Genomic DNA, 144,179 nt, shown 5'->3' on the forward strand with positions numbered 1-144,179 from the left:
CCCTGCAGTGGGATAAGAAATTATTACAGGTCAGGTGGAGAAGTCTAAGCAGCTGTGAAGATCCCACGCCCAGACTGAAATCAAATTGAGGGAAGAGAGAGTGACGCAAATAAAACCAGGAGGAAAGTCATAGAGGAACTGATAGAGGGAACTTGAAACAGACAAAACCTGGTTATGCCTGAGGCTCTGACTCCCCACCCTGGATGAAGGCTGCCCCTCAGTGGCGTGTGCAGTTCCTGAGACCACAAAAGGAGGCGCCATTCCTGTATTACTCTTCTTGCTCCAACACCACCCCTCTCTCCCCCACCCCGTAATGAAGCTCCTAGTGATAGGACTTATCACTTATATTTCATTTTACGTTTTTTTTTTTTTCAGGAAGACTGGCCCTGCGCTAACATTAGTTGCCAATCTTCCTCTTTTTCTTTTTTCTCCCCGAAGCCAAAATACATAGTTATATATCATAGTTGTAGAGTTGTAGCTCTTCTTGTGGGACACCACCTCAGCATGGCTTGATGAGTGGTAAATAGGTCCGTGCCCAGGATCTGAACCCGCGAACCCTGGGCCGCTGAAGTGGAATGTGTGAACTTAATGGTTACACCACTGGGCCGGCCATTCATTTTACAGTTTTGAGAGCACTTTCTCATTTGATACTTACAACAACTAGGTAATGATTTGGGGCTGGTCCTATTATCTCCATTTTACAGACAGAAGACTAAGAGGCAGCCAGTTTAAGTGACTTACACAGTGTCAGACAATAAGGTAGCATAGCTAGTCTTTTGACCCCTGACCCAGAGCTCTTCTCACTCTGCTGTCTAGAATAAAGCAAGATTGTCAGGTACAACTGAGAAATGGACAAAGACCCAAGAACTCCCTGACAAAGGGAAAGAAGACCCACTCTAGTAGCCATTCCACACAGAGAATGGCCTTGGGAACACTGCTGCTCTTAGGAGGGTTGGAGGTCAAGATGAGCCTGATCCTAGGTTTCAAACATATAATTAAATTTAGCTTTGTTGGGTCATTCTCTGGTCAGGGCCGTGAGTTGAACTTGGTCAAGGGGAAGGAAGGGTATAAGCAGGAGTGGGTTGGGCACCTGCCACTTTTCCAGCTCAGTCCCTCTCTTCTCATGGACATGAAGACACCTAAAGTAACCCCTCAGTGGCTACAAGTTGGGAACCATCTAAAATGATTGCTCTTGACAAAGGCCGAGAAGACCTGGCATATTGTCAGAGATCCAGGATACCTAGGCAGCCTCTGCTTGCAAGGAGGCTAGTGTAGAGACACAAGAATCTCTGAATCAGTGTAAAAATTTGGCTAGAGAATGTTTGCCCATATCAGTGTATTAGTTAGCAATTCTTATAATAATGCTTTGTAACAATAACATGCATATCTCAGTGACGTGCAACAAAAAACATTTATTTTCTTGCACAAGTCTATGGATTGGCTGGGCCCTTCTGGATTGAGGCTTCAGGTCCAGTCCAGGTCTGCTCCCTGTTCTTTGTCATTCCAGGCCCAGTGGCTAACAAGGGTGTGGTTAGTAAACAGCTAAGCACAAAAGAGCAAGCTAAACCTGGCAAGCACATTTAAGCCTCTGTGTCATGTTCACTTATACTGCATTGGCGAGAGCAAAGTCATGGATGCCAAACAGGGAAATGTACTCTGTACTAGTGGGAGGTACTGCAAAGTCGTTTAGTAAAGGACATGGATATAAAATTCTAAAGTATGGAGGGAATGAAGCATTGGGAGCAAGGGTCCAATGTACCACAATCAGTTTGTAATCTGGCAATAAACATTATTATGAATAATATAAAAAATAAAACAATAGCTAACATTTATTGAGTTTTATTATGTGGTAGGCACCTTTTTTAAGGACCTTGCATATATTAACTCATCTCATCCTCACAACAACTCTGAGATAGATACTACTATGATCCATATTTTACAGGTGAAACAACCAAGGTAAAGCAGGATTGAGGAAGAATTAAGATCACACAGTAAACAGCAGAGGAGGGCACTGACAATTACATTAGAAAGAAACACTATTCATTTCCTTTTTCCCTTTTATGTCTCTCCTACTCTTCCCTGACCCTCCCCAGCCCTGTCCCTCCCTCTGTGTGCCTTGTCTTGGAAAACGATGACACCTGGTCACCCAAGCCAGAACCCTTAGCATCATCCTTGAGGCCCCTTCTCACTTGCCCCCTGCCCAGTGTATCAGTCATTAGGTTCTATGGTCTGTTCCTCCTTGAGTCCTCCCATCTCTGCTCTTTCCTCTTCATTTTCTGCCATTGCCTCCACTCAGAGCTCTGCCATTTCTTTCCCAAAGGATCCCCTGCCTTTAATCCTGCACCCTTAGCAGTGCTGCTAGAGGGATTTTCCCCAAATTGCAGATCTGGTCAAGTCATTCTCCTGCTTAAAAAGTTTCCACATTCCCCAGAGCTTTTAGGATAAAGTTAGCTTAGCATTCCAGACCCTTCATTTTCTGACACTCTGCCACCCTTCGCTCTAGCTTCCTACACCACCTGCAGGTCCTCTGCAGTTTCATGCCCTCTTGCCTTTGCATTTGCCATACCCTCTGTTGAGGATCCCCTGGCCCCTTCTTCATCTCGTCAACTCCTATTTGTCTAGAGTCTTACCTTCCGGTAAGCCTTCTCCAATTTATTCCCTAGTCTGATTAGATGTCTCTACTCTGTGTCTCCAGCAGACCCTGTCCAAACTTTGTGGTATTTACCAGATTACTTTGCAATAACGGATTCCACTGTTTGCTTCTCCATCATTAGTTTTTCTCAAAATATGATTCGCGGATTCCCTGCTTCAGAATCACCTGGGAAGTCTGTTTAAAACAAAGGCTCCTGGGACTTATCCCAGATGCACCAACTCAGAATCTTTACAGGGCAAAGACCAGGAATCTGCATTTAAAAACTTCCCCCAGTGCTTCTGACTTGTGCCGAATTTAAGAACCACCACACTAGACAGGGCAGAGGTCATGTACCTCTAGCATCTAGCATAGTGTGTGGCACAAAGTAAGCACGCAGTGAACGTGTTCTGAATGAATCAGTGAAACGTCAAGGATTAACACTGAAATACAATAAGGTGAGTATTCGGCTGCCGCGCTTCCAGATGCCAGCAGACGGCGCTGTGTCAACATAAATGCTTTTATGAGAGGGGGAGGAGAAAGACAGGAAGTTTTGTTTTACTGGAATTCAAGACTCAAATGCTGCATAATTGAATTAACTTTTTCCTACTCAGTTTGTCCACCATTGTCCCACTTGCATGAATAAATTGATTTCTTAAGGCACGAAGACTGACAAGAAAAACAAGTGGAAGGAGGCTGGTCACAGGAGAGCTGAGCAGGTAATGACGGAGATGGGAAGGATATTCTGATTACTCCTATTTCCATCCTCGGTGATGGAAAGCTGCTCCCAGGGAGCACTAAGTGTTGTGAATTACCCAAAGCATTCAAAAGAATATGGCATTTCAGTGAGAGGGTGGAGCCATCCTGTAATTTCTGTTAGTCATCCAATGTTTTCTTTACGCACTGTCAAATGCCTATGTGACTAACTGTTTAAAATCGTTTCCCTCACAAACCAAAGTCTGAAAGCCTAAGTCTTCCTCCTGGGCTGAGTACTTATTCTCCTGAGGTACTGGAAGTGAGCCTCAGAGTGTAAAGGCTGGGGGCCCCATAGACAACCCTTCCTCCCCCTTCCAGCCTCCCCTGTCGCCCCCCAGGGGCATCCATGTGCAAATAACTGATAGGGCTGGCATGGGGCACTGGGAAGACTATCAGGCAAGGCCAGAGCTAGAGGCTGAGCTGTTTTCCTCCCAAGGCGGAGCTTTCAGCCAGAGGGCCTCAGGAGAGAACAAGGCAGAGGGGCTTCCCAGCTCTAGGCAAAGGGAGCAGAGAGTGGTAGACACAAAGAAGGAGCAGCCAAAACCCCTGATCTCAGCATAGCCTCAATCTTACTGGGAAGGCACAATTTAAAGGCATCTCACAAATTAAGGACAATACATGGTAGAAATAACTATCAAGTTCTGAATGGACCAGTATAAACTAGATGGAAGTGCTTAAAAGTAATGAGAGAAGATCGAGTTCCCCTTTCTATTTCTTTTTATTCCTTGAACAATCAGGCTCAAAAGTCATTAGGTGGGGGCCTAGGAAGACTGGGACTTCATGGCTTCCTCCTGGTCACAGCAGCAGGCAAGGGCAAACTCCCAGGTCCCCGACATGTGGTTTGGTTGTCCTCATGAGGAGTCAGCCCACAGCTGCCTCTGGATGGGGTCAGTGGCTAGGAGGTTAGGGAGCATCAAGCAGGAGTGTGTCAGGTGGCAGATGTTTCTGTCTTTGTCCAATGCCCCTCCCCCAACCTGGGAAGAAGGGCTGCTCTGGGTCTGAGGGTGCTGTCCTTGGAAGCAGGAGAGCTGAGCCTGCCCCAGCTGCTCACAGCACCAATGGTCTCTAGCCAGATGGAGCACTCAGCATTTTGCACTTTCTGGGCAGCCTGAGTAATAACGGCAGCAGCACCAGAAGTAATATCTGTTTCCATGAAGTCGAGGGCCTCACCCTGGTGGCTGAGGTGAGAGTAGCCAGCTGGGGGTAGGTTCTAGGGGCCACACAACACATGTTATGGCCAGGGAGGCAGATCTGGTTCATGCTGTCCAGGGAGGGCTGCCTGGAGGAGGGCGGGGAGCCATCCAGCTAGAGGCCCTACCTCCATGGGACAGGCCCCGGTCGACAATGCTGGACTGCACAGGATGCCAGGAGTCAGCCTCAGGACAGCTGTTGACCGGAGAGGGGCAGGGAGAGCACATCCTCAGATCAGAGAGGGGCAGATCTACGTTCTCCTGATCGACAGGGAATTGTAGGTGGAGAACACTTTCTCCTGAAGGGGATCCCACCCTTGGAAGGATGGGAGGGAGGAGCTCCCCTTCTTTTTATTACACAGGCAGTCTAGAGAGGGTGACCCTGTTAGATGGGAGAATCTTTGGGAGAAATCCCCTTCTCTCTGTGGAAATTAATACAAGAAACCTTAACTAAATTGGAGTAGGGAAGGCCTGTAGGGGGAGCTCTCACACCCTATCACACATCCTCAATTACACCAAATAGGAAGAGACGGAGGGCTTGCATCTTGGACAGGAAGTAAAATTACTACTGAAGGAAGATTTCTCCCCCCACTGGGAATGCGCAGTCAATGAGAAATGCCACAATGCAGTCAATGAGAAGCTGTTGTCTCCCTGAACTGATACTTTCGCCCCTCCTTACGCCCCTTTCTCTCTATAAAGACAGCTCCCCTTCCTTGTTTGTTGGATCTACTTATGGTTTGCCATAGCATGCACAATCTGAATTGTAATTCCTTTTGCTATTCTCGAATAAACTTATTTTGAGGCTTTTCAAGTCAACATCTCTGTCCCTCCTGCTCAAGCCAGGGGAGGGTTAGGAGTGGGTGCTGCTGGGGAAGAGCTTTGGCTAGACCCTTCCTGACCTGGAGGCTGTGGAAGATAAACTCAGCAGGCTAAGATCAAAGCTGCTCCGGGCTTGGTCCCCAGCTGGGACGAGGATGAGCCACTGGCTGCTCAGAGGGCTGGATTCTCTCTGGGTGAGCTGGCTTTGTGGGTAGGGGTCACAGGAACTGCTCCCTGGAGGCTGTTACTATTGTTGTGATCCCAGCACTTGTTCCTCCTCCTTCTTAGATGCTTGGTTAGGTCCAACATGGAACTCTTCATTTCAATCCTCAAATCCACTCTTCTCTCATATTCCTCATCTCAGAACTGTCACCACCATCTACCCAACTGTTTGAACCAGAAAGCTGGACATGATCTTTGATTCAGCCCTTTCCTTACTCCCTTCATATCAAATCCATTAGCAAGCCCCATCATTTCTACTTCTTAAATATATCTGTAAAAAGACCACTTTCCTCTCTCTCCACTGCCACCACAATAATCCAAACCATCATCATCTGCTGCCCAGGCAATGGCAGGAGCCTCTTTATTGGTCTCTTTACTTCCTCTTTCTGCCCTCCCTGCCCCCCACCCCCCATCTACACATCACCCAGCAACCCTGGACTGTCCCTGTGATTCTTGGACGTAGCACCCTGGTCATTTCCTTCAGAGCACTTGGCACAAGTTATATGTTTATTTTGTTGTTCACTTTATTGTCTGTCTCCCCCACTAGATTGTGGCACCATGAGGCAGGGAATCTTGTCTGCTAAGTGCATCATTGTATCCTTCCTGCCTAGCACAGTGCCAGGCAAAGAGTAGATAAATGAGTAGCTTTTAGATGGATGGCATTAGGCCAAAGAGTTTAGATTTGAGTCAATAAACACTGAGGAGCTATCACACATTTCAGAAAAAGGACTGATGAAACATGAGAACACATTAGGGGGAATAATGGAGGCAGCTGGTTGGACATTAGAGTCCTCCTTACTAACAGCTTCCCAGCTGATGGGGCCTCAGATAGTGGCATAAAATTCAAGAGGAAGGGATGGAATCCTAGAGAGAGTTTAGAGGAAGAATGTCTATCTTTGTGAATATGTTAGGAAGAAGAGAGAAAGGCATCGATGTTGTAAATCAGGTGAAACAGAAAAATAACATTATTTCGTCTCTTAAAAAAAAGAATAGCCCGACTAGGAAAACCTCAGATTTAAGTGGAAGATGAGTTCAGTTTTTAAATATGTTGAGTTTGAAATGACTATAAATATTTCCTCTGGGCCACTGCAAACAGGCAAACTAGAAAACTTCTTTGACGTTTTGGTCAGCCGTGAAATAGTCATGGGGTTTATTATTCCCGATTTCCTTATCTGTAAAGTAAAGAAATTGAAATAAATTCTATAATTCTAGCAGAAAGGAGCTAGTTAAAGTTTTAAAATTCTAAATCCTGTTAAACAAATCTTAAGGACATAGCCAAATAATTTTGGGCTATAGTTTTGTTACATCGAACATGACCATTAATAGATATGCCATTATCTAATGAAGATGCAAAGATTTTATTGTATGAGTGCCTGTCATAGCTGATTTAATTTCTACTTATGAATGTTTTTCCCACGTTTTCCAAATTTTCTGTGATGGCATGTAGTATTTTTATAAATCAGGGAAAAAATAGGATACTTTTTTTTTGACAAAGACTCACTGTGTCAACTTCTGAATGAATATCTTTGGGGTAAGCGCTTGCCTTTACACACCAAACATATGTAAGTGCAGAAGTTACTAACTGTTCCCAGAAATCACTGGAAATTTCCTTCCAAGAAGTACACACATGTTGATGTTTCTTGGAATTCCCTGCAGCTAGTTTCCCTTCTCTGGTTTCAGACTGCCTTGGTCCCAAAAAATCACTGGGCTGGAATTATACAATAAACCCATTGTTCTAATACTTCTCCCTGAAGGCAAAATTCAGGGATTTGTCCTTTTTTTGTTATTATAGTCCCAGACCTAATTGTTAGTTATTCTTCTTGGTGTGGTTTTGATCTCTTAGAGGATTGTCACATCAAAAGTGTCTTTTATGGTTTGTTTTACTGTGGTAGGACTTCCATTCCAGCAGCAACTAGCTTGGGGAGGTTGTGGGGAGAAGGGCAGAGGGAGGGGAGTAGAGAACAGTACATGCCAAATTCAGAGTCCTCTTGGTTATTACACTGAAGAACAGTCCAGAAGTGAGTGATTGGGAAGGAGAATGGTCTGGAAATAATGACATTGAGGAATAGTGCAAAAAACTGGGTATATTTCACCAGGAGGAGAAGGCAGTACGTTAGGACTTTGTAGTAAGAGGGATTAAATTTACTCACAGAACAAATGCATTGCAATAAAAGGGAGAAAGAAGTCAACTTGATATGTAAAGAGGAAGTTTTAAACAATTAGAGTTATTGGGAAATGGAGCATGCTGCTTCATGTGCCATAAGCTGTCTATCCACGGGGGTTTTCAAGGAGATCCTGGAGACTACTCTCTGGGAATGGTACGGGGAGCTGTGTGTTGGATAGAACATTGGACTTGGTCATCTCTAAGATCCCTTTAAACTCTGAAAACTAGTGATTCCATGAATAATTAATTACTTAATTGGCCTGTAAACTGACATTGATTCTACGTCGATACACACTGATTTTTCAGTTACGGAGTAATCATTTGGTACCTCTGTGCTGTTTCAGAGATAAAATTTTGCAGTCTCTTCTACCACATTGAAACCTCAGTTCTCCATAATATACAGCCACAATAAAGACTCTTTGATATGTTAGTCAGGATAGGCTAGGTTATGTGACACGAACAAGCAACCCCCAAATCTCAGTAGTGTAAAACAATACAGGCTTATTTCTCACTCAGGCTACATGTCCATTGTGGATCAACTGCTGCATCATATTTGTCCCCACTCCAGAACCCAGGCTAATGGAGCAGCTACCAATTGGAAAAATGTCGGTTGCCATGGCAAAGGGAAAGAGGAGCTTCAGCTTGAAAGTGATACATGTAACTTTTGCTCACATTTCACAGGCCAAAGCAAAATGCATGATCACACCTAAAATCAGGTGGGCAGGGAGATGCATGTGCCTTATTTTCACGGGCAAAGAAAAATGGTTTACAATAAAAAGAGCATACAGTTTATAATTTTTAAAAACTTAGATGTGAATAGAACTTTGAAAATGCTTCAGTGGGCTTGGAAACAGTTTGTTCTTTGTTCTTTTACGCAGTTTCAATATTCTTGCAGTTAGAGGACAGAAGGCTATAGGCCCCAGAGTAAGATGTAGTTCTAACTTAATGGTTAAGGAAAGACAACTTTCTGACATGAAAACTAACAAGAATCCATATATCATGGATGGGGTCAGTTTTCTGATACAGAGCTTTGCAACAGGTATGGACTCCAAGTGTGTGGAGATATTAAAGGCCACATTCTTGGGGTGGCTGGGCAGAGTTTTGGGGTGATAAAACCCCTGAGCTTATTGTCGTTGGTCATGACCAGCCTCACTCTTCTACTCCTGAGTGCTATTTTTAATAATAATTACAAATATTATTATTTTATATGTGTGGTTGAGAAACACTGGCCAGCATAATGGTTTTTATACTCTGTTCTGGGGACCGATGCTGGTCTATGAGCAAGTCTTCACCAGCCCAGAGAAAATGAGAAAAATAAGGAATATTTAATCAGAGCAAGGGACTGAATGTTTATGTTCCCCTCATATGTTGAAATCCTGATCTCAATGTGATGGTATTTGGAGGTGGTGGCTTTGGAAGGTAATTAGGTCCTAAGGGTGGAGCACACAGGAATGGGATCAGTGCCCTTGTAAGAAGATGCCAGAGAGCTAGCTAGATCTTTTTCTGCCATGTGAGGACACAGCTAAAAGATGGTCATCTGGAAACCAGGAGGAGTGTACTCACCAAGAACCCAACCATACTGGTATCCTGATCTCGGACTTCCAGTTTCCAGAACTGTGAGAAATAAATGTTTGTTGTTTAAGCCACACAGTCTATGGTAATTTGTTAAAACAGCCCGAACTGACTAAGACAGCAAGGTTTGGATAAATATAACTGTTTTCGATTCAAAGGGCTGTACTTTGTTTTGAAATTATGTCCTTACTGTTCTTGAGAGAAAATAAAATTTTTTGGTAAATTAAAAATACACTGAAGTACTGTTTATCACCTATCAGATTAGCAAAAATTTTAAAGTTTAACAATACAATCTTTTGGTGAGGCTGTGGAGAGACAAACACTTTCTTGTGTTGCAGGTGGGAATGAAAAATGGTATGATTCATACAAAAGGGAATTTGGCAATATCTAGAAAAATTACATACATATTTACACTTTGACCCAGCCATCCCACTTTTAGAAGTATATCCCAAAGTTATATTGGCAAAAAATGAGAATATATATGAGCTGAGCTATTAATTGCTACAGTGTTGTAATAGCCAAACACTGGAAATGCCCATTTTGTAGTGGACATTTGAATAAGCTATGGCCCATCCACACAAAGGCAACTGTAAAGAGAAATGAGAAATAACTCTATGTACTGCTATGGAGTGATTACTACCACATATTTGTCAGTTGAAAACCTACATGAAGAAAATGGTATGTGGTATGTTACTGCTTATCTAAGAAAGCTGAAGAAAGAGAGAATAAAATTATAGATTTATGCTTATGTTTTAAAAAGTAAGGCTAAGGGGCTGGCCCGGTGGCGTAGTGGTTAAGTTTGCGTGCTCTGCTTCGGTAGCCCAGGGTTTGCGGGTTCAGATCCCGAGTATGGACCTGCACACCACTCATCAAGCCATGCTGTGGCAGCGTCCCGTATACAAAATAGAGGAAGATGGGCACAAATGTTAGCTCAGGGCCAATCTTCCTCAGCAAACAGAGGAAGATTGGCACAGATGTTAGCTCAGGGCAAATCTTCCTCACACACACACACAAAACAAGTAAGGCTAAACCAAAAACAAAAACAAGAAAACAGTCCTCTATAGGAGGAAAGAAAGGACAAGGTAGAGAGGATAGAGATAGTAGCTGTATTTCTCTCTATATACAAAGTGTTTTAAATATGATTTGTTTTGTAAATTTTACATAATTATTAAACACAGTTAAATTTTAAAAAATAAATCCCTAAAAACTGGAAGCAAAATGATATAAATAAGTCTAGCTCTATTTTGAGTAGACGGCATAACAACACAGAGAAGAACATTTCAAGTACTTTTAAAACACAGTAATTTCACTATATATCCCTTGTGGAGTATACCCTAAGGACAAAAAAATATTGTAAACTCTCTTCTGTAATCAAGTTGGCAGTGGTAGTGTTAGTGTTGTTGTTTTGAGACTATTTTTTGTGTCTTGTGGGATAAAGCAAATGAGTGATTATGTTGGGGTCCTTGAGAACCAAGCTTTTTGCTATGGGAGTAAAGAGATACAAATAGAAGAACAATGAAGTTAATCTAAATACCTTGAATCCTGAATTTGAATTGGAAGTACCACTATGAACTCACAGTATATTTTATCTTAAAGAAGAAAAAGTAGTTCCAAGCTCTGTCTACTGAAAAAGCCTAGAAACAAGGACAAAGTAGCAAAGAGTGCCCAGATTATGGCCTCTAATTACCACTTCCCACTAAAAGAAATTAAAGCTTCTTGGAAAAATGGCTGATTCCAGATTAGGGACAGAACACATACAAGTTGAGCCTGGAACATCATGTCATCCAAGCAAGCAAGAAAGTTTTCAGGGAATGCTTGAGTCATGCAAAAAGGCTCAGCAACCAAGTTGAAGAGTCTCTTCCTGGAGAGAGGAGATAATTTGAACATTGTTAAGAACATGAACTGCAATGGATTGAAACACATCAAATATGTTTAAATTCATGAGCTCATAAAGGCTCACACACCCCCAAATCCCCAATAGACACCTTTGCAGAACTCGTTATTTTCAAAACTGGTAGATAAAGGAAAAGGAACAAACGGAGATCTTACCTTTCCTCTAGGAACGACACCTCAGGTAACCAAATAGTTGACAGGAAGTTTCTCTTTATGGAAGTATTCTAGTTAATAAATGAAGAAGAAATAATTGAATGAGAATATTACCATTTTGCACCCTGTAATGAATTAATGGAGGCATCAATGGCTGCCAACACACAAAAAGAAGAGACATCTAGACATTATACGCTTTTTGAGAAAAGTGCACATCTTACCTATAAAGTATGCCTCCCCCTCTGCCCCCCCAAAAAATTGAACCTGGATCTTATGAATACTCTGGATCAGAGACTCTCAACAATTTTGCCCCCAGGAGACATTTGGCAATGTCTGGAGATATTCTAGTTGTCACAACTGGGAGAGGGAGTGCGACTAGCATCTAGTGGTTAGAGGCCAGGATGGCTGCTAAACATCCTACACCACATAGGACAGCTCCCCACAATGAAGAATTATTTGGCCCAAAATGTCAATAGTGCTGAGCCTGAGAAATCCCACTTCAGATCAAATAATCAATTTATACACAATTATATATACAGTGAACAGAGAAACATGTCAAATGACATCATAGGGATGTAATCAACAAAATCCAGATCATGGGAAACTCTGCAAGACAGTCAAACCAGTTCCTTAGGCAAATAAATTGCAAGGAAGAGAGAAAGAGACAGTGACCAGATATTTGACAATATTAAGGAATTACCTTTTTAGGTCTTATAATGGTATTATGGTTATGTTTAAAAGAAGGTACTTATCTTTTTGAAATATATTCTGAAATATTTACAGATGAAACGTTATGATGTCTATTTCTTTCAAAATAATTTAAGATGGATATGGGTAGATGGATGTGGGTCTAGATGAAATAAGATTGGTCATGAGTCAATAATTGTTGAACTGGGTAGATAAGTACATGAGGATTCACTCTCTGAATGAATGGTTTATTTTATAAAATGATAGTGATAACAGATGGCAGTTTTTAAAATGTCCTTTACTTTACAATAAAAGGGTGGCATCTTTTTGTCAGTATATTAGTTATCTGTTGCTGAGTAACAAATTATTCCGAAACTTTGCAGGCTCAAACTGTATTGTCTCATACAGTTTCTGACTGTCAGGAATCTGAGAGCAGCTTAGCCAGGTGGTTCTGGCTCAGTATCTTTCACAAGGTTGCAGTCAAGATATTGGCTGGGCCTGCACTCACCTGAAGGCTTGACTGAGCCTGGCTTTCAAGATGGCTCACTCACATGGCAGTTGACTGGAGGCCTCACTTCCTTGTCACATGTCCTCTCTACAGGGCTGCTGGAGTGTCCTAATGGCATGGCAGCTAGCTTCTCTCACAGCAAGAAATCCAAGAGAAAGAACAAGCAGAAGGCTGCAGTGCCTTTTGTGACCTATTCTTAGAAATCGTACTGTCACTTCTGCCATATTTTATTCATTAGAAGTGAGTCACTAAGTCCAGCCATACTCAAGGGAAGGGAAATTAAGATCCACCTATTATACACCTAAGCAAGTATTGAAGAATTTGTGGACATATTCTAAACCACTACAATTTGTCTCCATTTTTTTTCTTTTAATTTTACTGGTCTAAAACATCCTAAAGTGGTAGAAACTCTTGTCTCAGAAACCTGTCCTAATATAAAAAAGACTGCAGAGTCAGTTTTCAATATATTGAGGGACTGTACCTACATTTTACTCATGAGGTTAAGGTGCCTCCTTACTTATTACCAGAAGAGTCAATATAAATGGAACCCTAATGGTAGATAATAGTAAATTATTTTTAAAGGTGAAAATCATATATTGAAGCAATTTGAAAGAAACATAGAAGGACGGAAGTTTTCAGTTAAGAAAGTACTGCAGGGTAAATTCATTTGTAGTATCACTAAAAATTCTCAGTGAGATTAAAAGAGAGCAAATAAACAGGATTGCTACAAACAAATGAACAAAGGCCAGCTGTTAGCTTCTCATCTCCCAAATATCCCCAGACTTATCATAATCAGAAACAGTCACAGTAGGCTGGATATAATCCTGTAGTTTCCTTTACAGGAAGCCATGTCTTGTACAAAATGCATGATACAAGCTAAACAAGGACATTGCTTGCATCTCCCAGGCGTTCACACTGGTCTTGTCACAACTCTCAGAAGCCCCGTATCTTCCTGTTTGTATGTCTGTCTCCTCTGTTGTATCAGAGAATCTCAGAGTAGTTCCTGGACCCCATGCAGCATGATCACATGGGGAGCTTATTTAAAGACACATTTCTAGAGTCGACCCCACACCTAGCAAATCAGAAAATCTTAGACTACAGCCCAGGAATATGCATCTTTAATAAGATCCTCCAGGTGACTTTTTTGTGTGATAAAGCTCAAGAACCACTGGATTAGGCTGTGAACATCCTGTGAAGTGTCTGAGTCTTGCTCATCTCAGAATTCTTAGTCCCTCACCCTGTATCCTTGTATCTTTCTTGGCACTGCCAACCCTACAACTCTAGTAGGTATTAAATGTTTATGGAATTAAATTGAGTTGGAAAAAATATCCACATATTATGAAGTTTTAACCCCACAAAGTCATGAAGAGATTCTATGTGATGAGACTCTTTAGCCTTCTACGGGTTTGGTGAAGTAGTCATGTATTGTTTTTGCATGTCTAGCATCTGTCATCTCTTGTGATAACAGCACTTTGATTTTCCTTAGAAGAGCCACTCCTCTCTCATGCTCCATTCTTGTAGTTTGAGAGGCACTGATACTACTTTCTCTACAAAGAAGGTGAGCATGCGACCCAGGTTTGGCCAATCAGAGCACCATATCCCCCCAGACTACAGCGATGGGTTCAGAAATGGATACGTGACCCAAGCAGGGGTAAGGAGACCTCTACCCCAGATCTGCTGGTGCTGTTGGGAAAGATGTGGCTTCTTCATGCTGGGTTTGCTAAGCTGGTGGAACATGAGTCTGGATTTTCTAATGATCATCTTTGCCTCCACCGAATCTACTTTCTGTCTTTATAGATTTTCCTATTTTGGACACTTCATATAAATGGAATCATATAAAATATGTGGATTTTTTTGTGTGTGGATGGCTTCCTTCACTTAGCATAATGTTTTCAAGGTTCATCCATGATGTGGCATGTATCATGCTTCATTCCTTTTTCTTGCCAAATAATATTCCACTGTATGGATATATTCCATTTTGTTTATCCATTCATCAGTTAATGGATATTTAGATTTCCATTTTAATAGATCAATAAATTCCTTTCTATGGTTAAGTATTTTTAAAATAGTGAAAGAGTTGTAATACAGATGGTTTTGAAGCAAATATTGGAACACATGATTTGATGAGTGGTGAGCATGATTTGATGGACAGTAAATAAAATATGGGAACTTAAGACAGTCCTAGAAAATGAAGAAAGTATCATTTATGTAACAATGTGTATTAGACTTCATTTCACATTTGATGTTTCATAATTATAAATCATAATGTTTCATAATTATGACATGATGGCTTCAAGATTAGCAACCGGTGCCTTAAAAATTCTGCTCTGTTTATCACCTGCTAATCATCCACTTCTCTTTCACTTTCAGAGTCAATGAAGATAGTTTATGGTTGTCTGTGAAACAAGACTCAGATTCCTCACCCTCCTCTCCTGAAGGCTCTAAAGGAAGCACACATATTTTTTCAAATTTTATCAATGTTTTTACTGCTAACAACTATACAGAGATTAAATATCATAATCAATGTTCTCCAAGGATCATAAGAAATCTTTAAAAGCATTAGTTATAGTTGTCCCTGGTCATAATCTAAATATAAATGGGACTCAGGCTGCTGTCTTCTAGTTCAATATCCCAATCTTTTTAAATGTGCTCTTGGGAGAGGGGGATCTGTTTGTCATAGAGGAGCTGGATTATATGACCTGTGTTCCTTGGAACTCTGAAAGTCTATAATCTTCATCAACTCCTCCGTTAACACCTTTCACAAGACGTTTAATCGGGTGTAGGAGAAAGAGCACAGACTTTAGAAGCCAGACAGACCTGGGTTTGAAACACAGTGTACTAATTTTCTGTAGTTGTGTAATAAATTGCCACAAACTTAGTGGCATGAACACATACTAATTATCTCACAGTTTCTCTGGGTCTGGAGTTCAGGCATGGCTCAGCTGGGTTCTGTGCTTTAGGGCCTCACAAGGTTCTAATCAAGGGGTTAGCCAGGACTGGGTTCTCATCCAGAGGTTCAACTTCTAAGTTGAGTGACTAACTATTTGGATGTGTAGATTTACGTATTTCATCAAATTTGGGAAATTTTTGTCTGCTATTTCTTCAGACATTCTTTCTGCCCTTTCCTTTCTCTCTTCTCCTTCTGGGGACTCCCATTATGTGTATGTTGGTACACCTGATGGCATCCCATACATCTTTTTTTTTTTTTTTTAAGCTTCTCAAAGTGTGGTCCTTAGGTTAGAAGCATCAACATCCCCTGGGAAGTTTTCAGAAATGTACATTCTCAGGCCCTACCCCAGAGGCACTGAAGAAACTCTGGGGATGAGGCCCAGAAATCTGTGTTTTAACAAGCCCTCAGGCAATTCTGATGCATGCTAAAGTTGGAGCGCCACTGTTTTAGACAGTTTGAGTTTGTTGATTTAGGCTAGCCATGTATCTTTCAATTAATTGATTAAGCAATTAATTATAGTCACACACTGAACTCCTACTAAGTGCTAAGCAGTGGGATACAATGATAAGACACTACTTCCACACTAAATGATAGGACACAGTCCTTGCACTCACTGGATCACAAAGTGTTGTCAGGAAGGCTGCCACATAAACAAGTTATGAAAGGATATATATGCAAAAATGTAGTTGTGAATAGTTATTCTGGGAGCCCAAAGGAGGAGCACTGGACACAGAAATTCATCCTAAAACTGGAGTAGTATAAGCATTAGTTCTAGGCTGAGGTGAGAAAAAGCCCATAGAACCATAACGGTTTGAACAAAGGAGATGATGAGATAGCAGAGTAGGTAGAAGTGTGGTGTTGAGCAACTTTCTCTACAGACTGGGAAGAATCCATTTCTACTCTGGCCCCTAAATCCAATGCCCTGTTGCTGAGCCAAGTACCTTTTTATCCTTATTAAAATGGAAGTATTTCAGGAAATGATTACAAGGCAAGGTATATGTCATTTATCATTTAGTGTGAAAGAAGAATCTATGAGCGGATGAAAAATTTGTTATGGACAATTTCAAATATAAACAAAAGTAGAGAGAAGTGTACCATAAACTCATATGTATTTATAATCCAACTTTTGAGCTAGTTGGTGTGAGGACCAAATGAGATCATGTATGTGCCTTAGGCATAGCCTTACTCTCAGTAGGCTTTCAATAATGGCTTGTGCACCAGTCAGAGTTCAATCAAAACAGCAGAACCACTCACTAGACGTTAATTATAGGGATTTGACCTTATGCAACTGTTTGGGCTGGTTTCACAGTCTATGTGAGGCTGTTGTCTTTGTGCCTGGTGATGGAGCCCAGAGTCAGCAGGATGAGCTGGAACCTGCATCAATCTCGCACTGCCTCCAGGCCTCCAACTTCTAAGCTGAAGATGGTGTCTTTATCATGGAGGTAAATGTGCAGCTGGCTCAGCAGGTGGAGTTGCTCAAGTAGGATCAGGCGGGAGCTGGAGGAACTATGGGCCTGGCTGCTGTCCCATGACAATAAGGTCTGCTTCAGATAAGTATGTGAGCTGCAAGAGAGCCTGGTACCCTGCAGTGACCTTTCGAACATAAAAAATGTGGCTGTGACATCACTTTTGCCTTCCAAATCTCATGCAAGATGTTTCCTGTGGCCTGCTACCCAGAATTATGCACAGAAGGGAATTCAGGGATATCTAGTTTCAGTTATCTATTACTGTGTAACAAACTACCCCCAAACCCAAAGCTTAAAACAGTAACAATCATTTATTTAGCTCAGGAATACCAGTTTGGGCAGGGCTCAGTGAGAACCGCTCATCTGTGCTCTATTATGGTGTCAGCTAGGGTGGCTCCAAAGACTGGTCAAAGGCTGGCTGGAGACCGGAATCATCTGAAGGCTTACTCACTCCCACGTCTGGTGTTTGGTGCTAGCTGCCACCTGGAACAGCTGGCACTCTCTCTCTGTGTGGTCTCTCTGGCATGGCAGCTTCATGGCAGCCAGACTTCTTATTGGAGGTTCAGGATTCCAAAGATATATGCCAAGAGAGAGGGGGAGAGGGAGAGAGGGAGAGAAGCAGAAAGGGAGAGAGAGAGAGAGAGGGAGAGAGAGAGAGGGAGAGAGATGGAATTTCTGTTCTGGTTCTGCCTTTTATTAGCTATGTCACTTTAAACTTTAAGCAGGTCATTTATTCTCTCTTAACTTCAGTTCTCAAATTTTAAAAATCAGGACTTATTTAGGGGTGGCCCAGAAGAAGACTGTGATGCAATAATTTGAGTGAAAGTAGTTTATTTGGGGATTAATCCCAGCAAATGTCAGAAGGGGGCTGGGAAGGATACATGGAAAGGAAGGAAGCCAGTAAAAACTACTCAGTCAAGCAAGTTACCCCTGTGGGCAACTGAACTTAACACCTCTAGGGAACCCTGGGGAAACACTGTAGAATCTGTCTCAGAGCTATCTCACCCAAGGGTTGAGGGAGCTGGGATATTTATACATCAGAGATTGGTTGAGGACTCTGTGGGGACATTAATGCCCCAGGACCTTTGGCCTGCTGAGTTCCACGCAGGTCGGAAAAACCCTCAGGCAAAGAGATACAGGTGCTGTTGGAGGAAAGTTAAGCAGATTTTCACTGAAAATAGTTAAGAGCTAAGGGATATGAACAGGGCACCAAAAAGTTTTGCTACAGAGGCTATTGGTTGCTTTTTAAGGTTGTTGAGTAATTAAAATGAGATGATGAACAATGCACTCCTGGTGTGATGGCTCCTCTCCTTGCTTTGGATCCCCCTCACAGGATTCAAGAGAGGCCCTCAGAAATCCTAGAGCTTTCAACACTCCCCACATCACCACTGTCAACCTCCTAAAAGACAATCTCAAGAAATGGCAATAATATAAACGGATTACCCACCTCTCTCAATGGACTTCACGGCTGATTCTGTTAAATTCTACCTATACCTCTAATAACCTGCCACTCATAGGAACTCAGACTTGCCCTGTGGTTCCTCATAACTGAGGCATATCCACAGAAGGCTAGCTGCCTTCCTTAAGCCTACTTAAGCTCCCACTGCTTCCAGAAACCCCACTATCTACCTGTGTTCTGGAACTCATGATCCGGTGACATTGTCCAAGAATGGCCGCAAACCCACGTTATGATATTGGACTCTTAATTTAAGTTTGTGGTCATTTGATAGTTAATTGCACATCTTTGAAGATTTTTGCGCAGAGGAGTGACATAATCCAATCTTTGGGAAGACTGTGGCGTGTAGGATTAGAAGAGGACAAGAAAGAGGGAAAAGCAGTGTGTGTGTGTCTGCGCGTGTGTGTGTTTGAAGTTATAACTATACATTTTGAGGCATGCGAGATGGGAGGACCTGACTCGGCACGAAGCGCAGTTAATGTAAAGGAAGGGACGGATACGAAAGGGGCAAAGCTTGGTGTCTTAAAATACGCAATGGCCTGGTGTCGGAAGACTCAGGTCCCAGAGCATGCTGCCGCTGCCAGCTTTGCAACGTTTCTCGAGTCTTTCCCGATGTGTAAGGCGGGAATGGCACTACCTCGTAGGGTTACAGGGGGGAGCGAGGGGACAGCGCCGGCAGCGCGCTCAGCACGCTGTCTGCAACAGGGTATCCGCGCCAATCTTGTTTTCTCCTCTATTAAGATAAAGGCGGGGAGATACTACCATCCACGTCCCCGGGGTTGCCGTTAAGTAGTGAGGCTATGTACCGGGCATGTGGTAGGCACTCAACCCCAGTCCGTCGCCTCCCCTCGCCCCCACGCCGGGAGAGACCCCGGGCAGAATGCCAGGGAAAGCGAGCTCTCGCGCCCCGGCTCCTAGGCCTCCCCGCAACCGCGCTCCTCTTGCCGCGCGCTGTTGCCGGGGCCCGGGCACCGCCCAGCTCCAGCGCGGGCCAATGGCGGCGCGGCCCGGGCACCGCCCAGCTCCAGGACGGGCCAATGGCGGCGCGTCGCGGGCACCGCCCTGATCCGGCGCGGGCCAATAGCGGCGTGGCTCGGTGCGGGGGCCGCCTCCAGCGGGGTGGGGAGGCGGGGAGGCGGTCACCGGCTCCGCCCCGCTCCCCTCAGACCCGGTGTCTCGTCTCTCCGTCTTCCTGTTCCAAACCACGTGGACGCGCCGGGGGCTGCGGGAGGGAATCCTGGTCGCCACCGTTGCTGTCGTCGCCGCCGCCGGGGTCGCCGCCCCCGCGTCCGTCCGAAGTCACCGCGCCCCTGCCGCTCGTACCTTTGTGGAGGGCGCGCACATGGCGACCCAGGCGCACTCCCTCAGCTACGCGGGCTGCAACTTCTTGCGCCAGCGTCTGGTCCTGTCCACTCTGAGCGGGCGCCCCGTCAAAATCCGAAAGATTCGCGCCAGAGACGACAACCCGGGCCTCCGAGGTAACTCGGCGCGGGCAGCGCGCGGGGTGGGCGCGGGCCCAAGGGGTGACGGCGCTGATGCCCTGGGGGCCGGCGCGCGGGCAGCCTCCAGGTCTCGCGGGCGCGTTGAGGAGAGCGGGTGGCGCGTCGCCCCCACATTCCTACGCGCCAGAGGCTGTGGGGGAGGCGGGGTCGGGCCCCGAGGGGTGCGCTCAGTTGAGCGCTGCGCTTGGCGTCTCCGGGGCGCTGGTAGTAAACAGCTACACGTTTTCCAGCATTACGTGTTGCAACAAATCCCAGGCATCGCCCCCTGGCTTGGCTTCAGTCCCTTTTGCGCTCGCCATAAACCTCGCAAAGGAGAAGAACAGTTTGTTGGACCGAAATATGGTGAATGGGCAGATGTAAACATGCAGCGAGATTGGGAGAGAAAAGTACCACCGGCTGTTTCCGTGCCCTGTCCCAAAACAGGTCTGAGAAGCAGCTGCCCCCTTGGTCACCGGCTGTCCCTGTCGCCGTGATTTCTCGGCTGCCCTCACACCACTCCGTGAGTGTGCATTAAAGAATTTTTAAAAATTCTGTGTTTGTTTTCAGTCGTGACTGTGATTGATGTGCACAGGACAGGAGCTTTGAAATAAATTTTTGACAGTCATGGGCCTAATTGCCTTGACTTCAGTAAAGGGTTGGTGACAAGCGCTTAACTACAGGCTTCCAAGCTCCGTTTTTGCCCTATAAAGGTAGATAGATTAAAAGTAGGCCCCATTTAAACCCACATCGAGTTAAATGGCTCCGATTTTCAACTGGTCCCCGGGAATAAAATACGTGCATTTAAAAGCTTCTGTCTGGTTATCCCAAATTGGGAGACTCAGTTAAAGAAAAGAAGGAAAAATCTGTCTGCACATTGAAGGAGAGGGTTTGTGGTTGGTCCTGGAAGCTTTCTGGGTCGAGTTGATGTGTTTAATTTTGTGTCGGCTCCTGTTCTAGGTGGCCAGCCCATTTCATCATCTGTCTGAATTCATTTTCTGAACAGTTACATTTCTGCCTGTCTTGAATGATGACTGGTTGCACATAAGGGGAAAATGCCATGTCATTGATGGAGATAGAGTTAGGAAGGAAAGAACCAGAAGACCCTTCATACCACGGAGAGGAACCTGGTGACAGTAGGAAAGGCTCGCCTTAGTCCATGATTACTGCCCTCGAGGTACTGCTCAGAAACACTGAGGAAGTTAAGGAGGGACTACTAGCGTCGTTTATGCTGGATGCTCTTCCTCTCAACCTCTCTTGTCCTTATGTTGAGTCTGGCCCTTGGGCAAAGCAATTGCTTAATTGCTCTACTCTGTGTCATTCCCAGCCAGCTCTCACCTTCACTCCCAGATTAGCCTGGAGAACTCACCACTAGCTGGATATGGTAATAAGACAGGTTTCTGCTTCTGTGAACACTGGGCATAGTTTTTTTTTTTGGAGAAATAGAATACTTCAGCCTGGAGACCTGGGATTTCTAATGGAAACAAGTGCCCATAAGACACAGTTTAGTGTTTGTCTCTTGACCAGTGGCCTCCAAACTAATATTTAATGTTCCAAAGGATGTTTCCCTCTCTCCCCCCTCCACTGTTTGTGAGCATCTCTTCACTGCCCCCCCCACACACACACTCATACACGTGCGCGCGCGTGCAAACTCCCATTTCTTCCAACAGGGCTTGGCCACTTGGCACTTTGCTGAAAGGGTGCCAGACTCTGGTACCTGGAGGAGGTAGTACTTGTTGGCAGATGTGCTGGTATTTTATGGGAAGCACTATGTAGAGCATTATTTGCCTTACCTTAATAATATACCAGGGGAAAAAGAGGCCCCTAATTTAGACCTCTGTGCTGGCTTCAAGGCCTCAGAAACCTTGTAGACATTTGCTTAATTTCTTATTGAGGGAATTGAGATGTATGTATATACATGCATTCATAGATACACACGTATATGTGTATACATATACATACACATGTAAGTGTATATATATATACACACAGATACATAAATACATGTTGCCCCAACATATGATATGTGGTCGTAGTCAAGCAAGTCCTTGGTAGCTTGACTGAAGATGTAGCCAGCCAGCTGTGTTACTAGCCATCTGTCCCTTTCTGACCCTTCCTGAGTTAGATTCTGACAGTTGGAAAAATTCAGAGCATATCCAATAAAATCTTCAGCTCAAATGCAAGAATTACGTCTCTCAAAGGTGCTTGCTTAAACATCCCTCCTGCTGTGGGCCTTGGAGGGTGGGGGTGGTGTGGAGGCCTTCTGCCTCAGGAGCAGTCATTCAGAAAAGGTTTGTTGAGCCCCAGTATGTGCAGGGCTCTGTGGGGGTATAAACGTGAGAAGCTGGTTGCCCTGCTCTCAAGTAGCTTTCTAAGTAGGAAGACCCTGAGTGAGTAGCTTGAGTAACTTGAAGTAGGAAGAGTTGAATGTTGAAAAGGGGTTCAGCGGAGTTCAGAGCCGACTTCCCTGCAGATAATGAAGGAGGGCTTTCTGGATCTGCTGATCTGGACAGATAGGATTGAGATGGTGGCTGCGAAAATCATTGTTGGTGAAAGATCCAGCTTTTAAGTCAAAAGGTTCTTTGTCTTTATTATGTTGAGGTAAAATTTTTAATTTGTTGTGGACGTAGTAGCTTGCTGTTAAGAGCTTGGGCTCAGAGTTAGACCTTGGTTTGAGTCCTGGTTCTGCCTTTTGCTATTAGCTCTCGGACCTTGGGCACATTATTTACATTTCTGAGCCTCAGTGTTTTATTTATAAAGTTGGGCCAGTACTACTGACTTTAGAGGGTTATTGTGAGCATTAAATGAAATAATACTTCACAGTGCACTGAACAATGTCTGGCGTGTAGGAAGAATAAATGTTAGCTGGTTTTATTATTATGTAACTTCTACCCACTGGGTATAGTTCTTGGCATCCGAAATCTGTTCCTGCTTCTATATGGATATTTTTCAAATATTTAAAGAGAATTGTGTCTTCTCTTTATCTTCTCTTTTCAATCTAAAGTTTTCCTTTTAGGTGATGGCTTCCAAATATTTGTGTGTTATATGTATAATGTAGTGGTTCTTACCTGGGGGCAGTTTTGCTCCCCAGGGGACATTTGGCAGTGTTTGGAGACATTTTTGGTTGTCACAGCTGGGAGGCTGCTCCTGGCGTCTAGTGGGTAGAGCCCAGGGATGCCGCTAAACATCCTACAATGCACTGGACAGCTCCCCACACAAAGAATTATTCTGTCCAAAATATCAGTAGTGCCAATGTTGAAAAACCCTGGCCTACTGGACTTAATTATTAAGCCTGTTCTTTTCATCTTGTCCCTAATGGTTGAGAATAACAGCATGTGGTACCAAGAAAACTGCATAAGGATTCGGAAGGGGATGAAGCACAGGTCAAACTTTGTGCCTTCAGGCAGAGCAGTTAATCTCTTAAATAAAACTGCCTCCTTCTAAATGCAGAGCAATTGTAAATGAGAAGTATTTGAACCCCAAAGAAAGATGATCCTGGAATGGTTTTTATTAATTGTATAGCCACATGTGTACTTTTTGCTTCACTCTTGAGGGACGTGCGTGAACAATCATCTTGTCTCATTAGACTCCTCCTGTTAGGAGGAAATAAATATTTTTTGTTGTTGTTTTACTGAAGGTAAAAAACCCCAAGACATAGTTAAGTAAGATAGCTGGTGACGTTGAACATCCATGAGTGACAGAGCTGGAGAGAGGTTGCAGCCAGCTCCAGCCTGGAGGGCCTGTTCTCCCATCTGACTGCATGATGGACTTGGGTGTCCTCATCGTATTGTAAAGCAGCTGTTCATAGTGCCTCTGTCTCTGAATTTCATGAGGGCTGTGTCTCGCAGGGTTCAGTTGAGTTAATATTTTCTAGGTAAGGTGAGGTCCAAATGGAAAGAATTCCACGAGAGTGATAATTGTTTCAAGTGAGAATACAGAAATGGTGGACTTGGGCAAGAGCGCTGGTTTAGCAGTTAGGACACGGAACTGCTGCTACGCAGGTTCCTGAGCAGGTCACATGACTAAGCCTCACTGTGCTCTCCTGGGAAACTGGAGAGAGGGTTTATTTGGTCCATGGGAGTGCTACACATGGCTTAAGCAGAGATTCTGAAAAAGGAGGAGTAAGCAGAGTTTTAATCAAAAGAATCCTTTAAAATGTGCTGAGGAAACATGCTACATAGAGGTCCTTTGAAGGGTAAAACACCTTTTGGTAAACTGATGCGTTATTTTGGAGATAAATCTGGCTCTTCATAAATGGGATGTTCTAAAAGGAGGATTGTAAGGGAACACTCTATTTTTCTCCTCTACTCTGAATACTTCTGACACCAGATGTGTGAGTTTTTTCCCCATATCAAGCAATTCCCCAATTCTCAGCAGACACCAACTGAATGTCCTACAAAGTTAACTCAGTTCTGATGCTCTCTACATAGCAATAGCATCAGACCGTGCAGGTTAAGGGCTCAGTTCCACAAAACTGTCCCCAACTTCAGGTGCCAGTCGTGAGTCCCAGTCACAAGTCCGGGCCACTTGTACTTCTGACCAACCAGCTATAAATCGGGGGTTCTCACAACCCCCTCCTTGGGTCTGATAATTTGCTAAAATGGCTCACAAAGCTCAGGACAACATTTACTTACACTTACCAGTTTATTATAAAGGATATTATATAAAGGATACGATGAACAGCCAGATGAAGAGGTACATGGGGCCAAGTCTGGAAGGGATCTGAAGCAGGAGCTTCTGTCCTTGTGGAACTGGGCTGTGCTACCCTCCCAGAACGTGGATTCCTTCACCAACTTGGAAGTTCTCTCCTTGGTCAAGAGTTTTTATAGGGCTTAATTTCCAGGCACCCTTCCCTTTTCAGAGGTCAGTGAGTAGGGCTGAAGGTTTCAACCGTCTAATCATTTGGTATTTCTGGTGACCAACCCCATCCTGAGGCTATCTAGGGGCCCCACCCTAAGTCATCTCATCACTGTAAACCCAGGTGTGCTTAAAAGGGGTGCTTATGTATAACTTTTAAAAGACATTTCTGTCACTCTGGAATGTCCAAGGGTTTTAGGAGCTCTGTGCCAGGAACCGGGGACAAAGACGAAATATATTGTTATACCACAAGGATGTACCTATATTTTATTTCAGTATGGTCTGGGACTTAGAGTTTTTGATAGATAACTGGAGTTGGGGAAGGCCTGATGACTACAGTAATGATAAGTGTAGATTGAGTATTATTTTGTTGATTGGGAACCTGCCTTCTTGTGCCTCTATTGAATATTAAAGTTTGCTCTGATGTGATGATTATTGGCTGCCCTAAATAAGACACTTATCTTTTTTTTTTTGGTGAGGAAGATCAGCCCTGAGCTAACATCCACACTAATCCTCCTCTTTTTCTTTCTTTTTTTTTTTGCTGAGGAAGACTGGTTCTGAGCTAACATCTATTGCCAATCCTCCTCCTTTTTTTCCCCCCAAAGCCCCAGTAGATAGTTGTATGTCATAGTTGCACATCCTTCTAGTTGCTGTATGTGGGACGCAGCCTCAGCATGGCTGGAGAAGCGGTACGTCGGTGCGCGCCTGGGATCCGAACCCAGGCCGCCAGTAGCGGAGCACGTGCACTTAATGCTAAGCCACGGGGCTGGCCCTAAGACACTTATCTTTTAAAGACAAATGCCAAGAATCCTAATTGTCTATTTTCAGATTTGCTGTTGCTTGGAAGCTGTAAAATGCTATTCCAGATGGAACTATCCACCATCTTTTTTTTAAACTAAACTTTTTATTTTGAGATCATTGTAGATTCACATGCAGTTATAATAAATAACACAGACAGAAAGATCTGTCTGTGCTTTATCCAGTTTCCCCCAATGGTAACATCTGGAAAAACGGTAGTACAATATCACAACCAGGATATTGACATTGGTAAGAGTGAAGATAACTGAGCATTTCCATCACCACAAGCATTCCTCAAGTTGCCCTTTTATAGCCACACCCTCTTCCCTCCTTTACCCACCCACTCCATAACCCTTTGCAATCACTAGTGTGTTCTCCATTCCTATAATTTTATCAATTGAAGAATTTTATATAAATGGAATTATACAGTAAGTAACCTTTTGCGGTTGACTTTTCATTCAGCATGATTCTCTGGAGATTTATCCAAACTGTTGTTTTTATCAAGTTTGTTCCTTTTTGTTGCTGAATTGTATTCCATGATATGAAAATGCCAGTTTTTTTTAACCATTCACCTGGATTTAATCATTCATCTGGGATTGTTTCTAGTTTTTTGGCTATTAGGAATAAGGCTGCTATAGAAATTCATGTACAGGTTTTTATGTGGACATAAGTCTTTTTTTCTCTGGGACAAATGCCCAGGGATGCAGTTGCTGGGTTGTATGGAAGTGTGCATGTTTAAGAAACTGCCAAGCTGTTTTTCCAGCATGACCTTACTGTTTTATATTCCCACCAGCAATGTCAGAGTGATTTGGTTTCTCTACATCCTTGCTAGCATTTGGTGTTGTCACTATTTCCAATTTTAGCCGTTCGGATAAGCGTATAGTGCTATCTTGTAGTTTAATTTGCATATTCCTAATAGCTAATGATGTTGAACTTCTTTCCCTGTGCTTATTTGCCATCTGCATAGCCTTTTCAGTGAAATGTCTTTTGCCCATTTTGTAGTAGGATTATTTGTTTTTCTGTTAAGTTTTGAAAGTTTTTTACATATTCTAGTGCTTTGTGAAATTGTGGTTTGCTAATATTTTGTCCCGATAGCTTGTCTTTTCATTCTCTTAACGTGGTCTTTTGCAGAGGAAAATATTTTAATTTAATGAAATAGAATTTGTCAAATTTTTGTTTTATTGCTTGTGCTTTTGGTGTCAAGTCTAAGAACTGTTTGCCTAGCCCTAGATCCTGAAGATTTTCTGTGTTTTTTCCTAAAGATTTTATAGTTTTACATTTAAGTTAATTTTTGTATGAGGTTTAAAACTTAGGTCAAGGTTCATTTTTTTGCCTATGGATATCCAGCTGCCCTAGCACACTTTGTTGAAATGGCTTTCTTCCATTTAATCACTTCTGCACCTTTGTGAAAAACCAGTTGGGTATATTTGTGTGGGTCTCTTTGTGGATTCTCTCCTGTTCCACTGATCTATATGTATGTCTGTCCCTTTGCCAATACCACACAGTCTTGATTCCTGTACCTCTATAATAAGTTTTGCAATTGGGTAGGCTGATCCTTCCAACTTTATTTTTCATGATTGTTTTAGCTGTTCTAGTTCCTTTGCCTTTCCATATAAAGTTTAGAATAATCTTGTCTATATCTATGAAGGAATCTTGCTAGGATTTTGACAGGAACTGTGTTAAACCTATATGTCAATTTAGGGGGAATTGTTATCTTCACTATATTGAGTCTTCTAATCCATAGTCATAGTATATCTCCATTTATTTAGATTTTTATTTTCTTTTATCAGCAGTGTGTAGTTTCCAGTGTGCAAGTCTTGTACATGTTTTGTTAATTTACACCTAAATATTTCACTTTTTTGAGCTATTGAAAATATAATATTTTTAATTTTGATCTCCATGTGTTCATTGCTAGTATATAGAAATATAATTTCTTTTTGGATGTTTATTTTGTGTCCTGCAAACTTGCTGAATAATTATTAGTTCTAGGTGTTATTTTGTAGATTCTTCGGGATTTTCTATGTAGAGAATCGTGTCATCTGCAAATAGGACCAGTTTTATTTCTTCTTTCCTGGCCTTTATGCCTTTTATTTCCTTCTTATTGCACTGGCTTGAACCATGTTAAGTAGGAGTGATGAGAGCAAACCTCCTTGCCTTGTTCCCTATCTTAAGAGGAAAGTGTCCAGTGTTTCACCACTAAGTATAATGTTAGCTATATGTATATTTTTAGATGCTTTTTATCAAGTTGAGGAAGTTCCCTTCTATGCCTGTTTTTCTAAGAGGTTTTTATTTTTATTTTTTTAATGAATGAATGTTGTATTTTGTCAGATGCTTTTTCTGCACCAATTGATGTGATCATGTGATTTTTCTTTTTTTAGCCTGTTAATATGGTGTATTGCATTGATTGATTTTCAAATATTGAACCAGCCTTGCATTCCTGGAATAAACCCCACTTGGTCATGATGTGTAATTCTTTTTATATATTGCTGAATTTTATTTGCTAATATTTTGTTAAGGATTTTTGGGTATATGTTCATAAGTGATATTGATCTGTAGTTTTCTTTTTTGTACTGTCTTGGTCTGATTTTGGTGTCAGAGTAATACTAGCTTAAAATGAATTGGAAACTGTTTCCTCTTCTGCTTTCTGGAAGACATTGTGTAGAATTGATTTTAATTCTTTAAATATTTGATAGAATTCTTTATTGAAACCATATGGGCCAAGAGATTTCTCTTTTGGGAATTTTTAAAATTATGCATTCAATTTCCTGAATAGTTATAGGACTATTCAAATTATCTGTTTCATATGGTGAGTTGTGGTAGTTTGTGTTTTTTGAAGAAGTAGTCCATTTCATCCAAATTGTTAAGTTTGTATATGTAGAGTTGTTCATAGTATTCTCTTGTTGTCCTTTTGATGTCTGCAGGATCTGTAGTGGTATCCCTTGTTTCATTCCTGATATTGATGATTTGTGTCTTCTCTCTCTCTCTTTTTTTTTTTGTCAGTCTTGCTGGAGGTTTGTCATTTTTGTTGATCTTTTTAAAGAACTAGCTCTTTGTTTCGTTGATTTTTCTCTCTTGTTCTTCTGTTTTGAATTTAATTTATTTCTGCTCTTATTTTTATTATTTCCTTTTGTCACCTGCTGTGGCTTTATTTTGTTTTTTTCCTAAATTCTTGAGGTGGGGCTTAGATTATTGGAAACATTTTCTCTTTTCTAATGTATGCATTTAGTGCAATAAAACTTCCCTCTCAACACTGCTTTAGCTGTGTCTCACAAATTTTGGTATGTCATATGTTAATTTTCATTCAGTTCAGTGTGTTTTTTTCTTGCCTTTGAGACTTCTTCTTTGATCCATGGATTATTTCTAAGTGTGTTGTTTAGTTTCCAAGTGTGGGTACATTTTCCTTTCTGTTATTGATTTCAGTTTGATTCCATTATGGTTGGAGAAGATGCTCTGTATGATTTAAATTCTTTCAAATTTGTTGAGATTTTTTTACAGCCCAAGATACTATCTATCTTGGTATATGTTCCATGAGCACTTGGAAGGAATGTGTATTCTGCTTTCGTGAGTGGAGTGTTCTATAAATGTTGATTAGTTTCTGTTGATTGATGATGATGTTGAATTTTTCTTTTTTCTTGCTGATTTTTGTCTAGTTGTTCTATTGATTATTGAGAGAGTGGTATTGAAGTCTCCAACTGTAATTGTGGATTTGTCTTTCTCCTTTAAGTTCAGATAGTTTTAGCTTCATATATTTTGCAGCTTTGTTGTTTGGTGCATTTAGGATTGCTCTGTCTTCTTGGTGAATAACTCTTTTATTATTATGTAATATTGTCCTGCTCTGTCTAATTTTCTGAGGTAGAGGAAATGCTCTGGTGACTTACGGCTAGCTAGAGGTTACCTCCTCCCATTGTGTTTGTGAAGAAAAGAACTAGAACTCTAAAGAGTTTGGATATAAATAGGAAACTTGAAAGGTGGTAAAAACAGCATAAATTAGATAATTAAGTTGCCCTGTTGATTTTATTTCTTTTACATGCTTTTATATAAGCCGAACAAAATATCTAGGAAAATTTGAAGATATGGGACAAAAAAAGTAATCTTCAATGTTTGTTATAAATAAAGCAGCAGTAAAAATTGTTGTACATATATCCCAGCATATTTGTATTTCTGTAGGATAGAGTTCTAGCTGTAGACTTTGTAGGTCAAAGACTGGTTTTTTTTATTTTTTCAAATGGGAATGTGGGGTCAGGTCAAAGTACATGAAATCCTCTTGCTGAATTAGTAAGATAGCCTTCCCTTTAACTGATATTTCTTTTTTGTATTGACACCTTCTGTCATTTTTTTTTTGAGCTGTATTTAATGGCATTTCTAGTATCAAGGTAAATTGGAGAGATGATTGGGTTAATTTGCTTTCTTCGTATTCTAAAAGGTACTATTTCTTTGAACTTGATTTTTTGTTTTTTAAAATAAGCTTTTATCAGAGTATACTACACATTAAGAAAAGTGCACAAACCATAAGTGTATAGCTTGATGAATTATTACTAAGGGAATATACCCTTATAGCTGTTACCCATGTCAAGAAATAAAACATGACCAGCACCCCCTAAAACCACTCTTCTTGCTTGCTCCGAGTCACACCATTTCCTTCCACCCCCAGTGTAAATGGTAAATTGACTTTTTACACCATAGATTAGGTTTCTAAAATATTAACTGTAATTTATATAAGTGGAATCATAGAGTATGTATTTTTTGTGTGTGTCTGACTTCTTTAATTCTGTATTGTGTTTGTGAGATTCATCTCTGTTGTAGCAGCAGTAGTTTGTTGATTTTCATGGCTGTATAATGGTATTACATTTTATTAATATACCACAATTTATGTATTCTATCTGTGTTTAAGTATTGCAGATATCTTGTTCCACTCTGTGACTTGTCTTTTAACACTCTTGATGGTGTCTTTGGATGAACAGTATTTCCTACTTTTAATGTAGCCCAATTTATAAATCTTGCTGTGTCCTTTTAAAGAAATCTTTGCCTACCCCAAGGCCATCAAGACATTCTCCTTGAGCTTCTTTAAGCCTTCTGTTTTTATATATAAACTTTTTTATATTGAATAAATTCATTCTTGCTACTTTTTAAAGCAGACTTTTACTGGAAAATAGATGTTGAATTTTATCAGATGCCTTTTCAGTAGCAACTTGATTTTTTTCCCTGTTTTTGTATTTAATCTTGTATTTCATTATGTTGTAGTTTTCCTTATACTTTATCTGCAACCCATTCCTGGGATGCACCATCTTAATCATAGTGGATAATTAAAAAGTGTATAATGGTCTCTTTTCTAAGATTTTATTTAGGAGTTTTTCATTTGTTCTCATTAAATGAGGTTAGTTTGTAATTTGATTTCTTTGTGTGTGGTGCTCTTAAGCATTCTGCAGTTGGAACCATCTCTACATATATATATATATATATTTTTTGGTTCTTTGGAGTGTGTAATATAAGAATTATTTTTCTTTGAGTGTTGGGAAAACATTTTTTAGTAATTTCATCAGTGCTCTTTTCTGTTTATTGTTTGGTAAGTTTTCTCATTCCCTTTGTTTTGGGTTTATCTTTTTGTGTCTTTTTTTGGTTTGTATTATCTGCTTTGACTTATCATCTTTTTACATAGCTATCTATCTTAATTCCAAATGTGTCAATAAATAATAGAGAATAGTTTGCCATAAAAGCTCTTAATCTTTTTTATTAATTATATTTTTTATTTCTGATTTTATTAATTCACGTTTTCTTTCCTTTTACAAATGAATGGGGCTATTGATTTGTGTTGTATCTTCTCAATGAATTAGCTTAATTTTTTTCCCTACTATATTTTCCATTTTCTTTATCTGCTTTTAGATTATTATTTTCATTTAGTTTTCAGCTTGTGATTTTGTTCCATTTCTAAAATCTCAGTTCATTTTGCTCTTGCTTTTCTTTTTCTTAATTACTAAGGTATTTAGAGTGGTAAATTTTTTTTTAGTAGACTCCCGTGTATATTAGTAAAATTAGTATTTCTGTTTAAGATATTTTATTATGTTCTGCAGTATTTTTCTTCACCTGTTCATAATTTAGGCAAGATGTTATATAGCTCTTTAAATTAAAATATAATTTATTGTTTATCACATTATGCATACATATTGTGCATAAAATATGTATATACTTATACATGATTTCCAAGTGAATAGACATCTTTTAATTTATTCTGAGAATTGAGTATGTGTTTGTAATTTCTACCTTTTTGGATTTAATGAGGAAAATAATGACTCCTAATTTCATATGTTAATAGTTCACTGTCTTATCTTTTAGTTACTTTTCTAAAGAAATTGAAATCACGTTGTATATATTACTTATTAATTTTTTCCTTAATATAGCATGGATATTTCCTCATATAATTAAATAATTATTTAAAAAATATTTCTAATGGCCACATAGTATTATAAAGATTTTTCACGAGCTATTTAATGAGAGCAGTTTTGTTGACTGTTTAAATTGTGTTACAATACATTTATTTGTATTTTTTATTTTAAATTTTATGTATTTTTAAAAACACATACACATGGCATGAAATTCAAAGGGAACGAAAGAGTTTACAAAGTCTGTCTCTGTCTGTCTGTCTCTTTCTCACTCTTTCTTCCCTGTGAAGCCATCAGTGTTACTAGTTTGTTGTGCTTGTTTTCGGGACTGTTTTTTTCATAAATGAGCAAATACATATACACTTTTTTCTTTTTCACACAAATGGCCATCTGCATCTTTTTTCACTGAATATACCATGGAGATGATTCATATCAGTATGTAAAAAACCTCATTAATTTTAGGGCTGCAGAGTGTTCGTCTGTAGAGATGCATCATAATTTATTTAAGCAGACTAGTATTTCTAGATATTTAAGTCGAAACTGTATTTATTGAGATTTGCTCCTTAAATGTAGATCTTTTGATTGTATTCCTTCTTTCACTCCCCTTCTTTGAGACATAGTTTTGCCTTTCTTAGTGAAGAATTGGGTCAGGCTGACCACTGCCACTGTCTTATAGGAGTTACTGACTCCTTTAAAGAAATAATGAGCTCACTTCTTGGGCGGCGGGGCGGGGGGGGGGGGGGTGGTGATTAGGGAGGGGAAGGAGAGCATTAGGCATGGGAGGTGGTATTAAGGACTCCTCAGATTGAAGGTCCTAACAGTATAAATTTGTTTAAAATGTGAAATATGATAACATAAAAATGCATAAGACATAGAAGTAGTGCTTAAAGGATTATAAAATGAATATCTGTGTGACCCCATCCAGGTCAAGAAATAGAATTGCCTGCACCTATGTGCCTCTTCCATGTGCTGCTCTCTTCCATGCCCCTGATGGTAGCTACTTTTCCTGACCATTAATGTATTTGTGTTGATTCTCTTTATAGCCTTATAACCTAATTGTGTATTCCTAAACAATGTAGTGAAATTGTCCTTATTTTTGGAGCTTTTCCTCTAATGTTTTTAGATATCTGAAATTTTGTAGCCCCAGGAGCAGTCTTGAAGAGGAAGTATCACAAAGGGTGTATGGGAAGTGAAGGGGCCAGGAGCCCTACACATTTTGTCTTGATGAAGTTTGGGACTTCAGTCTTAATCTTATTAGGTGAACTTGAGATCTTTTTTGTACCAGGTGATGGAGCTATATCTTCACTGTTGCCAGGATTCTGGAACTAGCTCTGTGTTTGGTTCTGCTGTGACCAGGGCATGGTCCTGCCTGGAGGTCTCTTTAATGTGTCTATTCTATTCCTATTCGTGTTTCTCTGCTGGGCATTTTTAACTGTGTTTATGCTTAAGAGCCCCTGTGGATTGCAAAAAAAGAAAAAAATTATTTCTAAAGTCATGCTTTTATTTTTTTTCTTTCCTAACCTGTAAAAGCTATGGAGTTTAATCTTGGGCTTTATTCATAAATGCTTGTTCCTCTCTCCCATTTAGGCACCTTGAAAGCTTGAGCAAATCAAGTTTTCCTTTTTTGTGCAGAGTACTTTGCCTTTTCTATAAACATAAGTAGAAAGTGGCATTGTGTGATAGATCATGCCTGACTTTTTAAAAACAGAATATTTTATATAAAAAGGCCATAGAAATAATTTCTAGGTCAATTTTGTGGTTGAGTTACTCTTGAACTTTTGTGATGCTACTTACACCACTACCTAATACACGTATAAATTTATGTAAAACTGAGACCAGAGTTTCATGAACTGCACCCTTTTTATGTAGAGTTACTCTGATATCCTTTATTGTGTTCTAACTTTATTAAACATAAATTGATTGGGGACTCATTAAATTGTCTGCAGGATCCCTCAGTAGGTCACTGCCCACTGGTGAAAAAGTCCTTGATTTTCTAGAGGAAGAGGTTGGCCCCAAGGGATTAACCTGGATTAGGCAAATTAGTGTCATGGCGAGGTTAACAGCGTGGACTTTGGAGCAGGACAGACTTGGGCTCAACTTCTGACTCTGCCACTTGCCAGTTGTTTGACCGGGGCAAGCTAGTTGTCATTCTTGGGCCTCAGCTTTCTATAAAATGGGAATGGCACTACCTGCCTTGGGGTTATGAGGATTAAATAAGAGAATGTGTGGCTGTAATGGAAGCGTTAATACACAGCAGCTGTTATTAGCTGTTATTACTTGTTTCAGAACTTAATGGTGTTTCTGACTTCTAGCCCAGTGCTCTTTGTACAGATTGCAGAATCTACTATGACAGGAGTTATGGGAGAACGTTAAGTAACAACAGGTGGATAGGAATTGCTTAGTTGATCTGCTTACCCTTCGAGATGAGTTCAGGTGACCACTGGGGTCTGTGCTTGCAAACTCTGCTAGTTTATTACTGGAGTGGGAAATGCCTAAAAGCATCAGGCAGTTACAGTGCCTTCAGAAGAGTTGGTCTTCCTGTCCTTGTTAATGGACAGGAGGTTGAAGCTAAAGTGTGTGTGTGTGTGTGTGTGTGTGTGTGTGTGTGTAAGATCAACTCGGGAGGGACAGAGGACCTGTTCTCCTGTCTGAGTCTTCACTCAATCTCCTCCCATATTTCACATTTAAAATCTATTCCCTCCTCCACCTTTTAAAGAATAACCAGTTGTTATATTTTAGATAACAATCTGTTCATGAAAGGAATTGAAGCAAATTTGAACATTAAAATTTGACCAGAAAATTAAATTCATGTAAAATCCTACCATTGAGAGAAACCCATTTATTAACATTTGGAGTTTTTTCTTCTAGTCTTTTTTCATGCATTTAAATAAATTTAGCAGTAATACTGTACATTCAGGCATCTTTGTAATGAAATAAAAACAACTGAACTGGTTAGATAGCTCCAGATCAGTAAGATGATAGAGGAAAGAAGAAGGGACACTTGATTGAATGGCAGAGACAGTGACCTCTTACTATGTCTGAGACTGAAGGGTGGCCCTTGATTTAATCTGCCCTCTCAGATGTTCTGGAACAAGTAAGAATTTGACTTTAAAACTCTTCCCTGCTTTCTGCTGTTTCTCTCATATTTTGCATGCACTCCTGCGATCAGAAGAACAGGTCTTTATGGGTGTTATGCTGCTGAAATTAATATCCCATTAGATTGCTGGTAGAGTTGCAATTTTTTGTGAATGTGAAAGCTGAATTGTTTCTAGTAGTTCTACTAAACATGTATGTGGTAGGTAGTGCTTTTCAGTTGCGTCAGCTTCCTCCACCAGTGAGATCCCCCCCAGATCCTGAGGAGAACCCAGGTGTGATGGAGGAAGTACCCAACCCTCCACTGCAGTACCTGGATGAGATGTGCTCTCTGGAAATGGTGACCTAATATGAGGCCAATCTGCTTTCTCTTTTTCCCACAGATTTTGAAGCCAGCTTCATAAGGCTTTTGGACAAAATAACTAATGGTTCTCGAATTGAAATAAACCAAACAGGTAAGCTCCTTTTTTCCCCTTTCCTGAAAGCACCTATATGTGCTACTTAAATATTCCTGTTTAGCACTCCTTTTGATGGTATAAATATTCTGTTCAGATGAAGAGACCCAATTTCCTGTCTGTGATACAATTGTCTGGAGAAGTATGTGAAATCTGCCAATTTTAGGGGCACACACTTGATTTAAGGAAGTTAGAAGAATGAAAATTTCAAATCAACAAGCAAGCACTTCCTCTTTTTTAACAATATGTTTTATACTCAACATTTACATACAACTTTTTAAAGTCCATTTGTATACTTATACTGTTCATTAAAATCTTATAACAAGCTCTGTGAGGTATTGTATGCGCTGAATTTTATTTTTTTATTTTGTCTTTTAAAATAAGTTTGTACAAGTATATGCAAAAAATGTGAAAATCCCTTTACCTATTTCCTCTTCCGCTTTCTCCCCCAGGGGCAGTCACAGCCTGGGATGTGTGCCCTGTGTCCTTTATATGCATTTGCTTACATGGACACCTCGAGTATCTCAAACCATCAGCAGGATCATGCTCTTCATATTTTTCTGCCGCCAGCTTTTTTTTACTGGCACAATTGTCTCAGGGAACTTTCCCTGCCTGGCACATGCAAGTCCACCTTAATATTTCAGTGGCATTTAGGTGGTTTCTAGCTTTTTGTTTGTTTGCTATTAGAAACTCTTGTACCTGCATTGTATAGGATACCATGGCAAACATCCTTTGGCTGAATCCGTGAACTATGTACTTTTGCACATATATTCATCAAAGGAAGCTCTGAACTTTCCCATATGTTGGCTCTCTTAAGAAAGAAAACAAGCTTGGCTTCATAAGTGGCCCTGCACCACATCAGACTCGTTGACCTGTAGCTGCATTTAGCCATACCTTATAGAGAACAGGTTTTAGGCATCAGACTCCAGATGCCCTTTGCAAGCAATGATTCCTTTGGGCTTCCTTGGCTTGCTCACTTTGAAATTGCTGGAGATTTTTTTAGCAATTTTTATTGGTGATTCAGAGGGTAGATAATTCTGTTCTTTTCTAGTCACATCTGCAGCTTAGTTTGGGAAGTAAGACACTTACGTGATCCTACTTCCTCCTCATCACCCCCCCCCCCACACACACACACACCTGGAGTAGAAGCCTTCATTCTGATGATCTGGTCAGTTTCTCATTTGGTTAATTTGTAGGTGTAAAGACATGCGTAGAGCTTAGTGGTTATATAGACTTTTTTTGTCTTTTTGACCTAAAAGATTGGTTTTGTGACTCTAATAGTATTTAGAATAACTGATGTAGAATCTTTCCTTTAGAGAAGTTTGGGAAGAATATGATTCTGATTGTGATTGTTGGGATTTTGGTTTTTAATATAGTAAAACCTAAACTTATTTTATGAAACTCCCAAGAACTACTTTCCTTTTGAGTGACTGAACACATCTCCTTCCTCTAATGTTAAATTAGTTTATTGGTAAATTGTGCCAGAAGACATTGCAAAACATTTGAGCAGCAAAAATACCTTGTTCACCCATTTATACCCCTTAGATCATCTAGAGTATTTTACTTTTTTTTCCCGCTCCAAATATGTAAATCCATAAGAAACTTTGGGATGATATGAATATGTGAAAGAGTAAATAAAGACAATAAAGAGTTTCCACTAAAGCTATTCAATAATTTTAGATATTTTCATTTATTACTGTTAAATTAAAATAGCTACTATTAATGGTGTTAAGTGCCATAAAGTACTTGCCTTCTCTAGGCTTCTTGTTTGGTGACTGGTATATGGAAATCTCATTTCAAGGGCCTAGAAGAAGCTGGTTGCTGGTGTAATGATTTCAGAACATCATTTGTAACACCCACATGCCCCCCACTCCACCATCAGCACAGTCTGAGAATGTGCTGTTGGGAGACTAGCGTGTCTGTTAGGATCTCTCCTCTGTGCCCTGCTATGACTTTGGCAATTCAAATGGCTTAGGGAGGAGTTTAATTTATTACTGTTTATTAAATTACACTCACAGTTTATTATTGTTACAAGGGCTTGACAGTAATGAGTCAGCTTTTGGAGTGAAGTGTGGGCTCTTAGGAATGGCATTTTGCACTCTCTTGGATGCCCTTGTCAGGCTTCCCCTTTGGGACTCACTGCCTTCGTTGCCTTTGTGAAACTTTTTTTTCCTGCTGAATGTGGCTTTCTTTCCTCCCGTGTAAGGAACAACCTTATATTATCAGCCTGGCCTCCTATATGGTGGATCTGTGGAACATGACTGTAGTGTCCTTCGCAGCATTGGCTATTACCTGGAGAGTCTTCTTTGCCTGGCTCCATTTATGAAGCACCCGTTAAGAATAGTTCTGCGAGGAGTGACCAATGACCAGGTTGACCCTTCGGTGAGTAGTGAGGCCAAACCACAGTGTGATTTTTGTTTGGTTTCTTGTCACAACTCAACTTTTGAGAAACAGATTCCTGATAAAGCACAGGTTTATTGTTGAGCAGATTTGTTTTGTTGTTTATCTTGAGATTTAGAGATTAATCACTCTAGGAGGCAGATGAACCAAGACTCAAAATCATCAAATTCAGTGACAATTGTTAACATTCATCAAGGTGCCTTTCATTGTTGTGTCTAAGAAGCTTCAGAACAGATGCTTGCAGTCTCATCATTGTTGACATGAAATATGGCTCTGTTGGCTGAAGTATGTGAGAGTGGAGTTTTCATAAGGTCATGTGATAGCTGAGGCTGGAAGGCAGCAGATCAAAATTTTAGACAGAAAATAATATCTCCTTGGCATTGCTGCAGCATAATCTTGACTTACTCAGGCTTCAGCCGTAAACTTTAGCACTTTCTTCTTCCAAGAAGAGTTTGCAGGTTTAGAAAAAGGGCATAAGGGCAGGGAGGGTATATGTGAGCTTTGATAGGTTGTGGGCACCAGTAAGCTTCTTATTAAACATGCTAATTTTCCTGCACATATGCAGAGGATAGTTGAATATACAGGTGGAATTTTCATTGTGGCCACCACAACTGTCTTAGTGCCAGTCTGGGATGGGTTTTGTGTGTGTGTGTGTGTGTGAGAGAGAGAGATTAGAGAAGTCCTGTCCAGTCCTGCCTCTTCTTGGGAGGGAAGGATCCCCTCCTGTGGATGCCCTGCCGTCTGGAGATGATATCTTAAAGCTGAGGGCCGTGTAGCTTTCCTAACCAGGGAAGACCAGTTAGGTGGCGCAGTGAGTCCTAAAGTGGAGACTGCTGGTATTCACCAAGACACTAAGGTTAATGTGTTCTTAGGCATTAAAAGACTTATTCCCCAATTCTTGGGAACTCAGGTACATAAACTCTTTTCCTAGAATCCTGAGTACAATGCAAGATCTAAAATTCTTAGCTGTAAAGGAATGTTGCATAAACTGTTTAGAATTTTAAACTAATTTCAAATGATTGCTTTTTTCCTGCATTTTCTGGAAGATTCTAAGAAATGGGTCCTTCAGTTAAAAGTGTGAGAGGAGGGCTCTACACTTTTAGATTGGAGTGAGGAGGAAGGTGCCTTGAATAGTCGGAAAAGGCCCTGAAGCATATAGAAGACTTTGGCACTGTATGTCCCAGTTTTGTACTCTTTTTCTATAATTGCTAGTGATCTTAAAAACTGTTATCACGGGCAATATTTTAAAAAGTTTTATGTATTAATAGTGACAAAGATTAGTTGATGAATGCCCCAGAGATAGTACTTAACTCTTTTATGCAGAGTATTAAAAAAAAATCTGTTTTCATATGCTGCAGGACTATCTGTTTTTCCTAGCTGCATGACTAAAATGACCTTGATTAGTATTTGGCTCCAGCCTAGGATAAAATACATACACCTAATCCTGGATAAAGGTTAACTTCTTCAGCCTGTGGCTTCTTCATTTCGCGCATTCTCTTTAATGTGTGGTTTCTTCATCAGTTCATGTCTGCATCTCCTCTCTGCACACAAGGATGAATATGATGAGTTCTGCTCTTAGGGAACTCAGTCTCCTGGGGTGGACAGCTGTGAACACAGCTAGGGAGACCACAAGGCTGAATACCTCTGGGCTCTAATAGAGGTACAAGCAAAGTGCTGAAGGTTGGGGAAGGTTTTCTAGAGGGAGAGAAGCCACAGAGTTGGTCTGGATTTTAGGACGATAACTCTGGAGGCCGAATAAAGAGTGAACTGGAGAGATGTCAACCAGTTTGAACATTATGGAGATGGAAGTGGAAAGGAAAGGACAGATATGAAGGACAGTGTGGAGGGGAGACTTCATAACTTGACAACTAATTGGAGATGGGATAGGAGGAAGTGGTCATAAATAACTCCATGCTTTCTGTCCTGGTTGACTTGAAGGATAGTGATCAGAAAGAGTTTGACACAGGGAATAGAAAAATTGTGGTAGGGTGATGGGTGTTGTGTTTGATTTTGGTCCTGTTCCTTGGGATTTTGGTGGGATATCCACATGGGGATATCTAGTTGACAGTTGGAAATTATTGTCTGGAGCCTCAGAGATAGGTCATCAGGATCTCACCTACTGGTAGTTAAATCCCAAGGAGAATGAGATTGACCAATGCAGAGGTTGAACACTGGCAGCTTTGGTTGAATTAATCCTACAGGTGTTTTTCCTTTGGTTTGCACAGTGTGATGGTGTGTGTATCTGAATCAGTTGTTCATGTTTGAAACCCCAGATTTTATGTTATAGTAGGTTGATGTGGCAGCACTGGACGGCTGTTCCTCCACGGCAGCTATCAGTTTGGGCTGAGTAGCAGCTGCCCTCTTTAGATAAGGCATGAGCTCTCCAGTTATCTGGAGGTCTTAGCTGACCTCATCTTGCATTTAAATTCCCTTTCTGGCCTCTGTGGGTGTTAGAGTTTTTGCCCGTGGTCCCAGGGACTGAGAATAGAAGAAGAGGAAATGAATGTTTAAGGTGTGAGTGGGGGAAGAGGAGCTGGAGACAGTGACTGTGGAGATAGAAGTGTTTGGAGAAGCCAAGCAGGAGTTGAGTTCTAAGAACCGGGATGACCCATGGAGTTAGTCTTTGCAGGAGTTGAGTTAGGATTGAGCAGGGAGATTCAGCAGTGAGAAGTTTTATTGACCTTTGAGGGAGCAGTGTCACTGGAGTGTAAGGACAGTCACAGGTTGAGGAATAAGTAGAAAAGAGAACCTTGGGAAGTTAGAGGCCATTCTTCCAGAAGGTTAGATAGGATGATTCTTGAAGGGCTGAGGTTGAGAATTTTTTTAAATGAGGGGAAATTTGAGCTTGCTTGTAGGCTGAGGAGAAGCTATAACAGAGAAGAAAAAAATTAAAAGAGATTGGGGGATTTAATAAGGGTAACTCCTGCAAAAGTCCAGAGGGGATGAGGGTAGAAAGCAGAAGTGATGGGGTGAGCTTTATAAATGGGTAGGGACATTTTTTCTCTCAGAGGCAAAAGGATAGGAAATGGGGAGAAATTTTGACAAGAAGGAAAGTTCTGGGAGATCTCCTTTGAATCTCAATGATTTGGCACCAGAGCCCCCAGTAGATATTTATTGGTGCTATCAGCTTGATCAAATGGTGAGTGCGGATTCCATTCTTTTTCATTACCCTCCTGGAAGGGGAAAAGAAATATAATAAAGTCTGTTGTGTGCTGGGCACTATTCTAGGTGTACGTATATATGTGTCCATTTTTATTTAATTCTTATACCAACCCTGTGAGGTGGGTGTTCTTATCACAGTTTCAGACAGAGTAACTGAGAGCAAGTTTCTTTCCTTTTTCTATTTGGCATGGATCTGATTACATTGCTACCTGTTGATTGATTGACTGAACTGTAACGGTGACACCTTTGCCCTGAGGTGCCACTCAGGTCCGACTTTTGCATTTTCTCTCTAACCACAGAATGACTACTCAGTTTCCCTTAAGCAAAACTTGCAGACCACCCCCACTCTGCTAAAACTAGTGTGCAGAGCCGGAGGAGACTGTGGAATGTGTCCAGCCCAGCCCTTGATTTTATACGGCAGGAAACCAAGGCCCTGGGGAGACAGGAAAGTGTCCAGGTCTCACAGTGAGTAAGAGGCATAGTGAGACTCAAGCCCACATCTGCTTTTCCAGCCCTTGTCCCTCCACACCAAGTTACCTGCCCTCCACGTCAGATGGAGATGATTTAGGAGAGATGACCACACCTGGAGTTACACTTGGACTTCTGGCTAACCCTCAAATTTGACTTCATTCCTTATGACTCCATGTATAGGTAGGGTGAGCCAGAAAGGATACTCTCTTTTCTCTTCCCCAAGAGAGCTGGTGTCTGCCTCGTTCCAGGGAGTAGTGTGGGCAGAGAAACCTGCATCTTTGCATCCCGCACTTTTTCCAGAAGGCTTGGCCTTCTCCCCAGATGCCGTTAATACTAGCCTAGACTGAATTCTTCTTGGTTCTGGCAATCTCAAATACATATTTTAAGTTTTGGGATGTGTTTAGCTTTAATATGTAATTGAAATTAGCTAATCTCTTATGGGTTTTATTAGTAACTGCTTCTGGCCCACCTGATCCATTCTGAACATGTTCCTAGGCTTCATAGGTCATTTCTGCCTCGGTTAATTTTCTGATATCAGAATATATAGTTGGGGCCTATTCTCTGCTCCAAAGCCTTATTGGAGTACCATTCTATTGCATCTTCACATGTTAGAGTTGGTAGCAACTTGGAGACAGGCTGAGCCCCTTACCTTACAGACAAGGAAATTCAGACGTTTGGGATTTTCTTGTCTGAGGCCACAGAGCTGACTAGATGCAGAGCCTAAACCAGGACCAGGGCCTTGCCCTACACCCTCTGCTTGCGCTGCCTGCCTTCACTGCCTCCTGATAGGTCAGCCTCCACGGTGCCGAGGAAAGGCTCTTGTTCCATTGGGAGCAAGTAAGAGAGTAATTTTCTTTCCCATGTTGCAGTTGAGGCAACATTCACTGAATTGTTAGATAAACATGATTTGAATGTCATCCTTATACTCTATGAGGAATCTACAGATGAACAAGAAAGGACTCCAGGCTTCCTACAAGTTCTGAATGGGGAGGAAATAACAGTAACACTTGGCACAGTCTTGCCATTTAATTGTGTAGTTTGGGGTTTGTGCTGCCCCTACTCCCTTGTAGAATCACCACCTACCCTTTAACTGCCTGTGCAGTGAGCATCAGCAGGATTCTTAGGTAGTGGTTGAGTAGTTCATTTGGTTTGCTTTGGCTCAGAGTGCCACCAAGTCTAAACATTTAAACAACCATGTTAGAAAAAGATGAATGAAAAAGGCTATTTTCTTCCATAGCGTTTATACCTAAAAGAATGAGCTGAGGTCCCGGTTTGTTTTCTGTATGAGCCCAGCAGTTTCTCAGTGCTTTTTGCACAATGCATGTGATGCTCATGATGATGACGTGTAAGGTAGGTGTAAGTCTCCATGCATAAATGAGGAAAGAGGGGCTCAGAGGAGCCAGTGGTTTGTAAAAGCGCAGTCTGACATGGGAGCAGAGCCAGCCCACACCCTCAGTTGTAAGCCAGCATCCTTTCTCTTTACCAGACTGCATCGTCTACCTGGTTGCTAAGCCTCAACCAGCTTCATAGGCTCTTTCTTCTTTCCATCTGCTCAAGGTTTAATTAAACTTTTTTTTTCTGAAATAATTCTATAGGTTGACGTTCTTAGGGCAACAGCCCTCCCTCTATTGAAACAGTTTGGGATCGATGGTGAATCGTTTGAGCTAAAGGTAAGAATGTATAAATTGTTGGTTTTATGTATCTGTATAAAACATTTTCTTATCATCTTGTATAACTCTGTGTGTGTGTGCGTGTCACATTTGAAGTCACCATTTTTGAGAAGACATGGAACTCGTGAACCAAACATTACAGACTTTGAGCTGAAAGGGACGCTTTAGTAATGACAAGAGTAGCCAACAGTTATATTGCACTTACTTTGTGGTAGGCACTATTGTAAGCATTCTACATATATTAACTCCTTTACTCCTCGTAACAGCTCCATCTGTGTCACTCAGCTAATAAGTAGTGGAGCCAGGATTCTGGCCATATTGCCTTTCTAATCTAGATCAACCTGGATGCCCCTGAGAATTTTCACTATTTTCAAAATCTAGTAGAAGTAATGGAAGCATCTGTTTGCTGTTGAAAGGAATTACATCAATCCAGGGTGATAACACTGGATATCTTAAGTTGTTCATAATCTCTACTTTTCAAATTGATGTTTTTAAACAGGGGAAATGACTTCATTTTTATTTAATAATATAGAGTTTTGATAGATCAGTAAATTGCATAGGAGAAGAAATGGGTTCCTGATGGTTAAGAAATGGGATTAGCTCATGAACTAGATCAGTCTCTCATTTTAAGGATGAAGAAATAGGTCCAGGTGGTAGAGGGACCTTGCCTGACTTTGACTGGGACATGGCTGGCTCTGTGTCTGCTGATCTCTCTGACTCACCATGGGATGTCCTTGCTCAGCGTGTGCCCTCTGGGAGCTAACATAAGGTGCTGTTAATCTTGAAGGGATGGACAAGTTGAATGTGAAAGAGCTATCTGCTCTCTAAGGAAGAGCCCCTGGGTGTATCCTTACTGGGTTGGTTGTCATCCACTCTTGGCTACATCCTTGCCTCTACTTTCTCACCACGTGTGCAGATTGTGCGACGGGGAATGCCGCCTGGAGGAGGAGGTGAAGTGTTTTTCTCATGTCCTGTAAGGAAGGTCCTGAAGCCCATCCAGCTCACAGATCCAGGAAAAATCAAACGTATCAGAGGAATGGCGTATCCTTTGCATTTTGTTCATATTTCTTATTTTTGTCTCTCCTCACTAAGATGAGAATGACTCATAACAACTTTACTTCTTCCCAGGGTATTTACGTTTTAGAGAACAATCTTGGAAAAGTCTTAACAGTGAAATTGTAATTGTTGGCTGAAATAAGATGCTTTATTGTCTGCCTCACCGTGACTAGACTGATTGATTCATTTTCTTTTTTAGTTAACACTTAAGCAAATGGCTCCCATGTATGTGATGGTTTGGGGGCCGCCAATGCACTGCAGTCCCTCCCTCAGTAGAGCTCATCATCTGATGAAGGAAACAAATATGCAAACACATAGTTCTGATATAATGTGTAAAATGATATAGACATGTGCAGTGGGCTGGGGGAGCTAAAGAGTAGAGAGTGGCTAATTTTATCTGAAGGATGTAGGAGGACTGGAATAGTCTTTCCTAATTATTAAGTGGTTATTCTGCATGCACTTTGATAATCACTTTATATACTTAATATATTTTTATTTATTTTTTAAAATCTAATTTATTGAGGCATGATTGACGTCCAAAAAGCTGTACATATTTAATTTGTACAACTTGATGTGTTTTGAAATAAGTATACTCCTGTGAGACACAATCAATGCCATAAATATATCCATCACCTCCAGAAGTTTCCTCTTGCCCTCTTTTTTGTTGTTGTTGTTGTTCTTTGGGATAATACTTAACATGAGATATACCCTCTTAGCAAATTTTTAAATACACAATACGGTATTATTAACTATAGGTATTATGATGTACAGTGGATCTCTAGGACTTATTCATCTTGTATGACTGAAACTTTATACCCTTTTTTTTTTTAAATGGTAAGGAAGATTGGCCCTGAGCTAACATCTGTTGCCAATCTTTGTCTTTTTGCTTGAGCAGGGTTGTCCTTGAGCTAACATCTGTGCCATTCTTCCTCTATTTTGTATGTGGGACACTGCCACAACATGGCTTGATCAGCAGTGTGTAGGTCTGCGCCCGGGATCCAAACCCACGAACTCCGGGCTGCCGAAGCGGAGTGTGCGAGCTTAGCCACTACGCCACTGGGCTGGCCCCAAAACTTTGTACCCTTTGACCAACACATTTCCCATTTCCTCCTCCCTCTAGCCACTAGCAGCTACCATTCTACTTTCTGCCTTTATGAGTTTTGACTATTTTAGATTCCTCATATAAGTGGGATCATGTAGTTTTCTTCTTCAATGTCTGCCTTATTTTGCTTAGCACAGTGTCCTCCAGGTTCACCACTGTTGTCACAAATGACAGAGTTTCCTTCTTTTTAAATGCTGAGTAATACTACATTGTATGTAACTAACACATTTTCTTTATCCATTCATCTGTTGATGGACATTTAGGTTGCTTCTGTGTCTTGGCTATTGTGAACAATGCTGAAAGGAACATGGGAGTGTGTATATCTCTTAGGATCCTGATTTCAATTCCTTTGTATATATACCTAAAACTGAGATTGCTGGATCATGGTAGTCTCATTTTTAATTTCTTGAGGAACCTCCGTACTATTTTCCATAGTGGCCGTACCAATTTATATTCCTACCAACAGAGTATAGGGGATCCCTTTTCTCCACACCCTTGCCAACACTTATCTTTTGTTTTTTTGATAATAGCCATTCTAACAGGTTGAAGTGACATCTCATTGTGGTTTTTACTTGCGTTTCCCTGATTATTACTGATATTGAGCACCTTTTCAGGTACCTAATGGCCATTGTATGTCGTCTTTGGAGAATAGTCTATTCAGGTCCTTTGCCCATTTTTAAATCAGGTTGTTGTTTTGCTATGGAGTTATATGAGTGCCTTATATATTTTGGATTTTAGCTCTTTATCAGATATATGATTTGCAAATATTTTCTCTCATTCCATAGGTTGCCTTTTCACTTTGTTGATTGTTTCCTTTGCTGTAGAGAAGTTGATGTAATTTCATTTGTCTATTTTTGCTTTTGTTGCCTGTGTTCTTGTTGTCATATCCAAGAAATCATTGCCAAGGCTAAGAAACTTTTCCCTTGGGTTTTCTTCTAGGAGTTTTATGGTTTCAAGTTTTTGTCTTTAATCCATTTTGAGTTGATTTTTGTATATGGTATAAGATAAGAGTCCAATTTCATTCTTTTGTGTGTAGATATCCAGTTTTCCCAATACTCTTTATTAAAGAGACTATCTTTTCCACATTGTGTATTCTTGGCACACTTGTGAAAGATCAGTTGACCAGATATGCATAGATTCTGTTCCACTGATCTCTATGTTTTTTTATGCTTGTACCGTGCTGTTTTGATTACTGTAGCTTGGTAATATATTTTGAAATTGGGCACTGTGATGCCTCTAACTTTGTTCTTCTTGCTCAAAATTGCTTTGGCTATTCAGAATCTTTTGTGCTTCCTTATAAATTTTAGGATTGCTTTTTCTATTTCTGTAAAAAATATCATTGGGATTTTGATAGGGATTGCCTTGAATCTATAGATTGCTTTGGGTAGTATGGATATTTTAACAATATTAATTCTTCCAAACCATGAGTGTGGAATGTCTGTCCATTTATTTGTCTTTTTAAATTTCTTTCATCAATGTTTTATAGTTTTTTTGTATACAAGTCTTTCACCTCATTGGTCAAGTGTATTCCTAAGTATTCAAATATTTTTGATGCTATTGTAAATAGGATTGTTTTTTGATTTCCTTTTCAGATAGTTTGTTTTTTGTACATAGAAATGTAACTGATTTTTGTATGTTGATTTTGTATCCTGAAACTTTATTGAATTCATTTATTGGTTCTAATAGTTTTTTTGTGTGTGTGGAGTCTTTAGGGTTTTCTTTATATAAGATCATGTCATCTGCAAACACAGAGAATTTTACTTCTTCCTTTCTATTTTGGATGCCCTTTTTGTCTTTTTCTTGCCTAATTGCTCTGGCTAGGACATCTAGTACCATGTTGAATACATGTGGTACAAGAGTGGGCATCTTTGCCTTGTTTCACTTCTTAGAGGAAAAGCTTTCAGTTTTTCACCACTGACTAGGATGTTAGCTATGGGCTGTCTTTATTGTGTTGAGGTAAGTTTCTTCTATATTTAATTTGTTGAGACTTTTTTTTATCATCAAAGAGTGTTGAATTTTGTCATATGCTTTTTCTACATCTATTGAGATGATCACGTGATTTTTATCCTTCATTCTGTTAATGTGGTGTATCACATTGGTTGATTTGCATATGTTGAACCATCCTTGCATCCCAGGGATAAATCCCACTTGGTCATGGTGTATGATTCTTTCAATCTGCTGTTGAATTTGATCTGCTAATATTTTGTTGAGGATTGTTGTCTTCATATTCATCAGGGATATTGGCCTGTAGTTTTGTTTTCTATTTTTGTGTGTGTGTGAGGAAGATTAGCCCTGAGCTAACATCCATGCCAATCCTCTTCTTTTTGCTGAGGGGGACCGGCCCTGAGCTAACGTCTATTGCTAATCCTCCTCCCCCCCTTTTTTTTTTTCCTTTTCTCCCCAAAGCCCCAGTAGATAGTTGTACATCATAGTTGCACATCCCTCTAGTTGCTGTACGTGGGATGCCGCCTCAGCGTGGCCAGACAAGCGGTGAGTCGGTGCACACCCGGGATCCGAACCTGGGCCGCCAGTAGCGGAGCGCATTTACTTAACCGCTAAGCCACGGGGCCGGCCTCTGGTTTTGTTTTCTTGTAATGTTTTTGTTTGGCTTTGGTACCAGGGTGGTGCCAGCCTCATAACGTGAATTCTGAAGTGTTACTTCTTCAATTTTTTGGAAGTTTAAGGGTTGGTATTAATTCTTTAAATGTTTGGTAGAATTCACCAGTGAGATCATCTGGTCCTGCGCTTTTCTTTGTTGGGAGGTTTTTGATTACTTCTTCACTCTCCATACTTGTTATTGGTCTGTTCAAGTTCTCTAGTCTTGATTCAGTCTTGGTAGGTTTTATGTTTCTAGGAATTTATTCATTTCTTTACGTTGTCCATTTTGTTGACATATAATTGTTTATAATAGTCCCTTATGATCTTTTTTTATTTCTGTGGCATCAGTTGTAATGTCTCCTCTTTCATTTCTGATTTTCTTTCTTTGAGTCTTCTCTCTTTTATTCTTAGTCTAAGGGTTTGTCAATTTTGTTTATCTTTTCATGAAACCAACTCTTAGTTACGTCAATTTTTTCTACTGTTTTTCTATTTTCTATTTTATTTATTTCTGGTCTAATCTTTATTATTTCTTTCTTTCTGCTAACTTTGAGTTTAATTTGTTCTTCTTTTTCTAGTTTCTTGAGGTGTAAAGTTATTTTTTTTGAGATCTTTCTTTTTTTGTAGAAAGGATGTAGGCATTTATCACTGTAAACTTCTCTCTTAGTACTGCTTTTGCTGCATCCCATAAGTTTTGGTATCTTGTGTTTTCATTTGTCTCTGTGTATTTTCTAATTTTCCTTTTGATTTCTTCTTTGACCCAATGTTTGTTCAAGAATGTGTTGTTTAATTTTTGCATATTTGTGAATTTTCTTGGTTCTTTTTTCCTGCTATTAATATCTAGTTTCATTCCATTGTGGTTGACAAAAAATACTTGAGGTGATTTCAGTCTTAAAATTGTTAAGATTTGTTTTGTGACCTAGCATGTGATCCTGGAGAATGTTTTGTGTGCATTTGAGAAGAATATGTATTCTGCTACTATTGGGTAGAATTCTGTATATGTCTCTTAGGTCCATTTGGTCTATAATGTTGTTCAAGTCTGCTGTTTACTTATTGATTTTCATTCTGGATGTTCTTTTTATTATTTAAAGTGGGGTATTGAAGTGTCCTACTATTATTCTATTGCCATCTGTTTCTCCTTTCAAATCTGTCAGTTTGCTTTATAGATTTAGGTGCTCTGATATTGATTGCATATGTGTTTATAATTGTTATATCTTCCTGTTGAATTGACTCTTTTATCGCTATATAGTGACCTTTGTCTCTTTAAAGTCGTTTTTGATTTAAAGTCTATTTTGTATGATATAAGTATAGTCACTCTTGCTCTCTTTTGGTTACCATTTGCATAGAATATGTTTTTCCGTCCTTTCACTTTCGACCTATATATGTCCTTAAATCTAAAGTGAGTGTCTTGTAGACAGCATATAATTGGATCTTGTTGTTTTATCCATTCATCCCCTCTATGTCTTTTGGGGAGTTTAATCCATTTGCATTTTATATGCTTTATTTTTAAGCCTCAAAGTGACTGAGTTCACTTACATCCTGTTTTGCAGATGGAGAAATTGAGGCTTCAGAAACTCAAAGAATTTGCTCCAAATCACATTGCTTATAATGACAGAGCTGGGATTTGAACCCATTGTGTCTAACTCTGCAGCCGTTGCTTTTAACTTCTGCTTTTTCCTATAGAAAGGAGAGGACATTGGATTGAACCTTGAAGCATAGAGGCTTGTGAAGTGGAGCAAGGCAGAAGTGCTTCAGGCAGAAAAGTGGGCCTGTGTAGAGGTAGCAGGGCACAGTGGTTCTGGGGAGCGGCAAGCCATGTGGTTGGCCCAAATGCAGGTTGGTCAGTGGTGTTTGGCAATAGAAGATGGGACGTGAAAGACAGGTAGGAGCCAATGAAGATTGAAATTGTTCTTCCTTCCAAAGTTAGCAGTTTTTTCCTAGAGAACGAATTTGCATATTAAGAGGACAACTCTGGTAGTACCAAAATAATATTTGGCTGCTTTGGCTTATTGTAGAAATTTTGAAAGGTACAAGTTAAAAAAAAATCTTGTCACCTAATGGTAACCACTTAGAGGCAAAGATAACAGGGAATTATTGTGCCCTAAAGAGAGACAGTGAGGATAACAGCTGGAGGACAGGTGAGGGCTGCTAGTTTATAGAGGTCCTAGAGGCAGGATGGATAGGACGCAGTAATCACCTGGGTCTGTGATAGAGGAATAGGGAGTCTTTGAGGATGATTTTTGATGTTTCTCACTTAGGCACCTGGGTAGAGAGGTTTTGTTCTGATAGTAGCTATAAACGTTTGGGGTAGGAGGTGGTGAAGATAAGTTCAATTTTATTCACGTTGGGTTTGAGGGTCCTGCAAGATGGTGACAGGGATATAAGTCTAGAAAGGAAGTTGGAAATGTAGATCTGTAACTTAGGGGTAATGTGAAAGCTAGAAATGAATGATTTGGAGTCAGCTACCACGTAGAATGCAAAGAGAGGAGGATGGAACCCTGAGAGGCCACTAAGACTTGAAAGCAAAAGCAAAGTAAGTGTTCCCAGGAAAGGAGACTAGGGAAAGTCAGAGTTGACAGGAGAACAAAGATAACGCAGCTTCTTGGAAGCCCGGGTCAAGGCCTTAAAGAGCCAGCCAAGAGGAATCAGCATTAGAGTGGGAGACAAGCTGAGGAACTCACAGCAGGCTGCCACTGAAGCCCCTGAGAGGAGCTTTTTGTGGAGAGTGGTAGAGACAGAGGCCAGATAACTAGTTCTGGGTTATGGAGCGACTGGGAGGTAAGTGGTGAAGTGTGGAGGCCACTCTTTCAAGAATCTTGACAGGAAAGAGAAGTAGAAAGAAAGATAATGTGGTAACTTGATGAAGAGATAATTGAGAGGATATCCTCTCTTTTTAAAAAAAAAGGTTGGTAATGATTTGAGGGGTTTTTCGTTTGTTTTTGTTTTTTTTTCGCTGATGAAGATTTACCCTGAGATAACATCTGTTGCCAGTCTTCCTCTTTATGCTTAAGGAAGATTCATCATGAGCTAACATCTGTGCCAGTCTTCCTCTATTTTGTATGTGGGTTGCTGCCACAGCATAGCCGCTGACGAGTAGTGTAGGTTCATGCCTGGAACCGAACCCAGGCCACTGAAGCGGAGTGCACCGAACTTCACCGCTAGGCCATAGGGCTGGCCCTGATTTGAGTATTTTTGTAGGTTTGGTAAAGGAGATTTAAGTATGAGAGAGACTGATGAAGCAAGGTAACAAGGTGATTAAAGCACAGGTGCAGGAGTCAAACAGATGTGGGTTCTGATTCTGGCTTTGCCATTCACTGATGGTTGGATTTGGGCCCCACTCTTTGGTTGACTCATTTATCACTGGGCCCATCATACCTACTGCACCTGTAATGAAGGTTAAATGAGGTAATAGCCGTGTAGTACGAGGCACTGGGCTGGTTTATAAGTAAGCATTTGGTCAGTTGTAGCTGCTGTTATTTTTGTTACTACTTGGGAGGGGATGGGTTGAAGATGGCAGGTATATGTAAGGACAGCTGTAGATTGAGCTGTCTGGAGGTGATTGGAAGGGGTTGGGAGGAGTTTTCAATTTTCACTGAGTTAGAATGGAATCAAGGATAAGGGGATTGGCAGGGGTATGATAAGGGAGTATGACAAGGATGATAAAGATGTGCTGTCAGAGGGGGGCGTAGTAACTAAAGATAAGAAAAAGGCTGTGGGACAGCACTAAGGGCTCAGCTGAAGCTGAAACTTTATCATGGTGCCAGCTGTGTGGCTGGGTGGCCGCGTGCAGCAGCACCTGGCAGCCTAGAGGGAGGGGTAGAGAAGACAAGAGGGCCAGTTTCATCCAGGGATGGGTGCAATTGACAGGGTGAGTGAGTAGTGCAGGAGGATGGGTCAGAGGGGGGTATTGGTGAGGGTGTCATTGAAGTGATGGCTGGCACGCTCCCTACTGAGTAATGTAGCAGGAACTCACTAGCCTAGAGAAAGCATGTGGTCAAGGGATTGGAAACCTTAACAGGTTTAAAGATCTTGCCTAGTGGAAGTAGTTATGTGTGCTGTGTAGAAGAACAAGAAATTGTGTTTAGGGAATTCTGTTTTGGGGGTTCAGATATTAAAAGTGGTAAAATTCTAGGTGCCGACAGGATCTGGGTAAGGACAGGTGTCGGAGGCCAGGGGGCTGGCAGGGGTTGGGTGATGGCTTTCCCAGTGGGAGTTTGACAAAGTGGGGTAGACCAAGATGTCTTTTGTCAGGGGTGGGTAGGCGCTTAAAGTCAAATTTTGTATTTCTCAGGAGGTTTTGGGGCGGTCTTGCTTGGAGGAAGAGAAGTGTGGAGTGGACTAACTTTTCAGAGGCCTTGATTAGGTTGAACGGTAAGTGGTGAGGAACATGGAAAAATGCAGGCCACATAGCCATGGGGCAGAGGGAGCGATTGTTGAGGTAAAAGATCAAACTTGAGGTGCAGCCTGAAGTTCTTTATAGGGATTGTCAAGAACAGAGGAATTTATAACAAAGGTCCTCTGAATTGTGGTCTGTTCTCTGCATGACTGTCCTGGGGCCCACCTAAGGGCTAAGTCCTGTATATATGAGGAGAGAATGGGCAGGTAGAGGAGAAATGATTCCTGTCTTTGGAGCTCCCAGGTTGATGGATAATTAAATTGACTTCCTAAGGTGATGTTCAACTCTAATATTCTCTGATTCTGAGGAGGTAGAAACAAGTTATAGAGAAATGGAAATGCAATGTGAGTAGGTGGGTTTGCTTTTTCTTTTTTTTAACCAAGTATGCCTTTTTGACTTGACCCATGTCAGTTACATATAGCTTGACCTCATTCTGATTAACAGGTGCATTGTATTTCACCATATAAAGAACCCCGAATTAAACCCTGTTGATGGCCATTGAGTTGTCTTCTGTCTTTCACCGTTGCCAAAATGCTGCGATTGATGGCCTTGTACATGAAATCCTACACATTCTCAGGACTATTTCAGTTTGTTTTTTCTCGCTTGAGATTTGTTTCCTTAATGCTGTGTTGTGGCATTGAACTCTGCTTAAAATCCATTCTCTATAGTCTGGAAATGTGATTTCTGGGGTGTGCTCTGTTTGTTTTGACACAAGCCTGTGGTAACAACATGGGTTTCACAGAGGCCGTTACACTGGGGTCCCACCTGTACTGTCTCTACTGGGTGTGCAAAACCTCATGAGTAAGCCTTTGATGATGGCGCTGGGAAATGGGGAAGCCTCGAGGTTGTACAGGGTTTTACATAAAAGCTGAAAGAGCTGTTGTGCCTTGGGCCTGGGGTGTAACTTTGTTCCTCCCTGGCTTCTCTCTGGTGCTCTTCAATCTTCCCTATAGAGAATCTGAGCCAGAAAGACATTGGTGAGGTCCCAAGCCCCTCCCCTTCCTTGATGCTGGGGATAGGACACTTGAACCCTCCCTAGATATGTCTCTGACTTGCAAAGCCGCCTTCTAAACTCACCGGGAAAGTCAGCGCAGCGCCCTTGCTCAGATCTCTGCAAACCAAAGGTTCCAGCCGCTGGTCTGCAGAGCTGCCCATTTCACAAACACCTCAAAGGAATGTGGGTTTGAATTGAGATCACCTTCTTGGCCAGTTTTGGCGCCAGGGAAAAAAGAGCCTCCTTTGGAAAAAGCTTTAGCTGGTTTTGTGGTTTTTTACTTGCAAGGCTGGTTAACTGTTGGGCTGAGCTTAGAGGTTGTACTCCCCATAGGAGGGCTCGAATCGGGAGAACTAGCCCTGCTCTCTTCTGTGCGTTTGTGGTTTTAACTGAACTACCCCCCAAAGTGCATCTTTCCCCTCTCTGACTGACTGGCCAGGGCCTGGCACAGAACTGGTGTTGGTTCCTGCCAGCAACTGTGACTGGACAGTGTGGTTACCTTTTATTTAAGGCCACCCACTCTCATTCTCTCCCTGCCCCCATCTGATGTGGGGCGAGAGAGAAAGGAACACTCTGTTTTAGTTTTGTGGTGCTGTCCCAGTAGCACATGATTTGGTACAAAAGAGTTAAGTGAAAAAGCTGGGGTGGAGGCAGAATAAGAGGCTGGAGTGTGAGTTGAAATTTGTGGTACCATTGGGTTTCCTTTCTTGGACTCTAGGGAAGGTACTTAGAGAATCAGTCTCTTTCTACACACACACACACACACACACACACACACAGTCTCTCTCTCTCTCTCTCTCTCTCTCTCTCTGTCTCTCTCTGTCTCTCTCTCTCTGTCTCTCTCTGTCTCTCTCTCTCTCTCTCTCTCTCTCACACACTCTCACACTCACTCCTTAGCTTTCTCTGACCTGGAACACTAGGAGGGTGAAGGGTAGGAGTTCCATATGGGCTATAGCTATGAACTTGTCTTTCTTGGTTATGAGTTCTTAATATGCGCTTAAATGTGCTTTAATAAATGCGTTTCACGATATTCACAACCCCCTGAAATTGTCTACAGAATTGTGCGTTCATATGTTTCTTGTGAGAGGGTCCACAGCTCTCATCAGATTCCCAGAGGGGTCTCTGATTCCCAAAAGAACAAAAACCTCTGCTTTGGGATTTGAGTCTTGGTCTAACAGTAAGAAAAGCAATGGTTGACATTTATTGGGCTCCAAACACACACTGGGCACGGCTAAGCACTTGACACACAATATTTCATTTGAGCCTCCAGACTTTGCGAGGAGAGTATTATGATGATCGTTCTCTTACTGATGACGAAGTGGAGGCACCGAGAATAGCACATTAGACCCAGAATGATGCAGTTTACTGGAGCTGGGACTTGAACACAGTCTGATTCTAGAACTCTTAGCTATTCCTTGGTAGGGCCTCCACGCCAAGCGAGATGGCTCCATAGTGACTCTGGGATGTAGCTGGCTTTAAAGTTCCTTTCCCTTCTTCACTTCCCTGCCTGATTCTAGTGTAGGCCTCTGCTGGCTGTGAATTGGCACTGTTACCCGCCTGGTTTCCACATCTGGAGGGGTGGGAGGGAGGAGGTTGTCTTTGGTAAGTCAGATCTATTGAGTTCTGAATCTTAGTTCTGTGACTTAGTTGTCCTCAGTGTAAGGCCTGGAACCAGGATCCTTGGCCCTTGGCACAGGGTTACTGTGCACGTAAAATAAGTTGATAATGTACCTGAAAGAACTTTGGGAGCCATGAATGCCGTGGGATTGTGTGTTAGGACAGTGACATCTGTGCTCTCCTGGGGAGAGTGGGTAGCCTCCGGCCTCAGAAGGACAGCACCCACCTGGTCCAAAGGGTATGAGACATGGGACTGTTTGTTTAAGCTGCCTGTGGTCAAAAGTACGTTCTGGAAAGAAGACATGGTGATGTAACTGGCTCTCTGTGTGTATTGAAAAATCCCTCTTTGCTCTTTCCTCATTTCAGGTTTGTCCTTTGAGTCAAGTCAAATATTTATCGAGTATTTCTGAGTACAAAAGTAGTGTATGAGAGAGTTGTGAGGGATACAGAAGTAGTGCCCCTTTCCTTATGGAGTGTGTGGTCTCGCTGAAGAGCAAGGACAACATGTGTGTATACGAAGGGAGATGTACGGTAAGTTCAAGTACAGCCCGCAGTCGGGTGCTGGCTGGCGGGTTTCAGGAGAGAGAGGGAACTCGGGGCTGGAAGAATGAAGGCAGGCAGATCAGGTTGAAGAATTTGGACAATTTGGGTGGGTGGAGGGGGTGATGGTGCTGGTTTGGGGACAAACACTGAACAGGCTAGAGGGTTTGGATCTGACAGTGTGATCTGGGGGGTTCTGGAGTTCCTGGGAGACTCACTAGCTCCTGGAAGATTGGTCTTTTAGTGGAGTGTTCAGGATGGATCAGAAAGAGGAGCTAGATGCCAGTCAAGTTCTTTGCACAGTCTCTGAGGATTTTGTTTCTGCAGCTCAAATGAAAATTAAATGTGTTATTGACAGTGATTTTTGAACAGGTGGGCAGGACTGGGCAGACCACATGTCTTGTTTTCCCTGTTGGACTTTCCACGTGGGGTTTGTATCAGGGTCGTGGGGAGATCACACGTTGTTACTTCTCTGTTTCTTTAGCCCCCGTCCCACACATGTAGCAAGCTCTTGACTATGCACTGCACATTCAAAGTGCTCAGTACATACTTATTTTTTATTTGATTCATGGGGTTGGGAAGTGCCAGTCTCTGTAATAAAGTCTAATTTTAGATAATAGTTTCTACTTCCTCAAGCACCAGTATTTTCACTTGCGTTGCTAATATCTTCCTCCTTTCTTTTCTGGGGTACCGTCTTGTATAAGTGCTAATTTTCAGTTTTTTGACCATAAGATAGTAGGTGGAAAGAGCCTGTATCATCCACAAATGGAGTACATAATAGATACTTAAGTGATTGAAAATAGGCTTCGTAAGTTAAAAAAAACCTGTTTAGATCTTTATACACAGCCCACGGTGCTCTTTCAGTAATCTTTTTCTGCTTCCCCTGTCAAGAGACCAGGGGGAGGATTGCGATTGGCCCAGTGTGGTGTCTGTTCTGGCCTTTGGTTCTTGCTAGCTCATGCCATACAGAGAACCATTGCCTTCACTTGTTCCAAAATTGAGTGGAACCATTTCTAGGGGAAGGAGTGTGGATAGGCAGTCTGGAGCAGGGTTGAGGAGCTTTTACTTTATACTTTATATAACAATAATATAAAACATTATATAATAATAATAAATACATAATAATAATTTAAAAAATCGAGTTATGGTACTCAATTTTAAGTACTAAATACAGTTGGAAAATAGAGTGGAATTAGAAGTCCCAGTTTGTTATTACTGTTCCACAAATATTTGCTAGCTTTATAACAGAATTTTCTCTGTTCTGTAGTCCACGCAGAATGACATCCTTAACTCTAGGTTGCAGGTACTCTGTACGTGTATCACCTCAGATGGCAAACCGGATTGTAGATTCTGCAAGGAGCATCCTCAACAAGTTTATACCTGATATCTATATTTACACAGACCACATGAAAGGAGTCAACTCTGGGAAGTAAGTGCCTGTGCAATTTTGGAGCCTAATTCTGCAGCTACCCTCACTTTTTTCATACTCCTGTTCTGATTGAAGTTAAAGTTGCCAGCTCTGAGGTTGGGCAGCCAGAGAAAGAAAGATTTCAGGATTAATTTCCTTCTAACTTAGTGCCGTTGTCACCAGTAACGCCTTTCGCACAGAAAGCATCATGAAGTGCCCAGTGTTGGGAAGTGAGGGGTCCAGTCCCTAGCCTAGGGGAATTAAAACCCAGCTGTTAATAAACAGTGCTTCAAGCTTTAAATCCCATCTGCACTCTGTTCCCACAAAAAATTAAAGTAAACAAGTTCTTCTACCCTGAGTAAATAACAGTTTAGGGGAAAAAAAACCTTTGTTTGTCTAAGTGCCAGTCAGCTTCTCTCTCCTTCAAGGGGAACAACAGACCTAGAGCCAAAGAGAGTTGTTATTGCATATTTGAATTTGGTTTAGTTAAAGCCTTTGCGGAAAACCTCACTTTAGAAAATAAAAAGTTAATGATGTTTCATGTAATTAAAATATCTGTTTTAGGTTTCGGTTCTGTATTTAGAAACCAGTAAGTTAGGGAAGCAATTAAAAACTAATTTTTTTTTAATGAAAACGTTAAACATACAGAAAAGTTGAAAGGATGGTACAGTGAACACCTGTATATTCCTACTAGCTGTAGTTAACAATGAATAGTTTGCCAAATTTGCTTTACTTGTTGAGTGGGTTTTCTTTGTGTGTTTTTGTTTTTGCTGAACCATTTCAATGTAAATGACAGTATCATTACACTTTAAATCCGAAGTTTTCAGGTTGTGTCTCCTAAAAATAAGAACATCAGAGACTGACTATTGTGGGTTAAGAAATCAATTTTTTCCTAAATAGTACCGCAGCTCATCCTTTTTTATAGCTCTTCCATCTGCGGTTTCTTTTAACTTCAGCAAAAGAAGGAAAGAGAGAATAAAGGAGGGGGTGAGTGTGTTATGGGATCTCTGACCTTTATGAGGTCCAAGGGAAAGAGGAAGGTGATTTCAGAAATACGGTGGTGGCTCAGAGTCCAAAGAAACAGAGGTGGAGGTGTCAGAGGTTAGAGTTGAGAAAGGATTTGTGTGCAAACCAGGCACTTTCCCTGAAAGTTGGAAAGGTCAGCTATGGTCCCAAACCTTTGGTGTATTGCTCAAATGTCACCAGTGTTTTCTTCATTCATACCATGGGAGTGATAATACCTGTATTCCCTAGGTTACCGTAAAGATTAAAAGATTACATATGTAAACCATATGCAATGCCTGGCACATAGTAGGTGCTACAGAAATGGTAGCTGCTAATGCCATTCTTTCCCTTCTCTTCCCTTGGCCAAAGGTTTGGAATTATGTGTCAGCTTTTCTCTGGGGAGAGGGGGTTATAGAAGGAGGGGAGGATGGGTAGCAGCAGCAGCTGTCTGAATGGCCTGATCTTGATAATGTCTCCTCTGCTGGCCTCTTGCTCTACCAAAGGATGGCCAGGAATGAAACAGAGCAGACCTGAAGGCCATGCTGCCCCCAGCTATAGCGTAGCTTTTCATAATGCCGTTGACTAAGCTGACCCTGGTGTGTGGTGTGGTCCCATACTTGCGAACGGTGAGTAGGAAGCTCACACATGGATCACGATGTGGGTGTGATGTAGACTCCTGGGTCATCAACTCCAAGTTCCACTTAAAAAATTACATGTAAAACCAATGATATTAAGTGTGTGTTTAGTTTTCTAAATCTCAATTTACAGATGACAAATGATGATCTTCTTTCTCTGTCATGAAATTATAAAGTCATAGGTGGGTAGTTTCCTCTTCTAATTTGGTCAGGTATCCACGTGAGTTAGGCTTATTGAAGTCCAGGAGAGAGAGTTTGTGTTGTGGCCAGGACCTGGAACCTTGGGGACCAGCAGTTCCTGGCGGCCTGGGTTGGCACTTCGAGCAGTGTGCACGTTTGTCCAGTGTGGTCCCATTTTGATTCTCACAGCAAAGACTTTTTTTAAAAAAATCTAGTCCTTTACCAATTGGAAAGTTTTGAAAGCTGTCATTTTCAAACTGTACTAATGCACATCTTCAGTGAGGTCACCTGGTGACTAGCTGCCTTGTCGGCATGCCTTGCAATAGGCCTGATAACACATACCCCAAATTGGGGGTAAAAATTGGAGTAATGTATACATAGAGCTTAATATGTTATTGTGTTCTTTGTTTTCTGTAAAACGAATGTAATATAATATTAAATGGAACAATCTTGATTAAATATAAAGTTCATTGTAATAATAAGTACACATACCTCAAAAAATTCACATGGATGGAAAATTTCGGGCGTTCTTGGGAAATGCCAGTTAAGTGGGTTAAAGCAGTGATGGTAGCTTATCTTCTGGTTCTCTTCCCCTCCATTCTCTGCTCTTCACTTTTGAATGCTACTGCTTCTGCTGCTGAGCTGGACGCCTCCTCCCTCCTCCTGGTCAAGTGACTCAAAGGCAATGTGAGATTGTGCTAAAATGTCCCATGATGATGGGCGGTGGCACAGTGTTAGATTGTTAAGGATGACTCAGAATGCCCTGGAACCTTTGTTCTCACTGTACTCCTTCCCTTGGCAGGTGTTATTAACCCTTGGCTATGTAGACAATCATATTTCTTTTTAAGAAATTTAAGGACTGATCAATATAGTTCTTCCATATAGTGAGCTCATATAGCACATTTGAGACGTCATTAATTTTACACGTAGTTTTTCTGAAACAGGTATCTTGGCTAGTTTTGTGCTGGATGCATAGAAAATGCTTCGTGAACACAAGTGTTGAATTGTGTCAAAGGAGGCAGTTCTGTATTGTGATTGGGTGTGGACTGTACTGCTGGGAAGGCTCCCGCACCTTTCCTGATGACATATTTACTTAAAAGGCACTTGGCAAAGTAGATTTGAGGTGTCAAATCTGGAAATTTTGTGGAAAGGTGCTTATTTTTATTGTTTATGGACTGATCTTGTTTTGTGTTCAAACTTGTTGTTACTAAACTCTGTGTGGTCAGGAGCTCTTGTGTTTACCACCATGTCCCCAGTTGCTGGCCTGTGGAAACTATTTTCCAAATGTTTGTTGGATGCTTTGAGTGGATGAATCAGCTGTGGTTCTGGACAAGAAGGGTGTTAGGTTCTGGCATTGGTGGTAGAAACACAATGGGAGAGAACATGGTGCCAGCTCATTGATTATATTAATTGAATTCTGAGTTAGAGATGTCTTTTGGGGACAGAAACATAAAGATGTGCCTTATTTAGGCCATTTCTGGCTTATGTGGTATTTTTCATTGCAGGGGATAAAAGCCTGACATTTCCCAAGAAGAGCTTTAATCCAGGCCACTTTTACCTTGTGGATTGGTTGTGAGTGAGGGCCGAGTGAGGGCTATGCTGGAGAAGTTGTGTAGGCTCTGGAGTCTGGAAGACCTGCATTTGAAACACATCTCAGTCACTTTCTAGCTGTGTGGACTTGGTACGGTTGCTTAATTTCTCCATTTCCTCATTTGTGAGATGGGGACGGTAATATCTACTCTGCAGGATTGCAGTGTCAAAGCCCCTAGCTCAGAAACTGGCAGAAAGTAGGTGCTCAGTATCTAGTAGCCCTTGTTAATGTCACGATATATGTCGATTGTTACAAACTCTCACCCTAGGATCTTGGACAGTGTAGGAAGGGAAGGGATGGGGAGGGCTCAAAGGAAGGAAGAGCAATGCAAACATCATCTCCCATCTCCTTTGGTTCTGCCATGTGTGCCCTCACTAAGTCTGGTATATTTCCAGTGTGAGCCAGTAGGAACTCTGATTAGGCTTGATGGAACCAGACATAATGCCATCAAAAAGATGTTTTTCTCTTTCATTTTGCTGGTGAATGTGAACCCCACTTCATTAACCCTATTCAGTGTCTGTGCCTTTGAATCCCCAGATCTCCAGGCTTTGGGTTGTCACTGGTTGCTGAGACCACCAATGGCACCTTCCTCAGTGCTGAACTGGCCTCCAACCCCCAGGGCCAAGGAACAGCGGTGCTTCCAGAGGACCTCGGTAGAAACTGTGCGAGGCTGCTGCTTGAAGAAATCTATAGGGTATGTCCTCAGCCTCTGCAGGTCTGGGAGAGCAGCCATCAGGAAGCAGTTCATTGTCTCTCATTCTTATTTCTTAGCAACTTTCTTCCTCTTCCAAGGGCTTAAGCCAAAGAGTTAACCTCTTCCTACCCATTACACAGTTTAGCATTAACTAGTTTTTAAAGGATTGGCTAAATTAGTCAGTGAGCAGAGATCCAGCCCCACTGGTTTGGGACGCAGGGCAGGTAACTTTTAATGGTGGGGAGAGGAAAGAACTGAAACAGAGTCAGGAGAGAAAAGATAAAAAAATGAAGCAGGTTAGGTGGTGACTGGCCGGTTGAAGGGCACACACCACCCTGAGCAAAGCGAGTACCGTCTCTCAGCTCCCCCAGTCATTGCCTAAGGGGAATCGGGGCTCATTGTTTGTAGAATTCTCAAGAGAAGCTGGAAATCTGCATTTGTATGTGACAGTTAATTCAGATAGAAAATAATGTCAACAGGCTAGATTTTGCAGTGTGCTCTAGAGCATAGAAGAATGTCTAGTGAAGGCAGGCCTGTGTCAGAGCATGGTAGGGCCTTGGAAAGATGAGAACACAGGACAAAGAAAGGGTGACACCTCACTGATTGCCATGTTGCTTCTGCAGCTCTGCTGGTGGGACACAGCTCAGACCTACCTGGACCAACTTGTCCTCTCAGATGCCACTGTTTTTTCTCTGTCGAACCACACGAGGAATATGCACATATACATACACACACTTTTACTCTGTTTCCCAAAGATAGTTGAGGTGATCTAAAATAAGCAAAGAAGAAATTGGGAGAGAAGGGAAGATGATGGCAGGAAGAATAAGATGAAGCTACTTGAAAATATATTCTCTAAGATCTCATATACTTGGTTAGAGGAGAGTCACAAATCTGGTTCCAAGATTTCTGTTAGTCTGCACTGTCTTTTTCCTTGGTTCCATTCAGGAAGGTGAAACCTTTCCCTTGATATGCAGAATCAAGGACAGGCTCTGAGTAATGGCTATTTCTCTGCTGTGTATGCTGGGTCCCACATTCTTGAACTGAGCGCTAACAAGAGCTGTCCTCTGGGGGATTGGATGGTATATGTTATTTGTAAATTGTCTTTCTTCAGCTGAAGAGCTGAAGAGCCTTTCATCTCTGTATTTATCTCTGTATGTATTCTTGATTATTAGTCATCTTGGTGTTTCTTTCCTGAAGTCTCCAAGGAAGTGTTGCTCTTTTTAAAGTGCAAAAATCATATCTGAGCCCAGTGAAATAAAAACAGTAAGGCAGGTACAGTGGTGATTTTGTTTTTCCTTTAATTCTTCCTTTTGCCACTGTAACTTATTAATCACTGTGGTGGGGTGATGCCTGGGTCATGGGTATTGATCCCTGCACAGGCCTCACTAAAGACAACAGCTCATAGCCACAGTCTGCTCCCCTGATCCAAGTCGGCGTTCTTTAAAATACCTCATGGGTCGCAAGGTAGAACAAGTAAGAATGAACTGTTTGAGAGTTAATTAAAATTTCCAGGTCTTAAATGGCTTTATTTAGTGTCCATCTAATTAAAATGGAAGACAAAGGACCTATAATTGTGTCTTCTGTAGAGTGACTCCATCCCCTTATTGACCATTCAGCTAGGAAATAGTGGAGGAAGGAAATATCCTATCAAATGAAATTCTCCTGAAGGAGGGAAGTATCTTCTCCTACTTCTTGTGCAGTCAAGGTCTGGCCTCAGCTTTTTTGATGCTAAATCAGCCCAATGTTTGATGCTTAACTTAGTGATTTTTGAAAGATAGTAACTAAAAGTTGGGGGTAAATGATCAAGAGGTTGCCCTGCCAGTTAGTTAGTTCAGGAAGTTTATCATCTAGACATTTGTGAGCAAAGAATGTGCGTGTGACGCGTGTGTCCAATACGTGCATCCCTGAGCCCCTGCTGACGTGTGCAGGTTTCCTTTCCTTGGTGCTGTGGTGGCTGGCAGGCCCTCTCTCTGACCGTGGGGACACTTCCATCTCTTTCCAGTGGGCCTGGGGGAATTGGAAGCATCACATTACAGAACAGCCCAGTGGGAGACTATAGTGGGCAGCTGGACTGCAGGTTTTATATCCCCATAAATAGTAGATTATAAGCCTCATAGTGAAAGCACAGCTCACCAGTCCACAAGAAAAAAAACATGCAGTCTAGATTCAGTTATTATTTTTTGTTTAACTCTAGTTGAATTCTACTTTAAACCATTTCATTGTGCCTGGATCAAGGTTTTTTTTTTTTAATCATTAAGAGAACTTCCTTTGTCTGGGTCTATGATCTTTAATTGTTAAAAGGATAAAAATACTTCATTTTCGTACGAACAATTCTCTATGGGTCTGTGATATGACATGGTCTAGATGAGTAATAAAAAACTATCCCCTTTGAAAGTGCCATTTATTTATTTATTTGTTTTTGTGAGGAAGATTAGCCCTGAGCTAACATCCGATGCCATTCCTCCTCTTTTTTGCTGAGGAAGATTGGCCTTGGGCTAACATCCGTGCCCCTCTTCCTCTACTTGATATGGGATGCCACCACAGCATGGCTTGACAGGGGTGCATCGGCGTACGCCCAGGATCCGAACCTGCGAACCCCAGGCCACCAAAGTGGAGCACGCGCACTTAACTGCTATGCCACAGGGCCGGCCCCTGAAAGTGCCGTTTATTTTTTGCCAAAGTTTTAAGCCTCTGATCTAATCCCTTTTGTCTCATTTCTGTCTCATCAGTTACCAGGCCCTCTTGATTCTGTCCCAGGCTTTCTGGAACTGCCATTTCCTATCCATGTTTTTTGCTGCCTGCCTCTACTACCCTCCTCCTTTCTACACCCTATCACTCCCCCAGACCTGGATTATGTGTACTGGCTCTCCCCACTTGTGGAGGGGAACTCCTTTCCAAGTCCTCTCCAACATCCTTTTCAATCTAAATCTCCCCCTAAAACACTGATCTGATCTTTTCACTCCTGTGCTTAGAGGGCTTCACCAGCTTCTTACTTTCCCAAGATAAAGTCAAAACCCTTGAGCCAGTTAGCAAAGCTTTACCGTAACCTGCCTGCTCCACCTTCCCCCTGCTGTTGTGCATTCTTCTCCACAGACAGCATGCAGCACTTTCAGGTTGGCCTCCTGGCTGCTTCTCACTGGCTCTGGGTCATATTTTCCCCATTATTCTGCTCTTCCTCCCTCTCCAACTCCCCTCATGCCTCCAGGGCCAGCTCAAGTCCCCACCTCTCCAAAGCTCCCGCTGGTGCCAGGTGAGTGACATCCTCTGCCTTGGCAGTCCCAGTGTCCCCAGCCCTCAGCTGCTGCAGCTTTAGTTTCACCTTGAATTGTTTCTGCTTCCTGCTCATATCTCATCTTTGCAGTGAGATTGAAGCCATTCAGCACAAAGATTGCATCCTCTGCTGTGGGGGTGGCCACACTCCCTCCATGGTGTCCAGTACACAGACACTAGCATATTTATTGCACTAAGATGTTGGTCCATGATAAAAATCAATTGAGAATGGTGGGATAGCAACATGGTGATATGGGGCAGAGACTGAAGAGAACAGTTTAATTTTAGACAGTCTTAGGAAAAGGAGCAGATTTGTTAAAACAATTAGTTTTGTTGGTTCTCATAGTCTCTATGGGTCAAGTGTTCCTTTTTAGATGGAAATATATATGCTGTAATTCTTTTTGTCCTAGAATTTGCTAAGTGGGATAAATATTGTCCATTATAACTCAGGTAGTTTAGGAAGAACAGTTGATTTTCATAAAGGCTGGGAGTAGAATAAACCCCTTTATTTTCCTACTCCATTGTCAGGGCAGCTGAATGAAGTCTGACAACCAGAGAATGAGTGTCTGCGCCTGAGAATTGATTTATTCCCTACTCTACATGCATTAAAAAAGGCGAGAAGTGCACTCACATAAACAACAGTGGGTGGCCACCTATTCTGTTCAAAATCTGGGAGAGTCTAGTCTTGGACAGTGATGTGCCATGGTCAGAAACTGAGTTTCTTGTTGTGATGTGTGCAAAATATGTAGAAATTCAAGGTCATCCTGCTTTCACTGTGTACAATGCAGGTTTAAATTGTTTTAAGTAAAGTTAAAGTAAAGAAAGAATGATCAGAAATAAAGACATTTTTAAGGCACAAAAGGAAACAGCAGTAATGCACACATCTAGTAGAAGCAAAGCGGCTGAGATGGTTGAGAAATTCAAAAATGAGAGAAGAAAGTCCACCCAAGCAATTGTACTTCAGGAGAAAGTTTTTGAAAAGAATTCTGTTCTGCTTATTGATTTGGAAGAAAAGGAAGGAAAAGTGGGGAAAAACAGTAATAAGAATGGAGGGCTCTGAGCTCAACAGTTCTCCAGTTTTAAGGCACGCAGAGGAGGAGAAACCAATGTAACGTGGCAGGCAGTCTCTGGATGTATTTGAATAAGTGTTATAGGTAAGACCCTTGACATGTAAACGTCCTTTCATGTCAGATCTACTGTAGTGCTCTGTGACAGATTAAATAAATAGAAGCGTCACTCACTAGAAGCGTCACTCACTTAACCCTTGGTAATGAACTATACATTTCTTAGAACCGATTTTGCTTTTTTGCTTGTATGTCCTGCTGCTGCTTTAATTATGAAAGGATAGTTTCATTTTTCACTAGATACATCTCAGTAAACTTGAATGTCTGTTCATTCTGATAGTCTCAGCTATTACAATTGCTTTGGTTAACTGTTAGTTTAACCCCCTAAAGTTAGTTGATATAAGGATTACTCTTAAAAGATCTGTATTCTGTTTTATTATTGTTTGAACTTTGCAGTCTGCTCTTCTGTGGTTCTGATATTCTGAGTATCTTTGTCTGTTCTTTCCTCTGTTTTGTTGGTTTTCCATTTTCTGGTTGGTACAACAATTAATCTTTAAAGTGTTTGTGTTTACAGGGTGGATGTGTGGACTCGACCAACCAAAGCCTGGCTCTGTTGCTCATGACCCTTGGACAGCAGGACGTTTCCAAAGTCCTGTTAGGACCGCTCTCTCCCTACACGTGAGTTGTTTTCTTTCAGCCTCATTATGCTTTCCCCTTAATCTTCCAATTGCACGAAATGACAAAGGTGTTATATACTGCGCATAGCCTGTCATTGTGAACACCTGCTTATATCTATGCTTAAATGAGCTGGAGGTTGTCACTGTCAGCCTGGTGTTTTACAAGGATTTTGCCTTTGTTTCTTTCCTGTAGTTTCATCATTCCCCTGTCATTAAAGTTATGTGATATGTATTGGATAGTTCTTTTGTCTGTGCTTTAGATTTTGTTTTCATTTTGGAGGTAAACTTCTGTTCTATTATAGCTTGGATTTTGTTGTTAGTTTTTTAAATTCCTCTTTTCCCTAGCTGTGGCATAAAGGACTTTTTGTCCAAGGTGGTAGGGTATGAGCTGGCTGGAAAGATGAAGAAAGAGGCAAAGTTCACAGTGATGCCACTGGACTAGTAGGCAGATGTAGAGGTGAGTTTGAGGCCGTGGGATACTATCAGAAGTTGACTGCTGAGGTATTAAAGCAGGTACTACTCTCCAAAAAGGGCAGATCCTCAGAAGACTTGAATTCTAAACAGCACAGTGAAAGGAGCATTTCCCACTGACAGTAAATGAGGTTGCTGTAAACAGCCTGTTTGAGCACTGACATCTCTGTGTGTGCACATGTGCTTTTATACCTGAGATCATTATATGGCCATCTGTGGGTGGGGAGCAAGGTTGGGTGGGCCTTGTGTGGGAGGAAATATTCAGGTAGATATGAGACTGAACTGTCCTTTTTCGGTTATCATGGTACCGATGCTGTATATCTGAAAGGTACAGTACTGTGATAACTGAAGAATGGTGGTGCCATCACATTGAGAAAGGGGCAAGCACTGCCAAGGGGCGATGTACCATTGGACCATGGTTTGGGGGCTGTGGAGACCAGCAACTTGAAAGAGATTCTTTTGGAGGCTTTTTTTTTTTTTTGAGTTGGTGGTAGGAGGTTTTTTTGGAACAAGGAAATGAAAGAGAATACATTCTGTTAGCAGTGGGGGAAGACTGATAAACGGGAAACTGGTGAGGACCACGTTATCTCCTGATAACTTGTGTAAAGTATTTCACAGGACAGGAAACCTGAAATTGAGTAATCCTAAATGGCATGCTAACATCAGGAATCAACATTGCTAAAATAGACTTTGTAGTTAAGGCATTTGGAGAAGAGGTGAGGGCTGAGAGTACAGAACCCTACGTGCAGAGATTCTCTTCCTCTAGGGTTTTCTTGAAAGAGCTGATGGCTCTGTGACCACCACAGTTCCCTTCAGCTTTTTAGCTGGTCTCATTGCTGCTGCTTTCCCAGCCTCTGCTTCAGGGCAGCAGAAGGCCTGACTGCTCACACGGCATGAGGCGGTGTCTAGAAATGTGTGTGGTCGTGGGGCATGGGGTTTGGCAGAACATTATGTGAAAAATGGAATGTATATTTTTATTTTTCCTTGACACTTTTTTTTTTTTTTTTTTTGCTTTTGGAGATTTTTTTCAGTTTGTTTGGCTACAGGGCCTTTATAATCTTTTCAAGTCAGCAGCCCCTGTGGAGTTGGTCAAGATGTGACTGGACATTTTTAAAAGTTCCTGTGTCCTCCTCGACACACCCCTTCACCAAACATTAATTGCAGTGTCTTGTCTTCCAGAAACCTTGCCTAAAATTGCTACAGCTCCTGGGAAAACAAAATGGTCTGCTCTGAATGGAGTTTTACAGGAGTAGGACAAGTTGCAAAATTATGTTTTGAGACTTGGGAGTGGGGTTTGCAGGACTTGCCTCCTCTGGATTACCTGCCTTCCAGGGTGTCATGCAAGAGGGGCTGCCATGGGGTAGGAGCGGGCAGCCTACCTTCTTTTTGGTAAGCTAGCACAAGGTGGGGGATCAGGGAGTTTATTTTTGAAAGCTGTATCTATTTAAGACCCTTTTTGCCGTTTATCCTTGTGGAAGTCTGCAGCGGCCCAAAGTACTGAAGGGCAAAAGTGGGAGAAAATATGCATCCTTTAGAGACCTGACAAGCAAAGTTAACAGCGTATTTATGTGTATAGTTAAGGGTAAAAAAGGGACAGAATCTGTAGTCAGGACAATCATAGTGGGGGGAACAGTTTATCCTAGTTGGATTCAAGAGCTTTGGAGACCAAACTATCACACTTCTTTTTTTGTGCAAAGTCATAAAAATCTCTTTTCTGAAACCTCAAATTTCTAACAAAAGCCATAAGCAAGACCCTCCCTGGTTTAAAGAAATTTATTTCTTCTGGCAGTTTGCACGTTCTCATCTGTATAAATAGCTTTTTAAATGTCTGTTTACAGAGCACTGGGATTAAGGAGGATGTTTTTTCTTGCAGTGTTGCTTTCAGACCGTTTCTGGAAAATCAGAGTCGCTATGATCTTCCCTTTTCCTCTTCCCTCTGTCTTACTTCAGGAGATTGTTGTTGATAGTTTTCTGTGCTACTTGAGAAAGTAAATCTATATGTGTGAAATTCTTAGGAAAAGCCAGAGACATTTTTTTTCGGTAGAATAAAATAGTATTGGATATCATGCTGGTATGTGGAGAACCTATGTCTGTTAAATTTGGTTGAGTTTTAGGTGGCTACATTTGGTGACAGTGGTTCCACGTTCCCCTCGAAAAGCTTGACTTTACAGTTTAGAGGAGGATTTATACTTTATTTAAAAGTAGGATTAACAGCAAGAAAAATATATATTAATGAGCATCTTAATTAGCACTTTCAGACATTGTTTATGATTGGAGACTGCGGTTACCAGCGCTCTTTCTACATTCCGCCAGTGCACAAGCGTTGGAGTCCATCCTATCTGGATTTCAGTTCTGGCTCTACCCCGGAGCACCGGGAGACCGTGGACAAGGTATTTAGTGTCTCTGAGCTCCAGCTCATCTGTAGAGAAGGTGAATGGTCCTGAACTCACGAGTTTGTAGAGATGGAGTGAGACTTAAATGAGGTGTCAGGTACTTAGCGCTCTCAGCAGCACAGTGTGCCTGACAGAGCTCACTCAGTGCTGAACGCCGAGGTGCCACCTGGACATCCCCTCAGTCTGGGAAGTCCAGTCTCCCATTAAGGTCACTTTGAACACCAGGAGGCCTAGTAAACTTGCTTTGGGCAATCTCAGACCTGAAGTCAGCTGCAAATTGTCTGCTCAGCTATCTCTAAATCTATAAATTTTAAATTTATGACTAACTTCCTGCAGTCATGTTACTAAACTATCCACACACATCTTATTTACTGTTCCCAAGAATTCTGTAAGGTAGGTATTTATTTAGTTTTTACTGTTGGCCAAATGTTGTTTTAAGCACTTCACAAACATGAACTCATTTGGTTTTCCTAGTAACCCTATGAGGGTGATAAAGGCAGGTACTCTTACACACTCTATTTTATTGGTGAGAGGATTGAGGCAAGGTCAAGTCACGTGCCCAGAGTCACACAGTCAGCAAGTGGGATGCAGACCCAGACAATCTCGTCTAGAGTCCATGCTTCCCTGACCCACTGCTCTTATGTAAGAGCTGGGATTCCATCCATCTTGTTGGACTCCAGGCACCTCCCTGCCTGAGGCAGGATGCCATGCTACATCTTTTCAGAGAGTCCTCATTTCAAATTCTGCTGTAAAATGATCTCCTTCTATCTTTAGTTGGAAGTCTAAAATAAACCATGCCACTTTGTTTTTTCCTAACTTTAATAAATGACCTCTTTCCACTACTTGTGAAGTGCTGGGGAGTGAGAGCCCAGTGTCCTTGTTCAACACTGACTGGCCAGGGGTTCTTGGCTCACGCAGGCTGAAACACCGCAGTGTGAGGATCAAATGAGATAATGCACCGGCAAACTGGGAACTGCTGGCTGAGCCTGCTGCACTTGGTTCAGTTGCTGAACTGCTCTCCGTGAGCTAGCGCAGTACCACTCCACCTCACATTTGGGAAGTGCTTTACGTGCTACAAAGCCCTGTCACCTTTATTATGCTGTTTGAACCCAAAACATTTTGGTGTATGGTAAAAGCAAGTGATATAGCCTTACTTTTCAGATGAAAAAGCTGACCTCTGCTCCAAAAATGAAGTCATTAAATTCAGTTATAAAGACAGCAGGAAACGAGAGCGAGGCTGGGGGAGACGTGGGTCTCAGGCAGGTTCGGCCAGGAACTCACTATGAAAATTCATTCTTGGAACACGAGGTCAGCTGGGCTTTGGGAAAGCCACTATTCGACAGAAAAAGCACCGACCACCGTGGTTTTAAAAAGCTGCCGTGTAATGACTACCGGGGGTCCTGTCAAACAGATTGTCTTCCCACTCTCAGCTCTTTCCCCTCAACTTCCAGAGCAACTCCTTAGACCTGAGAAGTAGGTAACCCCAGTATCCAGGTGGCTTGGTGGAGCAGGAAGAATGATCCTCTGTCTTGGTTGTGTCTGTGAAGCTGCCAGAGAGAGCTCACCCGTGATTGCCCTCACCCTTCTGTATCAGGCTTCAGAAGGGCGACCTGGTGAGAGGGGCCGTATTCAAGGGGCAGGCCAGGCAACCTGGCAAGTCCCAGGCAGTTGGGCATCAATGGGCAGATGACTCTGAGGCCCCATTAGCCTTCACCTGTTGGCTAACAGTGGTGGTGGGAACAATATTTCCTTTGAAAATACACAGGAAAAGTTATCTCTGTGCCCCAGAATTCTCTCAAACCTGCTTGCCAGATGGACTGGAGGCTTTCATAGAAAAATAGGTGATGGTTTTTGTTTTCCTGAAAAGTAAATAAATAAATGGCTTTGTCCTAAAAAAAGAAAAGAAAAGAAGCTCATTACAGATAGAGTTCTTTAAGTTGACTTCAAATCCTTCACCCCGGAGTTGTGTAGAATCTCAATTGCCTAAAATGGTTAGTCTGAAAAGCTGCCAGTTACACTGTGCAGGTGGTCATCCGTTGAGGAGCAGAGTTGCTCTCCGTGTGCCATGGATCTCTCTTTTGCCTGGCTGTGTGGCCGTGGGGCTATGTCTAGGAAGTGTGGATCTACAATATGGTGTTTGGAAGAGAAGGAAAGGGACGTTCTGCACTGGGGAGGTGGGGCCTCGTAGGGCCTGTGTGCGGCTGTGGCTGCAGAGCTGTGGAGAATGATGTAGTTCAGCTCCAGATGTGACTTTGTGCAGCTGCATATAGATGTGGGGTGAGTTTATTCTCCATTTTCTTAAGGAGACTGTTAGGATTTAATGTCACCTGTGGTTATTTCTTAGCTTCCGAGCATGTTTGCTTTTTGATATCCCAGCTACAGAAGATATAGGGAGAATGGGGCCGAAGGTGGGAGAACATTCTCAAACATCCCTTAATCCAGTCCCTTACACAGTCTTCCTCAGACAGACCGCGGGGCTGGCAGAACATTATGTAAAAAGTGGAACCGACTTTGCTTTTTCTAACTATTCCAAAGGCCACAAATCCCCAAAGCTGCAAATATGTAGGCCTGCACACTCAGGCCTGTGTTCCTCCTATCCTTCTCCAAGAGATCAGAAGCAAGCCGAGGCCTTGTAGGAATTCTGCCAGCTGGGGAAGGTGTCTGGTTTTTCTAGCACAGTTGAGTGATTCAGAGTGAGGTAGGCTGGGGAGGTTCTGGGAGCAGTGCGTGCCCCAGGCCTGTATTAGAGCTCAGGCAGCACCGAGAGAAAACAGACTGTTTTCTCCTTAGGATGCAGACGAGTGGTTGAGATGGCTGGCTTTTTCTGTGTTGCTGCCAGCTGGAAGCTTTGCCCACAGATGTGGACTGTTTATTTATGGGTTTGACGTGTTTGTTTTCTTTTTTTCCTAGGACAGGGTGGGGGAGGTTGTGAAGCTGGGGCAGAGAGCAAAAAACTGAAAATTTCGATTGGTTATTAAGACAGGAAAGCTAGCAGGGAAGAACTAACTTTCCTTCATTGCTAGGAATGTTGAAGTCATTTCTCAAAATTAGCCCTAACTCCTAAATTCTATTCGGTGCCTCATTATTGAGTGCCTTACACAGTGCCTAGCAGGTGTAATAGGTTTCAGCGGTAGATAAGGTCTTTGCCCTTGAGGTGCTTAAATAATTTACCAAGGGAGGGAGGGGACAATTGTGCGACAACTGTGTGTAAACGTTTAATTAGATACCATAAGTAGAGCCAAGAATGCTGTGGAAACCCAGAGGGATTGTTGGCTAGGGAAAGCTTCTTAGAAGAGTTGGCAAATGCGATAATATTTTAAAGATGGAGATGAAGTAGCACAATCCCAGGTGGAAGAGAGACCAAAGAAGTGAGGAATTTTTCTGTGAGCATGCAGCACTCACCAGCACTCCTACTCTCCAGGGCAGTCACTATTTCATCTCTTAGCCCATGACATGCTGGTCATGTCAGCCAGATAGGGTGAGGAATTGTTCAGGCCCCCTTTTCTCCTTTTTGCCTTTTCTCTCCTTTGACTAGATTAACTAAGACAGAGGGACAGGAGAGGGTGGAAAATTCACTGCAGTAGGCTTTATACTTAGCTTGGTATAAACTGTGTGAGGGTGGGAGCCAGGTTCAGTACTTTTTTTTTTTTTTTTTTTGGTGAGGAAGATTGGCCCCGAGCTAACATCTGTGCCAGTCTTCCTTTATTTTGTGTGTGAGTCGCTGCCACAGCATGGCTTGATGAGTGGTGTAGCTTCACACCCAGGATCCGAACTGGAGAACCCCGGGCCGCCAAAGCGCAACGTGCCAAACTTAACCACTATGCCACCAGGCTGACCCCTCAGTACTTTTTTTTAACCTTTACAAATATACTTATTTATTTTAAACAGCCTAATTGAGATATAATTCACAATACCACACAGTTTACCCATTTAAAGTGTACAATTCAGTGGTTTTTAGTAAAATCACAAAGTTGTGTAACCATAACCACAATCTAATTTTAGAACATTTTCACCACCCCGGAAAGAAACCCTTTGCCATTCATGGTTGTTCCCTGTTCCTCCCACTCCCCGCAGCCCCAGGCAACCACAAATCTGCTTTCTGCCTCTGTAATAGATTTGCCTGTTCTGGTCATTTTATATAAATAGACTCATACAATATGTGGTCCTTTGGGACTGGCTTCTTTTACTTAGCATAATGTTTTCCAAGTTCATCCATGATGCAGCATGTATCAGTACTTCATTCCTTTTTAAGGCCAAATAATATTCCATTGTACGGATATACCATATTTTGTTTATCCATTCATCAGTTGATAGACATTTGGGTTGTTTCCACTCTTTGACTTATTAATAATGCTATTATGAACATTTGTGTACAAGTTTTTGTGTGGGTATATGTATTCATTTCTCTTGTGTATATACCTAAGAGTAGAATTACTGGGTCATATGTTAACTCCTTGTTTAACGTTTTGAGGAACTGCCAGACTGTTTTCCACAGTGGGCAGACCACTTTACATTCCTACCAGCAGTGTATGAGGGTTCTAGTTTCTTCACATCCTCACCCACACTGGATTATTATCTGTCCTTTTGATTGTAGCCAATCTACTGGGTGTCAAGTGGTATCTCATAGTGGTTTTGATTTTCATTTCCCTAAAGACTTACAGTGTTGAGCATCTTTTCATGAGTTTATTGGTTATTTGTATATCTTCTTTGGAGAAATGTCTATTCAGATCCTTTGCCCATTTTTAATTGGGTTATTTGTTTTTTTATTGAGTTGTAAGAGTTCTTTATTAAATATATGCTAGATAGCAGACCCTTATCAGATACATGATTTGCAAATATTTTCTTCCATCCTGGGGGTTGTCTTTTCACTTTCTTGATAGTGTCCTTTGATGCAGAAAAGATTTTAATTTTGAGGAAGTCTGATTTATCTGTTTTTTATCACTCTGCTTTTGGTGTTGTGTCTAAGAAACCTTTGCCTAGCCCAACATCATGAAGATTTACTCCTATGTTTTCTTCTGTGAGTTTCATAGTTTTAGCTCTTACATTCAAGTCTTTGATCCATTTTGAGTTAATTTTTGTGTATGGTGTGAGGAAAGGGTCCAGCTTCATTCTTTTGGATGTGGATATGCATATGGAGTTGTTTCAGCACCATTTGTTGAAAAGATTATTCTTTCCCCATTGGATTATCTTGGCACCTTTTTTGAAAATCAATTGACCATAAATGTGTAGGTTTATTTCTTCGCTCTCATTTCTGTTTCATTGATCTTCATGTCCAGGATCAGTATTTTGAAAGCTCCCCAGGTGATTTCATGTGCAGTTGGGATTGAGAACCATCTGGCTAGGGGAGGGAGATTGGATGGTTTGATTGGGAGGCAGCGCCACACAAGGTTGTTGGAATACTTCATTACAGATACGCAGACCATCTGTTCTTAATTAAACCAATGTTCCCAAACTCTGCCTGATAAGAATCACGAGGGATGCTTGTTAACAATAGTGTTCTGGTCCCTGTGCACTAGGGAGACAGGGCCTGATAAGGGGTGGGGTGGGGACGTCTTTGCATGTGGACTATGATTCCCAGCTCTACCACATGGACACTTCTGCCCTACCGCTTGCTGGTTGATCAGAACCTTCAGGAACCTGTATGTTTAATGAACTCTCCAGGTGAGTCTTATGGTCAGGCTAGCTGGGGTGATGCTGAATCTGCTAGGCCAGACCGGTAGAAGCCTGCATACCTGTACCATGGTCCTTCTACAAAATTGCTATTCCCAAGGTACTCTTGGAATGAAGTCATCGCTCTGACTTAAGGGAAATGATAAGAAACAGCCCCGTGAAACTCTTTGCCATGTTTACTGTGAACTTCTCCCTGGCCACCTTATTTAATGTGGCCTCCTGCCATATATACACAAATATTGTTATACCCACATTTCCTCCCCATCTGCATGTTTACTTTATGTAAATTTCCATAGTACTTTTCAAGAATATTTAACTAGATTGAAAACTTCATCAGAGAAGGGGTTTTTAGTTGACTGCAATGTCCCCAGCACCAAGAACAGTGCCTGGCACATAGTAGGCATTGGATAAATGTTTCTTGAATGAATGGAAGGGTGTTGTTGAGGTTGAGGAATGAAGAGAGAGACTTCTCTATTTCAGCATCAGCAGCAGTCTTTCTGCTTGGTTTTATTGCATGGTGCTGTGAATCATGGGAGTATGCGTTTCTCTCTTTGCATGAGCTGCTCAGAGATTAACACCATATTTATGTTCACTCTGACAGTGTATAGGATTAAATGACTTATGTCAGGTACTAACCTCTAACCTTTTAAAAAATTTATTTAATTGATTTATTAATTTTATTTATTTATGTTATATTGTGTGCATCTCTGCAGGCTGTCTAAATCCTTTGGAAACTGGCAGGCTGTAAATAAATACTATTTAATCAGCTTTGATGAGCAGTTCTTAATTTTAGTCATTCCTCTTGATCTTGTTAGCAAAATTAAAAGCTTGGGTTCTAAGTGGGGGAAGGAGAATTTTTTAAAAAATCGAATTCCTTTTTCATTCCTCTCTTTTTTTTTTTTAGGATAGAATTTTTGCGGCATTTGAAGAGCTTTTTCCAGATTATGTTTAAAATTGAAACCCGGCCATGTGGTGAAGAGCTCAAGGGTGGGGATAAAGTGCTGATGACCTGTGTTGGCATTGGCTTCTCCAACCTTAGCAAGACCCTCAAGTGATATTGTCACAAGATAAGGCCTCAGTGCTTACAAAGCAGAAGCTGCCACGGACACCAAATGGACCAAGCCCAAATTCATCCAGGACAGGATAACCTCTTATATTAAGGACTTATTAATTTTACATAAAAAAAAATCAGAATATCCAAATAAAAGACATCTCTATATCATGTGGTTTCCAGCCATTTCTCCATTGTCATTGACATTCCTCAGGAGGCCCAGCGATGACGAGCGCTCCCTTGGCTTACCTGGACGAAGAGTTTTGCCTTCAGGACACTGTTGTGCTGCTAGAACAACATGACAGCTGATTTCAGCAGTGCTTCCTCAGCCCACACCCCGGGCTTCTGTCATATGGCCATTTTCCAGACCTCTGGGGACTGTTAACTATTCTTTCTGCGAGGACTGACCTCTTTGAGCCTCAATTTCTGTGTAAGGATTAAATGAAGATAATGTGGGTGGAAGCTCTTTATGAGTAGTGCAGTGCTATGCAAGTGTCAGAGATTGGTATATTAGACTGTTTTATCCTTTGTCTTCTGAAGGGACTGCTATCTTGGAGACAGATAGTGCTCCCTGTCTGGTTCATTCTATGTGTATGTAGGGGGATGAGTGTCTGGGGAGGGCAGGGCTCCAATTAAAGTTATTGGATGTTTTCTATATCCCAGGTGTGTTATGTATTTTCATATTTTATTCTCACAATAGCCCTGTGATGTAGATTTTATCTCCACAAGAAAATTCAAAAAGGGTATTTTGTTCCTTTGAAATTTATGATGTAAAGATATTAGATCTCCTGATTCAAAGATCTAAGTGTAATAGTGTCCGAGTCTGGAATTTTACCTTACTCGCAAGCTAGTAAGTTAGATTATTACTGTTTCATGTATGCTACCAAAAGACATGACAGTCCCGGGTCAGAGACAAAGAACTTTACTACTCAGAGCACAACAAACAGCATGAGCTTCATGTTTGTATCTGTTTCCCCTGCCTCCAAGTCCCACAGTGGTGATGTGGAGGGGCTGTAGCTAGATGCCATGCACACAGTGGGTTTGCATCACAGCCAAGGGACATGCATGCTTGGGGACTCCACCTCTTACAACAAGCCTGCTCTTTGTTCCAGATGGGGACATTGCGTCATCCCTTAAGATTGCTTGCTGTGAATACAGTTATGAGAAAGGGCCTGGGTAAAGGCCCCCCCCAACGAGAATGTGCAGGAACACTCAGGGCCCATGGTGGATTGCCCCTGCCAACTAATAGAGTCTGCATTTGGTGTCTGTCCAGGGTTGGGGTTGGTAGAAGGGGAAAGAGCTAATTCTTTCTACTAGGGTTCCAAATGGCATTCTCTACCTGGAGTGGGCTTTTGAAGTAAAGAAAGGTCATTGCCTCCCTAGTCCTCTTGGTACTCTTTTCTTTTTCAGTGAAAGGAGGCCAGAAGAAGTCTGTGCTCTCATGACTGGGGATGTGGGAGGATGTGAAGATGGAGGGCTAACATTGAAGAAGTCCAGGCTGTTTTGAACTGTGGCGCTCTACTTAGTGAGAGCTTTATATACTGTACTAGTTTTCTGTTGCATAACATACTACCACAAACTTGGGAACTTAAAACAATACCCATTTATCATCTCACAGTTCTGTAGGTTAGGGATCCCTGTGGGCTTTGTTGGGTTCTCTGCTTAGGGTCTTAGAAGGCTGATGTCAAGGTGTCAGCCAGGCAGGGCTCTGGGAAAGAATGTGTTTCCAGCTCATTCGGGTTGTTGGTGGAATTCAGGTTGTAGGGCTGGGGTCTGCGTTTCTGGCTGGCTGTCAGCTAGAGACAACTCTCAGCTTATAGAGGCTGCTCGCCTCTGTAACAAGTTCCTTGTAACTTGGTTCCCTCCATCCTCAAGCCAGCAATGGTGCATCAAATCCTTCTTGTGCTTTGAATCTAACTTCCTTTTGTTCCATTGTTTTTAAATGACTCATATCCCAGTCCCACCTGGAAAATCTCGCTAACTTAAGGTCACCTGATCACAGCAGTACCTAGATTAGTGTGTGAATAATCAGGGGCCGGGCATCTTGGACAGCCATCTGAGGATTCTGCCTACCACACATGCTGCAGTTTTATTTAGTGCTGCTGATGTTTAACCCAGATCTGCCCATGCTCAGATACAGAACTAAGTGGCCATATTGCTTTGGACGTGTCAAATACTATCCTACAGGCGCTTTCTGTCCCTTGGGACAAGCTCTGAAAATGGTACTGTTGGTCAATTTAGGGTGGCATGTAGACTCCAGGCATATCATTGCAAGCAGTAGAAGGGACATGTGCCCCTATCTGTTGTAAACACAAAAGTGTCTGGTGGTTTCTAGCCCCCCATCTGGCACAGCAGCTTCTGGAGTGGGAACATCTGGAGGTAGTGGTGATGATATTGCCAAAAGGAGGGTGAGTTTAATATTTATTTACACAGCCTGCTTCCAGCCCCTTCTCAAATGCCCGAGAGAGGCAATACCACTCCTTGGGCAGAAGCCATCCTGTGCAGGTTCCAGGTACATCTTAGTGTCATTCAGCTCCTACAGTCTCTGCCTTGTTCTTAGCTCCTGGTGGGTCCAGCTACCCCTGGGTTGTTTGATGAGAGTTTCTGGCATTTTGGGGTTGTCTTTCTGTCTTGGCCTGTTTGCTCCCCTCTGCTGACAGAGACAGACCACTCTGAGTTCAATGAGACCAGTGATTTTTTTTTAAGGCAGATAGACCTGTGACCTTGTTGAGGGTCATGGCAGAATCATTGCCTTTGCCTTCCTGTCATTTAGCAGGCCCTGCTTCTGTCTTTCAACACCCTTCAACTACATCCTGTGTAAACAGCAGCCAGCCTCCCCCCATCATGATTATTTTACCACGTTCATCAAGGCAGTTGATAAGGGGTGGGAGGAAGCTAGAGTGTTACAACATGACGTGCTGATGGGGAAAGAGCAACAGGAGGCCCTGCTGAAATCCAAATTACCCTCATAGGGCCGCTAAACCTCATGGTTTTGTTTGTTTGTTTTTTTAATCTTTTCTGATAAAAAGTGGTGAAGGACATCACTGATTACAGACTCAACAAAAAAAATACAAAAACTGAAGTTGCACCATGGTGCCTGTCCTCTCAATGTCCCTCTACAGTGAAAGACCATGAGGTGGCCATTTCCCGCTAGGTTTTTTGTGTTGGAGGCTCCTAGGGGAGGCCAATGCTGGCAGTTAGTTTTATGCTGACTGAGGAGAAGAGTTGAGGGTGCTAAAGGCAGGGAAGGAAGTAGGCAGGATGGAGTAGAGGAGGCTTGGAGAAGTGGTTAAAATCAAAGGTAGATGGAGAAAGGAAAACACCAGGGAAATAAGAGATTACCATAGTTTTGGCCATACCCAAAGTGGTGGGATTCACCTGGGTGAGGTGAGGGGACCAAGGCAGTGGGGAAGAAATGGATTTGTTGGGGACTTTGGTCATGGTCTGAGGATTGAAATGTGGGGTTCCATTGACTTTATCTATTGGTGGTTTGTTGGAGACCTGTGGATGTACCAGTGGGTGATTTTAGCCAGTCTGCAGTGAATGGGAAAGCAGCACCACAGGCCGTATGCCCAACCTGGATCTCCACTGTTCCTCACCCAGCTCCAGAGTGGATGAGAAGTAACTTGTGCCTAGTCAGAGTTTCCATGTTCAGATGACCCTGTCCTGTTCTTTAGAAGTGACTAATAGTTAATGGGAATGTCAACAGGCAAGCGAGTCTTTCTGTGCTGTAGTTGGATAGGTCTAAGAAGCCATATGAGTGGAACAGTTTATCAGTGTTTGGCATCTTACGGAGGCCAAGCCACATCACTCCTTTACTCGAGCAAATAAAAGCTATCATTTTGTCAGGGGCTGCCTGGGTCTGCTCTAATTCCTTGTCACATTTGGGCCATACCTGTAAGATAGTCTGACCCCAAGCCTGAGCACAGGCCTTGAGTCAGCACCTGTTGGTGGATCAGGTCAGAGTTTTGGCATGTGCGCCACTCCCTCTCTTGCTAGTCCTTCTGAATTAGTGGTTCTGAATGTGGATCCTGTTCTGCTGAGACCCATCTGTTGGGTCTGCAGGGGAGGTGATAGTAATCTTCGGAGTTAAGTGTGTCACAATTTGTTTTCTAGCCCAGCTCAGCTATTAACTAGCTGTTATGACATTAGGTAACTCACCTCCTCACACTTGGGTTTTCTCTGTGGAATTGGGGTGGGTGTGTGAGATGGTGCCAAAAAAAATTGGACAGTTGCCCATCATCATTGCCTCCTCCCCTGTTCTCATATATGTTTATTCGGAGTGGCAGGTAGCTTAGTTGGCAAAAGTATTTTTTTTAATATTGAGATATTTTCTCTGAGGTCTCAGGATGCTTTATTCCTGTGTTTCCTCCCCATTCCCAATTCTCTAAAGAGTTTTACATCCAAAAATATTGAGATTGATTAATTTGTTAATAATTTCTGCTATAGTTTGGGAAATGATATATTCAAACTGATGAAGGTTGGTGAATTTCTAGAAATCAGAGGCCAACTTAAAGACAAAGAATAATGAACGAGCCTAGCAATGACACATGTGGCAACTTCATGTGTCTACTTTGTGAATACCATTCCACCACAGCTGTGAGAGTGATGGGACTGCTGCTGGACTCACTGGTGGCCATTTGGGCAACTGGTCTCTGTCTTGGAAGCAGATGGTGCCCTAAAGGAAGGGGAATGATAGGGGCAGCTGCCTGTTCTTGCTGCATCTGGGAATGGTAGGACATCCTGAAGCTTGTCGTAGTCTTTAAGGAAAGACATTGGTGGGGACCGTATATTTTGGAATGGTGCCTGGCTTGCTACATGAAGGGATCCAACTTCAGGTCATGATAACCAACCTCATGCTGTTTTAAGTGCTGAGCGTGCTTGATTCCTGGACCTTCCTGCATACTCCTCTCTTGGTCCTGTGCTCTGTTTTGACCTCTCTGCTATTTTACCTGTTAGGCAATTAAAGGCATCATGCCTAAGATCTGTAAGCTTTGAAGAACCAATGGAAATGTTTGCAAAAAAAAAACAGGAAAAAAAATATTGGCTCCAAATTATGCAAAGAAAAGAGCAAAAATAATTAAATACCCACGAAATGAAATATTTCACAGCTTAATTGTTAAAATACTGAGAACAATGTAAGTGAGAGTTTCCTTCATGAGCATTTGCAAGCACACACGATTGCCAAGGAATCATAGCTAATCATCTATCAAGTGAGTTACTGGTCACCAAGCAATTTAAAAGGCAAAATTATTATAAGCCTTTCAGGAAAGTCTCTTCAATAAACGGTGTTGGGAAAACTGGACAGTCACATGCAAAAGAATGAAAGTAGACCATTATCTTACACCATACACAAAAATTAACTCAAAATGGATTAAAGACTTGAATGTAAGACCTGAAACCATAGAATTCCTAGAAGAAAACATAGGCAGTACGCGCTTTGACATCGATTTTAGCAGTATCTTTTTGAATATGTCTCCTCAGGCAAGGAAAACAAAAGAAAAAATAAACAGATGGGCCTACATCAAACTAAAAAGCTTCTGCATGGCAAAGGAAACCATCAACCAAACGAAAGGACAACCCACCAATTGGGAGAAAATATTTGCAAATCATATATCCAATAAGGAGATAACATCCAAAATATATAAAGAACTCATGCAACTCAATAATAAAAAAAACCGACAACTCCATCAAAAAATGGTCAAAGCATCTGAAGAGACATTTTTCCAAAGAAGATATACAGATGGCCAACAGGCCCATGAAAAGATGTTCAACATCACTAATTATTAGGGAGATGCAAATCAAAACTACAATGAGATATCCCCTCATACCTGTCAGAATGGCTATTATTAAGAAGACAAGAAATAGCAAGTGTTGGAGAGGATGTGGAGAAAAGGGAACCCTCATACACTGCTGGTGGGAATGCAGCTGGTGCAGCCACTATGGAAAACAGTATGGAGGTTTCTCAAAAAATTAAAGACAGAAATACCATATGATCCAGCTATTCCACTTCAGGGTATTTATCCAAAGAACATGAAAATACTAAATCAAAAAGATATACGCACCCCTCTGTTCATTGCAGCATTATTCACGATAGCCAAGACTTGGAAGCAACCCAAGGGCCCATCAACAGATGAATGGATAAAGAAGATGTGGTGTATATATACAGTGCAATAATAGCCATAAAAAAAGGCAAAATCGTGCCATTTGCAACAACATGGATGGATCTTGAGGGTATTATGCTAAGCGAAATAAGTCAGACATAGACAAATACCATATGATTTCACTCATTTGTGGAAGATAAAAAAGTGTAAAAAGCCTTTCAGAAAGTTGGGATGTAGCAACATTTTAATGTGTGGTTTGATAATGCTGTCGTAAGAGGCCTAGAAAGTAAAACCATGTAAGCTGTCGCCTCTCACTGAACCACCTCCTTAATCTTAAAGCCTCAGCAGTTCCTGAGGATGCCCTCACCCCCACGATGCACCCCCCACTTCATGTTCTCCTAGACCCCTGGGTGCCTCCCCTATCTTAGCACTCACCACACTCAGTCAGTTGTTGCTAAATTCTCCTCCCTGTTAACCTATCATAGTATGGACTGGGTTCATCTTGTAAGATTTGGTGTGGCTATGATTTTAAAGTTGTTTTTGAAAGTTTTTATTTAAAAAAAATAGTCATTTATGAGGAAAGCTTTAGGTTTCTTGAGTTTCAGTAGAGCGTTGTGGAAGTAACACAGGGTTAGTAATGAGACCTATGTTTGAATCTTAGGGGTGTCAGTATTTACATGGCATTGGGCACTTGAGTTAGTTTCCTCATCTGCAAAATGGGAAATATCTACTGTTCACTCTGGTATTGAGAGGATTTATTAAACATAATGGTTATGTATTAAATACTTAAGGTTCTTTTTAGCTGTTCAATCTGTGGTGAAGATTCCAAGAAGTCTTCCACCTAACAGGTTAATGTCAGCATGAGTCACAGGGTTTATCTTGACATCTAGTACTTCAATGTTCTCAGCTAGAAGACCACAGACAAGATATGGCACCTGCATGTGAGTTGGGGTCAAACTGCCCCATGACAAATGTTAGAGTTAAAAAGAGGGCCTGCGGGCATCTCCGTGAAGTTCACCATGTTCCAAGATGGAGTGCCAGGATCCATCCAGTCAGGGTGAAGTGAAAAGGTGGGCTACCTCAGGGCTGTCAGATCCTAGAGCTATTATGTACCCCAAACCAAACTGAGGAACTACAGTATTATCAGAATTCAACTCTCTCTCAGCTATGCTTTCTTCAGTGTTGTCTCCCTTCTCCAGCAGGCATTTTCTTTAATATTCTATTCTCTTGGCAATCCTAGTGGATAGAGATTCTCTCTACCCAATACTTAAGAAAAAAAAAAATCCCCCAGAATTGTGTCTCCCTCTGCTGACTCCAGAATATTTTGATTGACCAGATCTAGGTCCTGTTGTCATCCCTAGAGTGGTAGTGATGTCAGCCTCACCCAAATTGTGTGGATTAAGAGGAAAAGAAGAGGTGATTCCCAAAGGAAAATCTGAATGCTTTTACAAAGAAGAGAATGGACACTGGGAAGACAGAAGCAACAGTTGCCCATTATAGGCTGCGTTACCTAATTGCCGGAATATTCTATAAAGGAGGTCCCACAATACTGCCTGTCCACCACCATCTTTCACCCTCCCAAATCTTTCAGCATTTGGTGTAGAACTGACAAGGATGCATGCAGTTCAACAAATGATGCCCAGCAAAGGCAAGATCATTGTATCCGGGTAAAAGTTAACATGGACGCTGAACAAAAGTTTATCATTTTAGCAGATAGTTTTCTTGGGCTAGAAGGGGGAGCATACCTAGGATGATGACAAAGGGAGGAGAAGTGACAGTGACCAATTCCAGGTGTGGGAGCATCATGTGGGTTGTGGGCCAGGAGGAAGAGTAAGGGGCTGGCCTAACGGAAAGTGAGTGTCTCCATACCATGTCAGTTGATGCTCTCCATCATGGTTCTGCCTTTCCTAACCTCTGGGAAGAAAGATTCAGGAATGGAGGAAGAAGATCCGGACGTTTTTTTCCATTGCCAGGAATACAGGAGTTAGAATGATGACAGATGACAACAACGTAGAGCTACCTCTGGAAGAGCAATGAAGATATAGCTAAGTGATGATGGAGTATTAGGATGGGAGCATGATACGTGTTTCTCTTATTTCCAAATAATTTTCACTATTTTGTTGTTATAGATATATGCACATGTATACATGTTTGTGTATGTGTATATGTTTAGTTTTATTAAGAACCTCAGGTACAACTCCTGTGATTTTCCATCAGCTCCAAAGCAAATAAAGATCGAGCATTCCCTTTGTCCCACTCCTCTGCACTTTTCCTCAAAGAAAGAAAACACACACACACACACACACACACACACACACACACAAGCAACTTACTTGTGATGTGGCTGGGGCCTGAGGAAGGAGGTTCCACGGATGGAGGTGAATCTTGTGTGCAAGGCCTGCCCATGATGCTAGATAAATTGCTTAGGCTTCTGCACTTTATCTTTCTTCCAGGGCTGGCAGCAGGATTCTGGGTCAGAGCACTATGCTCACCTCCAAATTCGATCACATTAGGTCCACTGTAGCACTCCCCAGAGCAAGTTTCATGATACACTAGCATCACGGGATGCTTTCTCTGGAAAGCTCTTAGTAGACAGGTGTAGACGATGCTTCAATCTCCAGCCCAGGCTTGGAGCATCACAATGTATGTTAACACAGCAAAAGCTCCGAGAAGTCCTGCAGTTGAAATTGTCTTTGTTTAACCTACAGCTTTTCAAACTGACTTGACCATGGAACTTTGCATACCCTGCCAAAAAAAGTATTACACGTAGTGCTCTTATTCTGTAGATCATATTTGGGGGTTCTTGGTATAGTAGGATTTTTTAGGAAAAGATGAACTCTTCCATTCTTGATTGGAGTATTTGGGAGAAGCTGAGCAGTTGTAGGGAACCTGGTGGAAAGTCCAGGCTCATGTCTAACCCTTGCCCTAGCCCTACAGTAACTACCTACACACGAGCTTCAAATCAATGGCCACTAGTCCCACCCAGCCCTGCAGCATCTTCCTTTCTTGTCTGGGCTTCTAAGAATTAGAGGGGTCAGATATGTGAATAGGCTGGAATTTTTTTTTTTGGTCATGTGAAAGTTACAATGTTGTCCCCACTTTCTTGAGAGTCACACTGACTCTTCTTGACGTAGAACCTTAACATGGCAGTAGAGCCCACTTGAGCTCTCAGCAAGCAAAGGTCAGAAGATGTATATAGAAGTTCTACTGACTAGGGGGTCCAGGGAGAGTGCCAGAGCCTTGTGGAGGCTTAGCCAAAGTATTGGTAATGGGAAGGGGGTACCGTGGAGAAATGGTTGGCTATACTCTTAGGCCAAGCCTCAGCCACTAAACACCTAGATTTTCAGAGAACTCTGACCAGGGCACCACCCACCAGCACCTATCACTGAGATGTGAAGACAGAGTCCTTGAGGCAGCGGACCTAGGAATGGGGAGAAGCCTTGGGCTTTTTAAATGGGCTTTTAAAAAGAGCCTCTTGCACTTAAAACAAGCCCCTGACAGCCCGGCTCCTCTGCTAATGGGCTCTGCAGAAAAGAGCCCACCTGGATACCCTCTGAGTGTCTTCTTTAAAATGTGGAACCTATGCGGGTGCGTTTTAAAGCTGTTGATCTTGGACATCAATGATAAACTTCTGCAGCTCTTGGCAACCTGAGTAGGTATTATTTGCAGTCCTCAGTTTTGTCTTTTGGGAATTCAGAAAGTGAAATAGCAGCAAAGGTTCAATCAGAACCCTGAATGCGACCCAGTTAGGAAATAATGAAGAGGACTTGAACTTCCTTTCCACCTACCTGAGAAGAAGAGTGCAAAAGGAAGTGGAAAGCAACTTAACCTCAGAAGGAAGGAGTGTGCAGTGAGTGCCTTTGTTAACAATACCAAGAAAACAGCTTTGGCAAAAAGGGGGACAGCCGAGCGAACAGCAGTCATACTTGTCTTATGTGTTTGCCAGGAATTGCGTGGCCCGAGAGGACGCTGAACACTGAACACATAATATGACCTGTACATTCTTGTTCAATTCTCTAAGAACTACTGCTATTATGAATAATATACAAATTCATTTTAAAGCATTACTGAAGTCATACTTATTCCATGAAGTTCTTTCTCAATCAACAGATTCTATCATGTGGAAACAGGTCTGTGAAAAGTTTAGTTGTTTAAAAGGGGTCCCCATGGGGCTGCCCCATGGTGTAATGGTTAAGTTCACACACTCCACTTTGGCAGCCCGGGGTTTGCAGGTTTGAATCCCAGGCGTGGACCGATGCACCACTCAGTAAGCCATGCTGTGGTGGCGTCCCACATACAAAAAATAGAGGAAGATGGGTACAGATGTTAGCTCAGGGCCAGTCTTCCTCACACGCACAAAAAAAGAGGTCCCTATGCTTTCTTGAAAAGGTTGGAATGACTATTGTGTTGTGTAATTATTTTCTCCCCAGTATTAGTTTCCTGTTGGTCACCTACTTTGGTCATGTGATTATTCTGGAATGTTCTAGAAGGTTTGAACTTCTTGGCACAAACCTTGACTATCTGCTTGTGTCAGGTGATAGGATAGGAGAGGGAAGAAGTGGGGAGACTGGAGGTCAGTTCAGTTATTGAGCCATTCTCAGTCATTCAAAAAGATGGAGTTCCGTTTGGCATCACTGATCTGCTGATACTAAACAGTCCACGCACAGCCGGCTCACTTTGAGATAAAGTGCTGCTTTCTTCCCTATGGATATTTTCCACCACAAAACAGCAGCCTTCCAAGGGAGCAAGTCACTGGCTCACAATTGTCACTGCTTTATGGATTTCAAAACACTTCCACGAACATTATCTCATTTCCTCCTCATAGGCACATATGTTTAGGCTTACAGAAGCTATGAGACTTACTCAAGGTCACACGATTAGTGGAGAGACTGGAACACAAACACAAAACTTTTGGTTCCACTAGCTCTGAACCATGACATATGAGTGTCTCTAGCAGGCCATACTTTGGTGCCCTTTCAAAAATGGGTATTCTTTAAATATTTGTTCGGTATTTATTTAGAGACGAGAGGATGAACACTCTGTGAGGGAAGAGTAGAAAAGGAGCATCCCACTTTTTCACATCTTCTCACCAGAACTAAAGCCCTGCTTTACCATCTTTTGTTGCCCACGCATTCCCCTTGGAAGTAATGTTAATCAAGATTTTTTTTTTTTTGAGTGTGACTGAAAACAAACAGGCTTAATCAAAAATGAGAATGTATTGTCTCATTTAAATGAAAATTCCAGGGATGCATCTCATGTCAGCTCAGCTGGATCCAGGGACTTAATGTCATCAAGACTAATCACTTTTTTTCCATATCTTTGCTCTTCTTTCTCTTGCTTTGTTCTCTAGCAGCGTCTCTCCCGTGATGGGAGCAAGAGGCCATCTGGAGTTCTTGGCTTACATTCTCTCCTCTCAGCAGCCCCAAAAGAAAGAGTCACTCTGTCTAATGGTTCCCAACAATATCCCCAAAGAGTTGAATATCACGGAATTGACTTAGGTTTTTTGCCCAAACAGTAATCAATTACCATAACCAGAGGGATTGGATGCTCTGATTGGCCATACTTGGGTTACATGCCAACTCCTAGAGCCTGGTGGAGTCAAACCACATGGGAGTCAAACTACCAAGCCACATGCCCTGAAAGTGGGGGAGGTGGTTCCCCAAGGAAAATATGGCTTCTGGTGCCAAAAGACAAGGAAATGCATGCTGGGCAGGCCAAGGCAACAGATATGTACTATGGCAATGTTGTTCTATCCTCCTAACACCCAGCAGCTTATCAAATATTCCTTTAAACAACATTCAGGACTCTCCCTGAGCAGAATGCTGATCAATACAATTTTCTCTATTCCATTATATTGTAGATTGGTTCCCTGGGCATCATCCTAACTAGATCCTTCTTATTCTAACTCTGTCTTCACCAGGTGAGGAAGTTGGAGAGCAGAGGGGCTCAGCCCAGGACAGGGCAGAGTTCAGACCAGATTCTGGCCCTAGACTATTGGCTACTGGAGCCAGCAAGCACTGCTGACCCTGCCACTTAGAGCGAGCCCAGCAGCACGGCCTTGCTTGTCCAACAGCCCACCCAAGTTCTGCTAGGACCTGAGGTTGGGGTGGGTTGTGGAGCACTAAGAGATCTTGAAACTTAGGAATTAAGCCAGTTTGGCCTGAGGCATTCACAGCCTGCTTAAGGCTCTGTGGAGGGTGTGTCATTGTGGCCACTACAGTGGACTCTGTCTAACATTCAAAATATGTGTACTGATTTAGGTAAAAGAGCATGATTAAGAGTGCCCAAAGAGAACCATCTGGAAGGAAACACAGTAGGCTGTTAATAGGAGTAGCCTAGGCATGTGAGATTGGGTTGGGGATGTTCACTTTTGCTTTATCTATTCTCTATTGTTGGAGTGGTATTGAGGGAGGCACCGAGCTGCAGTGGAATATCTGGGGGAATCACTCTTAGTCCTGGACACAAGGTTTGAGGAAGGCTGGGAAAGTACCTCTGATGGGGAGCTGGGTGGGAGGTGGGGGTTGGAAAGAAGACTCAGGACCCAAACACAGGCTGCCACAGGCCCAGAAAAGTTAAGGTCTTCAAAGGATAAGGACTTTTTGTCTCAGTGGCACTGACCCTACTAGTTAATGGCACCTGAGACACTGGACCTAACACTATCAAGACCCTGTTGACTGGTGAGCATGATGATCACTGCCCCACCAGCCTGGCCTCTTCCCTTCTGGGCAATTTTACAAGGCATAAGAGAGCAGTAATCACTAAACAGCAACACCTAGATTTTGACCTAAAAGGGAATTGTGCAGCTTATCGGGTAGGCTTCACTCCAAATGACTTTAGTCTTGTTCCTGTCATCAAATGTGTCCTGAAAAGATTTGCCCATGCTGAGGACATCTAGAACAATAAAGTGTAAATCCTGAAGGCAACAGAGGGTTTCCTAAATATTAATAAGAAAGGGATTCTCTGTTGAAATAAGGATCTCACCTTCCCAGGTGATGACTTTGAGGAAGATGCTATTCATTCGCATAAGCAGGGATGCCCTTCACCCATTGACCTGAGAATGTCTTGTGGCCCCAGCTATACTTGAGACTCCTCTTCTTGCTCTTCTCTCCCTCTGCTGATTGCTTCCCCAAAGGGACCTGAGTCTGTCCCCACCTTTACTTCTTCCCTCCTTCGTCTCTTGCATTAAGTAAAATCTGCAGTGGCTGGACTGGCAGTGGCCATGGATGTATCCTTTTGAATCATTGGAACATGATGCTATAGTCTGGGCCACCGAGTTTTTTCTTACAGAGTCTACAAGAAGGAAAGAGATGGTGAAGTGGGATAAAATGGAGTCATTTTTTTCTTTCTTGTTTCCCCTTATGAGCATAAGCAAAACCCTTTAGAAAACTGCAAAAGAGACGTACCTGGAGTAAAATGAAACTCTAAATCTTCAAGGGATGGGCACTAGAAGGAGATGCCCAGAAGGGTAGCGGTGAGGCATAGGAGTGTGGAAGCAAACTGGGACAGAGCAACCAGCCAAGAACTGTACCGTGTGTCCCCCTGGGGTCTTTTACCTGAATTTCCAGTGGGACTACGGCAATGCTGGTACATGGTATGGTGTGAGAGTGGGTTGTCCTTAAGGATAATTCCAGCTTCAAGATTTAACACACTTTTAAGTGGTATATCCCAAACTGAAAGCAATGCCGGGAAAAAACAACAAATCCCAGGCCAAGGATTTCATTTCTCCCCTCCATGACAATATCCATGAGAATCTCAAAAGAACCATCTTTAGTGGCCTTGGAGATACAAACCTTTCTCAAGATGGTAAAGAATTTGGTGTGGTGTATCCTATCCCACAGCTTCCTCATCTTCCCTACACCCAGATACCCAGAGATTTCCAAAAGCTGAGGGCTCAGGTTGGGCTCTGAGGTGAGTGAAGAGAAGAGTGTGGGCTGGACAGGGCCCTGAGGCATGGGCAGGTCGTGGAGTGGGGTGAGAGAAGGAGAGGGCGAGCTGCTGGTCACTGACAGTGCCTGGGGCAGGCTCACATCAGAGAAGCCTGACCTGGATTCGCTTGCTTCCTGTGGGATCTCGGTCACCAAAACCCATCTGGACTAAACGATAAGAACAGTTTGATCTACTCCTTGGCACTGACCTCACTTGAACATTAAATCAATAAATGCCAATTTAATGGAGCCGTTGCTGGGAATCAAATATCTGACATCTCCTAGGAGGAGATTTTTTTTTTCTAAAACCACAACTTGTTCCTTGTTACTCTTTAGGTATTCTTTTTCAGTAGGAAAGTGGCTCCTCACCCCCTCTCCTCCATGCTCTCACCCTTTGAAAGTGCACTCAGCAGCTGCTCCCACAATTAGCTGGGGGGCCAGGAGTGTCCAGGTTAGAAAGTGAGGAGTTGGCAAATGAGAAAGGAGATTATGGTCTTTTCAGAAGAAACACTCTAGAGGAAAAATATTTGAGTAACAACTACCAGCTCATTTTCTGAATCTCTCTTGCAGCTCGTTGAAACTCCGTTTCCAGTGGAACCATGTGGCTCTCAGCATGGGTGCCTTTCATCCTGTACTGGTGATGTGCCAAATCGTCTCTATATTCTATTAGTTTGCTGTGGAGAACTGGCAGCCAAGCTGGGGTCTTCTCTCCTAGGGACAGAGGTGCCAGAGTTTGTGCTTGCTTCACTTCTTGTCCAGGCTTCCCCTCCTCTCCCTTTCCTATGCCCTCGCTTGGCCATCCAGAGGTTGGGTGTTGGGGTGCGGGGCTGGCTGTTGGGAAAAGAGAAGGGCAGTTCTCATGTTCTGCAGGAGGGCTACCACACACACAGCCCAGACATAATCTGGGAATGGGGCCTTGGATGCCAGCTGTTGGGTGCCTGTCTTGCTGTTGGCTCTGCCAAGGCATGTGGTTCTTGTTGTCTCCATTCTCCCACCTTGCAGCCAGTCATGAATGTCATCTTCCTCAGACGTTTCAGTCCCTTGGAAACTGGGCTCTGAACTCAGTTCTGCTGGGGTTGAGTATAGGCCACCCTATCAGAATTTCCACCTAGGTCTCCAGTTTCCCTAGAGCAAAAAGAAAACGAACAGTGAAAGGGGAGTAGAGGAGTAGGAAGGTGGTCTAAGGACAGTTGTTCTGACCTAAATAAAATTGCGAGCCTGACAGCAGGCAGCGAGTGCAGCACCTCTGTACCTGCAACCATTACCCAAACAGTGCTTCACGGTTTGGGGACTGTATTAGTTTCCTAAGGCTTCCCTAACGAAATACCACAAACTGCGTGGCTTAAAATAACAGAAATTTATTGTCTCATAGTTCTGGAGGCTAGAAGTCCAAAATCAAGGTGTGGACAGATTTGGTTCCTTCTGAGTTGCCATGAGGGAGAATCCCTTCCATGTCTTTCACGTAGATCTAGCTATTCCTTGGCTTATAGATGCATCACTCCAATCCTCCATCTTAACATGGTGTTCTCCCTGGGTTCTGTCTTCAAATGGCTGTCTTCTTGTAATGTCATCAGTCCTATTCAATTAGGGGCCCACCCTACTGCAGTATGACCTCATCTTAACTAATTACATCTTCAATGACCTTGTTTCCAAATAAGGTCACATTCTGAGGTACTGGAGTAGGACTTCAACATATCTTTTTTGGGGGTGGACACAATTCAACCCATAACAGAGACTAAAGGCTGAAGAACCTGCAGCTAGTGGACCTGGGAGGAGTGATGGGGGTAAATTGAAAGCCCCTTCTTAATAAAACAGTGGTCTTATTAACTCTATAGGGACAGTGGTTTAAACTCCAAACTTCATAAAACTCTGTATTTGTATATATTGATGTATTAGTTAGGATTTTGGTGGCAAGTAATTGAAATTGACTTATATAAGTCAGGGCTATTTCGGTTGTAGGTGATGGGAACTTAATTCCAGCTGGCTTAAACAAAGAAATAATAAAGGAAATTTATTGGCTTACATAACTGAAAAATCTAGGAATGGATCTGGCTTTAGGCAGGATAAGGCTCATGTGATGTCTTCTGAGATCTCTCTCTTTCTCTCTTCTCTTAGGTTGGCTTGTCTCTGCTTGCTTTCATTCTGCAGACAGAGTCTCTTTGCAAAGAGGGTCTGAGCATCCTAAACTCACATCATCTGAATTTAGCCACCTCAGCAGAAAGAAAACTCTTTCCAACTCTCTATATCAATCCTAGGGAAGACATCGATTGGCTTTGCTTGAGCCATGTGCCCATACACAAACAAATCATTGTCGCCAGGAGGGTAGGGTGCCCTGACTGGCCAGCCTGGATCATGTGCTCACCCTTGGGGGGAGTATCCATGATGGTTTGTCCTCTTAGATAGAGAACCTCATGAAAACTGGGGGAGGAATTCCCCAGGAAAGTCAAAAGAAGGGAGTGGGGAAACACATTGTTAGATAAACATTATAGCTGCTATGATCCACTATATAATTCAAGCTAGCTTAAAGAAAAAAGGAGGAATTTATTGTAAGGATACAGAGATGTTTCGTGGGTTGCAAGGGCAGGCATACAACTGAGACTTAGGAAGGAACCTGAAAGCTACCAGGGCCCACACAGCTTCTTTCTGCTGATATACTTCATTCTTCTCTCTCTAAAATCCTCCTTTTTTTGTTTCCTAGTCTACCCAGTGGGAAAAAAAAAAGTGGTTTCCCTACATCCTCCCAGTTTTTATCTCCTTCATTCAAGGAACCAGTCTAATGTAAATTCCCAGGGAAGAATATCTGATTGGCACGGCTTGAGTCAACTACCATGCCCAAACCAATCAATAATGTTCAGGAAGGTGGGGGGGTCACACACCAAAGACATGGTATACACAGAGGAGAAGGGTCCAGTAAATACCTAACAAATGTCAGTTAATCTCCTAAAAGAGTAAGATGTCCCTAGAATCATCCTAAAGGTCTTTTATTCTAAGACCCTTATTTTGCAGATGAAGAATGTTAACATTTGCAGATGAAAATGTTAAAGACTGATTCAAGATGTCATACATACACACAGAGGCCAAATAATGACTCGGCTAGAACTAGTGGCCAGGTCTCAGAATTTCCATTACAGTTTCTTCTACAACACCATGTTTGATCTGAATAATTCCCATAGCTCTAGTCTATAGAGAAAAGTAAAAACAAACAAAACTGGAAACACACACAAAAACAAACACTGGCAAACAGGAATCTTGCCTTGCTCCTTCAGAGTCCTTGCTCCTGCTATTAACCTCTGCCTAAAATGGTCCTTCCACCTCTCACATCCAAGCCTTGGCTTAGTTAATTCCTACCCATCTTTCAAAGCTCTACTCAACAATGTCTTGCTCAAGGATATTCCCTTGACCTCCCAAACTAGGTCAGTCCCTACCCTGGTTTGTGTTTTCATAGCACTTGTGTTCTACCCTTCTTTTGTCATTGAATTATTATGAAAATTTGCGTAGTTTGTTGGTGGGTACCTGCCCTTGAGTTACAGGATCTACAGGCCCCAAGATTGTGTAATATCCTGTGTTCAGCACAATGACTCGCAATGGTAGGTGCTTGATGAATATTTGTCAGGAAAACCAAAAAGAATGAAAAGTAAGGGAACAACAAGAAAAAGGAACCCTCTACCTTCACCCTTTCTCTAGGAGGAAAGTTTCTTATTCTCGTGAATTCTGAGTTTAGGAAAAAATCTTCTGAGATGAAAGTTATTTCAGAAATAATTTTGGGGGGTGAGGTTCCAGAATTTTTATCCTCAATAATGATGATAATGGCTAACATGTTAGAGCAGCTGTCATCTTTCAGGCTCTGGGCTAAGTGCATTGTCCCTTTGTAATCCTCGCAGGAACACTTTGGAGTTGGTACCGTAGGCACTGAGCCTGGTTATCCAGAGCAGTAAATATCCTGTCAAATGATTGGTCCCTTGAAGACAGTGTTGGGTCTCATTCTCCTTTGCACTTGTCCAGAGACCAGCCAGAGGCTCGGTATGCTCAGTAAAGGGGGTCATGGGTGAGCAGCTCTCGCAAGAAGCAAGACCTCACTCAGTGTTCCAGAGCAGGGGTGTGTAGAATTTGCAGAAAGGCACTGATGGGTGTTTTCACAGGAGCTGAGACTCTACTATTTGAGGAGCTTTAAAAGGGGCAAGGGAATTTTCTGGGGTCCTGTAAGCTGGGATAAGAGCTGACTTTGCTTTGGGTGGAAACTGTGGGTGTTTCTCTTTCCTTGTAAATGAAAATCCTTTGAAATGCACAACAACACAAAAAATACAATTTATTTGATTTTTCTCAATCTGTTCTTCATAAATGGGTAGTTGTGGTAATAATAGTTGCCACCAGGAACTGGTTATTTTTTCCAAACCCTTTGGTACCTAATGTTTTGCACGATCCTCTTGGCAGCAGCCTCCTGAGGTAAGAGTGGCAATTACCTGACAGGGTACCTGCAAGGGTGGACGAGGATGCTGAGAACCAGTAGGACTAGTTTCTGGTCTTTCTCTGAAGCTAAGACAAAAACTGCACCTGAACCAAATCTCTCAGCCCAGTGGCCCCAGGACCCCTGGACTCTGCCATCCGCCCACCACCACTGCCAGGATTTTTTTGTGTTATCTTGAGCATGACCAACCTGCAGGTTAAACAAGTTGATTGGTTCTGACCTGAATGGGCCACCACAAAGACCTAAGATTGCACTGGCTGATGCTTTTCCAAGGAGCCACCATGCTCAGCAATGAAGGTATGAGGATGTATTAGTTCATTTGTTTATTTATAAATATTAATTGAGAACCTATTGTGCGCCAGGCTCTGAGCTAGGCACCAGAGATGTAATAATAAACAAGACACACAAATCTTGCTCTTACTGAGCTTACATCTAGTGTGGGAGAAAGTTATTAAATAATTACAAATTATTCAATTACAATTGTGAAAGTGGTTCCAAGGAAAAAGAACGGGAAATATAATAGAGAACTCAACTCAATCTGAGGCATGAGTGTGAGGCGAAGAATAGTGTGAGATGAGATCAGAAAACCAGGTAGAGACTAGCTCATAGGGGCCTTGTTGGCTAAGGTTTTCAAGTCTACAACTTAATCCCAAGGACAATGAGAAACCATTGAAAGGAAGTGATATGATCTGATTTGCAAGTGTAAAAGATCGCTGTGCCTGCTCCATGGAGAAGAGACTGTAGCAGGCTAAGAGTGTATGTGAGGCCATGTAGGAAGGGCTCTCCGGCAGGGTTGGTCGAGATTCAACCAAACTGCTTTAGGGCAATTGGCCTCCCATCTGCCCAGCCCAGGTCTGGTGCCCTTCAGCTTCTTCACTAGTCTCTGGTCCAAACAGCTGTGGATAAGACAGCATGTTTGGCTTCACCTGATGGCGCTAGGACAGGCCATTGGAATTTAGGCAGCAAAGAATGAGTTTGGTTGACAATATTCAAAAGGAGTGTGTGTTTGCACCAGGCACCTAGGTTTTCATGGATTCTTACATCTTGTCCAGTAATAATCTCAATAACTTAACCCAGTAATCCCAATAGTTTAGTTGATTCTTAACTTATTGAACATCTACTCTATGCCAAGTGCCTTTTTTTAACTGTAGGATCTCATGTGAACCTCACAATCACTCCCTAGGATAGAATCACTATGTTCTAACATTACCCCATTAGATTTGAGGTGGGGGTCTGTATTAGAGTTCAGTGCAGGAAACAGATACTACTTCAGGTAGTATTTCAAGCAGAAAGGGATTTAGAACAAGGTGCTTACAAAATCGTTGGAAGGGCTGGAAGAGAGGAAGCTGCTGGGCTTTTGGCTTCAAGGTCATTCCACTACAGCTAAGATCCAGAGGTTGGCTAATCTGTCATTCTGTCACTTGTCTGTCAGGCTATCACTATTGTCACCACCACCCACCCACCCCATAGTGGAGCATGGGGTCTGGCCCCTGTCAGCACTCCATTTGTCAGAGCCCACTTATTGTCCTGAAGCTCCAAGGAAAGATGGCAAAGTGGAATTGCCTTCTTTCCACTTTCCAAATCTCTCATGAACACATCTAACTGGCAGAACTAAGTCACACCCAGAAGCCTAGCTGCAAGGACACCCGGGAAATATATTCTTGGCTTTCCAACTTCTCCACATAGGAAATTAAATTGAGTTTGAGAGAGCCAATGAAAGTATCCAGCCCACAGGGCAGGCCCAAATCTGCCTGTTTTCTACAATCTGTTTTTAAAATTAAGGTATAATTTTCATATAAAAATGCAAAGATTTTAAGTGCACAGGTTGATGTTTTGACAAATGCATGCACTCATGTAACCTACATCCAAATCAAGATACAGAATATTTCCATCATGCCAGCAATTCCCTCATGCCTCTTTCCAGTTTGTCCTTTCTGCCTCCCCTCAGAGGAGCTATGTTAGATGCTATGCAGAGGGCTGGAGCTGTGTTTCTCAAAATGTGGGTCACCAGAGCATGTGGAATACCCAGGTAGATGGGTAGAAACGGCTGAGAGAGGTGTCTAAGTGGATGGGCCTAAGATAATGTCCCTGGTTCCATGGTCTTCCCATAACCTGTAGGAGGATCTAGAAGTCACTGCTCACTCCAGTGCGCAGTAGCAGGTATGTGTGCCCTAACCATACCATCTTGCCCTTTTTCCTTCAGTGCAGGACAGAACCTCCAACTGCCTGAATATTTTACCTGAGGGCTTTCTGTGGCCATTCCCAGTGTAGAGCGAGCAGAACTCAGCCCAAGACTGACAGATGTTGGTGTAGAATATTAAAACAAAACCAGTTATTCGTTATAAACCTGGAGGCAAAGAGTTCCATTATTCCACTAATCAAAATACAAGTTCTGCGGAAAATACAGAAGACTACAGTTTTGCTAATGCTCTTCCACTCAGAAATGTTCAGTGAAGACTAAAGACCAAATCTTTTCTCACATTTCTGAAGCTGCCTCCTAGCTGGTCTTCTGGCTCCAATCTTGTTTCCCTCCAACCCACTTTCTACACTTTTTTGTTTTTTCTTTTTGTTTATTGCAGTAACATTGGTTTATAACATTGTATAAATTTCAGGTGTACATCGTTATACTTCTATTTCTGCATAGATTACATCATGTTCACCACCCAAATACCAATTACAACCCATCACCACACACATGTGCCTAATTATTCCTTTCGCTCTCCTCCCTCCCCCTGTCCCCTCTGGTAACCACCAATCCAATCTCTGTCTCTATGTGTTTGTTCATTGTTATTATTATCTACTACTTAATGAAGGAAATCATACGGTATTTGACCTTCTCCCTCTGACTTATTTCACTTTGCATAATACCCTCAATGTCCATCCATGTTGACACAAATGGCTGGATTTCATCGTTTCTTATGGCTGAGTAGTATTCCATTGTGTACATATACCACAGCTTCTTTATCCATTCGTCCCTTGATGGGCACTTAGGTTGCTTCCAAGTCTTGGCTATTGTGAATAATGCTGCAATGAACACAGGGGTGCGTGTATCTTTATGTATTGGTGTTTTCAAGTTCTTTGGATAAATACCCAGCAGTGGAATAGCTGGATCATATGGTAGTTCTATCCTTGATTTTTTGAGGAATCTCCATACTGTTTTCCATAGTGGCTGCACCAGTTTGCACTCCCACCAGCAGTGTATGAGAGTTCTCTTCTCTCCACATCCTCTCCAACACGTGTTGTTTCCTGTCTTGTTAATTATAGCCATTCTGACGGGCGTGAGGTGATATCTCATTGTAGTTTTGATTTGCATTTCCCTGATAGTTAATGCTTTTGAACATCTTTTCATGTGCCTGTTGGCCATCTGTATATCTTCTTTGGAGAAATGTCTGTTCAGGTCTTTTGTCCATTTTTTAATTGGGTTGGTAGTTTTTTTGTTGTTGAGATGCATGAGTTCTTTATATATTTTGGAGCTTAACCCCTTATCAGATATATGGTTTGCAAATATCTTCTCCCAATTTTTAGGTTGTCTTTTCATTTTGTTGATGGTTTCCTTCACTGTGCAGAAACTTTTTAGTTTGATGTAGTCCCATTTGTTTATTTTTTCTATTGTGTCTCTTGCCCGGTCAGACATGGTGCTTGAAAATATGTTGCTAAGACCGATGTCGAAGAGCGTACTGCCTATGTTTTCTTCTAGAGGTTTCATAGTTTCAGGTCTTACATTCAAGCCTGTAACCCATTTTGAGTTAATTTTTGTGTACGGTGTAAGGTAAGGGTCTACTTTCGGTTTTTTGCATGTGGCTATCCAGTTTTCCCAACACCATTTGTTGAAGAGACTTTCTTTTCTCCATTGTATGTTCTTGGCTCCTTTGTCAAAGATTAGCTGTCCATAGATGTGTGGGTTTATTTCTGGGCTTTCGATTCTATTCCATTGATCTGTGTGTCTGTTTTCGTGCCAGTACCATGCTGTTTTGGTTACTATAGCTTTGTAGTATATTTTGAAATCAGGGAGTGTGATACCTCCAGCTTTGTTCTTTTTTCTCAGGATTCCTTTAGCTATTCGGGGTCTTTTGTTGTTCCATATAAATTTTAGGATTCTTTGTTCTATTTCTGTGAAAAATGTTGTTGGAACTTTGATAGAGATTGCATTGAATCTATAGATTGCTTTAGGAAGTATGGACATCTTAACTATGTTAATTCTTCCAATCCAAGAGCATGGAATATCTTTCCATTTCTTCGTGTCTTCTTCAATTTCTTTCAGCAATGTTTTATAGTTTTCGGTGTGCAGATCTTTCACCTCTTTGGTTAAGTTTATTCCTAGGTATTTTATTCTTTTTGTTGCAATTGTAAATGGGGTTGTATTCTTAATTTCTCTTTCTGCTACTTCATTGTTAGTGTATAGAAATGCAACTGATTTTTGTATGTTGATTTTGTATCCTGCAACTTTACCGTATTCGTTTATTACTTCTAAAAGTTTTTTGGATGATTCTTTAGGGTTTTCTATATATAAAATCATGTCATCTGCAAATAGTGACAGTTTCACTTCTTCCTTTCCAATTTGGATCCCTTTTATTTCTTTTTCTTGCCTGACTGCTCTGGCTAGGACTTCCAGTACTATGTTAAATAGGAGTGGTGACAGTGGGTATCCTTGTCTGGTTCTTGTTCTTAGAGGGATAGCTTTCAGTTTTTCACCATTGAGGATGATATTAGCTGTGGGTTTGTCATATATGGCCTTTATTATGTTGAGGTACTTTCCTTCTATACCCATTTTATTCAGAGTTTTTATCATAAATGGATGCTGTATCTTGTCAGCTGCTTTCTCTGCATCTATTGAGATGATCATTTGATTTTTATTCTTCATTTTATTATTGTGGTGTATTATGTTGATTGATTTACGAATGTTGAACCATCCCTGCATACCTGGAATAAATCCCACTTGATCGTGGTGTATAATCTTTTTAACATATTGTTGTATGCGATTTGCTAGTATTTTGTTGAGGATTTTTGCATCGATGTTCATCAATGATATTGGCCTGTAATTTTCTTTTTTTTTGTGTTGTCCTTGTCTGGTTTTGGTATCAGGGTAATGTCGGCTTTGTAGAATGAGTTAGGGAGCTTCCCCTCCTCCTCAATTTTTTGGAAGAGTTTTAGAAGGATAGGTATTAAGTCTTCTTTGAATGTTTGGTAGAATTCAGCAGGGAAGCTGTCTGGTCCTGGACTTTTATTTTTGGGGAGGTTTTTGATTACTGTTTCGATCTCCTTACTGGTAATAGGTCTATTCAAATTCTCTACTTCTTCTTGATCCAGTTTTGGAAAGTTGTATGATTCTAAGAATTTATCCATTTCTTCCAGATTGTCGAATTGGTTGGCATATAGCTTTTCATACTATTCTCTTATAATCTTTTGTATTTCTGAAGTGTCTGTTGTAACTTCTCCTCTTTCATTTCTGATTTTACTTACTTGTGCCTTCTCTCTTTTTTTCTTGGTGAGTCTAGCTAAAGGTTTGTCAATTTTGTTGATCTTTTCAAAGAACCAGCTCTTGGTTTTATTAATTTTTCTATTATTTTTTTAGTCTCTATTTCATTTATTTCTGCTCTGGTGTTTATTATTTCCCTTCTTCTACTGATTTTGGGCTTTGTTTGTTCTTCTTTTTCCAGTTCCTTGTGCATTGTTAGATTGTTTATTTGAGATTTTTCTTGTTTGTTGAGATAGGCCTGTATTGCTATAAACTTCCCTCTCAGAACAGCTTTCACTGTATCCCATAAATTCTGGCATGTCATATTTTCATTTTCATTTGTCTCCAGGTATTTTTTGATTTCTTCTTTGATTTCTTCATTGACCCAGTCCTTGTTCAGTAGCATTTTGTTACTCTCCACGTATTTGTGGCTTTTCTGATTTTCTTCCTATAGTTGATTTCCAGTTTCATACCATTGTGGTCAGAAAGGATGCTTGGTATTATTTCAATCTTCTTAAATTTATGGAGACTTGTTTTGTGGCCTAATATGTGATCAATCCTGGAGAATGTTCCATGTGCATTTGAAAAGAACGTGTATTCTTCGGTTTTTGGATGGAACACTCTGTATATACCTACTAGGTCCATCTGTTCTAGTGTGTCATTTAAGGCCAATGTTTCCTTATTGATCTTCTGTTTGGATGATCTATCCGTTGGTGTAAGTGGAGTGTTAAAGTCCCCTACTGTTATTGTGTTACTGTCTATTTCTCTTTTTATGTCTGTTAATAATTGCTTTATATATTTAGGTGCACCTACATTGGGTGCGTAGATATTTACAAGTGTTATATCCTCTTGTTGGATTGTTCCCTTGATCATTATGTAATGCCCTTCTTTGTCCCTTTTTACAGTTTTTGTTTTAAAGTCTATTTTGTCTGATATCAGTACTGCTACCCCAGCTTTCTTTTCATTGCCATTTGTGTGGAGTATCTTTTTCCATCCCTTCACTTTCAGTTTGTGAGTGTCTTTAGGTCTGAAGTGTGTCTCTTGTATGCAGCATATATATGGGTCTTGGTGTTTTATCCAATCAGCCACCCTGTGCCTTTTCATTGGAGCATTTAGTCCATTGACGTTTAAAGTAGCTATTGATAAGTATGTACTTACTGCTATTTTTTAACTTTTTTTTCCCTCAGTGTTTTAGTAGTCCTTCTCTGTTCCTTTCTCCTTCTGTACAGAATTGACGGTCTCTTTAGTTTGACCTCTGTCTGAAAGCTCTACTCTTTAACTCCCCTCCTCCCTCATTTTATGTTTTTGATACATATCTAACCTCTTTTTTGTGCATTTGTATCCATTACCCTCTTATCATGGAAATAGATAAGTTTTCCTATTTGTGGTCTTCTCTTTTCCCCTTAAATCAGTCCGTTTAACATTTCTTGTAGCACTGGTTTCTTGGTGACAAACTCCTTTAATTTTTGCTTGTCTGGGAAATTTTTGATCTCTCCTTCCATTTTGAATGATAACCTTGCTGGGTAGAGTATTCTTGGCTGTAAGATTTTTCCTTTTAGCACTTTAAATATATCATGCCACTCTCTTCTTGCCTGTAACGTTTCTGCTGAGAAGTCAGCTGATAGCCTTATGGGGCTTCCTTTGTATGTAACTTGTCTTTCTCTTGCAGCTTTTAGGATTCTCTCTTTATCTTTATTTCTGGACATTTTGATTATTATGTGTCTTGGTGTGGGCCTCTTTGGGTTTATCTTGTTTGGGGCTCTCTGTGCTTCCTGTACCTGGATGTCTGTTTCCTTCCTTAGGTTAGGGAAGTTTTCATCTATTATTTCTTGAAATAGATTCTCTGCCCCTTTGTCTCGCTCTTCTCCTTCCGGGACACCTATAACACGGATATTAGTGCACTTGATGTTGTCCCAGAGCTCCCTTAGACTGTCCTCACTCTTTTTAATTCTTTTCTCTTTTACCTGTCCTGCTTGGGTAATTTCTTCTAGTCTTTCATCCAGTTCGCAGATCCGTTCTTTTGTATCCTCTACTCTGCTTTTGAGTCCCTCTAGTGAACTTTTCATTTCCAATATCGTATTCTTCATTTCTGATTGGTTCTTTTTTATATCTTCCATTTCTTTGTTGACATTCTCACTGAGTTCATCCATTCTTCTCCCCAGATCAGTGAGCATCCTTCACACTCTTTGTTTGAACTCTCTGTCAGGTAGGTTGCTCATTTCTGTTTCACTTAGTTCCTTTTATGGAGTTTTGTCCTGTTCCCTTACTTGGAATGTATTACTTTGCCTCCTCATTTTGCCTCTTTCCCTGTGCTTGTGTCTACGTATTAGGTATGTCAGCTATGTCTCCTGCTCTTGGATAGGTGACATTATACAAGTGATGCCTTAGGAGTCCTGCAGTGTGCTTCCCTCAGTTCTCAATGTTCCAGGGGTGACCCCTATGTGGGCTACGTGTGTCCTTCTGTTGTGGCCTGTTTGCTCTCCCTGTAGGCGCCCAGGGAGGCTGAGTTATGCTCCTGGCCAGCTGTTGTAATGCTCAGCTGCTTGTAGTTGTTGTGGGCCCTTCAGTGTCTTTATCAGGTGTGGGGAGCCCCAGCACAGTTGGCTGCAAGTTCTAATACCACATTTGTGTTGCAGTATTTCTTTTAAGTGAGTAGGCCCCCAGCGTGGGAGGTTGTTAGGCTCAGGGGCTTACAATTGCTATAAGCCTCCAGCCTTTAGGTCTCTTGTCAGCTCTCTGAGGATTGCAGCTGGGTGGGGCTGGCCTCAGGCACGGGAGCACCCAATTGTTTCAGGCTTTGGAAAGTGGGGCAAACCCCCTATGTGGGTCTTTGAGAAGCATAAGTCTTCTGTAGCTGACAAGCCCTGCTGCCCACAGGCCCACACACACAGTCAACACAGTCCTGCCCCGTGTGTGTGCCCCGACCTCCTGAAGCAGACCCAGTCTCTCCACTGCGGGAGCCCCACACACTCCACCATTGCCCCACACTCTCCACCCGCTCTTTGTGCACGCCCTGCCCCACTGAAGTGGGCTCAGTCACCAGGCTGCAGAGAATCCAGTCACCAATCTATGCAGGCCCACAAGTTGCCTGAGGGCTTGTTGTTGGGTGGGGCCAGTCTCTAGGGTGGGCTGCCTGCCCTGGCTGAGCTGGATTAAATTGGTGCTCTAGTGCGTGGGGCAGACCCTGGGCTAGCAAGCCTCAGGGAGAACTCCAATGGCGGCTGTGTCAGCCCGCCCACACCGGGCCACAACAGTGGCCGCCGCCAATGTCCCCATCCCTGGAGAGGTCTCACCTCTCACCGAGATGCACTCAGGGCCTATCAGGTGAGTCTCTTTTCACCAAAGCACTGTGCACCTTTCTTTCTGGTGATTTTCTGTTGCTTTCTGAAACGGGTGAGTTTGCGTGTGGGCCCTTTAAGAGCCGGTTTTTAATTTTTTGTGAAGCAGCTTTTCTGGGGGTACTCCCCAATGTTTTAGTAGCAGGCAAAGTCAGTTATTCTGCCACTCGTCTCAATTGTGCTGGGTCCACAAAATGCCCACAGCGGGGGCGCTCCGGGCTCAGGGCCCTGCTCCTCCAGGGAGGCTGCGTACCTGTGGGCTGCTCCCGGGCAGCCGTGAAGCTGGCGGCTTGTGAAGGTGGCATTTTTTCTCTCCTGAAGGGAGTTTCTGCCTCTTCCATCTGAATTAGGGTTGTCCTTTGTTGCAGGAGTTCCTCTTATCCAGTTTTCAGTTCTGTCTCAGGGGTAATTTTTCCATGAGTAGTTCTAAATTGGCTTTGTCCGCGGGAGGAGGTGAGTTCAGAGTCTGCCTATGCTGCCATCTTGACTTCCCCCTCCCTCTACACTTCTCAGTGACCTTTGAAATACAAATATAATCATTAAGCTTTGTCAGAACAGAGATGATGTCTCTTATTTTCTATTGTACCTTTAGCACCTAGCAGTGCCTGCACAGAGTAGGTACCCAATAAATATTTATTGACTGGATATTATTGAAACTCCCTGCTCATGAACAGGTTATATCCCAAAAGATTTCTCTTGTAAGGAGGTCCTTTGGAATTTGGAATACATTTGGCCATCACAATGATAGGTGGTTTTTAGCTTGTCAGACTAGCTTATAAAAAATGAGTTCACCCATGACACAGCCTAACCCTAGTCCCAGCTTTCCTTGTTCTCTTGAGCAGAGAGCATAAGATGAAGGAGAGGGGAAGAAGGAATGGAAGAAGAATAGGCCTTAGGAGCCATTTGGAATTGGATAATTTGTCATTAACGTCTTCCTTTTTCACACTTCCATTTTTGCACTTTCATTTTGTCGCTGTGTGAGTGCCTTCTCTGCACCTGTTCTCCACCATGCCCTCCTCCAACTACTGCACCCCGCTAAGGGTCTTCTTACCTTCCTTACACTGCCAATCACATCCTATTCCCTGAGAGCAAATTATTTCAAGTATTAAGAGGAAAGTGGCCTAATTGAACAAATTCACACCCCAGATGGATGTTTAATAGCTCTTTAACCTTCCCAGAGATATTTCCAATTTTCTAAAATCAATGTACATTAAATAAATCTCTAATTAGTGGAATTTACTATAACAAGATAAAATGAAAAAAATATACATGGTAAAAGATATTTTGAAGCATGTACTCTCACCAACTCTTTGGCCTTTTTTTCACATTCTCCCCCTAGGGCTAATCATCTGGATTTTTATAACTTTGGGTTCTTTAAACTTCCCTTCTTGCCTCTTGTTCCCCCACAATATTCCCACAGGCCTGGTTGGGGTGAGGACATTTGAGTGGGTGCAGCCGTGGGTAGGAAGGCTTACAACATGGACCCTTCTTCATTGCCTTTGCCCCATCCCTGGCAGCTTTGCCCCAGCACTGTGCACCTTTGAGCTCACTCTGCCTGTGGGGACACTGGAACCAAGCCCAGCATCAAACTGTGATCAGTACTCAAAGAGAAAGAACCGGGACAATTGGAGGGAATTTCTAACTGGACAGTCTGGGGATTTCCATCCTGACGTTTGTATTCTGTTTAATTCTGTGTTATTCAAACACATGTATATTTGGCCACCACAAAGAACTTTATGACCAGGGGATTTCTGCTTTTGCAGTTATAGGAAAGAAATTGGATTAGAAAGGATTAAAGTGATACTTGCCCAAGGTCACATAGCTATTTAAAAGAGAGCACATCTCTTAGCTCCTAATCCTGTTTTTTGTTAAAAAGTAGATGCTTCATATCACTTAATATATTAGGTTTGCCTTAATAAGCTTGAAGATTAGCTCTTCCCTCTTAAGTCAGAGAAAAATAATAAATTCATATTTGCAGCATTTTTCCATTGGCCTGAGATATCATTTCTCAAAGTATGTGAACACTAGTTCCACTGAACTCTAGTTAATTTTTAAATGGACTTCAAACATAAAAGTCTACTCTCTGCCATTTTGGAGACTTACAGTACACGTTAGCGTATTAAAGGTTCTGGGAAGTTCTATGACAATAGAATAAAAGTTTGTTGAACTCAGCAATCCCCAAATTCATTTAGTTAAGCATTACCTTTCTTCCCTTTTTCCTTCCTTCCCCACTTCGTTCCTTCTTTCTTTTCTCCCTTCCTCCCTTCCTCCCTTCCTTCCTTCCTTCTTTCCTTTCTTCCTTCCCTCCCTCTCTCCCTCCCTCCCTCCCTCCCTCCTTCCTTCCTTTTCATGAAACACCAGTACCAAGTACTACACTTTGGGAAATACTGGATTAAGGTAAACAAAATTGAAAATCAATCTACAGTAGGCCGATAATTTTCTTCTGAGATCAAGAACTTTCTTACTTACTTTAGCTGCGTTCTCTACTGTGGACAGCATTACCAAATGATAACGTTAAGGTGTATTTAGTCATTTGTATCTTTGAGAAGGTGTTGACTTAGGTTATTTATATAATATCTTCTCACTGCATAAAAGATGCCTTGGTGTGTGGGGAACAGATGTACAGGTCTCAGTTGCACATAAGGGAGACCAGCAGGTGGGATATGTTTCTGTTGCTTTATAGTTAAGTTTTGAAAATCAGTAGCTGACATCTTCCCACTTGTTTGCTTTTTTTTCTTCAAGATTATCTTGGCTATTCTAGAATTTTTTCATTTGCATATAAATTTTAAAATTATATTGTCAATTTCTACAAAAATAAGCCTGTTAGGATTTTGATTGTGGTTGCATTGACTCTGTTGACCGCTTTGGAGCGAACTGATGCCTTAACAATATTCAGTTTTCCAATCCATGAACATGGTTGTGATATTGTGATACAATAAATATATCTTTGGTCTTTGTCCCTGGCTCCCGGCACAAGAACTTCTCCAGAGTGGTGAGTGTCTTTTTGTATGCTAATGAGATGACTGGTGGCTGGGGGCCCCTAGATAGCTTCAGCATGGGGACTGGTTGCCAGAAAGATCAAAGCATGATTAGAGGGTTGGAACTTTTAGCCTCCCCCTACCTCTGTCTGACTTCTGGGAAGGCAGAGGGTCTGGAGTTGAAGTAATCACCAAAGGCCAATGATTTAATTAATCATGCCTACATAATGACCTCTATAAAAACCCCTAAACTATGGGGTTCAGAGAGCTTCCAGGTTGGTGAACACATTTGTGTGCTGGGAGGGAGGCACGCTCCAACTCCCTGGGAACAGAAGCTCCCGTACTCAGGATACTTCTGGGCTTTGACCTATGTACCTCTTCATCTGGCTGTCCATTTGTATCCTTTATAATGTCCTTTATAATAAACTGGTAATAGTAAGTGAAGTGCTTTCCTGAGGTCTGTGACCCATTCTAGCAAATTATCAAACTTGGGGAGAGGTTCATAGGAACCACCAGTTTATAGCAGGTCGGTCAGAAGTATGGGAGGCCTGGGACTTTGGTGTCTGAAGTGGGGACATGCTGAGCTATTAAGCTGTGGGGTCTGACGCTAACTCGGAGTATTTAGTGTCAGAACTGAATTGAATCATTGGATACCCAGTTGGTGTCCAAAGAGTTGGAGAATTGGTTGTTGGTATGGAAAAAACCCACACAATGGTACATCTCTCCATGTATTTGCTCTTTTAAAATTTCTCAGACTGGCGGTGCTAAGTGTAGAAATTTTGCACGTTTTTCATTAAATTTATCCTCCATTATTTGATATTTAATACTGCAACTTTCCTCCTCTCCCCATTTCCTGGAATTCCTGTTCTCCCTACTCTGATCGCTTCTTTTTCACAGTGCTTATACCTCCTAATATACAATAGAATTTCACAGCTTACTGTTTATGTTTAATTACAATTATATCTATTATTATTATGTTTAATGCTTATAGTCTCTCTCCACACTAATTTAAACTCCATGAGAGCAGGGATATTTGTTTTGTTCATAGATATACCCCAGGCTCTTAAAACAGTGTCTGGCACATATTAGGCACTCAGAAAATATTGATTCAACAAGTTAATGAATATAGTACAGTCAAGGAAGCTAAAGGAGGGTTGAAGTGGGAGTTTAATGAGCCAGTCCTCAGTAAGTGCCACAATGAAGCCTGGTAGCTTTCTTATTCCCTCTTCTCAGTTTTTAACCCCAGGGAAGTTAGATGCCTCTATTTTCTCCTCTCTTATTTACTAAGCAATGTATTTTAAACAGATTTACCCTCTACCATGCCGCTGCAACAGTTTTCACCAGAGTCATCAGTGATTTCCTTTTCACTAAACCATTGGATATCTTTTAGTCCTTGTCAAGTTTAACCTCATAGCAGCATTTGACATTGTTGACCATACCCTCTGGAAACTCTCTCTTGCTTTGGCCCTAGGATAATCTCTTGATTACCTTCCTACCTTCATGGCAATTTTTTTTGTCTCTTTTGCTGGCTTCTCTTCCACTTCCTCACCTTCAAATGTTGGAGTTCTTTTGGCCTTTGTTAATGCAGTCTGTTATGGGCTGAATTCAAATTCATATGTTTAAGTTCTATCTCCCAGTACATTAGTATGTAACTATATTTGGAGATAGAGTCCTTAACAGGGTAATTAAGTTAAACTTAGGTCATTAGGATTGGGCCCTATCTAACATGACTGCTATCCTTATAGGAAGAGGAAATTTGGGGGCCAGCCTGGTGGCATAGTGGTTAAATTTTGCGCGCTCCGCTTCAGTGGCCCTGGGTTCGCAGGTTTGGATCCCAGGCACAGACCTATGCACCGCTCATCAAGCCATGCTGTGGCGGCATCCCACATACAAAAAATAGAGGAAGATGGGAACAGATTTTTAGCTCAGGGCCAAACTTCCTCGCCAAAAAAACAAACAAACAAAGAAAAAAAAAGAAGAGGAAATTTGGACACAGATGGATACAGAGAGAAGACATTGGGAGAAAATGGCCATCTACAAGACAAGGAGACCTCAGAAGAAACCAACCCTATCAACACCTTGATCTCAGACTTCTAGCCTCCAGAATTGTAAGAAAAAAAAATTCTGTGTTTAAGCTGTCCAGTCTGTGGTACTTTGTTATGGCAGTCCTAACAAACTGGTCCACCCTCTTTTCTTCTCACCTTGTGCGTGAGTGATTTCATCTACTCCAATGGCTTCATCTACCATCTATATGCTTATTCTTCACAATCTTTCATCTCTAGTCCAAATCTCACTCCTGAGATCTAAATCCATGTATCCAACTAATCAGCTATTTGACATCTTCACTTGAGGTAGACTCCAAGCAGACCAGCTGAGGCTAGAAGTAGCCTAGAGTAGCTGAAGGCTAGAAGCTGAACAGAAACTTTAGCTGTTTCCCACCGGAGGAGAGGCAGAGTTTAGACATGGAGTTCGGCTAAGTTAATTGCCTGATAAAACAAAAAAATTAACATTCTTCAGAGGAATATGACAAAATCAAGAGCCTCTATTACGTTCATAGTGAGCACATAAAATCCAAAATTTCTAGACCTACAAAGAAATAGGAAAATGTGATTCCAAACTCAAGAAAAAAGAGAATCAATGGAGACTAACCTTAAGACTCAGATGTTGGATTTAGCAGACAAATATTTCAAAACAGCAATTATAGGTATTAAAACAACTCATGGAGATGAACAAAAATATGCTCATCACAGAAGAACAAATAGAAAATCTCAGCAGAAAAATAGAAATTATAAAATAAAACAAAATGGAACTTCTAGAAATAAAAAATAAAATATCTTAATAGAAATTTACTGGAGATCTTAATAGCAGAATGGAGATGACTGAAGAGTTAATTAATTTGAAGATACAGCAATCAAAACCATCCAATTTGAGGAAAAGAGAGGAAAAATATTTTTAAAATGAGCTTAGTCACAGGAACATGTGGAACAATATCAAAAAGTCTAGCATACACATAATTGGAGCCTCAGAAGGAGAGTAAAGAGAAAATAAGGCCTAAAATTTATTTAAAGAAATAAATGGCAAAAATGTTCCCAATTTGCTAAAAGGCATATATTTAGAGATTCAAAAAGAACGTCAATCAGGATATATACAAAGAAAATCATGCCTAGGCACATCATAGTCAAACTCTGAAAACCAAAGATAAAGAGAAAATATCAAAACATTTAGAGGAAAATAACACATTACATATAGGGGAACAAAGATTCAGGTGACTGTGGACACATCATCAGAAACCGTGGAAGCCAATGATACCTTTAAAGTGTTGAAATAAAAAAATGTCAACCTAGATGAATATGTATGACAACTATAACTTTAAGGACAGGGGAGGTGAGTGGATATATGGAGTTGCAAGATTCATACATTTTACATAAAGTAGTATAATATTAACTTTAAATAGGGTTAAGAGAATTTTGGGATGTATATTTAATCCCTAGAGCAATCACTAAGGAAATGATGCAAAGAGATAAATGTAAGAAGCCAATACATGAATTATAATGGAATTCTAAAAACCACTCAATTAACGTAAAAGAGGGCGGGAATGGAGGAAATGAGGTACAATAAACAGAGAGGGCAAACAGAAAATAAATAGTAATATTCATACAATGGAAGACTACTCAGCAGTATAAAGGAATGAGCTACTGATCCACACACCAACCATCCATGAAGGAATCTCAAGAACGTTACACTGAGCGAAGGAGGCCAGACACAAGAGATTAAATATTGTGATTTCATTTTTAATGGCATTTCAAAACAGGTAAAAACACATCACTAGTGAAAAATAATCAGAATAGTGGTTGCCTCTGGGATATTGGGGAGTGAATTCGTTGGAAGGTGGCATATGGGAGCTTTCTAGAGTAATGGTAATATTCTATATCATGATAGAAGTTTAGGTTACACAGGTGTATGTATTTACGAAACTCATTGAATTGTACCCTTAAGATACGTGCATTTCATTGTATGTAAATTTTACCTCAAAAAAGAGCCATGAACGAACACTTAACTCTAATTGATAGTATGCCTGCTGAAGGGTTTAGGGGCTAAACGTGCTGATTTCTGAACTTACTTTGAACGGCATCAAAAAATAAGATGGATTCATATATGACGTGATAAAGAAAATAAAGGATTAATTATAGGCCCTAGGTGGTGGGTATATGGATGCAAACCGTACAATTCTTTTAACTTTTCTATATGTCTGAACATTTTCATAATAAAGTCTTGGAAAAAGTTAACAGACCCCAAACTGAACCCATTATCATTTCTACTCCCTTCAAGCCTCCTCTTACTCTACTGCTATTTGTATCATGAAATGGCACCATCTTTTACCCAGCTATACAAGTCACAAACCCGGGACTCATTCTTTACTCCTCTCTTTTCTTCGTTCTTTAATATCCAAATTATCATCAAATGTAGATTACATTTCCTACACATTTTTCCTGTCAGTGCACTTCTTTTTCCATCATAGCTGCCAATCTAGTCCAAGCCATCATCATCTGTCACCTTGACTGTTGCATGAGCCTCCTAATGTGGCTTCTAGCATTCACTATTGCCCCTTTCTAATCCCTTGTCTACCTTTTGTCAGAATACTCTTTTAAAAATGCAAATACATTATGTCACCCCTGCATAAAATTCTTCTAGATTATCTCATCACTGTTAGGATAAAGCTCCAAAGCTTTCATGTGGCTGAGGGGGCACCTTCCTCTCTCTCAGCTTCATTTCATCCCATTCTCCACTTCATTATCTCAGCTCCAGCTCTACTGGACTAATTTCAGTCCCGCTATGTCTGACACACATGCTGTTTCCTCTACCTGGGATATTCTTCCCCCTCAATTTCTTTCTTCTGGCAAATGCCTCCTTATTCTTCCTGTCTCAATTTAAATGGAACTTCCTAGGGAGCCCTCTTGCTCCCAGAATAGATTAGATCCCCTTCCTGTAGTAGGAAGTATTTTTTCATAGCACTTATTACATCATTACATTTCCATAACTTAGCACAGTAGGCTGGCACATAATATATGCTCAAGAAATATTTGTGGTATGGATGATTGCATGGGACAGAGGGTGTTGTTATACAATGTTAATTTGACTTAGATGATTAGTTTAGGAAAAAGAGAATGTTTTCATACACTTGAGGGTGTATGTATCAGCATGTTTTGGATTGCAAATATCAGACACCAGGTTCAGACTGCTAAACAATGAGGCTCATATGAGTAGATGTCTAGCAGTAGTGTAGATTTCAGGTGCAGTGTGATCAGGGCTTTCAATTAATTTCTCTTCAACTCTCTTGTCTCTTCTCTTCTTATATATTTTGTCTATCCTCAGGCTGGTTTCCCTCATGGTTTTAAGATGGATGCCAGCAGCAACTGCAGCTTCTTTTCACATTCAGCAAGTAAGAGACACTGGCTTCTCATTGGTCTCTTTTCAGGCCAAGAAAGAACTTTCTCAGAAGTCTTCAGCAACCATCTCCTTGTGTTTTATTTGCTGAAATGCAATCATATACTCATTCCTGAACCAATCACTGGTTGGCTTATACTGATCAGTCCACCTCTGGGGTCAGATTCCTTCAATCACAAGCACTGCCTGAGGAAGGGGTAGCTACCTGAACAAAATTGAGGTTCTGTTAGGAAGTATGAAGGGAAGAATGAATTTTGGCAAGACAACCAACAGTATCCACTTTGGTGTATTATGCTCTGAAAAATTACCTTGCTTTTTTCTTATAGATATTTTGTATTTTGTGCTGAAATTACGTTTGATCCTGCACTGATGATTGAAAGCTCAATTTGTGGCCCATTCATAGCAAATGCACAGAATATTGTTAGATAGCTTCATTCCTGCTTCCTCTATCTTCTTCTCGTATTTTCTTTTTGTCTCATCTTTCTTATCCACTTCTGATTTATTCTCTATTTTATATATTTTTGTTAAACCATATTAATTTTAAAAAATAAAGTAGATTTAAGCAAATAAAATGCAAATGTTTTGCTTGTGGTATGCTTCTTCCACTCCCCATTATGTTGCTTTGTCTTTAAATATCTAGAAGTATAGATTTTTTTAGATTGAGGTATAATGGACATATAACATTATATTATTTTCAAGTGTACAACATAATGATTTGATATTTGTCTAGAAGTATAGATTTTTTACCGCTCCTTCCTGCCAGCCATAGACAGGAGTTAGCTGATGCCAACAGCAAGTCATTATTTTTCTCATTTTCTTTCCACTCCCTTTTGGAATATTCTTCTTTTGTTAATATTTTGAGAAGATAAATAAATGTTACTTTTGATGACAGAAACCAGAATGAACTAAGAAAATCCAATAATTTCATAGCCTTTTGGAAAATAAAAAGCACCTTATATAGAAATTATTTTTTAAAAAATAAAATTTACCTGATCTCATTATGAAAGAATTGTCTTGTCCCTACTCTTTATGGAAATTGTGTATTACATGGTTTTGTTGTTTAAAATATTACGCCCTGTAACCATTTGGCAAAAAGTAAAGTTAGATCCCTTCGTTATTCCATGTACCCAGATTAATTCCAAGATTTAAATGTAAAACGTCTAAGACCATAACATGGAAACTTGAGGGCATTACGCTAAGTGAAATAAGCCAGTCACGGAAGGACAAACACTGCATGATTCCATTCATATGAAGTATATAAAGTACTCAAATTCATAGAATCAAAAAGTGAAATGGTGCTTGCTAGGGGCTGGGGGGATGGGGAAATGGGGAGTTGCTAATCGGTGGGCATAAAGTTTCAGTTAAGCAAGATGAATAAATTCTAGAGATCTGCAGCACAACATTGTACCTATAGTTAACAATGCTGTCTCATATACTTAAAAATTTGTTAAGAGGGTAGATCTCATGTTAAATGTTCTTACTAGAATAAAATAAAATTTAAAAAAGATTTAAATGCAAAACATAAGACCATCAAAGGAAATATAAGCAAATATATAATCTTAAGAAGGGAAAGAACTTTCTAGGCATGATACCAAAGACAGAAACCATACAAGCAAACACTGATTACAAATAATAGCCAACATCTGTTAAAGGCTTACTATGTGTTGGGCCATGTACTGAGGACTTGTCTTATCTCATTTAATCCTCACATCAATCCTATGAAGTAGGTGTGATTGTTATCACCCTTTTATGAATATGAAAAACGAGGCACAGGGAAGTTAATTACCTTACTTAAGGTCACACAGCCAGGAAGTTACTGAGTTAAGATTTGAAGCCCAGTAGTCTGACTTCAAAGTCTGAAACCTTAATGGAATATGATACAAAATAGTATTTACTGTATATACCAGCCATTTCTTCAACATAGGGGTGTTGAGAAAGCCAGGTGAGTTCTTGTATGTACAAGTAATTGGTAAACAATAAAGGATGATCTAGTGTTGATGAGCAGGGTTCACTGCTTGCCAAGGTGCAACAAGGAAGAGCAGTCAACACCCAATCCACGACTGCCCGCAGCTTCCTCTCACCTTTCTTCATCTGCATCCTTCCCATTCCTTTCATTTCAACTATGCTGCTCAATTCCCCGCATGGAACCCTCTCAGCTAATCTAGCAGTACAATGTACTTCCCTACTCCTGCCAAGGAGCCTGGCAAAGTGTCTGCTTTATTCTCTGGGGACAAAATGGCATAGATTTCACATCTGAAAGATGAAAGAGAATTGAATCCAAACAGTAGCTCTCAATCACTTGGCAATTTCTTCTTTCCCTCTCACTTTTTCTCCCGCAGGTAGACAAATGTGGTTAACCTTCACAGCTTGAATAGAGTTGGATGTAGAGACAGATGTACAGATGATTGCTAATGCATACCATACTGTTAGTTTAAAATTTACAGGAAGGCAATGTTTCTAAATACAATATTGCTATTGCTAAAGAGTTGGTGGAACATGACATTTGGTGATGTAATACTGGAAGCCATTCACTCATTCATCATCTTTCATCTGTAGTCATTCTCCAAAGTGTTTGTTTCGACTTATTGTTCCTAAAAATGTGAAAGAAATGGAAACCCTGCCCAATTCTAAAAGCACTGGTAAATGCAAACTTCTGTGGTTGACAAGACTTGATATGGTGAAGAAAGGGATCCCTGACAAGAACGGAGGTTGGGAATTTCCGAATCTGCTACATTCCAGTGGATGAACGAATAGTCAGGAGTTATAAGTGGTTCCCCAGTGGGAAGAAAACTGTTGAGATTACTGACCACAAAAATAAAAATTTCAAAATTTCCAGTTGTTTGCTACTTTAGATTGCTTTCTATCTCTTGGAAATCCACTCTTACCAGCATTAAAGGCAGTTTCTAAGGAAAAAAGGAGAAAAAAAGATGTCACTTTGGAAGACGTCATTTCTTCATCCTTCAAATAGCCTTATGGGAAATGTGCAGCAATTTCATTGTTAAGAAATTCTATTCGAAGCATCCTGTGCTTCTCTACATGCAGACTGGAACTCTCCTGAGAGCTACACTGACAAACCCATCACCTGAAAGTAGTTCACTCATGTGGGCTCCGAGGAAGAGTTGCTGAACTCAGAAATGATTGACTCTCATGGGTGTTTCTGACTGAGCTCCAAACCCTGAGGCAAAGCAGGTAGTATTGGAGTCACAAGCTATTTATTTTCTTATTCTTTGCACATTTCTCCACAGGTGATTTCATAACATGAGGAGATTATTTAATTAATGACTATGCTATACATCTCTTGGAAAAAATAGTCTATTCATACGTTGGACATTATTATTATTGATGTCGGGATTAAGACTCATTACTTAATGAAATTTAGTAAATTAAGAAAAAGTGGGCAAGTCACACCATAGGCATAATGTAATACTCATTGGAAAAATCTTTAATTTGAATAATTGCTTGAAAAGGCTACTAATTTAAGACTAAATTCACTTTACTACCATAACCTGGAAAATTGAAAGTATGCCAGTTTTCATAACCTAAGACTCACATGCCATCTCTGAGTGATCTCATATTTTAAATAGCTTATTGTAAGTGAAATGTCATTGTAAATTATTAAAGATCGCTAGCCAGTTCCAAAGGTGGATGCTTTCCCTGAGTATGTCTAATTTCTAGTCTTTTGAAGAGGAAGCTGTTGCATTTATTTATTTCATTTAAAATTAATATTTATTTCCTAATTAAAAAGTAATACATGTTTGGGCCAGCCCTGATGGCCTAGTGGTTAAAGTTCAGCACGCTCTGCTTCAGTTCCCAGGCACAGAACCACACCAGTAGTCTGTCAGTAGCCATGCTGTGCCGGTAGCTCACATAAAAAGAGGAAGATTGGCAACATATGTTAGCTCAGGGTGACTCTTTCCTAGAAAAAAAAAAGATAATACATGTTCACTGAAGAGCTTTAGAGAGAAGCATTGAAAAACACAGGGGAAAAAAATAAGAGTCACCTATAATCCTTAGAGATAGCTCTTATGAATATTCTGCTGTTAACATTTGTTTTCCAGTCAATTTTTTCCTGTCTTTTCCATTATTTTTAAAATTACAAAAGAAATATATGCTCATCATTAAAAATTGAGACAATATAGTCAAAATGTGGAAACCACCCTTTCATGGGCTGAATTGTGTCCCCCGCAATTCATGTGTTTAAGTCCTAACCCCCTAAGTACCTCACTCAGTATTTGACCATTTGGAGACAGGGCCTTTACAAAGTTGATGAAGTTAAAATGAGGCTGTTAGGGTGGGCTCTAATCCAATCTGACTGGTGTCCTTATAAGAAGAAGAAATTTGGACACAGAGAGACACCAGGGATACATACACAAAGAAAAAGCCACGTGAAGACATAAAAAGAAAGTGTCTGTCTACAAACCAAAGAGAGAGGCCTCAGAAGAAATCTGTGGATCCCTTGATCTTGGACTTCTAGCCTCCCAAACTGTGAGAAAATAAGTTTCTGTTGGTTAAGCCCCCCAGTCTGTGGTATTTTGTTATTGAAGCCCTTGCAAATGAATACACACCCTTTACCCTTTATCCCACTGTTCTCCCCAGGGTAACCATGACCAACACAATTCTTCCAGATTTATTTCCTATGCTGTTGCACACACAGAGTCATATATAGGAAGTTTCTTTGTTTACACAGATGGGATCATATTATTAATATTGCTCTGTGACTTACTTTTTTTATTTATCAGTATATCATAGACAGCTTTCCACATCAGTACATATAGAGAACTACCTACCACATTCTTACTGAAGACTGCATAATTTTCCAGTGTATGAGTGTACCATGATTTATTTTCACCATTACATTATTGATGAGCATTTAGATTGTTTTCATTTTGTTTTTCATATTACCAGCAATGCTGCAATAAACATCTTTGTACATTCGTGGTTGGGCTCATGTGCTAGTACATCTTTAAGAATAACCCCAGAATTAGAATTACTGGGTCAAAGAGCACGTGCATTTAAAATTTGAAAGCTATTTGTCAAATTGCCTTCCATAAAGGCTTAAACAATTTCTAATCCTATTGACATATATGAGACTCTCTGTTTCCCCATTTAGGCTTTCTTTTCTTTTCCTGTTTATAGGTGTGAGTGTGGGGATATACATAGATAGATAAATAGACTTTTAAAAAATAATATTGAGATTGTACTATAAGTATTGTTTTGAAATCTTCCTTTAGTATTTTAGTCGTAAGCATGTTTAGTCCTCATTTTCAGTCTTTCCTTATGGAATCATTCTTCTTTTGGGGGAACTCTTACCTACATCAATTGCTATTATTGCCAACTTTGGGTATAGGAAATTATGGATTTGGACCAACCTAAACATTAGCTCTGAAGGCTCTGTCTCCTGAATAGAGGCAGAAATGAGAATGCTCCTTCCCTGGAAATCAGTGAACAAATGCTTTGAAATAGTTTGCTAAGGTATCCCTCTGAAAGTTAACTTCCAATTTTCTTTTGGAACCTAGTTAAATTATTAAAATGTCATTCAAACCCAGTAGGCTCACTAAATGCTTGTTAAATTGCATTGGAGTGTGTATTAGTCTGCTCAGGCTGCCATTAACAAAAAATGATGAACTGGGTGGCTTGAACAACAGAAGTTTATTTTCTCACAGTTCTGGAGCCTGGAACTCTGAGATCAAGGTGCTAACATAGTTGGTGTCTGGTGAGGGCTCTCCCCTCAGGTTGCAGATGGCTGCCTTCTCACTGTGGCCTCACAGGACCTCTTCTTTGTGCATGTAGTGGATGGGGGATGTGAGGAAGGAGCTCTTGGGTGTCTCTTCTTCTAAGGACACTAATCGTATCAGATCAGGGCCCTACCCTTATGACTTCATTTAACCTTAATTACTTTCTTACGGGCCCTTTCTCCAAATACAACCACACTGGCAGTTAAGACTTCAATACATGAATTTTAGGGGGACACAAACATTCAGTCCATAACAGAATGTGTCTGTAGTTAAGCCAGGATTAGTTCTAAGGATTTTTTTCTGGATGGATCTGAGGGAATTTGACCACATGGGGGCTGGGCTCTATGAAGTCAGAACAGATAATGGATTTGGTTGAGATAATGTCTGTTTTATATCATCTCACTTGAAATTCTGTAAAATTGTAAGAAAGATGATCAGAAAATAAAGTGAAGTGAAAGCTTTGTTGTTCCTCACTTATTGATTCATAGATGTAGAAAATTTAATCTGAACTCAATCTAATAGATATTTGTTGATCTCTTACCGTGTGTAAGGTACTATCCAATACATTGGGAGCAGTAGAAAGAGGTTGACATGGTGGCTGCCTTCAAATTTCACGTGCCTTAGTTCAGCAGTTACCAAACCTGGCATCAGAATAGACTGGGAAATAGTTTAAAATGTTCAGAATTGATACAACCATTTGGAAAACCTGTTGGCAGTATCTACTAAAGCTAAATATATGCCTATTCTTTGACCAGCAATTTCATTCCTATATATGTACTCAACAGAAATGCATATATGTGTGCATCAAAAGACATATATAAGAATGTTCATTGTAGCACTATTTGTAACAGCCCTTAATTGGAAAGAAACTAAATATCCATCAACAGAACAATGGTGGGAATGAACAAACTACAAATATAGTGAAAACATAAATTTCACAAACACAATGTTGAGCAAAGAAAGCCATAATGTTGAGCACAGAAAAGTACATAAATTCCATTTATATGAAGTTCAAAAAAAAAAAGTCAAAACTATGCTGTTCAAAATCAAGATATTGGCTAACCTTGGGGGGAAGAGGCAGAGTTTGGAAAAAGAACATGAAAGGGATTCTGGTATGCTAGTATGTTCTATTTCTTGATATGATCAGTTACCTTGGTATGTTCACTTTATGAAAACTCTTCAAGCTGTACACCTATGATGTTTATGTTTTTCTGTATGTATGCTATCCATATTAAAAACATACAGATTTCTAAGCCTATCTCAGACCTGCAGATTAGAATATCTACCTAATTTTACTGTCTACATAAAGAGCTCAGAAATCTATGTTTGAAAACCTCCCCAGGGATTCTGATGCATTCAGATACAAGTTTTTGGGAACTGCTGCTTTTGTGAAGGCAGCATTTTAGTTCTCCTTCCTAAGACTTTATCTATGCCTTTCTACTGGGGATGGATCTTTCTGGAGATTGTTAATGCACTAGGGGTTCATTACGGAGATGCTCAGAGAAGGACACTGGCAGCATACCACATTGACTGCCACGGTCTGATCTGGTACCTGCTCAAAAAGAAATAGACTTTTTCTCAGAGGAATATAAAGAGAAGAAGGGGTCAAGAGGTGGATGGAGCAGAGTTTACTTAGAAGACTAGATTGTCATGTTTTTACACTAAATTGTCATATTGGAGCAAACAAGAGGAATGCAGCTGTAGAGCAAATGAAATCAGAGGAAGCTTCCAAGTATTTCATGGGGATTTTGCCAAAATACTGACAAATTATGACATGCAGAGCTGTTATCATGAGATTAGTTGTGTTACCTTTGTTTCTTATCATTCATGGAATCATGTTGAGTGAAGAAAGGAGGAGATGTCACTTTTGTGAATGTTAAAGGAGAGAAAATATGATAGTAGTCATGAATCAAAGAGGAAAAACATTATTTGACCATCAGAGTATGTTTAGCTTCTTAGTTATCAAGGAAAGAAATTTTTCCCCCAGTTTTATCGAGAAATAATTGATATACATCACTGTATAAGTTTAAGGCATACAGCATGATAGTTTGGTTTACCTATATTGTGAAATGATTACCACAATGGGTTTGACTAACATCCATCTTTTCATATAGACACAACAAAAAGAAAGGAAAGCCCAAAAAGAAAACAAATTTTTTCCTTGTGATGAGAATTCTTAGGATTTACTCTCTTAACTTTTCTATATATCATACAGCAGTGTTCGCTGTAGTCATCACGTTGTACATTACATCCCTAGTACCTATTTATCTTATAAATAGAAGTTTGTACCTTTTGACCACTTTCCTCCAATTATCCCTCCCTTCACCCTCTGCCTCTGGTAACCACAAGTCTGATCTCTTTTTCAGTGAGTTTGTTTGTTATTTTTTTTGTGAGGAAGATCGGCCCTGAGCTAACATCTGCCAATCCTCCTCTTTTTTGCTGAGGAAGACTGGCCCTGGGTTAACATCCATGCCCAGCTTCCTCCACCCCATATGGGGTGCCGCCACAGCATGACCTGCCAAGCGGTGCGTCAGTGCACGCCAGGATCCGAACCGGCGAACCCCGGGCCGCCACAGCGGAGCGTGCGCACTTAACCGCTTGCACCACTGGGCCAGCCCGGTTTTTTGTGTTTTGATTCCACGTGTAATTGAGATCATACAGTGTTTGTCTTTCTCTGTCTGACTTATTTTCCCTTAGCATAATGCCTTCAAGATCCATCCATGTTTTTTATGGCTGAATAATATTCCATTGTATATATATACAATAACTTCTTTATCCATTCATCCATTGATGGACACTTAGGTTGTTTCCATGTCTTGGCTATTGTAAATAATGCTGCTATGAAAATGGGGGTGCAGATGCCTTTTCGAGTTAGTGTTTTTATTTCCTTTGGATATATTCCCAGAAGTGGAATTGCTGCATCGTACGGTAGTTCTATTTTTAATTTTTTGAGGCTCCTCCATACTGTTTTTCATAGTGGCTATACCAATTTACAATCCCATCAGCCGTGCACAAGGGTTCCTTTTTCTCCACATCCACACCAGCATTTGTTATCTTTTGGTCTTTTTGATGATGGCCATTCTAACAGGCGTGAGGTGATAGCTCATTGTGGTTTTAATTTGCTTGCAGGAAAAGAATTTTGGATATCAAGGAAACACTGAACATTATTAGATTCCATTTGACTCTCTCTTTCCCTCTTTCTTTTTTCTTTTCTGCTGGAGTTTGCCAATGAGATGATCACTAACAAACTATAGAGACTTGAGTGTGTCTGCAAATTTTAATGTGACTCAAGTATCATAACTATCGGATAGAATCCTCAATTTGAGGTAGAGAAAACCATAGTCAAGTACTATTCAAACTTTTTTGACTATGATCCTTTATAAGAAATATATTTGACGTTGTGACCTAATATACAAACATATACCACTCCTGAAAAAAAAGATTGATCAAAAATACTTATCTTACTACATCTGAGTAACTCTATTTTTTTATTCTTTACTACTCTATTTCATTTCTTAAAATATAATGGTTGTGGTTCACTGAATTGATTTCATAACCCACTAATGGCTTGTGTGATACAGTTTGAACAACGCTGCCTTAAACTGTATTCAGTCCAACTCCAGGAATGGAGGCACAGAGAAGCTAAGTGACTTACCCAATGACACAGAGAAAAGAATCAAAAAAGAGAAACCCATATTTCCTCACATCCACTCCTTCCCTTCACGATGTGGCTCGATTTCTGAAACTGATTAATCTAGACAATCGCTTGGACTCACCACCTTCAGGTAGTTGTCACTCACTTTAGACTGAATTCATGTTCTTATAATTTTGGAAATAGTCTGTAATCCACCCCCAGAGAGAGCCATTCATTGGGCCACAGTTTTAGTGAAACTGGTGGAAACAGAAGTTTTTTTCAAGTCCAGTCAGTGAGGAGTGTATATGGTGGAGCTGTTGAGGGCTCAGGATTTGGAGTCACACAGACATGGTTATAAATCTCAGCTCCAGCCCTCTCTAGGTTTGTGATTTGTGGGCAAGAAGCATCTATATGACTCAACTTCCTCAACTATAAAATGGGGGTAATGAAAATAACATCAACAACCTTGTAGAGTTGTATAGATTGGGCAGGGTCATTCACGTGAAGTATATATGTATTAGTTACACAGTGACTCAAACATGGTAAGTACTCAATATATGTTGACATTATGATGATGATGGCCATCTAGAAAGTGTAGTCCAAGGGAAAATGAAGCAATCCTTTGGGAAGAACCCTGAAAATCCAAGAGAGACCAATAGAAACCACCTACAGTTAAATCTGAAAAGAGGGGACTTGGTTTCCACTGATTTCCAGGTCCATGGGGCGTGCATAAGGTACTAACAAACCCATACATGGAAATTACCTATGTTGATTTACAATAGAAATGATAATAGCAATCAATTAACAAATGATAGATTTAAACATGAACTGGCATATAGACACTCAGTGATAAAAATTCCGTATCCGTGCTCAATCCAGAATGGACTGGATATGGAGAGAGATTTGGCTTTCTTAAACAGGCAGATTGTAGCAGATGACTCTCTTCTGTTATAGTCACATTTTAGGGCAAATGATACCAGGACCTCAGCTGGGTGGAAGGCTCAGTCCTTTTGCTAAGGGCTCAACTCTTTCCCTTTTTCCTCACACCTTATTATACTACATTGTAATCACAAAGCTCTAGAAGTAGCTACCTGCAGTGGGTCTGTGTCCACCGCCCGAATAGATGGAGAACCTAATAACGAACCTTCTGTAACTGTAAGAATTTCAAACCAAGGATAGAATAGGTATTTCATAGACTAGCTGTATCCTTATCATTTAAAGGAGAATTAGAAAAGAGATTCCTGTATAGGCATGGGGGCTCGGAGCTTTTGTGCTCTGACACACTGTGATAAGGAGCATGAGTACATCTGTAGACAATACTCAGCTTTTGCCATTGAGACAAATTTCATGACAACAAAAGAAGCAGATAATCCCAGTGTTCCCAACTTAAGTAGTTTTGGACAAAGGCAGAAATAGTCTGGGTAGGGATTAAATAAGTCCAGTATGTGTGAACCTCCTTTTCAGAAGTCAGTGATGGTCCGAGGTCAGCAATATGACTGGAGCACCCAAATTCTTATCATGCCTCAAGTCACATTATACTACACCTGGTAACAGTGCTACCCCTTTCCAAATGTGCCTGGGCATTGCTGACAGTGCCCCAGAGCTGGATTCTGCAGCACAAAGGTCTTCTCCCCCACTCATCCCTCTCATTAGGGATGAACTCTGGCCTCTTGTATACCGATAACCTTGCATTGGGTCTTTGCAAATGTTAGTTCAGAGAATCTTCACCATATTCCGGGAAGTAGGTTTCATTCCCCCATTTTACAGAGAAGGCAGTGAGGTTAAGTGACCCTTTAGGAGCAGAAATGGGGTTAGAAGCCAAACGTGGCAGAATCTAAACCGCATAATGAAGCTGAGGGAGGCAGTGATCATAGAGGTGTCAGAGTCGGATGCCTGGTGTTCATATCCCAGCTCCATCTCTTACTAGCTCAGAATCTTGGAACATTTCCTTAATCTCAGTTTTCCTATCATAGGGTGGAGATCATAGTAGTAGCTACCTCAAAGTATTGTTTGATCCTGTGAGACAATCCATGTAAATCACTTAGCACAATGCTTGGCACATAGTAACTGCTCAGTAAATATTACCTATCATGCTCCTCCATCTTCCTGGGGCTTTGGAAATTGAGCCATGTCCAAATTGCTATACCTGATCTCTAAGATTCCTTAAGCAGATCATTTTAGGTGTATTGCTGTTTGCTTTCTGGCTCTGGTCACATAATATTTAGAAATAAAATATTTTAATCTTTTTTTTTTTTGGGGGGAAGATTGACCTGTGCTAACATCTGTTGCCAATCTTCCTCTTTTTCTTTTTTTTTTCTCCCCAAAGCCCCAGTACATAGTTGTGTATCATAGTTGTAGAGTTGTGGCTCTTCTATGTGGGATGCCACCTCAGCATGGCTTGATGAGCCGTGAGTAGGTCCGCACCCAGGATCCGAACCTGCAAACCAGGCCGCCGATGCGGAAAGCGCAAACTTAACCACTACGCCACCGGGCTGCCCCCCAATTTTAATCTTTCTAAAACAAAAGCTGCATGTAAAACATTAATTCTTGTAGAATTAATATAAATTTTCTCTTGTGCTGATCACTTTAAAAAGCCTTCTAATCATATACAACCACCACTACCCCCTTAAACTGAGTAACTGATAAGTGAAAATGTCAATTTGAGCGAAGAAGTCTTTTTACATTTTCAGTGTGCTTACCATTATGTTGGTTCATCATTTATGACCACTCACCTGATTGTGATATTCCCAATGTTGGTGTAACAGAGCATCTTGGCTGGTTGGAGCTGGGGCTCAGGTGATTCTGATGAGAGAGTCAGGCACTGATATGCAAAGGGACCAAGGAGCCTCCAGGAACAGAAGACTTGGATTCTGACCACCATTGGCTTCAGACAGCGTGCCTGATGATAACAGGGAGGAAAGACTGGAGCACTTGAGAGCTAACTCACCATAAGTGAAGAAGGAAGCTGCCATAGCAAGCCAAACCCAGCAGCAAGGCCATAGTGTTTTATGGAGGGGTTGCAGCTGGTGCGCCATAGTGACTGCTACCAAAATCCATCCTGACCTTACCAGCCTTGTGGTGAGTAAGGGCCTCAAGGAAAATGGCTGTATCTCACTTGTGAGTGAGCTGTCCAATTTTGGGACTGAGCCACTTTACTGTGGAACATCCCTAACTCCCTCTCATTTTTCAAGGTCAGTTTTAGGTGACTAGATGTCCGGCATTGGCAGGACAGGGTGACCCCTGGGTAAACGGTCAGTGCCTAAACCGCTACTAAGGTGGCAAATGAAAGAATTTGCTGGACTAACCACTTACCACTTTGAGGCTCAAGCAACTTTGCTGCAGCCTCTTTCCCTAGTGAGTTCCACAGCTCAACTCCATGACTTTTTTGTGGATGTTTGTAGGTACCTTGGCAGGCTCCAGGAAATAACTAAAGAGGAGATTCTGAAAGATTGGATGTCCTGTGGTCAAGCAAATGGGAGGCTTGAAGTCGGTAAAATTTGGATATTAATGTTATTATCTTTGTTCTAAAGGTGAATGAAGGCTCAGCTATTTGGATTGCTTTTTTAAAAATCTCAACATCAGAGGACTCATAAAAAGCATGCTGATTTCTTATAAACAAAATTTCAGGTTAAGCACTCCTTAAGGTCAGACACTGTATCCTGTATTTCTTTTTTTTGTAGTATTCATAAATTCTGGAATAGTGCTAGTACACAGTAGGTCCTCAAAGAAAAATTTAGAGTAAAATTTGTTGCTGATTCCATTCTCTTGTGGCCTAAAAGCTTAGTGTGCTTATTAGCGGACTGTGGTTTCTTCTTGCAAATCATCAAATTCTTCTCTGCTATGACTCATACTAACAGGAAGACTGATGAAATATCTTTTCAGCAGTAACCGGAATGTGTTCTTTTCTTTATTACTTAAAAGTGCAATAGATTCATTAACACTGAAATCACATATGACCACGGCTGAATGATGACAGAGGGACGTGAAGCATTTTCTTAGAGGACTATGGTGAAACTTGCTCCCCACCACATTTCTTTTTGTAATCAGAGGAATAATTATAAGTGTAGCAGTAATTATACAATGGATTGGTGTTCTGAAAAATGTGTCTACCTGCTTTGAAGACACTTTCCAAATGAGTTATAATTACTTATGGTTAGGAATAAATGTTCTACAACAGGCATTCATGTTTTTTATGCAGAACAAATACGTATAAAATATCTGGCAAATTCACTAATTAGACAAAATCGCCCCTTCCCCCTCAATCACAGTACCCCCATGAATTTTGGGGAGTTTGCTTTGTTTACTTATCATGTGAAAGGCAAGAAATTTATTACTTTCTGAGAATCTGAAACTCTATTGATGTTGGAGTGGGCAAGGGCAGAAATGACATCACCAGATTTTTGTTTCTCTTGAGAAGCCAGTGAGTAATCTGGGTGTGCCGGTTTCACTGGAGTTTTGGTCTAAGAGCATTTTCCCTGAGCGTTTTCCTCTTTGAGGTTTGTATTCTAAATACAAAGGTTATTGTTTAGATAATTTTATGGTATAAACTATAAAGTCAAGTATATGGTATAAAAACTGTCATGCCAACGTCTTCGATTTTGATCCAGCAGCTAAACTGGGAATTAAGATTTAATATGTAGTATTGCTTTGCCCACACTCTTGCCTCTCCACCTTCTTTCCTCTCCCCACTCCTATGATTTTAGGTTAGAGGGGAGGAAAGTGGGAGAAAAAACTGGAGTATGGCGTTTCTACTCCCTCTCTTATTTTCCAATGACAGTTCCCTAATAGGTGTTATTTGTTGAGTGCCTACTTTGGACTAGGCATTGTACAAACAATATCTTATTTAATCCATACAACATCTCTTTATGGGAGCTGCTATTATCGTCCTCATTTTCTTGATGGGAACACTAAGGCACAGAGGTTATAAGTGTGGAGCCTGATTTCAACCCCATTCTATTTAATTCCCAAATGTTCACTCTTTCCAAACATGGAATGCATTCAGTAAACATTTGATCACTTCTGACTCCTTCATTCCCACACCATACAGGACATGACTGAATTAGACACAAAACCCAGGGCCTCCTCAGTGCCCTTGTAAAGGGGCTTAACAAAAGAGAAGGGAGGACGTTCTGATTTTAGGAGAGAAGAAAGGAAGCGGGGGGTGGGGGTGGGGGACAGCAGGGCGGAAGAGAAGAAAAGCAAAATGCAGATGAAGCCAAGGAGGAAAGAGAAAGGATTACCTGGGAAAATTTGTGGAGAATGGAAAACAAAGAATTAAATTCAAGTCCTGTGGAAAATCAGGAATGCCCTCCACACTTGGGTTATTTTATATGGGGAATATTCCCTAGTCTTTTCACTGGACATTCCCCAAATACTGAACACTCTGCTCTAGAATTTTTACCATTTTGAAATTTAAGGAATTCAGATCATGATGATTTACCCATGAAAAGGAGTGAATAAGAGAGGCTCATTATGACTTGTGTCAACCGACCTTTTCTGAGCCCTTATTATTCCCTTCCTCTTTAATTTGTTCTCCTTTCCTTCTCTCCTACCCATACACTCTGACTGTGTTCAGTCGATAATCATTGTGTACCTACTGCACCCAAGATATTGTGGGGATGGAATACAAACAGGAAGTTACTGATCATCTAGTAGAGGAAATAAGATACATACAAAAAATAATGGTACAATTGAATTAGATAGGATGTACTATGAGTGTTTGTAGGGATCCCTCCCTATCCAAGAGGATGAGGATTTAATAAGCTAATTAACAACGAGGTTCTGATAACAAGTTAAAGTGTGGCAGATGGGGAAGGAGATATTGATGGTGGTGGTGAGGTAAGTAGAAGTTTTGATGCTTCCATTTTAAATCTTAATTCTCATAAAACATATATTTTGTATTATTTGTTCTTGTGGCCAATCTTAAGTCTTGAGAATTGACTTTATTTTATATTCTTACCGGTTATTGCTAGAGTAGGAAAACTAACGATTTTTGTATTGTCTGTCTTGAATCTTGCAATGTCATTAAATTATTTTATCAGTGCAAATGCTTTTTCAGTTGATTCTCTTAGATTTTTTAAGTTAGATATTTGCAATTAATAAGTTTTTTCTTTGAAGATATTTACCTTCTTTTTCTTGTCTTATTACATTGACTATGAACTCTAGTATAATGTTCAAAGGCAGTGATGACAGAGTACATCCTCTTGTTTCTCTAAAAGAAATTCTTCTAATGATTCACCATTAAATATGATATATACTTTAGTTTTCTGATTCTCTTTACCAAATTAAGGAAGTGTCATTCTCTTTCTAGCTTACTAAGAACTTTTAAAAAAATCATGTGTGGGTGTTGAATTTAATAAAAACATGCTGGAAATTATTGAAATGATCAAATGATTTTGCTCCCTTAATCTGTTAATGTAATGAATTATATTAAAATACAGTCATGCACCACATAACAATGTTTTGGCCAGTGACAGACCACATATATGATGGTGGCTCCATAAGATTAGTACCATATAGCCCAGGTGTGTAGTAGGCTATACCATGTAGGTTTGTGTAAGTACACTCCGTGATGTTCACACAGGACAAAATCACCTAACAATGCATTTCTCAAAATGTATCCCCACTGTTAAGCAACACATGACTGTAATATATTACAATAAATGTTATTTGATTATGTTGTATTATTCCATATTATTCTTTCAATACATTGCTGAATTCAATTTGCTAATATCTTATTAAAAATTTTTATGTCTGTGAGCATAAGTGAGATTTGTCTATAATTCTTCCCTTTGTGTTATTCTTGTCTAGCTTTGGTAATAGGTCAATACTAATCTTGTTCAATAGCATGCTCTTTCTTTTTTTCTATGATCTGGAGCTATTTAAATAACTCAGGAATGACCTATTCTTTGGTGAGTCTGGTGGAATAGTCTGGGACTGGTGCCATTTAGGGATAATAGATAACTCATATCTTTTTCAATTTAGCTTATAGTTAGTGGCCTATTCAGATTGCCTAACTCTACTTGAGTCCATTTTGATAGATCACATTTTTGTTGTAGTAGACATCAGTAAATTTTGCTTAACACCCTCACGTCCTTTAGGAAACTGCCTTTCCATTCATAGTGGTCCTAGAGTGGCTGTCAATCTAGGTGCCCTACCCACCACTTAATTGCAGGGATGGACACAAGATCCAAATAGAGCCCATCAGATTCTTCCCCTAGATTGATATATAGACACTGGGGTTGGGGGGTGCAGGGGGTGGGAATATTCCTTTTTCCACTTTGTTTTTTTTTTTTTTTTTGTGAGGGAGATCAGCCCTGAGCTAACATCCGTGCTAATCCTCCTCTTTTTGCTGATGAAGACTGGCTCTGAGCTAAAATCTATTGCCAATCTTCCTTTTTTTTTTTCTTCCCCAAAGCCCCAGTAGATAGTTGTATGTCATAGTTGCACATCCTTCTAGTTGCTGTATGTGGGACGCCGCCTCAGCATGGCTGGAGAAGTGGTGCGTCGGCACGTGCCTGGGATCTGAACCCAGGCTGCCAGTAGTGGAGTGCACGCACTTAACTGCTAAGCCACTGGGCCGGCCCTCCACTTTGGTTTTTAAACTAGGAAGATAAGATTTTGCAGCTGTGGGCGGCCATTTTCTCTGACACATGAAAAGAACCTGCATGAGCTGAGAGAGAAGCTGAGCTGAGGTAAGAAGTAGGGGAGAGAGAGAGAGTTCTCATGACACTGAGCCCTTGGATCCAGCCATATCAGAAGGCGGCATCACCCTAAGGGCTTCTCAGGTGTATGAGTCGATATAGTATCTTTTTTGTCCCAGCTAGTTTGTATTGAATGCCTGTCATTTACATCCAAAGCAATCTTGATTAATAAACTTCCTAAATTTTCAAATTTGTGGTTAGAGATAATATGGAGAATTCTCTGATAATTTCAGAAATCTCTTCCGTATCACAATTACATCTCTTTTCTCATTCCTCATATTTTTTCGTGCTTTGTTTTTTTATTTTATCATAGTTGCCTCTGATTATTGGCTCTTAAGAATATGGTTTTATTGATCAAGACTAATGATTTTGCAGATTTTTTATGTCCTTAATTTTTTATTTTTCCTTTTATATTCTTTATATTCTAATATATTCTATATATTATATTGGTTTTTTATTTTGTATATTTTTATTTATTTTATATATAATTTTATATTACTGTTATTTCTTCAATTCTGTGCTTAGTTTATTTCAAAATTTGTTATTTTCTAAAATATACATTTAAGGCTATAAATTTTAATTTTCCTCTTCATATTGCTTTATTCATATTGCAGAGCTTCTTGGGTATAATGCGTTATGTTATATGTATCTAAATTATTTGTAATTTTTCTTTCCACTTTCTCTTTTACTCAAAACTTGTTTAGAAGGATATTTAAAATTTTCTAACTGTATGGATATAAAACTTTAAAAATATTTTTCAATAAATTTTATTTTTTAGAACAGTTCTAGATTTACAAAAAGATTGCAAAGAAATCCCATATACTCTCCACCAAGTTTCCCCTATTATTAACATCTCACATTAGTATGGTACATTTGTTGCAATTAATGGACCATTATTGATACAACATTATTAACTAAAGTCAATTAACTAACTTTATTCAGATTTCCTTAGTTTTTATCTAATCTTCTTTTACTATTCCAGAACCCTATTCAGGACACTACATTACACTTAGTCTTCTTGTCTGCATAGGCTCCTCTTGGCTGTGACAGTTTCTCAGACTTTCCTTGTTTTTGATGACTTTGACAGTTTTCAGGAGTACTGGCCAAATATTTTGTAAAATGTCCCTCTGCTGGGATTTGTCTGAAGTTTTTCTCATGATTAACCTGGGGTTATAGATTTTTGAGAGGAGGACCACAAAGGTAAAGTGTCATTCTCGTGACATCATATCAAGGGTACATATTATCAGCGTGAGTTACCACTGTTGATGTTAACCTTGACCACCTGGCTGAGGTAGTGTGCATCAGGTTTTTCAACTGTCAAGTTACTCTTTTTTCCTTCTTTCCATCCTGTACTCTTTGGAAGGAAGGCAATATGTGCAGGCCACACTTAAGGAGTAGGGAGTTATGCTCCACTTCTTTGAGGGTAGAATATCTACACTATTTATTTTGAATTCTTCTGCAAGGGAGATTTGTCTTTTCTTATTAATTAATTAATCCAATCATTTATTTATATCAGTGTGGACTCATGGATTTTTATTTTATGCTTTGGGTTATAATTCAATACTGCTTTACTTATTTTGTTGCTTAAGTTTTTCCAGTTTTGGCCTTTGGGAGATGTTTTACTTGGCTCCGGTGTCCCTTCAATGTACTCTCTTCATTGAGGTGTGGTTTTGTTTTTGTTTTTGTTTTTGCTTTTGAGCACTTCCTCACTTTCTGCTACTACAAGATGCTTCAGGCTCATTTTGTATGTTTCCCGTTCCAGTCCTAGAGTGAGTCATTTCTCTAAGGAGCCCTGCTTCCTTTGACTGGTGAATGGTGTTAGAAACCAACACGTAAGCACTAGATGTGCTTGTTGCTACCGGGGTGTTATTGTTTCTAGGCCCTCTCAAATAACTGAACAAGGAAATACATGTGTGTAGATAATCTGTGTATATACACATATCATTAACTATTTCTATTTGTAACCATTTATATCTGTATTAAGCTACATGAGTTCATGCTGATATCGCTCATGTATTACCACATGGATCATTCTAACTTGCTCTCCTTACTTATCTGTCTGGACTCCCACCATCTGCCATCCATTTTCTTAATTGTTCAGTTACCGTATACATGTATAACAGTATTAAAATTGTTAACCCATGCCCCCACAGAATATAATTTTAACAACTAGAGTCCAGTGCTTATAGTTTTTCTTCCTTTTAGTTTTACAGACTCCACTCATTTCCAAAGTTGCTTAGGACAGCCCCTTTTCCCCCATCCACTTCAGTGAAGTTGTTTCACAGATTTGTAATATAGCAGATTGTTTTGTCACATTCTGCATTACATCCTGGGACTCCCTTGACTTCCTAAATGATTTTTGTAATTTTCTTAAATTAAGATTCACTCTTTGTGCTGTATAATTCAGTGGGTTTTGATAAATGTATAATGTCATATATCCACAGTTACAATATCATACAGACTAATTTCACTGCCCCAAAAAGTCCCCTGTGTTTCATCTATTCAAACATCCCTCCCCTTCCCTGGAACTCCTGTGAACCACCAATAATGTTTTATTGTCTCTATAGTTTTGCCTTTTCCAAAATGTCAAATAAGGAGTCATACAGTATGTAGCCTTTTCATATTGGCTTCTTTCACTTAGCAATATGCATTTAAGATTCGTCTATGTCTTTTCATATTTGATAACTCATTTCTTTTTATTGCTGAATAATATTCCATTGTATAGATATACCATAGTTTGCTTATCCACTCATCTCTTGAAGGATAACTTGACTGCTTCCAATTTTTGGCTATTATGAATAAAGCTGCTATAAATATTCATATCACATTTTGTGTGGACATAAGTTTTTGAATCAGTTGTGTGAATAACTAGGAGTCTGATTGCTGGATTGTATGGTAAGACTGTGTTTACCTTTGTAAGACACTGCTGAACTGTCTTCCAAAGTACCATTTTTCACTCTTACCAGCAATGAATATGTGTGCCTGTTGCTTTGCATCCTCATTAGCATTTAGTATTGTCAGTTTTTTGGATTTTAGCCATTCTAATAGTATACTTCATTATTGTTTTAATTTGCAATTTCTAATGACAAATAATGTTGAACATCTTTTCATATGCATTTTTACCATTTGTATATCTTCTTTGGTGAGGTGTCTGTGCAGATCTTTTGCCCATTTTTAATTGGGTTGTTCATTTTCTTACTGTTGAGTTTTAAGAATTCTTTGTGTTTTTTGCAATACTGTCCTTTATCAGATATATCTTTCGCAAATATTTTCTCCCAGTGTAGTTTGTCTTCTCATTCCCTTGACAGTGTCTTTCACACAGCAGAAGTTTTTAACATAATGATGTCCAGCTTATCGATTATTTTTTTCATGGATCATGCATTTGGTGTTGTATCTAAACCAAGTTCACCTTGATTTTCACCTATGTTATCTAGGAGTTATATAATTTTGTGTTTTATATTTAGGTCTATGATACATTGTGAGTTAATTTTTGTGAAAGGTGTAAAGTCTGTGTCTAGATTCCTCTTTTCATATGGATGTCTACTTGTTCCTGCACCTTTTATTGAAGACTATCTTTTCTCCATTATATTACCTTGCTCCTTTGTCAAAGATTAGTTGACTATATTTATGTGGATCTGTTTCTGAGCTCTCTATTCTATTCCATTGATATATTTTTCTATTCTTTTTCCGGTGCCAACTGTCTTGATTGCTATAGCTTTATAGTAAGTCTTGACGTCAGATAGTATCAGTTCTCCAACTTTGTTTTTTTCCATCAATGTTGTACTGGCTATTCTAGGTCTTTTGCCCCTGCATATAAACTTTAGAATCAGTTTATTGATATCTATAAAATAACTTGCTGGGATTTTCATTGGGATTGCATCGAATCTATAATCAAGTTGGGAAGAACTGACATCTCAAAAACATTTATCCATGAACATGGATTAGCTCTCCATATATTTAGTTCTTCTTTGATTTTGTTCATCAGAGTTTCATGGTTTTCCTCGTTTAGATTATGTATATGTTTTGTTAAATTTATACTTAAATATTTCACTTGTAGGGTGCTACTGTAAATGGTATTGTTTTTTTAATTTCAAATTCTACTTGTTTACTGCTGAATATAGGAAGTGACTGAATTTTGTATATTAAACTTGTATCCTACAACCTTACTATAATCACTTATTAGTTCCAGGAGTTTTTTTATTGTTGTTGATTCCTTCTGATTTTCTACGTAGACAATCATGTCTTCTGTGAACAAAGACAGTTGTATTTTTTCTTTCTTGCCAGTTGTATACCTTTTATTTCCTTTTCTGGTCTTATTCCAATACCTAGGACTTCCAGTATTATGTTGGATAGGTCTGGTGAGAGAAGACATCCTTGCTTCATTTGTAATCTTTGGGGAAAAGCATCTAATTTCTCACCATTAAGTATGATGTTAGATGTAGATTTTTTGTAAATTTTGTCAATCAAGTTGAGAAAGTTTCCCTGTTCCTAGTTTGGTGAGAGTGGGTTATATGTTGTAAGGGAGACTGCATTATTTCATCATCCTTTAAAGGATGTTGAATTTTGTTGTGTCAGGCAGTTATATTAATCACAGAAGTTTTTGGTCCTGTCAAGATTGGTTTTACACTCAGAGTGGGTCTATTTAAGTTCTGAAATAAGTCTAGGGCATGACTCCTATTCTAGGGTGTCCTTACTCCTAAGGCATGGCCTTTTTGGTGTTTCAGCTAAATAATTTGGTTACTAAGTGAAGTCTCTCAACATCAAGTGGGCCAGAAGCCAAATACCTCCTAGTGCTTCAACTCTCAGACCCACAACAGGTTATCACTGCTAGACTTTGTGGGGTCAGTCCTTGCATATGTGCATCCAAATTGTTTGCCAAGGACTCATGCTAAATTCCCATTCAAACTTTTGTCGTCCCCCATACCCCAGGCATCTCTTTCTTTTCCAGTATACTGGCCTGAATATTCCAACCCCTCAACTGTGTGAAACTCCAATCTCTGCTGTCAGTTCACTGATACCACTGCCATGCTTGGGCTCCCCACTTCCTCATCCCATAGCAGAAAGCTCATGAACTTGATCATTGGGCTCACTTTGTGAATTTCCCTTGTCTCAAGGATGACAGTGCTGTGTTGCATGTTGTTCAATGTCTAAAAACAGTTGCCTTTTATTTTTTTCTAGTTTTATAGTTGTTTTTGGCCAAAGGGCAAATCTGGTACCATTTACTCAATCATGGCTTTTTAAGTTATTGTTTTCTGTAATTTCTATTTTTTATGTGTGATTGTCAGCAAGTGGTCTGTAAGATTTATTTTTCCAATTTGGGGGTTTATGTGTATGAGAGTGTGTGTGTTTGCGAGATGTCATATGTGAAAAATTCTCGTGAATGTTCCATGGATGTTTGAAAAGTATTTATATTCTCTGTATATGGGATAAAAAGTTCTAAATTTGTCTATTCAAGCTACTAAATTCTGTTATTCATTTCTTTTATTCTTATTTATTATTTTCTTATAACAGCTTTATTGAGATATAATTCACATACCATACAATTCACCCATTTAAAGTGTATAGTTCAGTGGGATTTTAGTGTATTCACAAGGTTCTGCAACCATCACCACAATCGATTTTAAAAGATTTCATCACCCCCAAAATAAATCTCACACCTCTTAGCCATCATTCCTCAACCTTCCCATCCTTCCCAGCTGTATGCAACCACTAATCTGCTTTCCATCTCTGTAGATTTGCTTATTTTGGACATTTCACATAAATGGAATTATATAATATGTGATCTCTTATGAATGGCTTCTTCAATCAGCATAATGGTTTCAAAGTTAATCTATGTTGTAGTATGTATCAGCACTTCATTCCTTTTTATGGCCAAATAATTCCATTGTATGGATACCACATTTTTTTTTTATCCATTCATCAGTTCATGGCTATTTGGCTTGTTTCCACCTTTTGGGTATTATAAATAATGCTATCATGAGCATTCATGTACAGTCTTTGTCTGGACATATGTTTCCATTTCTCTTGGGTATATTCTGAGAGTAGAATTTCTAGGTCATATAATAATTATATGCTTAACATTTTGAGAAGTGGCTAGACTGTTTCCCACAGTGGCTACACCATTTTACATTTCGACCAGTAGTGTATGTGGATTCCAATTTCTCCATATTTTCTCCAACACTTATCTTCTGTCTTTCACAGAGGATATGCTATTTTATATTCCCACCAATAATGTATATGAGTTCCAATTTTTCCAATCTTCGTCAACACTTGTCATCTGTCTTTCTTATTATAGTTATCCTAGCGTGTGTGAAGTGGTCTTACTTATTTTTGGCTGCTTGAGTTGTTAATTTGTAAAAAAAGACCTCTTAAATTCTTCCATTATGATTCAATAAATTACAGCTCTTTATCAAAGAGCTATACTCCAGGCGTTATACTGGTGTTGAATGTAGAGCAGTAAACAAGATCAACATGGTCCCTTTCTACACAGTGCTGACAACAAAGAAGGCAATCAAAATTTGTGATTTAATAGTAAAAAGGAAACAAATACATTAAAGTGATAGAAGATAATAAGTTGAGTGAGTTCTCAAAGCATGTTCCCAGGGCTAGCAGGATCGGCATTATCTGGGAACTTTTAGAAATGCAAATTCTCAGGCCATAGCTCAGATCTGCTAAATCAGAATTTGTAGGGATGAGACCTAGGAATCTTTGTTTTATAAGCCCTTCAAAGGATTCTGATGTATGTTAAAGTTTGAAAACTACAGTACTACGGTTTTAAAACATTCTAATGCTTGAGCCCTGCCCTCTAGAGATTTTGATGTATTGGTCTGGAGTGAGGCTGGAAAAAATATTTTTTAAAGTAACCCAGGTGATTCTAATATATACATAGGCTTGAGAAACAGTTGGACTGGAGGGGGCAGAGAATGGGATGAGTTTGGGGTTATTAGCAGGTCCAGATGAGACAAGGCTCTGACAACCATGGTCAGGAGTTTAGATTTTATTGTAAATGCAATGGGAAGCCTTTAAAAAGGTTTAAGCAGATAAATTCCATGGTCTGATTTGAGTTTTTAAAAAAAACTGTCTTAACCATGTAATTGTACAAATGAGTAAGATTTCTGTACATTATATGGAGTTATCTCTAGGATATATTTTAAATGAAAAAAGTGAGTTGCAGAACATTGTTTGCAGTAGCCTATCTTTGTGTAAGGGCGTACATATGTATACTTTATATTTTCAAAGCAGTGGAAGTATAAATCAAAAGCTAATAAAATTGCTGTCTCTATAGGGAAACAATATTTAGGGGGCCAGGCAGGGATAAGGCAAGACTTTTATCAGGTTACTTTGTATGTAGCTTTGACTTTAGAACCAGGCAAATGTTTTATATATAAAAATTGAATTAAAAAAGAACAAAAAGATATCCCTAAAAATTGAAAACAAATGGCTATAACTGTATATCAGGTTGATGCCAAAACCACACAAAGAAAATCATTACTAGAAATGACTTTAACATATAGTATTTTGAGTTTACATCCCTAGTGGGCTATATTCTAAGAACAGAAACTCACAAAGAAATATTAAATTGCATTAAGTAATCTTATTGTTTTAAATAATACTACTCTTGCTATTTTAAACCATTATAGGTCTATCATAGGATGAAGAAAATAAGTAGTTATGTTAATGTTAGAAATCAAGATTTTCGGTTTAGGAGAAACAGACACATAAACAACCAGAGAAGTTAAGTAAATACCCTGTAATCTTAACTTTGAAATGGAAATACCAGTATAATTTATTATTTTTTTCTGTCAAAAACCAGTATTCACTTCCTAACTCTATCCTAACCTTCCTAACTCTGAAAAGGCCTGAAAGCAATAACAATACAGTATCAAGGAGCACCCCTAGTATCCAAATTGTAGATTTTCAACTAAAAGGGACACGGGCTGCTTGGAAAAATGGCTGATTGCAGGTTTGAAGTAAGAAATGTGTTAAGATAAATGTGGAACATCTTATTGTACCAGAAAACAAGCAAGCTATCAAAGACTAATGGGAAAAACCTGGACATCAGAAAAAGAACAATAATTGTAATTCATTGAACCACACCAGATAGGTAAAATTTCATAATAATGCAAAACATAACAAACAAACTTCATTGCTCAACATTGAAGGTTGCTAGGGCGCCAACTTGTTGGCAAAAATAAAAAATCAAGCATTAGATTTTTCATAAAAATGTTAAAACCATAAAGTGAAAAGTTGGTTTTTTTTGTGTGTGTGTGAGGAAGATCAGCCCTGAGCTAGCATCCATGCCAATCCTCCTCTTTTTTTTGCTGAGGAAGACTAGCCCTGGCCTAACATCCGTGCACATCTTCCTCCACTTTATATGGGATGCCGCCACAGCGTGGCTTGACAAGCGGTGCGTTGGTGGGCACCCAGGATCCCAACTGGGCCGCCAACAGTGGAGCACGCACACTTAACCGCTATGCCACGGGGCAGCCTCCATAAAGTGAAAAGTTGATGGAGGATTTTATATTGGAGAGATCAAGCTGACGCCACCTAAACTCTCTGATCACTTTGACATACGTAAAAGGAACAACCTAACATTACATGTCCCATGACATGATCTGATAGGAAACATACAGCATTACCTGAAGTATTCTTATATATGATATTAATGCTCAATCTAATACTTAATGCATAAGTATTAAGTACACTTAATCTAATCAAGGCCCTTTATCAATTTATCCTCCCCCACACTCCCCTCTCCCCCGCCGCCCCCCCAACACACACTGAAACCAAGAGGAAGTGATCAGCCAAATCCAAAATGTCAGTCAAATCTATGGGACAGGGGCCGGCCCCGTGGCTTAGCGGTTAAGTGTGCGAGCTCCACTGCTGGCGGCCCGGGTTCAGATTCTGGGCGTGCACCGAAGCACCGCTTCTCTGGCCATGCTGAGGCGGAGTCCCACATACAGCAACTAGAAGGATGTACAACTATGACATACAACTGTCTACTGGGGCTTTGGGGGGATAAATAAATAAATAAAGTTTAAAAAAAAAATCTACGGGACAAATCTATAAGACAGATGACTCAGTTTCTTCAAAAATCTCTGACATGAAATATAATTATACCCATATAATGGAATATTATTTGTCAATACAAAGAAAGTACTGCTACAACATGTATGAGCCTTGAAAACATTACGCTAAGTAAAAGAAGCCAGTCACAAAAGACTAAATATTGTATGATTCCATTTACATGAAATGTCCAGAATAGGCAAATCTATAGAGACAGAAAATAATTAGTGGTTGCCTACAGCTAGTGGGGATGGCGGGATAGGGTGGTTAAGGGGTACAAAATTTATTTTGGAGGGTGATGAAAATGTTCTAAAATTGATTGTGGTGGTAGTTGCACAACTCTGTGAATATACTAAAAACCATTGAATTGTACACTTTAAATAGGTGAATTGTGTGGTATATGAATTATATGTCAATAAAATTGTTAAAAAATCTAGGACATAAAAAAATAATTGCAGGGGGACTGTTACAGAACAAGAAAGGCTTAAGAGACAAAGCTGTAATCAAATGAAATATGGGGACTTCATTTAGATCTTGATTCAAACAAGTCAACTGTAAAAATATGCCTTTGAGACTATCCAGGAAATTTGAATATGGGCTGAGCATTAGATATTGCTACGGTCTAAATGTTTGTGTTCCCTCTAAATTCATATGTTGAAATCCTAACCCTCAGGTGATGGTATTAGGAAGTGGGGTCTTTGGGAGGTGATTAGGTCACAAGAGCGGAGCCCTCATGAGTGTAATTAGTGCCCATATAAAAGAGGTCTGAGCCTGGTGGCATAGTGGTTAAGTTCTCGAGCTCTGCTTTGGCGTCCTGGGGCTTCCGGGTTTGGATCCCAGGCATGGACCTACACACCACTCATCAAGCCATGCTGTGGTGGTGTCCCATACAAAACAGAGGAAGACTGGCACACATGTTAGCTCAGGGACAATCTTCCTCAAGCAAAAAGAGGAAGATTGGCAACAGATGTTAGCTCAGGGACAATCTTCCTCACCAAAAAATCTAAAAGATTTTTCTTTTAGAAAAAATCTCTTTTAGAAAAAAAAAGAGGCCCAAGAAAGCTCTGTTGCTATTCACCTTGTGAGGTTACAGTGAGAAGACAGCTGTCATTGAGAAAGTGGGCTCTCACCAGACACTGAATCTACCAGCACTGTGATCTTGGACTTTTGAGCCTTCAAAACTGTGAGAAATAAATTTCTGTGGTTTGTAAGCCACCCAGTCTATGGTATTTTTGTTATAGCAGCCCGAATAAAGACAGATATTAAGAAATAATTGCTGGGCCGGCCCTGCGGCTTAGCGGTTAAGTGCGCGCACTCCGCTACTGGCGGCCTGCGTTGGGGACCCAGGCGCGCACCAATGTACCGCTTCTCCGGCCATGCTGAGGCCGCGTCCCACATATAGCAACTAGAAGGATGTGCAACTATGACATACAACTATCTACTGGGACTTTGGGGAGAAAAAAAGAGGAGGATTGGTGATAGATGTTAGCTCAGAGCCGGTCTTCCTCAGCAAAAAAAAAGAGGAGGGTTAGCATGGATGTTAGCTCAGGGCTGATCTTCCTCACACACATACAAAAAAAATAAAGAAATAATTGTTGATATTGTTGTGTGATAATGTTATGGTAGTTATGGAAAAAATGTTATCAGTTAATGTGCATAGTGAAGTATTTACAGGTGAAATGGTATGATGTGTGGGATTTACATTAAAAAACAGAAAAAAGTGAGAATTAGAGGAAATAATATGGCTATTTAAACAGGGTAATGGGCACAAAGGGACTCATTTATTCTACTTTCTCCACTTTTACAGGATTTTAATTTTCCATAAGAAAACAATTTAAAAACATTTATTTGTGCATTAAAAAGATCACTTTGAATGTTATTGTGATAATTTTTGCTTGCACAGTCATGCACCGCATAACGACGTTTTGGTCAACGATGGACTGAATATTGGACGGTGGCCCCATAAGATTAGTACCAGATAGCCTAGGTGTGTAGTAGGCTATCCCATCTAGGTTTGTGTACGTACACTCTATGATGTTCACACAACAACGAAATAGCCTAATGGCGAATTTCTCAGAACTTATCCCCGTCATTAAAGCGAAGCATGACTATTTTGTTAGTAGTTTTAAATTTATTTATTTTCATTTCATACACTAAGGTGCATAAAAGTTCTATATGTGTTTTAACTTATTTGTAGATAAGTTTATCGATATGAAACAGCCTCCTTTTTCCCCTATAGAGATTTTTACCTGGCATTCTATTCATTCTATTAATTTTGTCATTCTAGTTCTCCTATTACCATCTGTCTTGATATGTCTTTGTCCCTTTATTTTCAACCTCTGTGTGTCATTTTATTTTAGTTTTAACTCTTATAAACAGTTTATAGCTGGATTTAGTCTTTAATCAAAGTCAAACTGTCTTTTAACAGGGTAATTAACCCATTCACACTCTTTCTGATTATTGATATGTTTCTTCCTATTCCTGACAACTTGTTTTGTGTTTTCTATTCGTTTTGCTTTCTCGTTAATTTTTAAAAATCCCTCCTGCCTTTTTTAGTTGGATTTGTTGAATTTTATTTGTTCTTTAGCACAATGTTTCTCAAAGTGTGTTCTCAGTACCACCTGCATCAGGACTACCGGGTTCCCACATCCCACCCCATGCGCATGGAATCAGAATTTCTGGAGATCAGGGTCTGGGAACCTACATTTAAAAATAAGCCAACCAGGTTATACTTATGCACATTAAAGTTTGAGAAACACTGCTCTAGTACTTTGAAAGCTTACCCTTGCATTTCTAAAAAAAACATACTTAAACGGAGGTTTAGATGGATGTTGAGCATCAGTAAATATAAACTTTTCCCTTCTGAGGATTAGACCCTTGGGATGCTTTCACTTCTCCTTTGCCCTTGCCTCTCCCTTCATCCCCTACTCCTGCTGCCTCCTATATTTTGTTAAATTTGTCTAGAACATTAGCTACATATTTTATTTATTTTAAAATTAAATTTCTACTTTCTTGAAATCATAATAATTTCTTGATTATTTGTTGCACATCAGGTTCCCCAGAAAGTAGTCACTGAAACAGAGGGCAAGTTTATTAGGGAATGCTCTTGGATCCACATCTGGGGAAGAAGGGAAGGGAAAGAAACAGGACTGGGCAGAGGGAAAAGTCTCTGTGATGTTGGCCTGGGGAAACCTCATCCTGCCCTGGGAGAGCTCTGAAGGTGGGTACTCTTCAGAGCTGTGTGAATTGCAGGGAGAAGTCTAGGTTGATTTCCTTGGGTGGATCAGTCATTGGGGAAGGGCCACTTCAGGTAGGGAATGTGACCCAGGTGAGGGGCTTCCTTTGGCTAAGGCAGTCTCCAACAGGGCCTGACAGGGCCTGGCTGCTGAGGGCTGCCCCCTGGAGGGAGTCCCAGCAGGTGAAACCATAAGTCCTTTTCTCCTGAAGGGGCATCTGGACAATAGATCACAGCATCAACCACAGGCTTCACGAGCATGTTATCAACAATCATTTTGAAGTAACTATAACTTTTAATAATTATTTTTTCTTCATGGCTTTTTCTTGTATTTGTTTTTCATTTGGCTTCAGGTAATTATTTAGATCAAAGTTCATGGATTGTAAACTTTCTGAGTTCCTTCATGTCTAAAAACACCTTTATTTTGCCCATACATTTGAGTGATGGTTTGGCTAATGTAATTCTGGGTTCAAAATTATTTTCTCTCATAATTTTGAACAAAGTATTCCCTTGTCTTCTGGTATCCAGTATGGTAGATGAGAATTCTGATGCCAATTTTGTTCTCAGTCCTTTATAGGTATCCTTTCCTCTTCTGTCTCTTGCTGGAGACTTTTAGATTTCTCTTTTTCTCAGAAGTCATACATCTTTCCAAGATGGGTCTAAATGTATTTTTTCCCTCATGACTGGCGTGTGCCCTTCTTTCAATCTGAAGACTCAAATCTCCACTACGGGAAATTTTCTCCAGTAATTTTCTTGATTACTTTTCCTCTTTCATCAATCTCTCCTCTTTTTCTAGAACTCCTATTATATTGACAACGGAACTTGTGGATATCGCTCCCATGTCTCTAAACTTTCCTATTATACTTTTTCCTCTTTGTCTTTTTGCATTGCATCCTGGGAAAATCCCTCTGCTTGCTCTGCCAGTTTACCCATTCACTCCTCGGCTGTCTCCATTTAGCTATTCAGCCCAACAAAGAGTTTTAATTTGGGCAATGATATATTTTATTTCCAAGGACTCTTTTTTCTTTTTATAGTATTCTATTCTTTTACATCACCCAATTTCTGGGGATGTTAATTGCAATTAAAGTTTTCCCTGTGGAATTCATATTGGTAACTAGAGTGTTTTTCCTTATTCTGAGTGATGTCCCTCTTTAGCTGACAGTGACTGCAGATTCTATTACAAGAAGCCTGGCTTCACTGTTTGCTGTTGTTTTTAATTGTGGTAAAATATACATAAAGTAAAATTTACCATTTTAACCATTTTTTTAAGTGTACAATTCAGTGGCCATTTAGTACATTCACTATGTTGTGCAACCATCACCACTATCCATTTCCAGAACTTCTTCAATATCCCAAACAGAAACTCTGTACTCATTAAACAATAGCTCTCCATTCTCCCCTTTCCCCAGCCCCTGGTAACCACCCATTCTGCTTTCTGACTCTATGAATTTGCCTATGCTAGGTATCTCATATAAATTGAATTATACAATATTTGTCCTTTTGTGTCTGGCTTATTTCATTTAACATAATGTTTTTAATATCATCCATGTTATAGCATGTATCAGAATTTCCTTCCTTTTTAAGGCTGAATAATATTCCATTGTACATATATACCATGGTTTATTTATTAATTCATGTGTTGATGAATGATTTGAATTGTTTCCACCTTTTGGCTACTGTGAATAATGCTACTGTGAACATTGATGTGCAAATATCTGTTCAAGTCCTTGCTTTCACTTCTTTTGGGTATATACTCAGAGTGGAATTGCTGTATTATATGCTAATTCTATGTTAAATTTTTGAGGAACAGCTATACTGTTTTCCACAGTGGCTACACCGTCTTACTTTCCCACCATCAATCACCAGGGTTCCAATTTCTCCACATCTTCGTCAACACTTGTTATTTTCCATTTTATTATTATTTTCTTTATCATAGCCATCCTAATGTAAAATGAAGTGGTATTTCATTGTGCTTTTGATTTGCATTTCTCTAATGACTAGTAATGTTGAGCATCTCTTCATGTGTTTATTTGCCACTTTTATGTCTTCTATGGAGAGATGTCAATTCAAGTCCTTTGCCCAGTTTAGAATTGGATGATTTGTGTTTTTTGTTGTTGTTGAGTTGTAGAAGTTCTTTATATACTCTGGATATTAATCACTTATGAGATATATGATTTGCTAATATTTTTCCCTGCTCCACTGGTTTTGGGGGTATGGAGGTAGGAACATCTGACGGAACAGACTTCCTTTTGGAGTTCACAATATCTCTTCTTCTGGGTGCAGAGGTAGAAGTCACTGGTTTGCTGGGGCACTGTCCCACTTCTCAGGGGCTAACATCTTCTCTGGGAGTCTCTATCTTCAGAAACTCTATCCCAAATCTTTAACTCTGGAGCAGAGGCCATAATCACTTACTCTGAGAGAAAAGAATTAGACAGCTATTCCAACTTATATCAGTTAGGATGCCTTCAGCTGCAAATGCAGAACATCCAAATGAAATTGGCTTAAAGAATAAGGAAGTATATTGTCTCGCTAAGAGCAAACCCAACCAGTGGATGGGCCTCAGAACTGATTGACCAAGAAGTCCAACAGTGTCATGAAAGGCCCATATTCTGTTGATTTCTTTGTTTTTCCGTATACAGTGTTGGTTTCATCCTAAGGCTGGCTCTTCTCTGTTGTAGGTTGGCTATTTTTGAGAGTCACGACAGTGTAATTCCTCATTTCTATCCAACAAATATCCACTTATCTCATTGGCCAGTAGTGATTCACATACCCATTCCTGAACAAATCACCAGCAAGAGACATGAGATGGTACTTAGACTAAAGTCTCCCCACTTTGAAGCTGAGAGGATTGGTCTTCCTGCAGGCATATGCTCTACTTAGGGGAGGAGTGAAACAAAATTGGGGTTCCATTAGGAAGAAGGAACAGATGAGGGCTGGTAGGCAATCAATACTATTCACTAAACCACTATTAATAACTTACCAAGCTGATAGCTCAAAGCCTGCTCTTTCTCCCCCATCCTGTTATCTCTAATCTTGAGGCATTCCAGCGTTCTTTTGGGAAACTCATTTTGGGAGAGTGTCTTTTTTTTGTCTTTTATGCTTAGTAGGTATCACTAGCAATCTGCTTTATATCTTCTAATAATTTCTCACTCTTCAGGGGGTTTGGCAACACTCACTTTTCCTTTTCATGTTTGCCTTGGAGTTATTTTTATATTTACACTTCTTCTATCATTTTAATGGGATATTGGGAGTGAGAAGAGACATAAGCATTGGGTTAGCCTTATTGAACTGGAGGTCAGCATGCCTCTAAATTCTGGATTGTCCTGTCTCTTATGCTTGACCCAATTATTTGGCTTAAAACTCTCCGTAGTAGGGCCTATTCAAATGTCAGTCTACAGACTGGTGCTGGTCTGTGAACTATTTCTCAATAGTCTACAACGAGGTAAGTATAGAAAATTGGA

General features: G+C 40.7%; 1 protein-coding gene across 2 annotated transcripts; it reads left to right on the forward strand.

Moving 5' to 3' along the window:
• The first annotated feature begins 19,661 nt into the window (after positions 1-19,661).
• RCL1 (RNA terminal phosphate cyclase like 1) lies at positions 19,662-76,292 on the forward strand. Of its 2 annotated transcripts, none has more exons than XR_009223448.1 (9): positions 19,662-19,943; positions 35,452-35,523; positions 37,730-37,905; positions 43,152-43,226; positions 44,143-44,267; positions 56,830-56,955; positions 60,860-61,039; positions 65,948-66,051; positions 75,489-75,571. XR_009223448.1 is itself a non-coding variant. In XM_058565749.1 (9 exons), exons 1-9 carry the CDS (start codon positions 19,808-19,810, stop codon positions 75,637-75,639), a joined length of 1,122 nt encoding a protein of 373 aa, XP_058421732.1. In that variant the 5' UTR covers positions 19,663-19,807; the 3' UTR covers positions 75,640-76,292. The 2 variants fall into 2 exon arrangements, 1 of the variants encoding a protein (XP_058421732.1); XM_058565749.1 differs by having other exon boundaries at positions 19,663-19,943; positions 60,883-61,039; positions 75,489-76,292.
• Positions 76,293-144,179: the final 67,887 nt, after the last annotated feature.

The sequence above is a fragment of the Diceros bicornis genome, chromosome 22, assembly GCF_020826845.1.
Source record: "Diceros bicornis minor isolate mBicDic1 chromosome 22, mDicBic1.mat.cur, whole genome shotgun sequence".
NCBI lineage: Eukaryota > Metazoa > Chordata > Mammalia > Perissodactyla > Rhinocerotidae > Diceros > Diceros bicornis.

What these genes read in the sequence shown, in the direction of transcription:
- RCL1 (XM_058565749.1), top strand. Translation starts at nt 19,808, where the DNA reads ATGGCGACCCAGGCGCACTCCCTCAGCTACGCGGGCTGCAACTTCTTG. An exon ending in ATGACCAGGTTGACCCTTCG is followed by an intron (nt 37,906 to 43,151) that starts GTGAGTAGTGAG and finishes ATAATTCTATAG; the next exon opens with GTTGACGTTCTTAGGGCAAC. An exon ending in GGACCGCTCTCTCCCTACAC is followed by an intron (nt 66,052 to 75,488) that starts GTGAGTTGTTTT and finishes TTTTTTTTTTAG; the next exon opens with GATAGAATTTTTGCGGCATT.